The following is a 144,179-nucleotide window of genomic DNA, read 5'->3' as shown; positions in this document are numbered from 1 at the left end:
CAAAGGAATCATCAACTTAATCAAGCATCTTTCCATTTCATCCCCACACCCTATACCATTTATATTTAGATTGCTTCCACAAATGTAGGGAGTTTTCATGATAAATTTCCATAGAAACAAGACCTAAAACATGTACTTTAATATATAAATAAAGACAAACTGAGGAAAACTCTCATGCTTTACCTTCATTACATAATCACAAATATTCTTCTAAATTTTTATAACTTTTAATGTGCAAAAACTATTTCTTCTTAACTTTTCTATTTTATTTGATTTTTTGCAAAATTTATATGACTTATGTAAAGTATGATCCATTCGCAAACTCATTTTCATGCCATATGAATATCATTTGAGCCCCAAAATCCAAAAACAACTCCATTGTCCACAAAAACCCATGTTTTAATATCAATTGTTTGCAACCATTTATTCATCATATGCACTAATGATTCATCATAAAAATTAAATGAGTCACTTACTCAAAAATTTGCATACTACACCTCATATTTCAGGAAAATGGAGCCATTGACACTATTTTCCAACTACCAATACATCCAAATTACCCAATCTACTCACCATTACACTTCTGAACCATCATCCATCATCGATTTGTCAAATCTGCCCCCTCTCTCTCTCTGTCTCTCTGTCTCTCTCTCTCATAAACAACCATATGAAAAAGGAACAAAGAGGAGCAAGAAATAGGAGAGAGAAATATTGAAATTGAATCTTGTTGATTACGACATCATTCTATGCAAGAATCAGAGTGATGGAGAGTGAAAAAATGGTGAATCTCAGGCCCAAGAGAAGGAGGAAGATTATGACAGGTACACAAATGACATTTTTTAATGGAAGGAAGGGGCATCGAAAAAAAACACCCCCCGTGTTGGCTCCTTTAAACATTATTAACCACTAACCACTCAATTATCTAGATCAAATTTGGATGTTCACACTTACTCAAAAGTGATTTTGATCCAGTTGGAGGGGCAAACATCCTTAGAATCACGATCTAACTAGACAGACAACTTTCTAGCGTTGAAATTTGTTGCGTGGCCTTTGTCACCTATTTTTTGACTTTCAGATCCGGTAGTAGAGTTGCTTCATAATGCAAAATTTGTGGGTATTAAATGGGGGGTCAAACGGACTATGATCGACAAATGGACACTTGCATATAATAAAAAATCATGAGCCTTGATCATTATTTGTTGAAGCCATCGAAATACATCTAAGACAACTCTAGCTTCTCGATCTGTAACTGTTTCATTTTGCACCAAAAATGCCTCTTGTACGAGTCTCGGGCTTCTTTTGCACTTATATTTTGGCTTTAAAATTTGCTCTCATTGGCAACCATGGGATAGGGTTACTTAGCATGTTGAACCCATAGACTAATTTGCAAAAAGAGAAACTATAAAGAGCATTAGGCTACTACAAATACACAACAAAACACAAACACATCTCTTATCCTCCCCCTGACAAAATCAAAGTATGAATTCCACAAGGGATAGGCTAAGCATAGTTTGACAGAGATCTAGAGCTAGTTGCTAGCCTACTGCTCCAATACAAAACATCTAAAAAGAACTATCAAAGGTGTCATCCTAAGTGGTGGTCTGACTTGCCTATCTGACCTAGGACAATAGGACTAGGAACTCCTACTAGGCGAGGACTCCTATAGCTTGGTCCTATAAAAAGTCACATATTGTTTGTTTGACCACATTTTTTTCCTTCAGTATTTTATACTTAGATGTGTAAAAAGGAGAGAGATGAGCATATTATTGTGACCCAAGGAGAACAAGGCATTGGCCTCAGGTCTTATCTTGGTACCCAAGAACCTACCAAGCTCTTGCAAGGTGACACTAAATCCATTTTCTTTCTTTCTCTTACTTTTGTTTTTGCTCCAATAATCGTTATTTACTAAGCTTTTCAAGGTAATGATAATTTGCTCTTGGAATTTTTCTCTTTCTTTATTTTCTTATTTTAGGGGTTAGAACTCCTTTTTACACACCTCTGTATCTTATATATATTTTAGATATACTAGTTATTTTTTCTCTTTTATTTGGCATGCTTTCCTAATGGCCTCACAACTAAAAGGGATTCTTAGAAACAGTTGCCTAGTAGGCTAGCAGAATAGGGTCACCAGGACTACTCTCTCAACAATAGCTCTTAGAGTGCTCGACAATGTCTTTATAGGAGACCTTCCCAGACACACCTAACCTAATCGTGAGACTTCATGCCTTGAATGTCGATCCCCAACAAAAGAAAATTTTCCCACATACATATACACATATAATGTAGATAGAAAGAATTCTTAAAGGAAGAACATCACTTGGAGTTGGCCACAAGAAGCTTTTGTGTAGCAAGAGGTTTCCTCTTGGTGCTTCGTCGAATTTGTTCAGTGCAGCAATAAAACAAAAACCATTAATTGCATGTGCACCAAACAAACAAATGGCCCTCTTGGCCTAATGAGATAAACATTTCATTGTAAAATAAATGGCCCTCTAGCCTGACAAAATCAAACAATTCTCTACATGAACAAAGTGCCCGCTTGGCCTAACGAAATTAACCAATAAAGCATACCATTCAGTATCCTACTACTACTAAAAAAAACCCGTGGCCCCCACATAAACCATATTGCAGCACAAAGCTAGACCAAAGGTGGCCATAAATTAGGCCCTACACAATGCATTAAATTATTAGCTAACCCTCTACATTGCATAAATAGCAAGGGGTATCCTATGAATATACTGTTGAATGATTCGATGCATCCATGACAGAATAGGAAGATGGCCAATCACTACTTAGCCCATAAGCCATACTAACCATCGACGACCAAAACATTACATGTCAACACAATAAGTAGTCCCCATAGTAGCTCTTGACTAACATTAGAAGGCAATTTTAAAAACACCTTAGGGCCACAATTAAGGAAAACATCTTTAACAAAGGCACAATTAGCCAGGGAGTCTACAAAACGATTCCGCTATTGAGAAATCAATTGGCAAGTCACTGCCTCAAAGATCTCAAGGGTGTCTAAGGTTGTATAATAGTACATCCTTAGAATGGGATCTCTCACAATATAGATCCCATTCAATTGATTAACCACTAACTGTGAGTCACCTTTCACCAATAATCAGCGAATAACACCATGTCTAGCTAGATTTAGCCCCAAAAGCAAAGCCTTGTATTCCTCCATATTAGTTATAAAAGCAATACCTAAATACACTCCCATTTTAAAACCACTAGACAACATGGATATTTTATGACAACCCAAAAACTCACATGCTTTTTAGCATATCCTCCTTGTCAAGAATCGCGTGGTGGGGGGACTTGCTTAAGATACTGTACCGAACACACACAGAATGCACAAGGAGAAGCTCACTCAAGAGGCAAGAAGAGAGATGGAGCCAAAACGTTTTCTTGCTGATTTCTTCTTCTTCTTCCACACACTTTACAATATACACAAAGTATAGATAAGATACAATATAAAGGAAAGTGGCCTACTAAGTCAAACAATGCATAACCGACTACACTAGTCGACTGGCACTATAACTATGCCAGCTGAAAATAGGTGTAACAACCTAAATATAACAAGTAATGAGTCAGTGGCCATGTGAGAGTCATAATGACCACCGACGTGCTAAGTGTAGACGTGTGGACCCATCTAACCATGCGGTCCATCATCAATGTCTGCATGTGTTGAGCTTGTCATCTCAACGCTCCCCTCAAGCTCAACTGCATCTCTGCAACTCCAAGTAAGCTTCGAAACTTTTGAAGCTTCTCTGTGCCCAATACCTTCGTGAAGATGTCAGCTATCTGATCCTGTGTGCTGACATACACCAAGTCAATCTCACCTGCTAGTACCTTCTCTCTCACAAAGTGGTAGTGTACCTCAATATGTTTTGTCCTGGCATGGAACACAGGGTTCCTAGCCAACTGTATACTGCTCATGTTGTCACAATAAATGACAACTGGACCTTCCACCTGCACATCTAAATCAGCCAATAACTTTTGCAGCCATACTATCTCACATGCTGCAACCGCAACACCTCTATACTTAGCCTCTGTACTTGACAAAGCAACTGTAGATTACTTTTTGCTGCTCCAAGCAACTACTACACTACCAAGAAAGAACATGTATCCGCTGGTAGATCTTTTATCAGACATACTACCAACCCAATCTGCATCTGTATATCCAAACACCTGTACATCTGTACCTGCCTCATAGAAAAGTCCATAATGTAATGTGGATTTCACATATCTCAATATGCGTCTGACTGCATCCAAATGTGGCTTTCTAGGTACTTGCATAAACTGACTCACAAGACCAACAGCGTAGCTCAAGTCTGGCCTTGTAATGGTCATGTAGATCAAACTCCCCACTATCCTCCTGAACATAGTAGGGTCTTGTATCTCATCCCCAACATCAGCACTCAACTTTACATTTTGCTCCAACGGGACTGAAAGTGGTTTGCATGCTGTCATACCATACTTGGACAACATATCCAAGCCATATTGCCTTTGGGACAGCCATATACCATCATCACATCTAATCACCTCAATGCCAAGGAAGTATCTTAGCTCACCTAAATCCTTTATGTCAAACTTCTTCTTAAAAAATCCTTGACTTCAGCAATCCCACTATCACTATCACTTGTAATAATCAAGTCATCCACATAGATGACTATGATGACCAAACCTGCATCTCCCTTTCTCACATAAAGTGAGTGATCAACATCAAAAACATAAAAGCCAATATTGACAAGATACTCTCTAATCTTGTCAGACCATGCTCTAGGTGCTTGCTTGAGCCCATAGAGCGCCTTCTTCAACCTGCACACATACGTGGGATACTCTAAATCTTCATAACCTGCTGGTTGATCCATATACACTTCTTCCTGCAAATCACCATGCAAGAAGGTATTCTTCACATCCATTTGCTACAACCTCCAACCTTTGGCTGCTGCCAAAGCAATCACACATCTGACAGTTGCCATCCTAGCAACTATACTGAAGGTTTCATCATAATCTATGCCATATGTCTGGGCATGGCCTTTTGCAACCAGCCTAGCTTTGTACCTACTAATAGAACCATCTGCATTGTGCTTAATCTTATAAACCCACTTACATCCAATAGCTTTCTTGCCCTTTGGCAATGATACTAGATCCCAAGTCTTATTGGCCTCTAATGCAGCCATCTCCTCATCCATTGACGCATCCCAATGAGTATGACCAATAGCATCCTTAAAACAAGTGGGCTCAACATCCTCAACTAGTTTCACCATATAAGCATAATGGTGAGCTGCATAACCTTCAAAACCAAATCTTTTAACAAGATATCCGATCTTGCTAGATCTGTGTACCACCAGATCACTCAATGGAGCCTTTACATCACTATGAGCTCTTTGTACACCTGGTGTCCTGATAGAAGGAACGCCAAGCTCATCATCCAAGCTCTCTGAGCCACTGGAGTCTCCATCGAGAACTGCATCAATGACATCTGACACTTTATTCTTTCCTTTGTCTTTACATGTAGTGCTACTGAATGCACCTGAAGATGTAGAGCTACTCCTTAGTCTCCCAGACCAAGGACTACCAGATGATGTCTCTAGTCCACTAAGAGTCTGTGATTCTTGCTTTTCAGCCTGCACATGAGTGTCATGATCATCATAATCATCCAATGCATCACCACTAGATGCATACCAACTGCTCATTTCATCAAAGATGACATCCCTGCTCACTCTGAACTTACATGTGACAGGGTTATAACAATGATACCCTTTCTGCTCTACAGAGTATCCAATAAAAACACACTTTTCAGCCTTTGGATCCAATTTCTTCCGCAACTCATTTGGCACATGAACATATGCAATGCAGCCAAACACTTTCAAGTGTGAGACATCAGGCTTCTTACCTATAAAACATTCTTCGGGGGTCATACCATGAACTGAAGCTATGGGAGTTCTGTTCATAATATAAACAATAGTATGAATAGCCTCAGACCAAAAATGCTTATGCATATTCTTTTCAGCCATCAAGGCAGGTGCAACTTTTGCAATATGCTTGTTTTTCCTTTCTGCAAGCCCATTTTGCTATGGGGTATACCTGCATGTGAACTGTCTCTTTATCCCATGAGACCCCAGAAAATCACTGAACTCATTTGATGTTGAGAGATGGAGCTCCACTCGTGATATGCCAGGGTGACCGTTGTGCATTTATGTCACCGACGTGTCAGTTGCAGATGCGGTTGGTACACCGCCCATGAATCATAGCTAGATGATAGCTATCCTTATCTACTCTAGTTCGTGGCTCAGTTAGTATGCCACCTTAGTTATTTGAGTTTGGTTTGAGACCCATATATAGGGTTCTTCTATTTCTTTGTATGAGAGTTCTTTTTGGCTTACACAACTAAGAAGAAAAAAACTGTTTTCAGCCTCCACCTCTGTGTGTATTCCCCCATTGTGCAAGCAAGAAAGCTACAAGTGAGACTCCTTCCTTCTCTCCCACAATCTTGACATTCGAGAGGTACTCTCCCCCTCCATCTGACCTCAAGCACTTTACTTTTAAGCTTGTTTCTCTTTCAACTGCAGCCTTGAAAGTTCTCAAGTTCTCAAATGCTTCACTCTTTTCCTTCATAAAATATACCCACAGCTTTCTAGAACAATCATCAATGAATGTGACAAAGTATGAACTGCCTCCAAGAGATACATTTTGTGTAGGCCCCCAAATATCTGTATGCACAACATCAAGGATATTTCTGCTTACATCTCTGTCATGTGAAAAGGGTTGTCTTGCCTACTTACCAAACTGACATGCTTCGCATACCTTGTGAAATTCTGCAACTCTAAATGTAGGCAAACCTGTAACCAACCCTTTGGACTGCATTAATTTCAGCCTTTGTACATTTGCATGTCCAATGCGTTTGTGCCAAATTTCAATATCTGCAACAACACCTTTTCCTTTAGCATACATAGAAACATTCATAGTAGGAATTCCAGTATCTAGAGTAAACATACGTCCAACTCTACTTCCCTTTGCAACCAACCTGCACTTGTCATTGAAGTCTTCTACAAAGCAGCTCTTTGCATTAAATCTGACTTGCAGTCCTTGCTCTACTATCTAACCGACTAACACCAAGTTCTTTGTAATAGATGGCACATGTAATACATCTGAAAGACTCTTTGTCTTACCATCATGCAAGGACAAGGAAACTTTTCTAATGTGTGAAATTGGGTGGCATGAATCATCACCTGTTTGCACATAACCTGCATTTTGCAAATCCTACATCTCTCCAAACCATTCTGCATGGCTGGTCATATGATTGGATGCACCTGAATCAACATACCAAACATCATCATGTGTTTCCTTTCCTGTAACAGCATTCAGCATATGCTGCATAACAAACAGACGTTCATTTTTGTCTTCATTCTGTGGTGAAGACGATGCATAGTTTCCTTGCTGCAACTTACCACTGCGAATATCATCTTTCTTAGCATAACATTGGGCTGCAATATGACCTGTTTTGCCAGAGTAGTGACACACAATACCAGAGTTGTTAGAACCTCTGTTCTGCCATCCACCTCTTCCTCTAAAGCTCCCCCTGCCTCTAAAGTTACCACGACCTCCTGAAACTTGCATATCGCCAAATTGCTGATTCAATCTGTTTTGCTTGTTGTCACTATCATGTCTTGTACCACGGCCTCTTGAAAAGAACCTGCCACGTCCCCTTGAAAAGAACCTGCCACGTCCCCTTCCTGAAGTGGAGTAGAAAGCTTGGACCTGTTCACCACTTCTTTCTGATGTCTCACTCTGCATGTTGATCTCTTCAATGATCATAAGGGAGACCAACTCATCGAAATCTGGAAATGGCTTTTTGACATATATAGAAGCTACAAAAGACTTCCAAGCCTTTTCATTGTTAAGCCCACCTAAGATAGACGACACCAAATCATCATCATCGGGCATTGCATCAATTGCTGCCAAGGCATCTGCAATGCTCCTTACCTTCAGTGCATACTCATTGACAGACATCTTCCCTTTCTTCAATGTATTCAACTATTGCTTAAGTTGAATCTTTTGTGCCTTTTTATTTACGGAAAACATACTTTCAAGCATAGTCTAAGCCGCATATGAATTCTCTACATTTCTAATATGTCCCAGCATATTATTGTCAATTACTGCAGATAGCCAATACATGACCTTTTTGTCTTTTGTATTCCATTCCTTTCGTGCCTTTGTCTCTTTTGCAGTTGGAGGATCACTCACCTCTGGCTCCTTTTCTTCACCTGAAACAAACTCCTAGAGGCCTTTTCCAATAAGGAAGTTCATGACACAGAACTTCCATGAAGGGTAGTTGTTCTTGTCGAGCTTCTCAATGATGGGGTTTCCACTATTCTCTGCCATTATCTCAAAACTAATACCAAACAACAAGCAAATCTTCTGCAACCCTCGACCTGTATTGCACAACAATACACTAGACAACCTTTTTCACTGTCTACTCAATAATACATGCAATCTGCAACCAGTTTGCAGATAAACCTTGTGTTTATTCACTATAAACACCTTTGAACTTACAGATCTGAAATCTGTAACCTGTGCACCTGTATACGACAGACACAACTGAAATTGCAGGGTATCTCAAACTGTTGTCCGCAACCTTGCAGCTCTAAAACGGGGCCTGAAACGGCCTCAGATTCCCAAAATAACTGTGGATAAGCCATAAAGTGCTTTTTTGCAAAATACACAATGCTCTTCGTACACACCAAATCTCACTGCAATCTGAGATTTTTGCTCTGCCCTGCTTCTGGTGCCTCCATAGGCACTGTCCAAGAGAAAGAGTGGAAGAATAGGAGAGCTTCTTACCCATGGCTTGCTTGCTCAAACCTTGCTTCTTCTCCTTCACTTCAGCCTTCGAAATCAGCCTCTCTCAGTGGCGCGGCTCTGATACCATGTCAAGAATTGCGTGGTGGGGGGACTTGCTCAAGATGTTGCGCCGAATACACACAGAATGCACAAGGAGAAGCTCACTCAAGAGACAAGAAGAGAGATGGAGGCCAAAACGTTTTCTTGCTGATTTCTTCTTCTTCTTCCACACACTTTACAATATACAAAAAGTATAGATAAGATACAATATAAAGAAAAGTGGCCTACTAAGTCAAACAACGCATAACCGACTACACTAGTCGACTAGCGCAATAACTATGCCAGCTGTAAAAAGGTGTAACAACCTGAATATAATAAGTAATGAGTCAGTGGCCATGTGAGAGTCATAATGACCACAGATATGCTAAGTGTAGACGTGTGGACCCATCTAACCAGGTGGTCCATCATCAATGTCCGTATGTGTTGAGCTTGTCATCTCAACACTCCTTGAGAATCTCTATCAAAATATAATGTGTAAAGCATAGCTTCATTGATATATCCTACCATGGCAACCAACCTTTTCGCACTTATGATAATCAAATTCTAATTGAGAGAGAGTGTGTAAAACATGTACAATCCCTTCTTCCTCACTAAACTCAATAGGGACGCTAGTAAACTTTCCATGACAGTAGTGGCAATAAACTCAAATATCCAATGTAAAAGATCTATCTTGCCACTCAATAATGTAATAACCCTTAATCCACCACATTACTTTGCCGTGGTGGTAAGATGCTCTAAATATTGAAGCTCAAGTTAAGAAATAACTTTTTTCATCCAATAGTCTTGGTATCCTCTACAAGTTTAAGCTAAAACCTGAAGAACTTGCAAAGATAACAAGTCTAACGTTAGCCCCTATATATAATAGGGCTTCAATTCATTCAAATTTACTTTAGTTTTAAACTCTACCCCTTACAAATCTGCTAAAAGGGCTATAGAGCCATTCTTCCCTATACCAATAATTTCATAAGGACCATTCTATTTGGGTTCCAACTTGCTTAGGAAGAGCACACAATGGGCATCATAGTATAAGACCAATTGACCCTTAGTAAATTTATATTTATTAGCCTAAAGGTCATGAAGTATTTTCATCAGCTTCTTCTCTACTTCTTGATGTAACAAGGCTTGTAACCAAATCTCGTTAAGATGTGTAAGGGAAATGAACCTTTCTTTCAACACTTTCTCATCGCCCAAAGAATGGTTTAGAGGGAACCCTATTGTAGGTAGCTCAATCTCCAAAAGTAAAACAAACTCTTTCCCATATACTAATTTAAAAGGGGCATAGCCTATAGCTCTTTTTAATGTCCCATTATAAGCCAAAAAAACCACATACAACTTATTATCCCAATTATGCTTACCCTTAGATACCATCTTGGATAAAATTCACACAAGCTGCTCATTGGTACTTTCTACTTGTCCATTAGCTTGAGGGTTATAAGGCATGGCTTGATTATGTTTAATACTTAGTGCTTCCATCAAAGCCTCAATCACTTTATTTAAAAATGTGTCCCACAATCGGACAAAAGCTCCTTATAGGTGGACCAAAGGCAAATAATCAGCTCCAAAATAAAATTAGTCATTTCCTTGGTATTATCCTTTATCATAGCGTGGGCCTCAAACCACTTCATAAAATAGTTAGTCACCACAATGATATAATGCTTTCATGTAGTTGAGAAGGGATGCATAGGTCTAATAAAATCGATACCTCACTTCTCAAATGATAGTGTAGCCACAATAGGAGTTAGTGATGCTTCCTATTCTCCCTATTATCATGTCTTTGACATGCATCACATCTCTTGACATACACAAATGCATCCTAGAAAATGGATGGCCACCAATATTCAGCTCTTAAAGATTTCTATGCTGTCAACCATCTAGAAAAGTGCCCTCCATAAGCGGAGTAATGATACTCTTCCATAAAGGGAACCTCATTAAGCATAATAGATCAGCAATAAAAATCATCGATCCCTTGCCAATATAGTGTTATTACAGTCAAAGTGAATTTTAAGGCTTGTTGCCTAATTTTTCTATTTTCAGCCTTTGGAAAAGAGGATTCACTCTTTCTTATGTATAGATATTATTGTTATAGTAGTATATAGATGGAATGGAGGCCGTATTAATTTTAAATAGACCCTCGAGGTCACTTTCTTTAGCTTGACTATTTGAAATCCACAAGATATTCAATGATGCCCTGCAATTTCAGTGACTTACTCTTAATTTCATAATCAAACTCCTACAAAGTGATTAGTCACTTTGCTAGGCAATTAAGTAGCTATAACTTATTCAACACTAGCTTCAGGCCCTCATCCTTCATATAAAATACTACATTTTCATACAAAATGTGGTGTGCCTGAATTTTTTCATTGCAAAGACCATCCCAAGGTATAGTTTCTCCATGTAAGTATAATTAATTTCAAACATCTCTTATTTGCGACTCACAAATACAATTTTATGGTACCACTTCTCCTTCCAAATCTAGGCTAAATAATTGTTGATACTATATATCATAGCCACTAAAAATATATAAAATAACTCACCTCCTTTAGGTGCTTTCAGGATTGCTACTTTTGTCAATTCTTACTTCTTATCCTAAAAGGATACTTGACATGGATCACTCCAAATAAAGAGATAGAGGACAATATATTTGTTAATGGCAATGTCCTCTTAGCCGATGCATTAATAAATTGTCGATAATAATCAATTGACAATAGAAAGCTATGCACTTCTTTAGAAGTACATGAAGACTCATAGCAACGATAACCTTTATCTTCTCAGATTGGCCACAATACAAGATGAGATAACTACATGGCCCAACAACACTCCATAGGGCACTTCAAAGATGCATTTCCTTCAGTTAAGAGCAATGTAGAACTATCTCATAGTGACTGCCCCTAGATTATCAAATAAAGACTTTCAACTCCTCTAGGAAAATATCACATAAAAGTTTTATCAATTGTACATTGCCAAGCCCATGGTGCATTGCATAATCCAAAAACCATATCATGATATGAAAAGGCATCAAATACAATGATAAATGTTGTTCTCAACTTATCTTCCTCTATAATAGCCATTTGATTATAACAAACAAAGCAATCCATAAACGAATAGATATCTCTACCTACTAATATGATCTAGAATCTTATCAATAAATGGCAACAAATAGTAATATTTAACTATCTCTTTATTGAGCTCCCTGAAATCTATGCAAAGACGAATTTGATTTTTTTTCCCTTGATAACTACTGGTGAACACCACTCTATGTGTTGTAAAGGAAATATTAGACCAACCTTACACAATTTTTGTAACTCTTGAAATAGTTTGTTCTATAGCTCAAAAGGCATATTACATGTCTCACTTTTTGTCAAACATGGCAGCTATCTTCCTTTAGGGGAATAGTATGTATAGCCAAACGAGGAGAAATACCCCTCAGCTCATCCTAGCTCCATGTAGAAATGTCATGAATTCTTGGATCAAGGACACATAGTCTTTACTTTCTTCTAAACTAAGAATAGATTCTAATTTAATCAGCCGTGACTCATCCAATTTATTGAGATGTAACTCAATCACATATGTATCTCTAATTCTATCTTGAGCTTTTATAAGCTCATTTAGAGTCACCTAGTAGGCATTTTCTACAATCGAACCCTCTCTTGATTCATTGATTGATATAGTCTCATTTCCAGAAGGATCCTCTAATGTATCTAATTTCATTGAAGATAAGGGTACTCTCTCACTTTGAGGAGATTCAAGTTATGCATCCAGTATTACCTGTTTGGCATCTCTGCGAAAAATAAAATGACCAGCAGGATGTATATATCAACTTGACAATTAGATTGCAAGATCCATGGCCTTCCTAATAATACTTGATAGCTTGGTTGCCTTGTAAACATAATAACCCTAAAGTCCAAAATGCATTCCATATTAGCAATAGTCACATGGACTTTTGGTAATGCAACCTTTTGGTTGTTTTAAACTATCATCAGTCATTTGAAGAATTGTGGAGATATCCTTTTGGATTCCTAGTCTCAACCTTTCCATCAAATTTCAACTCATAATATTGATGGAGGATCTTGTATCCACAATGGCATGATCCATTAATATGCCATTGACCTATGCTGCCACCCTTGGACAATGCTTTTCAGCATGCTCAAACTAGTCATCTCCCACATGGGCTATTCCCACGGGCTTAATGATATACCCAGTGCAAAGAATCTTCTTAAACTCTTTACATACTCTTGGAGATAACTTGATTAGTTGTGTAGGAGATTCACATTTGACACACTTGACTCATAATCATGATCATGATCATTCACTTGCCATTGAGTTGGTCTAACCACCTAATTAGTGATTGGCTATTCATTAATTGGCATGATATTAGAGTTTTTCATTTGACTTTCATTATTTAGTGGAACCATTTGGCTAGCTATTAGCATAACAACATTGGGAGGAGGTGGCAATGTAGGCATATTTTGCATTATGCTTCCTCTTCTATTCGAATTGGCCATAGGTGTACTAGTTGCACCTTGAATTCCATTAGTCAAAGCCAAATTATTTCCAAGACCTACACTCTAATTTGTGTTTACACTAGATGTATAGGCTACTTGTAAGCAAGGCTTTATCTCCTCTGCTTGTGTAATAGCAATGTCTATATCAACAAGATAAACACTACTCGACTACACTTGGATATTAAAGTTAATTGAAAAATAGGTGGAATAGGAATATAGGTTTACAATTTTTGAAACATCTCTTTCAATTTCTTGGCATAAGCTCAAGCATTCTCATGAGGCTCTTGATGTGTCACATTTAGAATACATATCCAATAATGCCCACCTCTCTCAAGGAAAAACTCTCTTTGAAAGGCTACAAAGAATAAATTGATTATGGTTATGGTTCTAGCTTCCAAGCCATGATACCACATTGTAGCTCTTCCTTTTAGAGTCATGTTGGAAAACATAATGAGATGTCCTTCATCCTGAATTTGGCAATTAAGCATTAATTTTTGGAACTCACTAATGTGAAGCTCTGTATCTTCCTTTGCTAATCCATTAAAGATGGGTAGAGGAAAACCTAGGGCTGGAAAATGTGACATTTTTATGGGTATTACTATGGATTGCACCATCATGATGATCATGTTTTCTCTAGGGGTTTATATTAGTGGAGTTCTAGTTCCACTCAAAGTAGATTGATTTTTTGGAAAAAGGGAATGCTAAAAACTTCATCCTCCCCTTTATGAACTAATTGGGATATTAATTGGGTCGAAAAGACCTCTCTTTCCGAAAGATATTGGACTACTATGCTTATGAGAATACCTCCTAATGATCTTGGCTCATCTTCTAACCCTTGTAGCTCTCTTTCTTGTTATTGAATCTTGGCTTGATGGTGTCTATCAAGAAATAGCGGATCTATCTCAATGCTCTTTGGCATACACTAATTGACTAGTCTCTAATTAACCAAGATTCCTAAACCACCACTTATTATTAGCTCTCAGCAAACACATAACCTTTCAGGACCTAAAACGGCCCGATACTAGCTCTAGGACTCTACCTAGACCTCCTATACTCACTAAACCACCCTCACAGTCTTGTGACTAGGAGCATCTAAAGGCTATGTACTACACTAAATAAATCATGTGTTTGTATTTATTTGTAGTCCAATATTTTTTTATCCCACCCCAACTCCAACAGAGGGAGTATCCAAACATATAGGTGATTAACATCTCAATTTATACAAAGAGCTCCCCCCCCAAGTAAAATCCTGTAGCTCTTATGTCTCTCCTACACCTTGGGGATTGGCCCTGGGATGCGCCATCTTACACATAGAACACATATGTTGCAGAGTCCTCTCATAATATAAATGCAATGATTTAGGAGACTATATATATTCATCAATCAATTTTCCCAAATATCACACTATCCTATAGCAAAGGGAAATTTTACACTCTCAATGTTGGTCATCACCTAGACATACAATTGTAATGTATTCAAGAATTTATCTTCTAATACCATATTTAAGTTGTATATGTAAAGTGTATGTCATTTTGTGCTCAAACAACTTAATTAAAAACCAGTCAATATGAAGTGCACAATCTTTACATGATTTCTTTCTACTAGCATTGTGCGATATTGCTAAGGAGAAGCACCGAGCTAACCATGCTACTGAACCTCTTAAAACTTATATAAACCATAGCCTATATGCTAAGATATGTAAATAAATTAGTAACTTAATCAAGCATCTTTCTATTTCAACCCCACACTCAGTACCATTTATATTTAGATTGCTTGCACGAATGTGGGGAGTTTTTGTGATAATTTTTCATAGAAACAAGCCTAAAACACACACTTTAATATATGAATAAAGATAAACTGAGGCAAACCCTCATGCTTCACCTTCATTACACAATCTCAAATATTCTTTTAATTTTTTATCACTTTAAGGAAAAAACTATTTTTTCTTAAATTTACCTCTTTGTCTGATTATTTTTCATGGATTTTTTCATTTATTTCTATATATATATATTTGTGTTTCTTGATTTTTATGACTTATTGAAGTATGATCCATCAGCATATTCATTTTCATGCCATATGAACATAATTGGAGCTTCAAAATCTAAGAACAATCTTATTTTTCATAAAATTCCATGTTTTAGATTTTGTAATTGTATTATTTTCAATATACGAGAATAAAAATGAAAGAATTTTTGATATTATAAATATAAAAATATATATTTCAATAATTTGTAACCATTTATTTATTATATATACTAAACGATTCATCATAAAAATTAAATAAGAGTCGTTTACTCAAAAATTCGCATACGTAGGTCTTGTATTTTGAGGAAATGGAGCCACTGACACTTTTTCCCAACCCCAGTTATGCATCTGAATTACTTGATCTACTTGCCATAATGCTTTCAAACCATCATTCATCACCGAATCGTCAAATCAGCTCTCCCTCTCTCTCACTCATAAACAACCATATGAAACAAAGAACAAAGAGGAGAGAGAAACAAGAGAGAGAAATATTGAAATTGGATCTTGTTAATTATTACATCATTTTGTGTTAGAATCAGAGTGATGGAGAGCAAGAAAATGGTGGATCTCTGGCCCAAGAGGAGGAAGATCATGATAGGTGCAAAAATAGTATTTTTAAATGGGAGCAAGGATCACCAAAGAAAAACGTGCCCTCCATCTCGTGAGCAATTTTGTGTTTCTTGGCTTCTTTAAACATTTTTAACCACTAACCACTCAATTATCTAGATTAAATTTAGATATTCACACTTGCTCATAAGTGGTTTTGACTTGATTAGAGGGGCAAATAGCCTCGGAATTGTGATCTGATTGGACGAACAACTATTTGGCATTGAAAACTATCACGCTGCATTCTCTCACTTGCTTTTTGGCTTTTGGATCTCGTAGATGCTTCATAATGCCAAATCTTATGGCCATTAAATGGAGGATCAAAGGTACTCTGATCGATGAACCGCACTTGCATTATATTCTTGGTGTGAAAATGCATCTAGGAAACCATTTCATTTTGCACTAAGAATGTCTCTTTTAGAAGTCTCAGGTTTCTTTTGCACTTGTATTTTGGCTTTAAAATTTTCTCTTACCTAATGAGGGTGGTCCAATAAGACTTAGTTGTAAGTGGTGTGGTGGTCTAGCACTTTTCGAGAAACTGCCCTAATGTCAACCATGCCAATCCTGAAAGCACCTAAAAGGGGTGAGATATTTCATTTATTTTTAGTGGCTACGATGTATAGTATTAAGTGTCTTTTAGCCCAGATTTGGAAGGCCAAGTGGTACCATCTGATTGCATTTACTAGTTGCAAATCAAGGGCATTCAAGATTAATTATATCTACATGGAGATAACTATGCCTTGGGATAGTCTTTGCAACAAAGAAATTCATGCACTACATCCTATATGAAAATGTAGTATTTTATACGAAGGTAGAGGGATTGAGGCTATTGTTGAACAAGTAGCTGATCACTTTATAGAAGTTTGATTATAAAATAGGAGCAAGCAGCTAAAGTTGTAGGGCATCATTGAATATCTTATGGATTTCGGGAAGTCGAAGGAAGTCAGGACTGAAGGTAGTAGCCTTGAGGGTCCGATATGGCCTCCATTCCATCTAGATATGCTACTATATTGCATATATATCCATAGGAGAGGCTGGAGCCACTTTGTTAAAGGTTGAAAAGAGGAAAATTAGACAACAAGCCTTGAAATTTTCCTTGATTGCAGAAACACTATATTGATAAGGGGTTGATGATGTTTGTCATCGATGTGTCATGCCTAATGAGGTTTTGTTTATATTGGAAGAGTGTCATGACTCCCTTGTGGAGGGCACTTTGCTAGATGGTTCACTCCATAGAAATCTTGGAGAGCTAGACATTGGTGGCTATCCATTGTCTAGTATGCATTTGTGTATGTTAGGAGATGTGATACATGTTAGAGATATGACAACATGGAAAATAGGAAGCACCCACTAACTCCTATCATGGCTATACTATCATTTAAGAAGTGAGACATGGATTTCATTGGACATATATATCCTTTGTTAACTACATGAAAGCATTATATCATTGTGATGATAGACTATTTCACAAAGTGGTCTGAAGCCCATGTTAGAATGAATGATAATACCAAGGAAATGGCTAGTTTTATTTTGTAACAGATTGTTTGTTGTTTTGGTCCACCTAAAGAGCTTGTGTCTGACAGCGGGATACATTTTTTGAATAAAGTGATTGAGGCTTTGACGGAAGCTTTGAAGATTAAACATAATAAGACCACACCTTACAACCCCTAAGCTAATGGGCAAGTAGAAAGCACTGATAAAGAGCTTGTGGAAAATTTATCCAAGACTGTATCCAAAGGTAAGTGTAATTATGATAAAAAAGATGTATGTGGCTGTTTGGGATTATAATATGACATTGAAAAGAGCTACATACCACACTCCTTTGAAATTACTATATGGGGAAGAGTGTGTTTTACCTTTGGAGATTGAGCTGACTACATTAAGGTTCACTCTAAACCATGTATTGAGTAAAAAGGAAGCATTGCAAGAAAGGCTTACTTCCCTTGCACACCTTGATGAGATTAGATTACAGGCCTTGTTACATCACGAGATAGGGAAAAAGTGGATGAAAATGCTTCATGATATTTGGACTAAGAAGTATAAATTCAGTAAGGGTCAACTGGTCCTATATTATGATGTCCATCATGAGCTCTTTCCAAAAAAGTCAGAACCCAAATGGGATGGTCCTTATAAGATTGTCCGTATAGGAAATAATGGCTCTATAGCCCTTTTATTTAGTGGTTTTGCAAGGGCTAGAGTTCAAAACTAAAGTAACCTTCAATAAATTGAAGCCCTATTATGTATAGGGGCTGATGTCAAACTTGGTGCATTTGCAAGTCCTTTAAGATCTAGCTTAAACTTGTAGAGGGTACTAAGTCTATTATGGGAAAAGTCATTCCTTATCTTGAGCATCCATATTTAGAGTAGTGTTACCACCAATGCAAAGTGATCTAGTGGAATAAAGGTTATCACATTACTAAGTGACAAGACAACTTTTTCAGATGGGATATTAAGGTCTATTGCCACCACTCTCATAAGGTTCTTACTAGCATCCCTATTGAGTTTAGTGAGGAAGGAGGGATTGTACCTATCTTACACCCCCTCTCTCGATTAGATTTTGATTATCATAAGTATGAATATGTTGATCGTTATAGTAGGTTATATCAATGAAGTTGTGATTTACACATTATATTTTGATGGACCTTCTTGAGGACTTGTTAACTATGTGAGTATAGGGGTTGTCATAAAAGACCCCCCATCATTGAGTGGTTTTAAAAATGGGAGTGTATTTAAGCATTGATTTTACCAATAATATGACAAGACACAATGCCGTACTTATGGGGTTAAACAGATGTGGTAGTGTTTGTTAACTATTGGTGAAAGGTGAGTTGCAGGTAGTGATCAACCAATTGAATAGGGCCTATAGTGTGAGAGGTCGCGTTTTAAGGATGTACCATCATGTAACCTTAGACACCCTTGAGATCTTTGAGACAATGACTTACCTAGTTGATTCCATACCAGCAAAATCACTTTGTAGATTCCTTGGCTATTTATGCATTTGTTGAAGATGTCTTTCTTAACTATGGTCCTGAGGGGGGTTTACGATTGCCTCTTGATGCTAGTCTAGGGCTACTCTGGGGACTATTGTTGCTAACATGTCATGTTTTGACCGCCAATGGTTAGTATTGAATTATAAGCTAGGTAGCACAATTGACCATCTTTCTATTCTGTCTAGACACATCAAATCGTACAATGACATATTCATTGGACACCACTTTTCATTTATGCATGGGGGGTTAGCTACTGATTTGATGCATCAAGTGTAGGGCGTGAATGGCCATCCCCTTGGTTGGTCTAGTTTTGTACTTCAATAGAGTCTATGTGTGGGGACCAAGGGTTTGCTTTCAGTAGTAGGTTGTTGAATGGTGTGCTTTATGGTTATATTTCTTCAGGCCAAGAAAGCCATTCTTGTTGGATTTAATGTTTGATTTTGTTAGGCTAAGAGGGCCATTTTTTTGTTTGGTGAGGGTGCAATTAATGGATTTTATTTTAGTGCTACACTAAACAAATTTGATGGAGTGCCTGGAGGGAGCCTCTTGCTATGCAAAAGCTTCTTGTGGCCAAGTCCAAGTGATATCCTTCCTTTACAAGTCTTTTTCCTTTATGCTATATGTATATATATATGTGGGATATTTTTCTTGGTTGGGAATAGACATTCAAGATACGAAGTCCCAGGGTTAGGTTAGGCGTGTCTAGCAAGATTTGAGCAATTGTCCACCTCTTGTTAAGATGTTGTTGGGTACTTTAAGAGCCATTTTAGAGGGTATTCCTAGTGACCCTATCCTGATAGCCTGCTAGGCAGCTGTTTCTAGGAATCCTTGTTAGTTGTGAGGTAGATAGGGAAGCCTACCAAATAAAAGAGAAAAAAATGAATATATTTAAAATATATAAGATATGAAGGTGTGTAAAATGGGGTTTTAACTCGTGAAATAAAAATTTTCAAAGTAAGAAAAATTCCAAGAGTAGATGTTCATTGTCTAGCAAAGGCCTAGTAGGTTCTTAGGGCTGATACCTTGTCTTCCTAGAGGTGGTATTTAGTGAAAAAAAAAAGATGGTTGGAGTAAAAAGAAAAGTGAGTGGAAGAAAGAGGATTTAGTGTCACCTTGCAAGAGCTTGGTAGGCTCTTGGATACCAAGACTAGACCAAAGATCGATGCTGTGTTTCAATAGACCAGGCTATAAGAGTAGGTTCTTGGTCTAGTTGTCCTAGGCCAAGTAGGTAGGTTAGACCACCACTTAGGATGACTTCTTTGAATGCTCTTTTAGCTGGTTTGTGTTAGAGTAGTTGGTTACCAACTAGCCTTGGATCTTTGTTTTTATTTGAAGTAGCTTGATGCTCTTTATGGTTTATGTGTTTGTGTAGATCACTTCATGGATTTGACGGACTGAGTTACTCTATGTCATGGTCATCAATGAGACCTGAATTTTAGAGACGAATTTAAAGCGTAAAAGTGGTTCACAAGAAGCTAGAATTTTCTTAAATGTATTTCAATGCCAGGAATCCAATGCAAGTGTTCGTTTGTCGATCGGAGTCTATTTGACCCCCCATTTAATGGCCACAAGGTTTAGTGTTATGAAGCAGCTACTACATCGAAAAGATGAAAAGTAAGTGATGAAGACTAAAAATAGATATTGATGCATTAAATATATTGATGCATTTACCACTTGCGAGATAGTGTAAATGCATTGGAATGAACTAGTTTTTTTGGAAGTTAAAGCTTAAGCTTGATTAAAAGAAGCTTAGTACTCATGAAATATCACCAATGGGTGGGGGTGCCCCTCAATTTGATTAAAATTTTGCATTTTTTGATTGTTTGCATTAGCCTTCATGCTCTTGGCCATGGATTCCCAAAATTCTTTGCTCCCCATTGCAAAAAATAGCAAGCAGTTTGACACATTGAATGAAAAGACAGAAGTTCAATCTTTCTCTCTCCTCTTTCTCTCTTACCATATATATAGTTCATATGGGGGCTGAGACGATGAGAGGGAATGGGTGCCGATTCATAATGAGATGTGAGAAGTGGAATAAGGAAGTGCAAAAGAAGTGTCAATGGTTGTAAAAGAGCATCAACAGCTTCTTGTTTTTAAAATATGATGGGATGCGTATACGATTTATATAGTAAGTGGTCTTTTATTGAATCTTATGATGAATCTTTCATTCTTGTTATAAAAATGATTGAAAATGGTTGAATATTCTTGAGCATGTCTAATATTATAGAATAAGCAATAATTTCTAGCAATTCATGTAATGAAAATCAAAACCGTAAAACTTACATTGCGGGATTAGAAAAATGATAGTTTCATGGATTTTTATGGTTCAAATGGTGTTTTAAAGAAGTTATATTGAATATAATGCTAAATCACAATCCACGTAAGCTTCATAAATTTAAGAATCATAAAAATAAGCAATTAATATTAAAATAAATGATAAAAATTTATAAAAATAGATTTTTAATGAGAACATTTAGTTTTTATGTAAAATTACAGTAAATTAGGTATATATGTGTGGATGTATGGTGAAGGTGGGGCATGGAGATTTGCCTCATCCTACCTCCATCTTTATGTGAAAGTGTGTTTGTTTCTTTTCTATGTGAAAAAATTACATGAAACACCCTTTTAAATCAGTGCACAATTGCAAAACCTAAACAATAGCGAGAAAGGGGTTGTGAGAAGTTAAGTATCAATTAAATTTTGATTTCCATGCATATCATGACATATAGGACTCGCTTCATTTAAGTTTTAAGGAACAATAGCATAGATTAGTCCAATATTGTTTCTAAGCAACACAATAATACATTAGAAAGAAAATCACAGAAAAAGATTGTATTCGTACAACACATTGACTGATTTGTGGTTAATTTTCTTGAGCACTATATGACATTATACCTTGCATTTGCATTCTTATACATGGTATCAAGACAAAATAAGTCTCTTGGATGCATTGCAATTGGTTGCTAAAACTATTGACCAATGATGAGAGTGTGAGAATCCTTGAGCTATAGGATAGCACGATTTTCTTTGGGAAGTGCTTAAGTGAGGAAACAAACATATCTCCTAGAATGTGAAGCTTGAAAAAGAGTGGACAATGTTACGCTTGTGTTTCATGTTTCACATAGCATATCTTGGGGCCAATCCTTGGGGTGTGGGAGAGCCATAGGAGCCACAACCATCGGTTGGGAAGTACTCTGTATGTGTGTGCAAGGAGGTGTTGATCACCTATATGTGTCATATGCTCCCTCTATTGGAGTTGGGATGGGCAAAATCATTAGACTAAAAATTGATACAAACATGTGATTGATTTAGATTAGTATGTAGTCTCCAAGCGCTCCTAGCCATGAGGCCGTGAGGGTGGTTTAGTGAGCATAGAAGGCCCGTTGCGGCTAGAGCCCTAAAGCCAATGTTGGCCCGCCATTTTTGGTCCTAACACATATTTTTATCCTTTTTTTTCTTGGAAATAGTGGTTATGTGTGAGATACGCTCTATTTGATCCATAGGAGTGATGGAGCCAACTCAGACGATTTGGTCTTCCTTGACTAGCTTTGATGTAGATATCTTTGAATTCAGTTAGTTGGTCGCAGAAGTTTGCAGACTACAAGTGAGCATTGATTTTGACTAGCTTTGTTTCTTCTAAACTAAGGTAAATTGTGGTAATAGCATCCTCCTTGACTCTTGTGGATTTCTGCATTAGAGCTTCAAATTCTCTTTCTTGTCAAAGCACATCCAAATTTTTAGAATTAGCTATAGTCCTAGCTCGAGCCGCTTTTGCCTCGGAGTCTAAATTTTGGATTTTTTAGCCATTTAAATTTTGTTCTTGGGTTGATTCTGGCTCCTAAGCATGGCTAAGTGGGAAAAATTGATTGCTCTAGAGTAGATCCACTAGACAAAGGGTTCTAAATGGGCACTAATTTCCAAGAATGCAACTTTCTCATCATCATCTAGGCCATCCACCATGTTGACAATCTCTATGAGCAACTACTAGTTGGTGAGTTGCTGATGGAGGTGGAATCTTATTTAAGAGGATTTGAATTTTATTGTGACCTTGAAAAAATATGGTCAACTTGTCAAAATCTTGATTGTGATCTAGTGCTTGCCACAACCAATAGGGCTATCCAAGCAATAGTTGGCAATCTTTATCTACATGCTCCATATTGAGAACCTTTAAGGAAATCAGGTAGGGCACACTAGAAACCTCCATGAGGACTAATCAGATGATGCCAAGTGGCCATAATCTTTGTTGGTTTGCCATTCTGGCCAAGAATGGAGTTGGCTCCTAATTCATTAGTTTATAATCTCTTCAAGTAGCCATCATGATGATGTTGATATCGAAGTCACCATCTAATAGAACACTATTGATTACCTACTTCTAGAGTCAGAGAGAGATGGTCATAATGGCAAGGTTGGACAAGGATGTTGATGGGATAAACTCTTGTTACACCTTCCAAACTTTTTCTTCCAATGCATATGCAATTAGTGCCACTACTTTAGGCTCTAGTAGAATAGGTTGATCTGGATGTCTTCTTTGCCTTTTGTCTAATTGTGTAACCATGCTAACTTTTGGCTCAAGCAACTCTTTACTTTCAACCATGTTGAAAGCTAGCCATGTATTCTGGTCCTAACTTTGTCAATTCTGGGCACTAGATTGCCTCGGGGGGTTCACTATATATATATTCTCTATATAACGTGCATTCATGGCCTATTTATAAATATCCTAATCTGTGAGTTTTTCTTGAATAAAACACAACCTTTTCTATTCAATCTATAAGTAACCCCTTTATATGACACTCTTCTATATGTAAAAAATGTATAAAAATGGTATTTTAAAAACCCCTTATTTTGAACTCAAGTTATATATACATATATTCATGAGTGACCCCCCCAAATAGATTGCTAAGCTTTGTTAAGATGGCAAGATCAATACGTGCAGACATTGATAATAGACCATTTGGCTAGATGGGTTTGCACATCTATACTTAGCACATCAAAAGTCATTATGATCCTTATATGACGACTAATTTATTACTTATTATATTTAGTTTATTGAACCTATCTATAGCTGGCATAGTTATAGTTCCAGTCGATTAGTATAGTCAATTATGCACTATTTGACTTAGTAGGCCACTTTCTTTTATGTTGTATTTTATCTATACTTTCTGTGTGTATATTGTATTGTGTGGGAAAGAAGAAGAAAAAACCAACAAGAAAACGTTTTTTTATCTCCATCTCTCTTCTTTTATTCTTGAGTGAGCTTCCTCTTGTGTGTATGGTGTGTATTTAGTACAACTCAAGCAAGTCCCTCCACCACATGATTCTTGACATGGTATTAGAGCAATGCCACTAAGAGGCTGGTTTTAAAGGCTTAAGTGAAGGAGAAGAAGCAAGGATTCAAGCAAGCAAGCAATAGGTAAGAAGCTCTTCTATTCTTAAGCTCTTTCTCTTGGATACTACCTCTAGAGGCATTAGAAATAGAGTAGAGTGAAAATATTAGATTGCAGTGAGATTTGGAATGCGAGCAAAGCACTATATATTTGGCAACCTTTTTGGCCATCTAAGGTCATTTTGGGCCTTGTTTTAGAGCCGTAAGGTTACGAACAACAATTTTAGGGTATATTGCAATTCGAATTGTGTTGATAAAAGTAGATGCACATGTTACATATTTCAAATATGTAAGTTTTGAGGTGTTTTTCAAGAAGCAAATGTAAGTTTTATCTGCAAACACCTTGTAGATTACATGTACTATTGAGTAGTCAGTAAAAAAGGCTACTTGATATATTGTTGTACAGTTGTTGTGAAAGGTTGTAGAAGACTTGTTGTTTTGTATCATTTTTGTGATAATGGTAGAGAACAATGGAAACCCCATCATTGTGATGCTAGACAAGAACAACTATCCATCATGGAAGTTCTATGTGACAAAATTTCTTATTGGTAGAAAAGGCCTTTATGAGTTCATTTCCGGTGAAGAAAAGGAGCTAGAATTGAATAACCTTGTGACTACAAATGATGAAAGAATGGAATGCAAAGGATTAAAAGATAACGTATTAACTATGTGTAGTCATTGTCAATACTATACTAGGGCATATCAGAAATGCAAAAAATTCACATGTAGCTTGGATAATTTTTGAGAACGTGTTTTTCGTAAATACAAAGGCATAAAAAATTCAACTCAAGCAAGAGTTGAACACTTTGAAGAAAGGAAAAATGTTTTTCAATGAGTATGTTTTGAAGGTGAGGAGCATTGCATACGCTTTGTCAGTGATTGATGCAATGCCTAATGATGGTGATTTGGTCTTATCTACTTTGGATGGCCTTAATAGTGAGAATACTTGTCAATTTTGTATATGTGTAGAAGCTATTTCTATATTTTGATGAGTTAGTCTCTCTCATGATCACCAAAGAGATCAATATGTAGGGTGATTCATTTGAAAGAAGTGGTGAATATGTCATCCAAGTATTTTACTCAAGTTTAAGAAAAGGACATAGCAGATTTTCTTTGAGAGGTCACGATATGGGACATCTAGTGATAACCGACAAAATAGGTCAAACTAGCAATTTGGTGAGATATAGATTTTAGGAGACCATGGAAAATTTAGAGACAGGGGGAGCTCTAGAGGTGGATGGTAGAACAAAGGTTCTAGCAATTGTGACATTGTTTGTTATTATTATGGCAAAACAGGTCATTTTGCAACTCCTCGTTATGCTAAGAAGGATTATATCCACAGTAGTAAATTGTAACAAGGAAACTATGCATAATCTTCAAGACAGAATGAAGACAAAAGTGAGTGTTTGTTTGTTATGTAGCATATGATGAATGCTATTACAAGAAAGGAGACACATGATGATATATGGTATGTCGATTTAAGTGTATCTAATCATATGACCAGTCATACTAAATGGTTTGGTGAGATACAAGATTTACAAAATCAAGATTATGTGTAAACGAGTGACAATTCATGTCACCCAATTTCACACATTGAAAATGTTTCCTTGTCCTTGCATGATGGCTAGACAAAGAGTTTATCAAATGTATTACATGTGCCATCAATCACAAATAATTTAGTGTTTGTTGGCCAAATGGTAGAGTTAGGGTTGCAAATGATTTTTTATAGAAGACTTTAATGATAAGTGTAGGTTTGTTGCAAAAGGAAATAGAGTTGGCCGCTGCATGTTCACCTTAGATATTGGAATTCTTGCTATGAATGATGTCATGCATACTAAAGGCAAAGGAATAGTTGTAGACATTGAAATATAGCACAAACGTATTGGACATGCAAATGTACAGAAGTTGAAATTAATGTAGCCTAAATAATTGGTTATAAGATTGCATGCTTTTAGAGTTACAAAATTTCATAAAGTTTATGAAGCATATCAGTTTGGTAAGCAGGGAAGACAACCTTTTTTGCATGACAGAGATGTGAGCAAAAAACATACTTGATGTTGTGCATATAGATGTTTTGGAGCCTACACAAAATATACCTCTTGGTGGTAGCAAATACTTTGTTACATTTATTGATGATTATCCAACCAAAGCAAAAACATACTTGATCTTGTGTATACCAATAGTGCATTAATGAGCTGACAAATGCAAGAGTAGTGAAGTCTATTTGCAACATCACATGGGTGGAGAGAATGTTATAGGAGGCAGCATGCTATATAAGAAAGGGAGTGAAAGTGATCAAAGGTTACGAGCACATGCATAGTCGCAGAGTTCAAGGGTCAAGGGCTAGCATGATTAATTGTTAGACCCATCATGATTCCCTTTAGCCAGTCTCTCTTGATTGGCATCCTGAGTGCTCGCTACATTCACGATCCCCACCTTAGGCAATGGTACTACCATTTCCTTGCATCTTGCATTTGTCTTGTACTCGTGATGGTTCTATGATCCAATAATAGTTTCTCCCAAAGTCTTGTGTTGCTACCACTTTCTATAGCAAATAGATGTATTGGTCTTATTTTAGTCATATATTTTGGGTTGATATTTTGAGTACATTTGGTATTATGATCTCGTTGTTATGACTATGCCTAGCTCTGCACAGTGGGCACTAGATGTCAAGTGTAACGTTGCTGTTTGCCTATGTTGGTTTTGAGAATGTCTCTCTTCTATTCCATGGAAATAGTGCTTAGACCCAATTACACATAGCAACCATGATCATCGTTCCTCCAAATGCTAAGATGAATGCATATGTGCCCACATGGTCTACCTATCTATAGGCCACACATGACAATCGAGATCTAAAAAGCACTAAATGATACCACTTGAGGCTTTTTCAATCCTAAGTGAGGTTGTATTCAAAGCACAATAATATTCTTTGGAATTTCGATCCTAAGTGAGATTGTATTCAAAGCACAATAATCTTCCTTACACTATCTTACTGAACCCCGCAAGTCATCTCTTGGCTTTGCTAACCTCGATTGATGTCTTCCCACTAGCTCCAAACCCATCTTCCATTCCGATCTCAATGTCTCGCCCACCACCTATCTCCTTTCCAAAGTTCCATAGATCATCGAATGAGGATCCAAATGTCTTTATTTGCTAATTTGATGTGGCATACATAGTCGACTACCTTGGCTAGGTCAATGAGGCCCATAAGATGACAGTATTTGAATCCTCAGTGTAGAAAAAGGTTGCGACTTGGCTAGTGGCAAAATATGGTTTTTATCATGGAATGCAGTACTTACCACTTTTCATATCCATTTTCAACTAGATAAAAAAGGATACTCAGAAATTGGAACAATTCTGCCACCTAAGGAGGGTAATTGATCTATCTAGGAGTGTACCACCAAATTCATTATTCTTAATAGTCACATTGATCCCAATGCTCAACCAAAAGATGAAATTCTGAAAACCCTCTATATTCAAGGTATCAATAAACCTACCTCAAAAAGCATTTACTTTTGATGATTTATTGGGTAATAGCATTGACCCATTCTATAAGAAAACTCTTTGGTTAGAGTACTTTCTATCAAAAGAAAAGTTAAGAAATCTGTAAGTTCACTTCAAAGCATTAAAACAATGATAGTGGTCATTCCTCTTCTCATTCTAACCAAGAGGTTGCATATAAGTATTAATTCGGTAGAGAAAAGCCAAAAGCTAATAACATAGGCCCTCAGGAGCTTAGTGTGCTATGATACCATGTAATGAAAGTGATGGTGAGAGAAAGAGAGAGAGAGATAATGAGTCACACCCTTGTATTGCACATTTTCTTACATACTTGCATTGTTTACATTGCAATGGCTCAGAGTATACACATATATACAATAAAGGTGTGGATATGGTAGATTCTCTCAGTGAAGTATTCTCCACATGTTCTAGATCTATCTTATCTAGTTCTCCTAAATATCTAGATATTGTTTTCCTAGATATTCTATAAGTGCATGTTCATATGAGTGCGTTCTAATATATTGTTTTTCATTATTATGGCAAAACAAGTCATATTGTAGTCCACTACTATGCTAAGAAGGATGATATCCACAATGGTAAATTGTAGCAAGGAAACTATGCATCATCTTTATGATAGAATGAAGATAAAAATGAGCATGTGTTTGTTATACAAGATATGATGAATGCTTTTACATGAAAGGGAAAACATGATGATGTATGGTATATTAATTTAGGTACATCTAAGCATATGACCAGCCACATTGAATAGTTTGGAGAGATGCATGATTTACAATATCTACGTTATATACAAATGTGTGATGATTCATGCTATTCAATTTCACACATTGCAAAACTTCCCTTGTCCTTACATGATGGTCAAATAAAGAGTTTTTTAGATATGTTACATGTACACCCTCTATCACAAATAATTTAGTATCTTTTGGTTAAATGGTAGAGCAAGGACTACAATTTTGATTTAATGCAAAACGCTATTTTATGAAAGGTTTTAATGATAACTGCAAGTTGGTAAAAAAAGAAACTAGAGTTGGTTGTATGTTTAGTTTAGATACTAGAATTCTTACTATCAATGTTGTTATATATGCCAAAGGCAAGGGAGTGGTTGTAGCATTGAAATATAGCACAAACATATTGGATATGCCTTTGGTTACAAGATTACCTACTTTTAGAGTTGTATAATTTCATAAAGTGTGTGAAGCATGTCAGTTTGGTAGTAGCAAGCAAAACAACATTTTACACATGATAGAGATGTGAGCATAAATATACTTGATGTTGTGCATAGAGATGTTTGAAAGTCTATATAAAATGTATCCCTTAATAATAGTAAATATATTTTCACATTTATTGATGATTTTTCAAAAGAAAGCTATGTATGTATTTCATGAAGGAAAAGAGTAATGTGTTTGAGCACTTCAAAATTGTTAAGATTGTTGTTGAAACAAAAACATGCTTGAAAGTTAGGTGCTTTAGGTCAAATGGAAGAGGAGAGTATCTCTCTAATGAGTTCAATGATTTTTTGAGATTTGATGGGATAAATAGATAGTTTACTTGCAAATATATCCCACAACAAAATGGGGTTACAAAAAGGAAAAATACACATATTGTAGAAGTTACATGGGTATTGATGATTGAAAATAATATACTAAAATATTTTTGGTCTAAAGCTATCATCTATATTATAAATAGAATACCCACAGTTGTAGTTCATGGAATGACCCCTAAATAATACTTTACAGGCAAGAAGCCTAATGTGTCATACTTGAAAGTGTTTGGTTGTATTGCATATGTTTATATGCTAGATGAGTTGCAAAAGAAGCTTGATCCAAAGGTTGAAAAATGTATTTTTATTGGATACTCTTTAGAGTAGAAAGGGTATTGCTATTATAACTATGTCACAAGTAAGTTCAGAGTGAGCAAGAATGTTGTTTTTTATAAGATGAGCAATTGATATACATTTAGTGATGATGCATTCCATGATGATAATTGATAGTTATTTTTAGAAAGAAAAATGGGAATCATAGAGCCTTAGTGGACTAAAAACATCATCTTGTACTACATCTATAGTTAGCCCTTACTCTAGAAGACTAAGGAGCTGTCCCATGTCTTGAGGTACATCTATTAGTACTGCAGGTGTAAAGACATAGAGAAGAAGAAAGTGTCGGATGGTAAGATTTTATTTTCTAGTCATTTAGGGCTTAATGGAGATTCTAGTGGTTAAGAGAGTTTGGATTATGAACTTGGTATTCCTTCAGTCACATCACTACTCAAAACACCAAAGGCAAAACTAATATCTAGCCTAGTGTTACACAAGTAGATGAGGCTACCAACCAAGCTCCTGTACCTCCCAATGTTTACTAGTACTAATCTATCCTCAATGGATAACTTCACATTTATCTCCATAAGTGTAGCTATCTCCTTATACTTGGTCATGCCAAATGCTTTTAACATCTCCCATGCATGCTTCTTTTGAGAGCTGAAGATTTTGCTAGGCTCAAACTTCAATCCCCAAACTGTTGAGATGACAAGCTCAACACATGCAGACATTAATGATGAACCGCCTGGTTAGATGGGTCCATACGTCTACACTTAGCACGTCAGTGGTCATTATGACTCTCACATGGCCACCACTGACTCATTACTTATTATATTTAGGTTGTTACACCTATTTACAGCTAGCATAGTTATAGCACCGGTCAACTAGTGTAGTCGGTTATGCATTGTTTGACTTAGTAGGCCACTTTCCTTTATGTTGTATCTTATCTATACTTTGTGTACATTATAAAGTGTGTGGAAGAAGAAGAAGAAACCAGCAAGAAAACGTTTTGGCATCCATCTCTCTTCTTGTCTCTTGAGTGAGCTTCTCCTTGTGCATTCTGTGTGTGTTCGGCGCAACATCTTGAGCAAGTCCCCCCACCACACGATTCTTGACACAAACAATAATATAACAAGCCCAAGTCTTTCATTTCAAACTCATAGCTCAAAGCCTTTTGAGTTTGATGGATCATATCTTTATAGTCACCTATAATAAGAAGGTTGTCTGCATAAAGGACAATCACTAAAGACTTTTCACCATCCCTATAAACATACAAGTTAGCATATGAGGCACATCTTTGGAAATTCAAGCCTAAAAGGAATTTATCTATCTATTGATACCATGCTCTAGGGGCTTGTCTCAGCCCATACAATGCCTTCTTCAACTTACAAACTTTGTTCTTAGAATGGAGGCATTCAAATCCTAGTAACTGAGCTATGTACACCTCCTCTTTGAGGTCATCATTTAAGAATTTTGATTTAATATCCATTTGGTAAGCTTTCCACTTCTTATGAGTGGCCATTGCAAGTATTGTGTGAATAGTGGTCATTCTAGATGTTGGAGCAAATGATTCTTGAAAATCAAATCCTTCAACCTGTGAAAATCCTGGTGCAACTAATCTTGCTTTATACTTTTCTAAGCTACATTCTAAACCCACTTGGTGTCAATAATCTTTCTTTTTTATGGACAATCCACTAGCTTACAAGTATCAATCTTCATTTTGCCATTATGCTCAGCTTGTATAGCTACTCTCCATGTTGGATCGACAAGTGCTTCTTCCAAGTTTGCTGGCTCCTTTACTTCTCCTATAATCTTAGCCATCAAGGCCATATTGACTATGTGAGCAAAAGCCTTTCTTTGTTCCACTATTCTCAAATACCTCCTTGGTCCATCTTCCTTTTCCTCAACTATGATAGTTACTACAATCATAAAGCTACTTCACCTATTGTGGCAATGGATTTTTTGGTGGTGTGATTGTAGGTTGGTGAACTTTTTCTCATCATGTGAAGATGATGCTTCCTCCTCCTTGAGAGTAGGGACAACTCTTGGAATAGGTTCATAGTGGACTACTTCTTCACTGGATGATAAAGTGGAAGAACTTATATTGTTCTCCTCCACTATATGTGGCTACTTCTTTAACACCACATCATGGCTTGCTATGATCTTCTTTGCCTCTTGATCATACAATTTTTAAGCCATTTGCTCATCACTATAACCCAAGAAGATATATTTTATCTTTTTGAATTTAACTTGTTTCTCTTATCATTTGGAACATGTACATAACATTCACATCTAAAAGTTCTAAAATATGAGACAAATGGTTTCTTACCAGAATAGGCTTCATGAGGAGCTTTGCCCTTAAGAGCCTTTGTATAACTCCAATTGAGAATGTAGACTACATCGTTAATAGCTTCTGCCCAAAAATGGTTATGCAATCCCTTACCCTTAAGCATGCACCTTTCTATTTTCACAATGGTATGATTTTGGTGTTCAACAATGCCATTCTATTGAGATATATGAGGCGTGGTCAATTGATGCTTAATCCCTTTGCTCTTGTAAAAGTCACTTCAAAATCTTTTGAGTTGAAATCACCACCACCATTTGTTCTAAACTTCTTCACACTTTTTTCTATTTTATTCTCAACAAGTTTTCGCCATTCTTTAAACTTACCAAAAGATTGAGCCTTATCATGAATGAAGTATACCCACATCTTCCTACTGTAGTTGTCGACGATCACTATAAAATAAGAAGATCCTCCCAAGGCTTGTGTTAGGCATTTTAGCACACAAGTCAACATGCACTAATTCAGGAGGAGCCTTTGCTTTGTTCTTGCTTTCTTGTGGATGCGTCTTTCTTTGTTGCTTGCCCCATCATACAAGCTTCACATGGTTACTTCATTTCAATTACTACAGGTAGGTGAGAAACCATACCTTCCTTATGGATCTTCTTTAACACTGCAAAACCAATGTAACCAAATCTTTCTTGCCAAAGTTTACTTGTGCCTACGCAAGCCATGGCTGTAAGAGCACTTAGCTCATGCAGGTTTTTCCTTATTTCTCTTTTGTAGATAACTTTGCTAGCATTGTTGATATTTTTTGCACATATCTTAGTGAACCTCACCTCATGGCCAAGATCCATTATAGAAACAAATGATAGAATATTTCTCTTAATCTCTGGAAAATACAATATATTTGAAAGATTTTTGAGTTTATCATTTTAGCAACAAAAGAAATAGTACATGTGTCCTTAGGAGGACATTATATATTATTTACAATTGTCACAATGATGGATTCTTTGCAAAGGCTTTATTAAACTATATAGACCTTTCTTATTGGTCATGTGATGAGAGGTGCTACTATCCAATATCCATGAGTCTATGGTAGATATTTCTTTTGCCGAGGAGTACACTTCCTCAATGTAATTGCTATGAATAACTCCAACTCTACTTCGGTTGTATTAGTTGTCTCCTTTCCTTTAGTCTTCATGGTACCATTCTTTCCATTAGCCTTCTTGATAGGAAAACCTACAAAATTGTATGTCTTTTCTTCTTGTAGTAGAAGCATTCTCCTTGAAACTTTTTCTTACCATCCTTCTTTTTCTCGTCACCATTAGTAGAGGAATCACTTTTTCCTTTTGCATTGATAGACAATACAACATCTCCACTACTGTTATCTTCTCGAGCTTTAAGATGTAACTTCTCCTGCATTAGTAGTACACAAAATTCCTCAAATGTCAAAGCTTGGAGTCTCACTTGAGTATTTAGGGTAGTCACCAATCCATCAAACTTTGGTGGACAATCAAAAGACACCTCCTTTGAGCTAGCTCCTCACTATTCTTTCATATCCCAACACTAGCCATGTGGTCATGCAGATTCTTGATCTAAGCGATGAATGCTTCACCTATCTCTCCTTTAGCCAAATTATCTACTGCTATTTGATTCTCCAATTTTTGAATCCTTGTTTGATTTCATGTTTCATAATGACTCCTCTGTACATTCCAAGTCTCTGATGCCTTAGTTGTATGTCGTATGATGAATCAAGGTCAAAACACTATCAAAACAACTTGTAACTAAGGCACACAATACATTTATATTTCTTCATTTTCAAGCTCGCAAAAGATCTACATTTAGAGGAGTCATAATACTCAAATTTGATGGATTGGGGGTGAGTTGTGGTTTTGGGTCACTCCTCCCTAAAACCATCTCTAAAAACTCATAAGAATTAAGGATATTTGTGATTTTAAACTTCCACAAATTGTAGTTTTTGTCATCTAGCTTGCCTTTCCTAAAGGCTAGTGGAAAAATCCTTAGTGTTTGATTGTTACTACAGTAGCAACACCACTTGATGTGCCAACACTGCTACTTGATGCAACATATGACATTTCTCCTCTTTGCTATTGAAGCCCTTGCCTCTCATATATTCTTTACTTCTCAAAGCCCCTTGGGCTATGCTACCATGTAGAAATTACACTGCACAGTATAGAATTTGAGCAAGGAATAGAGAACACATAGTAAATATGAGAAGAACAGAAACTAATTTAAATTGAAACAAACTAATAAAAAGATGGCTCTATCCACTTGTGCACTTCTACTATGAATCTTCAATGGCAATCTAGTTAGATGATAGGAAAATAGCTTAAGGGTAGCTAGAAGAACTCTAACTAGGTGAGAGGTAGATTGATGATAGCTTTGGAGAGGTCTTCCTCTTATATCCTACGAAGGTAGTCTAGTTGGCATGTCTGACCATATTATGAACATTTTCTAGTTATCCAGGGAATATTCTAAAGAATATTTCCTTCATTGTTGGGCCACAAGTGCAGCCCCTCAGATCCCCATTGGGATGGCCATTGATCCCCTTGAGACCCCTCCTTGCAATGGGCTGCTTCCACATCTCCTAGACCCCAAAATAGGGGTCATTGATAACTCCCACATCCCACAACTCCTACTACTAGCATAACTATCTATCTAACCCAAAGGCTAGATCCACGAAGGTCACATTTTTGCCTTCTGGTCACATAAACATCATTTGACATACAAGTTAGGACCCAGCCAATGTTTGTAGATTATGCATGGCTTCTTTTCATAATGGGTGCCTTTCAACTTCACAACACCACAAATCATTGGTGGCACCTTATGAGGCTAGAGATTGAATATATCTAACAATCTCCTCATAATTAATACCATAAGTCTACATGCCTTATAACACTCAATAGATCTAGACCTTGTAAAGCCAGTTGTAGCCAATAGCTTTCCTTCCTTTAGGTAAAGATACCAACTCCTACGTGTCTTTATCCATAAGTATAGCCATTTCTTCATCCATAGTACAATCCCAATACACATTACCCACTGCATCCTCAAAACAAGTGGGTTCCACATCTTGCATAACCTTAGCCATGTATGCGTAGTGATGAGCTACATAGCTATCATTTGTCCATCGCTATGTTAGCTTTCTTACTCTACTTGACTTGTGTGAACCTAGATTACTACAAGATGTCTTAGCATCCTCTTATGCCTTTCATATACTAGGTGTTTTAATAAATGGAATCCCAAACTCCTCATCCAAGCTCTACTCAAAGCCATTTCAATTTTCATCAGCATGAGAGAAAAATCAGACTCATGGTATGGATTACTTAATGCATGAGAAAAAGAGAAGGAAAATCTCAAGGAAGGGGGATTCAAAGAGGCCAAGTTGCATATTTTAATAGGCAATAGAATTTTGGTGATAGCAAGGAGTACTAGCATTGTAGTCAGAAAAGGCCCCATTTTTAAAAACTACTTTAAAACAAAAATTAAAATTAGAAATAGAAAACAAAGAAAGGTAATTATGCATCCAATAGTAGAAATAACGATGACAAAAGTGAACAATTTCTTGCTATGAAACACTTTATTAATACTATGACTACTTATGGTTCACTAATCTATGGTATGTAGACTCAGGTGCCTCTAACTTTATGATTTCTCATGGATAGTGGTTTAGAGAGATGCACAATCTAGAGTCTCTAGGCTATGTGAAGACAGGAGATGATATAGCTCACCCCATTACTCATATTGGAAATGTTTCTTTGAGTATGCGGGATGATAAAACTAAGTACTTAACTTGTGTTGCATGTGCCAAATATTACAAAAAACTTAGTTCTTGTTGGTCAGATGCTAGACATGGATTGCATGTTCTATTCACATTTGATGGTTGCTATGTAGAAGATCTCAAAAATGATTACAAGTTGATTACAAAAAGGAAACATGTTGGAAGATTGTTTACTTTTTATGCAAGTACTTGAAATGGATGTTGCCATGTTTGCACAAGGTTTAGGTGTTGTGGTTGACATTGAAATTTGGCATAAGAGATTTGGTCATGTGAATGTATAGCAATTGAAAGACATGTAGTCAAAACAGATTATGGATGGCTTGCCCAAGTGTAGGGTTGATGGGATGCATAAAGTATGTGAAGCATGTCAATTTGGAAAGCAAGCAAGGCATGCATTTCCATATATGATACATTCACATGACCAATTCTCTTATGCCAAATTTCAATATCAGCCACAACACATAAACCTTGTGCAAACATGGCAACATCCATTTCAATTACTTGCATAAAAAGTAAACAATATTCCAACGTGTTTCCCTTTTGTAATCAACTTGTAATCTTTTTTGAGATCTTCTACATAACAACCATCAAATGTGAACAGAATATGTAATCCCTGTCTAGCTAACCAACAAGAACTAAGTTTTTTGTAATATTTGGCACATGCAACACATAAGCTAAGTACTTAGTTTTATCATCTTGCATACTCAAAGGAACATTTCCAATATGAGTAATGGGGTGAGCTATATTATTCATTGTCTTCACATAGCCTAGAGACTCTAGATTGTGCATATCTCTAAACCACTATCCATGAGAAATCATGAAGATAGAGGCACCTGAGTCTACATATCATAGATCAATGAACCATAAGTAGTCATAGTATTCATAAAGTGCTGCATAACAAACAACTGTTCACTTTTATAATCATTATTTCTACTATTCAATGATGCATAATTTCATTGCTTCGTTTTCCTATTTCTAATTTTAATTTTCATTTTAAAGTAGTTTTTGAAAATGTGGCATTTTTTACTATGATGCTAGCACTCCTTGTTATCACCAAAATTCTATTGCCTATTAAAATATATAACTTGGCCACTTTGACTCCCCCTTCCTTGAGATTTTCCTTCTCTATTTCTCATGCATTAAGTAATCCTCCATACTTTGTGAGTATGATAATTAATAAAGGTGTTGAATGCTGAATTGACTTGGTTTTTTGGTTGATTTTTGTTGTTTTTGAAGGCTGAATGGTTGATTTTTTATGGATTTTGAATGATGTTTGATTATTTTGAAAGTATTTGAAAATGTTTTGGATGAGTTTGATTATGTTTTGGAATCTCATGAATATTTACAGTAGAGATATGAGGCTCTATGATGTTCTGATAGGTTCTGTTGAGATTCTGATTGGTTCTGATAGCTTTTGTTTTTTTTTTCCCCTTCTGTATGAAGCATGACACATGGATTAATTATTGATGAAGATTGAGGTTTTTTGAACACTCATTGGATGGTTTTTGATATTTTGGAATGGTCTTGGTATGAGTTACGTGGTTCTAATGCTTTCTGTTGACATTCTGTAAACCCTCTATAGAGCCTTTTTGTAAAGCCTCTGTTTTTGTTCTGTATGCTTCTGTAAGTGTTTTGTGGAATGTGTGTGTGACTTTGGGAAAGTTTTGTAGCCTTGAAAAGAGGTGAATGTAAGTTCAAAATAGCTCAATAAAGTAGAAGAAGCAGCTATTGAAGACTCAAGAGAAGACTGGAGTCAAGTGATAGTGATGAGCTATGAAGAGTCACTGTAGTGGCTCTAGGGACCTTTCATATCGGACACACCTTTTGGAAGGGGCATACATGACCAAAGAAGGCTTATTATGAGTGATTATTGAGTATTTTAGTAAGGGGAGATGATGTACTATTGATTGGGAGAGAGAGAGAAAAAGAGAGTCAAAGATAGCCAATTTTATATAAAAAATGTATCTACATATGAGATTGTGAGAGAAAACTATGAAGACAATGAAGATGAATATTATGTGATATTTTTCCATTCAAAGTGGTGTTTCTTTTGTGTTATCTTTGTTAATTGATGAATTATATGAAGAATATAAAGAGAATGATCAATTTTGTGGAAGTTAAAGCCATGGGAGGTTGTTTCTATGAAGTTGTGTGAAGGTTTTTTTGCCAGTGGTGTTCTTTTCCTTGTTGTGGTTCTCTAAAGAATGAAACAAAATCTTGTTGATGTTACAAGATAGATTTTATTGCAGTAGAAACCTCTTTTCCTTGGTGTCTCTCTTGGGGCTCCATATTTTTGGTGCACAGTCTTGAGGAAAACTACCATCAACAAGCATTAGAAGAGGTTGAAAATGAAGGAAATGGCAAATGGAGAAGACAAATTATTTCCCAAAAGGATGACAAGATAGTAGCTTCCACAAAGACAACCATAGAATAAATATCATATTCCAAGGATAGATGAGTTACTTGATTGATTTCAGGGAGCAAAAATCTTCTCCAAGATTGATTTGAGGTCACGATACTACCAGATCTGCGTCAAGGAAGAGGATATTCCTAAGATGGCATTTAACATCAGATATGGTCATTTTGAATTCACAGTAATGTCTTTTGGATTGACTAATTCCCTTTCCACCTTTAACATGCTAATGCATGACATTTTTAGACCATATCTCGATGATTTTGTGCTTGTCTTCTTTGATGATACCTTGGTTTATTCCAAGGAAGAGGAGGATCATGAGTTCTAAGGGCGCATCATCCTTGAGACCATGAGGACACATAAGCTCTATGCTAAGAAGAAAAAGTGAGCCTTCCTCAAGAGGTAGATCAAATATTTATTGTGTCAAATGAAGGAATCTCTATAGACCCTACAAAGGTTAAGGATATCCAAGAGTGGCCTCCACCAACCACTGTCAAAGAAGTGAGTAGTTTTCTTGGATTAACTAGTTGGTACATGATCTTCATTAAGGACTATGCCTTAATCATAGCACCCCTCACAAATTTGCTAAAGAAGTAGGTTGACATAGTGTGGATGCCCACTGAACAATTGAGTTTCGATCAACTCAAGCATAGCCTAGTGATAGCACCAATTCTGAAACTCCTTGACTTGAGCAAGGAATTTGAATGTGTCATGGATGCTAGCTCACTTACACTAGGCTATGTACTAATGCAAGAAGGTCATCCTATAGCCTATTCCTCGAGGAAGCTAATAACCCATGAAAGGAATTATTCCACCCATGACCTAGAGCTACTAGCAGTTATTCATGCCCTCAAAAATTGGAGACACTTTTTGCTTGGTAACAAGTTCTCTTTGATCACAGACCATAAGAGCCTTAAATGGATCTTCACCCAAACCGACCTCAATATGGGGCAACGTAGTTGGATTGAAGTTCTGTAGGAATATGTCTTTGAGATCAGGTATCAACCTAGCAAAGAGAATATGGTCGCTCATGCCTTAAGTTGCAAGGCATTCCTTGTTGAGATGTTTGCAATCACACCTACTTCAGTCACTTTGGAAGGAGCAGTGAGAGCTCAAGACAAGAATCCCATAAGCATAGTAGGAGAATGTGCTACCTAGACTTTCTTATAAAGCATTGTACTTGCTTCCTTTTCTATAATGATATGAAAGTACTATTTTCTTTTCAGTAAGGTGTCTATGTCATAGTCCACACACAAGATTGTGTTTATGAGTCTAAGTCTCAATCTTGGAACCTAATTCACTTGTGTGATAGTTAGCCTTGTCTGTGTCCATGTCTTCATGAGTTTGGTCTTCGTCTTCCAACCTCCATAGCTTCGGCATTGCCATGTCCTAGATCATGTTTTAACATAGTATCAGAGCCCATTCAGGAATGGATAAGCTCATCTTAGATCTTCTCTACTCTCTCTTAGTCCCTTTTCAACTCTGGTAAGCTCAGTTCCAGCCCATGACTTCATCTCTCAACTCTACCTTCACTTGAGCTTCCATGGCAGCCATAGCCAGCTACACCCTGTCAGCTTGAAGCTCTTATATCTCACTCCATAGGTCAAATCTCCTAGAGCTTCCTTCTAGAAAAGTGTTCTCCTACTTCTAGATCTTCTTCTGTTCACCTCAATCATTGACATCAGGCAACTATAGGCTCAACATTGTCAAAATTCTTAGTCACTACCATAGCTTACAACTGTAACCTACAGGAAATACCGTGCTTAGAGTTCCTGGATCTCTCAATACAAAGAATATCTCCTCTTGCTTTCTTCTAGAGGTTCATTCCTCAACTCAAGGCACAACTCTCCATCAAGTTAAAGCTTGACATAAGCTGCTCAGTGCTTCAACATTGCTGAAATTGTGTCACACTGTCCAGAATTGCGCCCGTACTGATCAAATGCCTTGATCTCCCTTTACGCATCGTGATTCTAGCCGCCATCATAGGTCATTAATAGCCCATAAAGTAACTTCATTTCTATATAATTTTTTTTTGAAATCATGCACTATAGCTCCTGCAATGACAAAAAAGTCAAGCCACTGTTAAAAACCCTAACTATGACTCCATAGCCATTTTCACCTAAGCTAAAAAATCTCATCATTTTCTCTCTCCTACCACTTGGAGCAACCCATTGCCACTCTGATACATTGTCCTAGCATCAAATCAAGGAGGGGAAGGACTTGGAAAGATTGAAGAAGGATCGACAACCCCGAATTAAGAAGATTCAAGTTTGACATCAACTTAGACATAGTCTTTACATAGTGCGTTTTCACACTGTCATTACTTGTGTAAACTGCTCTTCCACTGATAAAATTTGAGAATTTTGGAGTTGATTTATTGTTGTCCCTAAAAATCCAACATAGAAAAAGACTCTCCAATAGCTTGCTTCAAAGGATTCGGGTTTCACACTTGGCAAACCCACATCAAACTTGCATCAAACTCATCTTGATGAAGAAGGGCCTATGGGCCATTACCATTGGAAAATAAAAGAAGCCTCATGATGCAGACCTTGTAGTCACTTGGAAAAAGAATGATGATAAGACTCATGCCATTATCAAATTGGAGCTAGACGACAGCTATATCCACCATGTGGATAACTATGATACTTCATAGGATACATGGAAGAGACTTGATACTTTGTTTAGTGCACAGTCTAAGTCATTAAAGTATGGTTTCTTGGTTGAAATTTTTAGGCTTGAAATGAAGTCCAGCACATCACTTGCCACACATCTAAATTACATGGAAGGACTTCTAACCCAGCTTGCAAGAAGAATCAACATTATAATGGAAGAAGATGTTTGCATTAGTGTTTTGCTCAAAAGTTTACCTCCTGAATATAATAATGTGTCAACAACTCTAATCAATATGCCAAACCTTGAGCTTGTTGATATCCAGGCATCACTATTAGAGGAGGAAAATAAGCTAAAAACTAAGGAATAACCAAGCACCTCTGTAGAGATGAACAAGCATTATATGTTGGCAACAAGTACAAAGGCAAAAAGGACCGGACACACCAAGAAGTTCTGCCATGGCAGAAAGAGGTCCCAAAAGGCCTATCTAGTTGCTATTAAAGAAGAAGAAGAACATGGAGCAAAAGAAGAAAAAGAAGAAGAAGACCACCAGGAGAAGGACAAACCTCATCAGTCCTTCTGTTTCAATAGACTTTTTAAGCCTTGTATTGCCTAGCCCTAATGCTTCAGATATAAACTTGTAAACTCCTCATGTAGCCTTATACTACAACCTTTGTACTTTTTGTGAGGCCCTTGTTAGAAGCATCTAGATGTCCACCATGTTTGTGGTACCCACACTTAGCCTTTTCTTCGATAGCCTATGGTGTTTTGCCATGCCTCTGGTGTGCCCACGCTTTGAAGGTGTTGCTTTCACTAAAGCTTCTATATGCTTTGTACTTTTGAATGTGATTGAGGAGGGGTGTTGAGATGTTTGCAATCACACCTACTTCAATCACTTTGGAAGGAGCAGTGAGGGCTCAAGACAAGAATCCCATAAGCACAGTAGGAGAATGTGCTACCTAGACTTTTCTACAAAGCATTGTACTTGCTTCCTTTTCTTTAATGATATGAAAGTACTATTTTCTTTTGGAGTAAAGTGTATTTGTCATAATCCACACACAAGATTGTGTTTGTGAGTCCAAGTCTCAATCTTGGAACCTAATTCACTTGTGTGATAGTTAGTCTGGTCTTCGTCTTCCAATCTCCATAGCTTCCGCATTGCCATGTCCTAGATCCATGTGGAACCCTCAAAGGCAGAAGCATTAGCAACTATGGTGTCAATGCCTACCAACCCTATCCTTGAACTAGCTAAGGAGGAAGCTAGCCATGACCTATAATACCTGAAGATGATAAATGAGATTTTGGAAAATGACCAAAACCCCAGACTTAAGGTCAAGTATCAAGAATTCTTTAGCAATGAGGGACTTGTCTATTTTAGGACAAGATTATGCATATTCTCAACAAGAAACTCAAACAAAGAATACTCTGGGAAGCACATGACTCCCCCTTTTTAGGCCATCTCGGATATATCAAGACCCTCAACATGGTCAGGAAGAGCCAACATTGGGAAAGGCTTAAGGGAGATGCAATCAAATATGTCATGGAATGCTTGTCTTGCCAGTGCATTAAGGCAAAGCATGTTAAGATGCCTGGGAAGCTGCAACCTCTTGACATTCCTCAAATGAAGTGGGAATTTATTAGCATGGACTTTGTTGTTGGGTTATCTTCAATTCAAGGAGGATACAATTCAATTATGGTAATAGTAGATATGCTCACCAAGGTTGCATATCTCATTCCAGTCCAAGACGAACTATAAAGCTTCAGATATTGCCAGATTATTCATCAAGGAGATATTCAGACTCCATGGGTTGCCTAGAAGGATCATTAGTGACTGCGACTCCCTCATCACATCTGACTTCTGGAGAGGGATATTCAAGGCCATTGGGACTCAACTCTATTTTAGTACAGCTTATCACCCTCAAATTGATGGCCAAATGGACAAGGCCTACCAAGTCATTGAAGATATCCTTAGATCATATTGTTGTCGCGAGCCTAGGAGGTGGATCCAATATCTACCATTGGTAGAGTTTGCCTATAATGCTTCCTATCAACAAAGCATTCAAATGACACCTTTTCAAGCATTGTATGGGCATGATTGCCATACTCCATTGAACTTTTTAGATCCTACCTTAAGGGTAGAAGCTTCCAAGAAAATACTGGAGGACATGGATGAGCAGGTCAAGACCATTAGACAAGACATTAGAGCTGCCAAGGATAGGCAAAAAGCCTATGCAGATCTAAATAGACAAGAGAGACTCTTCAATGAGGGAGATATGGTTTTTATTCATGTACGACCCAAGAAGAGTTCCTTATCATTGGGAGAATTTAAGAAACTGAGTCCAAGGTATTGCGGACCCTACAAGATCCTCAAGTGACTAGGGCTCAATGCCTACAAAATCCAACTCCCTGAGAACATAAAGGTCCACGATGTAATTCATGTTAGCCTACTAAAAAAATATGTATCTAATCTTAGCAATGTACTCAATGATCAACAAGTTGTAATGCCAAGCCAAGGAGTCCTTGAGCTCTGGAGGTAGATAGAATCCTAGACATTTAGGAAAAGTGATTGAGAAGTAGAACTGTCAAAGAGTACCTCATCTAGTGTAAGGACTATCCAGAAGAAGATGCCACATGGATTGATGAGGGTACTCTCTCCAAACAATATCCCCAATTCCTTTTGAGATGAGGACATCTTGATCCCTTAAGGGGGGAAGGATGTAATATCTTTGCCCATGATCCATAAGACCCCCTCCTAATAAGTAAAACAAAATTTTTAATAATGCTCCCCTTGTCCACGCTACAATAAGATGACGAGCAGGATGACGGAGCTACAGATGTGGCGATGATGTCAAGGACACTGATCACGACGACGGGCACACCACTATTCCTTCTCTCCCCCTCAACCAAAATCTGCATGGCGATAGCCCACCTAGCCGCCTAGATGGAGATAGGGGGAGGCTCCATGCCACACCATTCCCCCCCCCCCCCCCCAAGGCAAGAGAGAAGACATCATTTATTTCCCCCCTTCTTATCAAACTGGAGAGAGAGAGAGAGAGAGAGAGAGAGAGAGAGAGAGGGTGGGAGGGAGGGAGGGACGGAGGGAGGGAGAGAGAGAGGGCACTAAGGGACAAGGAAACAGAGAGGGGGGAGAGGGAAAAGGGGAATCTTCCAAGAAGATTCCAAGTTTCCTCTCCCTCTTTTTGAGAGGGTTCCCATGACCGTTCTCCTGCGAGGAGCCAACTCCTTAGTAGCCCATGTGCGTATCCATGAAGGAAAGGCCAAACTATATGATGCATCCCAAGCGAATTAAGGTCCAATCAAGCGTGAATCCCGCATCAACCGATGGAGCTACGGGTCAAGGAACCTCAACACTTGGTAACCAAGTGCATTCCATAAATCTTACTTTGATAGGAAACTTTTAAAACATAGATGGACTACATTAGGTAAGGAGAACTATTCATGCAAAAATCTATGATAGCTAACAACCAATTAGTTTGTATTATAAAATCATGTTGGAAATTGTGTTTTATCGCACTATGGCATGTAATAAAATGAAAAATTTGCACAAAAGATTACACATTGATGAACACTGAAATCAAGGATTTTATTGATTGTGTTCGTAGAGCATTAGATTTATGCACTAGCATTGGCATGCTTGAGAGGTAAAAGGGATTGAAAAATGGGTTATCGGATATAACCACTAATTCAACACTCCAAAACTCGGAACCGTTACAATGTCAAGCCCTATGAATGCATTCGTAAAGCATAGTCATCATTAGAAATAAATCATACTTTTTTATTGCGTAATTTGCATAACTAGAAAGGTTGGTGTAAAAGCTTGAATCAGGTTCATGATGATCATGAGTTGCTATGAATCGTCTAAGTATCTATGGGCTGTTGCAATACTAAGCCGAGTAGCTCACATTTTGCAAGTGCATCTTAGGTTACTAATATATAAATATGCAAGACCATGCAAGATGATGGCATCCTATAAACCTTTAAAGAGAAGTAGCTCACATTTGCATTAGGCATGATGATTTCATGTTCCTCGCACAAAGAAAAATACAAGTCATAATTTTTTTTTTGCATAAGTGCATTGAAATGAATTTCCAAGAATAGAAGCTCCACATTGCATCATCAACTCACGAAAGACTCGCATCTAGGTTTGCATGGCATCATGGATAGTTTCAGTTGCACTACATAATAGGGATTCATCTTAAAAGATAGACTTAAGATGTGGATGTGAATGGCTAAACTTAATTGTGTGAGGCAATTTGATAAATGAAATCCTATATGATATGTAAGGTTAGGGTTTAATTCGAGCTATTTAGGGTTCAATTGTAAATAATTCAAATTATTGTTATAATCATAGGTTGACTTAGAGTCAAGTAAACACACTCATTGGTCTCTATCCTACAACAACTAGCCGCGATAAGTCCAAAACACCCTTGGAGATATTATCTTTAACCATGATACAACTCTATGTCAATATAAGAAAACTTGAGTGTCATATCCACAAGAAAGAATGACCATTCGCCACTTGTTGTTTAATGCTCACGACTGTTCAATGATTGCAAAGGACCTAGTTTTCTCTTGGTTTGCAAAAGAAATGAACAAAAGTTTCTATTACGAATTCCTAGGGTAAACTTAGAAACCCCGATAAGGTTCCAAGGAGAAAAATGGTTACTGAATAACCAACTAAGATCCTAGGTTGAACTATTTAAGACTTGTGATTCCAAGACAAGAACCCAGGACTAAAGGCCAGCAAATTAGGATAGCTACTATCCAAGAACTATTGGATCTAAATCCAATAGCGTGATTGGTTTCTCCTATCACATAGGAATGAGGTCAGAATGAGGGTATTCTCTATCCATCAGAAGGTCATGGCAACTGTCACCAAGGCAAGAAAGACCCAAGAAGGGTGAATGCTAAGTGTTCAAGGATGGGAACTCCACCTTAGGAGATGTCTCGAGCACTCACCTTCACTATTGTTTATGCTTGTAAATTTAGGAATACCGTTTATGAAAGGATTGTATGATCCCAAACTCCAAAAGAAATTGGAATAATGAATCAGGTTGAATTCATGGAGGGCGCACCAAACCACCCCCAGTTGGCCGTCAACCCTATACAAGGGGGGCTCTAAATAACCGTGACGAGAATGTGGACCGAACCCACCATGAGAGGTCTCTTCGTGGGTTAGTTTGAATGTAGGAGGATGCTTGGATGCCAAGGGGGGACTCTAGCTATGAATTCCTTGCCTCTCCGGGTCCTACTCAAATAATCTATGTGACTCGAGATAGATTCTCATGGCCCTATTACTAGTGCAAGGGTGAAAAATTGGAGGAAATAAGATGCATCCTCACAAATTGCGGAAATCATTCTGTTTGGACAATAATTTTATCTAAGTTAAAATGCTAATATAAAGTTTACTTCCAAGGAACCTATTTGAACTATTTTCGTGTTAGTGCCATAAGTTACGCAAACAAACCCTATTCCCTAAAAGGCTTAATTAAGGAAGCTAATTTTAAATGTCACACATAAATGTGATAGGACCTAATTAAATAACTAAAGAATGCCTATTGAGGGAAGCGAGTGGGTGGAATCCTTGACAGGTCCGTTCTATGGAAGGGTGGTCCCAGGAACTGGGAGGCTTCTCACAAGATTCTAATAGTCATAAGACCCTTGTGTACCATTAGGATAGAACCTGATTCATGCCATTTTAGGGGATTGGAATGGGACTATGCCCTATGGCAGAGGGGTTGAGTAGTGCATCCCTCTCATTTCCCATTCTCTTTGAGCCAAGCGCGGTATGGATATGCTTTGGCTTGGGTATTGCTGCGTAATCCAAGACCTGACACTAGAATGCTGTTAGGAGATCTTGACCATTAAGGACCCAATTTTCAGGTCGATCCTAGTGGGTTTGGTTGTGAACGTTATGAGGCGGACTTGAGAAACCCTAGGCATGATAAACCCCATAACATTCCATGGGAGTGCTAGGCGGCATCACCTAGATTTGTCTCTTGATGGACCACTAAAAACGTGCTTGGACAACCACACGTTACAATATTATTCTCTTTCTCTCTTCTCTTTGCTTGCTTGTGTGTGCTTGAGAGTGTAATGAGGCAAATTATCAGCATGATAATTGAAGCCTATTCCAAGTATAAACCTTGTAAATACTTGAGCCAAGAGAAAAAAGGGCTATAGGGATTAGTATAAAAAGGCAAGAAGTGCTAATGTAGCATCATTCTTTGGCACTATCACAATTTTATCATTCTTGTCTTTCATCTTTTTGTACTTGGTTTGTAGCTCATGGTTACATTGTGCTATGGTAATAGAAGATGTTCCATGGCATGGCCATGCTTGTTTCTTAGTTATGTACACTTCTTGTTATGTGTAGCTTAGAATACTTTGATTTCCTATTCATTTCCATTGTTAGATTAGACTTCTTTTACATTGGTATTAGAGAATTAGTTTAGAAACTTGTCAGGAGTCATTTTCTTGTACTTTATCTAGTTTCACAGACTAGGGAGTGGAAAGCGCAGTTAGATATGAGCTATAGGACTTAGTTTCTTCATAATCGGGGTTATATTTGAAGGTCTATTACAAACAATGACAAAGATGGTGATTCTTGGTATTACCCTATGGAAAATGGTAGGCTCCAACCAATTTAGCCACTCGTGACCAAGTTTTGGACAAAAAATTGGGGTAAGTTGGACAAAATGAGGGTTACATGACTTTGTATGGGTTAAAATTGAGTTAATTTTCAAGAATAGGGGTTTCTTCCCTTTCCTTTCAAGCTGGCCTCAAGAATCCATGGCCAAATCTTCTTCCCATGATCCCTATCATTCAAATGGAATCCATAACCTTGTTCTTGACCTCTTGAGCTTCATGTAGAGTAGTGATTTGATGTACTTGCCTTCTTCTTTCTCTCTTCATCTTGTAAGATGCTACTGTTGCGTGAATTGCGCCGATTGTACATTCTGACCTGTTCGTAAAAGAAAGACCTATGAAGCTCAAGTAATCCATGGATAATGCTCAAACACCATTAGCAAGTGGTTTTGTTCAAGCTTGGACAATGATCTCTTCCATTCTTGGACTTTTCTCTCTCCCATGAAACCCTATACTTGATAGTTTTGGAAAGAAATAAAGAATCTCAGATCTTATGAAGAAAATGAAGGGAGTCTTGGTGGCAAATCACTCCTCGATCTTGCTTATACATGTGACTTCAATCTATTGTCAACATTGAAGCAACATTGAAGAATCTTTGGCACATATCGATCTATGGAAGATTTAGACAGCACGCATCTTCAATGTCATTTAAATCCTTGATTCTTGTCTCAATTTTTGGGGTTTTCAATCTACATTGGATTTGTTCAGTATCATCTTTCAAGCTCTACATCAAATGGAAGAAGAATTTACCTTCATCAACCATAATTAAAGCATTGGAGGAACAATGGAGTTTATAGGAGAAGAGCACAAAACTAGGAGCTTATTTTATATTGAAGCATGCTTAAATTGGGACTTCTTTGGATCATTTGAAGTTGAAGAAAAGTCATCTTTTTGAGAGGAATCTACATCAACCACACTCTTCAACATACAAGCATAAGAGGTACTTTCAATCATCTTTAATCTCTCCCTTTTGAATCCAATTGCTGAGCTAATCCAATTGATGGAAGAGGGATTAAAATGATTAAGAATTCCAATCATTTACTCAAATGCATTTTTTGATTAATCCATAGAGCTATTTTAGTGATTAATCACTATTTGATCACTTTCATTCACCAAAATAATCACTCTCAATGCCTCTGTTTCTAATCCATTTTTGACCTAACCCTGACATTGAACTATTTGCCTCTTGTTTCATTGCCATGAATGAAAATTTTACCCAATGATAAGTGAAATAAGAATTGTAAAACAGTGAGTCATTGCTGCAGGTATTCCTTACCTATCCCCATTTCAATTTTTAGACCAATTCCATCCAACTTCTTGCATATCATGAAATGGCAATCAAATTCCTTTCAATACATGCATTTCATGCTGTCTTCTTAATCTAGCATCGATCTGCCATGTCTATACCCATGAGGAAAAGTGGATGCTAAGTGAGTAGGTAGGACAAAAGAGAGGTGACCCTCCCCTACTGATGAGGACCTTGAAGGGGAGCACAACCCAGCTTGAGAGGGAAATTTGCACACCCCTCAAGTTTCTGATCCCACACATTTAAAGTTTGGGTACATGTGCCACTTCAAAGGCACAAGAATTTAGTCTAAGCATGATGTAATTGGCATTGATTTCATGATGTAATGGCAAATGCATGGCAGCCATTGAATAAGGAAAATGTATGACAACATAATGCAATGTAATTGGCAAAATTGGGACAGAGCTATTCTGAGCAAGATGTATGCTAATTGTGGCATTTGTAATTTGAGTTCGCAATAAAGAGTTGGAACAGGGAATGCAGACAAGGTTCCATTGATTGGATCCTTATCTTGCAGTCTACAGTGGATTATTCAATCCTTTGGTTTCTCGCAGAGGCTATTCTCAGTCTTGCAGTTGTAAGGAGTTCCTTTGCAGGTCTACATAGTTAGTGCATGCATGAAATTAATGGTACAAGTCACTAAATGACCAAGATAGAGCATTCACAGGATGCAGGAAACTCTAGATAGCTATAATAAATTGCTTACAATTTTTTTTTTGTACTCAACCATTTTCAACACTTAGCTTACCTGAAAGGGGACATCCTAAGCTTTATAGAGAGCCAAGAAGTTGGTCATTTGGATCATTAGAGCTCAAGATATTTGAGTTTTTCTTCTGCTGTACACCTAGGAGAGGACGTCACCTATGACTAAAAATAAAAGAAAGGAACCCATTATGGATACCATCAGTGAAGGTTTAAGGGACTATCAGTTGGATAAAGAGCATGAAGCTTCACAAGAGGCTATTTACCATGAGAACCATGATAATGAGGAGCTAGAGATTAGTTCAACACAAGCTTCAGTACACAAACAAGTGAATGGGATTTGCACTACTCATGTCTCTATTGATAATAAAGGACCGACTTCTTGGTGGCTCTCTTGAGTGAGAGGATATTACCTACAGCTATTCCAAATGCTCCAAGTCCTCCCATTGTTCAAGAGTAGCCAAAGACCACAACTCCCAAGGTTGTTGGACACTATGAAGTTGGAGAGCCATCAAGAGCTCAGCCCTCTCATTTTCAGCCTCAATCTCAGCCCCTTAACTAACCCAAGACCTACACTAGCCTTCATGGACAGGATTTGGAAGATAAGATTCATGCTAACTCAAGACTTGATTATGATACACATGAATGCCATCCTTTTTACAAGTATTTTTATGGGCATCCATCTACTATTCATAAATCTACACATGAAGAGAAAGCTGAAGAACAAAGGTCTTATCATGGTCAAGCAAGTGGAGGTAATAATCCTCATGTGCAGCACCCTTACAATGGACATGGTCATGTAAATTCAGCTCCAAATTCTTTTGGACAACAACACCAAGTCAACAACAATCATGTAAATAACCGGCCCTCTAAATAGGGCCCTCATTCAAATCAGTTTTGGCCTCATCAAATAAGTGGACAACAACCACCAATGAATGCCACAATAAATATACACTCTCCAATGTATGGACATCAAGTCTATGGACAGCTGTTGGCAACTCTTTCTTTCCTCCACAAGGACAATTTAATCAGCCAAATGGGTTTGTACATACTCATGGATAGCAACAACCATATGTTCATGGAACATGGAGTAACGATGTTCAAAAACAAAGTTCTTTTTGTCCAAACTTTAATGGTGGACAACAAGACAATAATGGCCAATCTCATCAATATGAGTGGGAATACAATGATAAAATAGCCATTTCTAATTTTAAGGGTGAAAATCCATCCCCTACCGAATTAGAAGAATGGTTTAACAAGCTTGAGATGTAATTCTCTTTGTATCCTAGACCGGAGAATGCCAATATTAAATTTGCAGCCCTACATTGGGAGGGATATGCACACACTTGGTGGCGGTACATGTCAAGGATTGGTAATTAATTTTTGACATGGGATGCATTAAAGAGGGCAATGATCAAAGTTTTCTTGTCTCCTATTGAAAAAGAGAAGTTAGAGAAGAAGTGGTATGCTCTTGAGCAAAGGGGTTTATCGGTTAGAGAATATTCTAATCAATTCCTTAACCTCTCCATGTATGTGATGGAGTATCTGATAATGCCAAGTTGAATAAGTATATATTTGGGCTTGAATATTCTCTATCTTTGGAAGTGGGAGCTATGAAACCACCCTCTTTACAAGCTGCCATACAATTGGATGAAAGGTATGGTAAAAAATACAAGAGTTTTTAGCAAAGAACATGGAAACATTTTTAGCCAAACCAGTCCACTAGAATAGCTGCAAATTATGGGCAAACGAAGACTGATTTTCAGCAAGGAGGGAAGCCAAGAAATACCTACAGCAAGATGCCTACATTTCCTTCTGTTTATGGATCAAAACATGGCAATTTTAGATTTAATGCTAAAAATAGATTAGATGGAAAGAGAACACTGAAATAGGTGGCAAAAACTACACTCCTATGGTGCAAGGAAAGCATGTGTCTAATGACAAGCTGAAGGACTTGTATGCGAAAGGTCTATCCTTCAAATGTGGGGAGAAATGGTCTTCCGACCACAAGACAAAATGCAAAGCCAAGAATGTCAAAGTAAGCATGATCTTTGAAGAGGAATTGGATGTTGAGACAAATGAAAGCAATCTATCTCAGCTTGAGTGCTTATCTTCTCTTGAGGAGACACATGACCGTGATGATGATTGCCATGAAGAATTTTATGACCCTATGGATGGTTTTCCCTTCGACTTGGGTGATTACAACATGGATGATCCTTGGACAAAATTGGATTCATCGAAGCTTTGTTCTATCTTCCACGATGCATGGAATGGTTCCAAAGGGGACAATACATTGCGCCTTAAAGGCTACATTAATGAAAGAATTGCTCATATTCTTATTGACACCAAGAGTATACATGGCTTTTGTTAATACACAGTCTCTTGATGGGCTGAAGTTATACACTCAAGAAATGCCTTCATCACTAAGAATTCAAGTGGCAAATGGAGCTTATGAGAGTAGTAATCAGATTTGTTCTAACATTCCAATCACTTTATTGTCATCTTGTACCACTTCAGTGAGTCTTATTGCCTTGGAGATGGGCCCCATTGATGTTATACTTGGCTACAATTGGCTGAAAAGTATTGGTAGGTTTACCATGGATTTGAAAAGGCTGTAAATGGAATTTCAATGGAATGGATAGCAAGTTACTCTTCAAGGGATTGCGGAAAAGAAGCTAGAGGTGATCATCCCCAAGAAGATTAAGAGAGAGATCAATGCAAAGGCATGTATGTTTACCCTTCTCTTGTCAAAGATTGATGAGGATCAGTCCTCTTCAAATCAACCATCTACTCCTTCAAAAGATATGGATCCTTGTCTTTGCAAATTTTTGGAAGAGTATGATGATTTATTTCAACCACCTTCCTCTCTTCCTCCAAAGCATGAAGTGGATCACCCCATCGACTTTCTTTCAAATACCAAGCCTATCAATAAGCCTCCATATTGCCTTTCCAAGGTGGAAAGAGAAGAAGTTGAGCGCCAAGTAAAGGAGTTACTTGAAATGGGTCATATACAAACAAGTCAATATCCCTTTGCTTCTCCCGTTCTCTTAGTCAAGAAGAAGGATGGTTCATTCCGCATGTGCATAGATTATCGGGATTTGAACAAGGCCTCTATCGAAAATAGGTATACAATACCAAGGATTGATGATCTCTTGGATGAATTGAAGGATGCAAGGTCTTTTCAAAGATCAATTTGCGATCAAGATACCACCAAATATGCATGAAGGAGGGGGATGAATACAAGACTACATTTAGGACCGAGAGGGGATTGTATCATTTCATGGTTATGCCCTTTGGTCATTCAAATGCTCTAGCCACATTCAAGCTTTAATGAACAAAATACTTCAGCCACTTTTGTTTAAGATAGTTTTGTTGTAGCAAAGACAAAGAAGAGCATTTGCAGCATGTTAGAGAAGTTTTTGACATATTGAAGAGTCACAAGTTGTTTGCTAAAGTAACCAAATGTACATTCATGGTCAGAGAAGTAGAATACTTGGGACATATTGTTGGAGAAGATGGCATCAAGGTTGACCCGAAAAAGTTCCAATGTGTGAAAAATTGGCCTATTCCAACAAATACTACTTCATTGAGGGGTTTTCTTGGTTTAGCTTCTTTCTACCAAAGATTTATCAAGAATTATGCTCATGTGGCTGCACCATTAACCAATAGGTTAAAGAAACAAGCTTTCTTTTGGGATGAAATAGTCGACAAAAGCTTCAATGAGCTGAAGCAACTCCTCATTTCATCTTTGTGATCTATGTGGATGCTAGTGGGAGAGGATTGGGGGTTGTTTTAGCCCAAGAACATGGTGTCATTGCATATGAGAGCATAAAATTTGATGAAAAAGAGAGGAAAATGCATGTATATGAGCATGCATGTATATGAGCAAGAGATGCTAGCTATACTACATGCAGTCAAAAAATGACATCATTACCTCTATGGAAGTCACTTTCAAGTGAAAAGTGATCATAGGGTGTTGAAGTACTTCCTCTCTCAGCCCCCAACTTGTGTCGTAAGCAAACAAGGTGGTTGTCAACTCTTCAATCATATGATTTTGAGATAGCATTTATGACTAGAAAAGACAATGGATGTGCTCTCTAGGATGTGGGCATGTAATGTATCTACTGTCTCCACTACATATAAAGATTGGATAAATGACATACAAGAGGAATAAATGATGGAGGAGCATGCTGCCACAATAATGTAGAAATTACAGAAAGGGGTAAATAAAGAATATCGAAACTTCAAATGGCATAATGGACTTTTATGGTACAAGGGGAAGGCCTACTTGATCCATCAAAGCAACTTTAGGCTGAAAGTCCTTCAAGAAATGCATTCTTTACCCTTGACTAGTCATCTTGGTCTCTTTAAGACTTTTGACAAAGTGCACAAAAGTTTTGATGGGAAAGGCCTATGGCGGAATGTGAAGGAGTATGCCTTTTATTGCTTGGAATGTCAACAAAATAAAGATCCTTCAGCCCTTGCCTATCCCACAAAGAAAATGGGCCAACATTTCAATAGACTTCATTATGGGCCCTACTACCACAAGGCATAGTTGGAATATCATTTTTGTTGTGGTGGACAGACTTACCAAATCATCCCATTTTATTCCAACCAAGACACAATTTTCAGCAAAGCAAGTAGCTGACCAATTCATGGAAGGAGTGTTCAAGCTAGATATGGTATGCCCTTGAGGATAGTGTTGGATAGAGACACTAGATTCAAGGGAAATTTTTTGAAGGCTTTGTTTACTTCCATGGGCACTACTCTTGCTCCAAGTACTACTTACCACCCTCAAATTGATGGTCAAACCGAAAGGGTTAACCAATGGGTGGAATTATACTTAAGACATTATTGTCATGACAACACACAATCATCTTGGGATAATTGGCAGTACCTTGCTGAATTTTGCTACAACAATACATATCATATGAGTATTGGGATGGCTCCTTTTGAATCACTCTATGGATATAAGGTTCAAATTCCTTCAGCCATGTTTCATGAAGATGTGAATCCACAAGTGAAGGATGATTAGATAGAATGGAGATGCTTATGAATAAATGTAAAGAAAACATATCAAAGGCACAAGATGTCATGAAGTCCTATGCTGATGATAGAAGGAGGCACATGGAGTTTGATATTGAAGATTGGGTCTTCTTGAAGGTGCCTAAGACTCATTATGCATCCCTTAAGGGGGAAATAACAAGTTGGATCACATATTTTATGGCCCATATTTGGTGTTGGAAAAGATTGGAGAGCTTGCATATAAGCTCCAATTGCCTTCAGCTACTCGTATGCATCCCTTAAGGGTGGAAATAACAAGTTGGCTCATAGATTTTATGGTCCATATTTGGTGTTGGAAAAGATTGGAGAGCTTTCATATAAGCTCCAATTTCCTTCAACTACTCGTATACATAATTTTTTAAATGTATCACAATTGAAGAAGTACATTGGGCATGATGTACACGAAGAGCTTCCACCACTTGTTGATGAAGATGGGCTGATTGTCTATGAACTTGAGAAGATTATTGGGAAGTGTGAAAAGGTTCTTAGGAATCAAACTCTCACTCAATTTTTGATCAAATGGAAGGGGCTACCTATGGAAGAGTCCACTTGGCAACCCTCTTCTTATTTGGATGCTTTTCCATGGCTTTTTGAAAGATGAATGATAATAGTATGTGCATAGACAACTTGATGTTTAAAAATATTATTATTAATTAAATATCCTTAATGATATCAAAAAGTGGTCTTGATGGTATGGGATGATGCCTCAGGTTGTGTACTTCATCTCTACACCTCAAGCATTGAATTTGGACACTCCAGTCAAAAGTTATAACAATTCTAATGATGTAGCCCTATTTGGACAACAAGCAGTCAATTCATTGTTTCAGGTTCATTGTGACGTTTCTTCACACAAAGTGCTTCCACATAACTTGTGGATCTTCATTCACATAATTTCTTCACTAACAACTTGCCTTTTACCTCATTAACTTCAGTTTTAAGGACAAAACATCTCTAGGAGGGGATGATTTGTAATGAAGCAAATTATCAACATGAGAGTTGAAGCCTATTCCAAGTATAAACCTTGTAAATACTTGAGTCAAGAGAAAAGAGGGCTTTAGGGATTAGTATAAAAAGTAAATAAGTGCTAATGTAGCATCATTCTTTGGCACTATCACAATTTTATCCTTCTTGTCTTTCACCTTCTTGTTTTTGGTTTGTAGCTCATGGCTACATTGTGCTATGGTAATAGAAGATGTTCCATGGCATGGCCATGCTTGTTTCTCAGTTATGTACATTTCTTGTTATGTGTAGCTTAGAATAATTTTATTCCCTATTCATTTCCATTGTTAGATTAAACTTCTTTATTAGAGAGAGAGAGTGGGAGGGAGTGAGGAAATGAGTGTGTGAGGGTGAGGGATCTTGGAGGTGAAGCTCTCCATCTTCTCCTCTCTTCTTCTCTTCTATTCTCTTGTCTTGTGGGAGGCCATGGAAGATGGAGCTTGGAGGTGAAGGCTTGAGGATGCTTGAGCTTGCATTATGAATCGTGGAGCTACTGGTGTGCTTGAGGGAGGAGGCAACTCATTCGGGCATTGAGGTAAGCTCATTGCACATGGTAGGATCGAATGTGCATCGGCTAGGTGAGAGATAGCCATAGGTGCTTGCTTGAAATGTTTGAATGGATAAGTGGTCCCTGGGTCTTGGCACTTGAGTGGTGAGCTCCCTCTATAGTTAGTTTACTTTTATATATATGGACCTATGTCCACACAATCTATAGGAGTGGCATCCTATTTTATAACATTCTTTTATGATGTAACTAGAAAGTGTAGCCTTTTTATTTTACCCCATTCAATGATGATAGACCTAGAAAGTGTGGGGTTTTTGAGAAAGATGAGTCTTTGTCATGATTTTAAAAATTTTTTGTACTTGTAAAAAATTATTCTAGCAAGAGACTTAAGTCTCTCACAATAGATAACAATGGATAATATATCTCTCATGAGTTTAGAAATTTTTGTGAAGCACATGGGATAAAAAGAGAGATCATTTGCAAATACTAATCCTACCCAAAATGGTATTACAAAGTATATGAATAGAATAATAAATGAAACAATGAATGAATTTAGACTAAGGCTATGGTGACATATTTACATTTGTTAAAGAGGTTTGCTTAATAATGCTTTGGATGATGGCATTCTTGAAGAGGCATGGTTGAGCAAGTATCCCTCTTATGATCACTTTGAGTACTTGACTATGAAGATTTACGTGCATGTACCAAAGAGAAAGGATAGAAAGTTGGAGAAAAAATTGACTAAATGTATATTTTTGTACTATGGATGAAAAGATGGGGGAAGAGAGAGAAATCTTGAGCTCTTATAAGGCACAAAACACAGAGAATGCACATAAAATAGAATGTTGAAAACCCTAGTCTTCTTCTTCTTCACCATATGACTGTACTAACATTAAGAAAGAGTATATTATCCATTATGTACAAACAATCCATAGTGTGAACATGCTAAGTAGAAATATGACTAGATAGATATTTTGTAACTTGAATAGATAGATTAGCTATGTCCACCATCTATAAAGTGATATAAATGCAGAAACAATCATTTAGGTACATTAGTGTTAGGTCATCCTCCTGCTGAGCTTGACATCTCAATACTCCCCCTCAAGCTCAACTTCATGAACTATACTCCAAGTAAGCTTCAAAAACACTAAAGCTTTTATGCTCATAGAGCCTTGGTGAGAATATCTATAGTCTATATCTTTGTTCTCACATGTATGAGATCAATGCCACTTACCAAATCCCACACTCTAATAAAATAGTAATGAACGTCAATGTATTTCTGTGTGCATGAAACACTAGGTTCCTATGGTCAACTGTATACTGCTCATGTTATCACAATAAATGACAACCCTCATGTGTATTTATATCCCTAAATCATCAAGTGGCTTCCAGATTCAATATACCTTACATCCTACCATAGCAACATTCATGCATTCTACCTTTGTACTCGATAATACAATAGTGGATTGTTTCTTGTTGTTTCAAGTCATTGCCCCATTCCCAAAGGAAAATACATAGCCACTGGTGGACTTTTAGTCAGAAATATTTCTTGCCCAATCTACATTAGTATCATTGAATAACTACACCATCGATCCAACCTCATAAAAGATACCATAATCCAATGTGGCCTTACGATGTTGTAGGGTACATCTCATAAATATTGTCCAAATGAGGTTTACGATGCACTTGCATAAAGTGACTGGCTATGCCAAATATGTAATTACAATCTAGCCCAATAATAATAGTGAAGGTCAAACTTCCACCATCTTCTTGTACATTGCATGATCCTATGTACTATGTACAGCTCGTGCCAATCATTATTGAGGTACACTCTTCAGTACCAAAAATTGTGTGTCTCTATCTCTTCTCTCTCTTAACCTGCATCTCTACATAGAAGCTCCATTGCAGCTAACTCAACAAACTGGTATTAGAGCTTGGTTTAGGCAATCAGGAGCATGGAAATTCTTCAGGCACAAGAGCTTGAAGTTGAAGAAGAGTTCATTGTGAAGAGTTTGCAAGTAGGGCAGCAAGGTTTGAAGCTTCTTCTTGAAGCTTGAAGCTTCCCTCTTCATTTGAGCTTGTTGGCAGCCATCGTTGGCCACTTGGGGACCCTCCCCATCGTCTCCAACACTTGGACCAGCATTCCAATCTCTTCAAGGCTGAAGGCGCCATCAACATGGGTATGCGGATCTAGTTTTCAGTATGCTCAGGACCTACACTAACTACTCCTCTTCATTTGGCATCATGGTTGTGCTTCAAACTTTGCATCTAATGATTAGCATTGAGCATTGAAGTGTAGTATTACACTTGGGGCTAATATGCATTCAAATTTAGGTCTAAAATACACATTATTCAAATCTGTAATAAATAAGGCAACACCTGTTCTCTTGAGATTGATGCTCATATGATAGCTATTTGGATGTATCTTGATGCTAGATGCTTTGGGAATCATGTGGCATTGTCTTGAGGCCATTTTGAGATAAACTTGGCAAGGATTTGGCTCAGTTTGCAGACTTGCTTGTGGTTGGAGTACACATTCCATAGCCTGCAATTCACAGGAAGCTCTCTATCCTTTAATGACATTGGTCCTCGGACATTCATGTTGATGCGTATATGTGCTCAATTGATGTCAAGATAGTGATGAATGATATGCCTATGTATTGAAGTGCATTTGGGAAAAATTTGACTGAGATTTCACTCAGTTTTTGACAGAGATTTGGCTATTGGAATAATAGGGTTGAATGACATTTTGACTACGTATGCATTATGTTTTGCTTCTAGACTTGGTCTCGGGCATTCTATACCATGTATTCATGCTTATGGTTGATGTTACATGCTTGGATTTGATTCTAGAATGCATTTGAGCAGTGATTAGAGCTCATTTTTTGGATCAGCTTTACTTACTTGTCTATTGGTGTACATTCAGGACAGTTCCCCCAGGACAACATACCTCACTATTAGGAAATGTGATATGTTTCTATATGCAATAACATTATGGTGATGTTTTGAGAAGATTTGCATGGTCTTTCGAGCTCAATCTCAATCAGTTTGAGAGGTTATTTCAGTTTTGAATTTTTAGGATAGACTTTTCCTGAATGTTTGGGGGATTGCACCTCTGAATTGCAGGATGGCCACCTGTATTGTCAGGAATTTTTGGACTACACTCCTGAATTACAGGACAACCACTTGTATTGTTAGGAATGTTAGAATTGTACTTTGTTTTTTGTCAAGAAATTGGTATGTTTACTGTCATTGAATGCTTTTGAGGCATTTTGGGCAATGATCTGATGTATGTTCTTGTTGCTATATACTTGGGGATATTCTTTACATACTACTGAGTGAATTTTGGAGCTTCCATTGCTTGGCATTAGCTGTCATTTACTGTCACACAGTTATTTGAATGTGAATCATGGCTAGCAGTAGTGACGATCATCTTATTCATATCAAGAAGCTTGAAGGAGCACACAACTTTGCAGTAGCAGTGCTATATCTTGTTGCAGAAGAAGCAAGCAAAGCTAATTAAAGTAAAGGGAACAAAACCAGTTGATGTAGAGTAGAACGATTGGGATGAGCTTGCCTGCTCGACCATTGAGCTATCAATTTCTGATGCCTTGCTGTTTAACATTGAAGGGTTGGATTCTATTTATAACATTTGGAAGCGACTGGAAGAATTGTATGCCTAGAAGAGTACTGCAAGAAAAGTCTACTGGCTGAAGAAACTCATGGATTTGCATATGAAAGAGGGTACTACAATGTCTACTCACCTTAGTGAGTTTAACTCCATTATTAGCCAGCTTTCCACTTTGAAGTTCAATATTGATGACGAGTTCAAAGCTACGTTCTTGCTTTGCACTCTGCTAGAGAGTTGGGATACCTTCAGGATTGCTATGAGAAATTCTAATGCTATGCTTTTGTATACTGACATAGAGAGTGCTCTACTCATGGAAGAAATGAATCGGAAAAAAAATGTATCCTATAAGTCTTCCAGTGCTTTGCATACTAGAGGTAGATCACAACAGAAAGGAAAATCTGATAGCAAGGGACGTAGTAAGCCACGTGGTAAGGATGTTGAATGCCATCACTGTGTGGCAAGAAGGGTCACTTCAAACGTGACTACTATAAATGGAAGAAAGAGAAAGGGAAGGGCAAGAAGATGGATGATAGCAAGGAAGAGAAGATAGAGAGTTAGCTTGCTAAGAATAGCAGTGTAAAGATCGAAGAGGTGAATGTAGTTAGCCATGAGAGTGACAATGGGAATGATGTACTCTTTGTCTCCTCATGTTTCAGTGCACATGCTTTGATAGGTTGATACTTATGGATGATGACATGCACACTTGGATTTTGGATTTAGGTGCCTCTTTTCATGTCACCCCTCATCATGAGTGGTTTACAGACTATACAAGAGGTCGACATGGTGTTGTCCATCTTGGGGACAATTATAAGTGTAACATTCCACGCATTGGTAGTGTGCAACTGCAATTTCAGCATGGATCTTTCTTCACTCTTTAGAATGTAAGGCATGTACCGTAGCTCAAGAAGAGCTTGATTAGTACTAGATAGCTAGATGATGATGGATTTCATACCACCTTTGGCGATAGAAAATGGAAGATCTGCAAAGGATCTAGGGTTATTGCAAGAGGCTCAAAGAGCAATAGTTTTTATCCTCTCCATGTATCTAGTGTGCGTGAACATGTTGTTGCTGTGACTGAGCAGCCAAGTGTTTTCTTGTGGCATGGTTGATTGGGACACATGAGTCAAACAGGAATGAAAGTACTTTCTTGTTTGGGTTACTTGCCATGTCTTTGTTATGCAAATTTTGAGCACTGTGATCATTGTGTTTATGGTAAGCATGTGCAAACATCTCATAAAAAGTCTAGCTCTTTCGTCGCCTAGCTCTTTCGTCTCTTTCTTGCTTTTGGATTTCTGCTAGACGATGCTTATCAATAAATAACAGATCAATCTCAGTATCCTTTGGCATACACTGCTAGTTGGTCCTTAAACAACCAGGATTCGAGAACCGCCACTTTTAAGCGGCTCCCGGCAGACGCACCACTGATGGACCTAAAAACGGGCCGGCACTGGCTCATGCACTAGCCGGGCCTCGTCACTACGCACAAGACAACCCCTCGGCCTCGCGGCCAGGAGCGTCTATCAAAATCTCTGCCTTCCTAAACATTGCGTTTGTAATACGTTGAAGTCCAACTGATCCTCACCCAATATTACTCCTCAGAGGGAGTCCCTTTCACATAGCCAAAAGGCTCGAATCACATACACATGGGGTTCCTCCTACGGCTGAATGCCGTCAACCCTCTACGACTCTCCTACACCTTGGGGATTGGCCCCTCGATGCGTCGCTCAACATTTAGACATTTCGCACAAACGTCGCTCAAGGTACCCAATAAGCGTATCCAGGAATGTACCATTGTCCTTACTTAATTTCCCCTTTAGGATCCCACGACTAGCCTACAACATGGGTACCTCACTGCCTCTCATCGTAGGTCGTGTTCCAAAAACAATTGCAATGCATGTCCAGGAGCTGATTACCGATACTCTTAACTTCTTTTCATGCTCTATGCATTTGGTGGATGCCTAGTGCTCAAACATTTAGCAAAACAGTATCGTGCACAAGTGCAAAACATTCTTTTAATGGTTTCCAACTACCGTTCGTGCTTCGTTGCATGGGCCTAGCACCGAGGTGATCCTCGTGCTACTAAGCTCTTAATTTTAATTATCATCCGTCCTAAATGCTATGCATAGAAATCAGCAACTTTCCCATCATTTCACACGGCATTTAGACATATTTCAACTTCTCTACCCTTCCCCGTTTAGGTATTGCATCGTTGGATTGATTTATAGGGTATTTCACCATCATTTTATGTGGAAAAAAACAGAAAAAGACACACTAGAACAGGAAGGTGGGGTCGAACTGAGGCAAATCCTCATGCTTCAGTCCCCACAAACATTCACAAACATTGCTCTTATTTATCCTTATTTTTCGGAACCCAAAATGTATTTTTCCCCTATTTTTTAGGGTTTTTCCACCATTTTCTTGTATTTTCCCTTATTTTTATGCATTATTTAATTGCTGAAAATTAAGAACAGGTTATGGGCTGTGGTCCTTAGTTCCTTCTTGCAGAAAAATGAGAGTTTAGTTGATGTTCCTATTTACTTCCCCATTTTTATGCCCAAAAACCCTCATTTTCCCTTGTTTTCCATGTTTTACGTATTTTAGCATATTATTTTGAGCCATAAAATGCATATTTTTCTGATTTTCTGATTATGACCAGCAAGAACTCATGGAAAACAGTAGCATGCACAGTTTTTATCCCACATGAACAACTTTTCATCCATCAAAAGCCATAAATGCTCAAATTTCCTTTGAAAATTTTAAATTACCGCTTATTTGCGTGTTTCGGGTTTTGTGTCCATGGCTGCAAATTTGAAAACCAGCAGCACTTCATGTCCAGCAACATCACAAATCACCCTTCTCAGCGCGTGGAGCAATCCGATCCATGCCGGACAAGCCTCCATCATTCTTTCTTCTTCCTTCTTCTTCCCGCATGAACTCCCCCTTAGAAGAGAGAGAGGGAGGAGAGAGAAAGACTGATTTTCTCTCTCCCTCTACAGGCTGCCATTCCTCGCGTAGACCGGAGCGATACGGAGCACGAAGTGAGTACGATTGCCTGCTGTGGTTGGTTGCAGGGCTTGCTCTACAGCCCACAAATCGATTTGAGGGAGGGGGTGCGATTTTTTCGGCGGCTGTTTTCAGCCGCCGCCCCCCCCCATATTCACGTTTTTTTTTTTAGAGGGGGGGGGGGGGGGGGTTGCCAAAGGTCACCCCCCTCTCTTGCACCTTTTAAAATTTCACTTTTGGGCCCCCTCTTGGGCACCCCGGCCAGTTTCGGGCCATCTTCCACATCCGGACTCCGAACTTCGCTCCGAAAATTCCTGTGAGCTCGTCTCAACATCCCGGACAGGCCTGCAGCTTCACTGACTGGCATGGCCACACGGAAAAATTATGAAAATTCTCGGAGTGTCGTACGGGCGCCCGTCAAGTACTTGACGCTTAAAATCGTCCTAGCTCGAGCTGCCGCCTTCGTGGTTGAGCATTTTTCCCCGCATATCTATATTTTTCTCCTATTTTTAGGCACGTTCCGGGGCCTAAAATCCATCCTTCATTGGCGACCACGGGATAGGACGACTCAGTCCGTCGAACCCACGAACATATCTGCACATAAACAACCAAAGAAGCATCAAACTGATACAAAACAATTATCATCATAAAACTCAGTACAATGCTCCCCCTACCCCTGGCAGAACCAAGGCATAACATCCACAAGGAGTAGGCCTAGCATCATTTAATAGAAGATCCGAAGCGAGTCACTAACCAGCTGCTCCAACACAGCCAAACTAAAAAGAACTGTCAAAGAGGTTGCCCGAAGTGGTAGTCTGAACTACTAACCAACTAAAGACAACACAACTAGGAGCTCCTACAAGGCGAGGACTCCTATAGCCTGATCAAAGTGTACTTTCTTCCAGTACATGTCTTCTTTTGGGGTTTGTATTGGATGAACATACTTGGGCATGTAAAAAGGAGGGAGCTGAGCGTAGTGACCCAAGGAGAACAGGGCATTGGTCTCAGGACTTGTCTCAGCACCCAAGAACCTACCAAGCCCTCGCAAGGCGACACTCAATCCTTTTCTAACGCTCACTTTTATTTTCGCTCCACCCTTCCTTGTTTTGGTATTATTTATCCAGCAAGAAGCCACCCCTAGGAAGACAAGGTATCGGCCCCGGGTCTGACTCGTCCCCAGGAACCTACCAGGCCTTCGCAAGGCAATGAGCAACGGCTTATATATTTTCATTTCATTTCTTTTCTTTGATAGGGGTTAGAACCCCTTTTTACACACCTTCGTATTGATATTCATCTTTTAGGATATTCAGGATTTCTTGGCATCATTATTATTATCTTCTAGCAGGCTTCTCTAACTGCCTCACTACTAATCAAGAACTCCTAGAACGGCTGCCTAGCAGGCTGGCAGAACAGGGCCACTAGGACTTCCTTCTCAAACAGGTCTTTCAATGCCTAACAATGTCTTTACAGGAGGCAATGACTACTCCGACCTCCCTCAAACATACTTAGCCTAAACCTGGGACTTCATGCCTTGGTTGCCGATCCCTAACAAAAATAGATCCCCTCGACAAGTACAGATACACATATAACAGGAAAGGAAGGTACTCGTAAAGGAGAAATATCACCTGGATTGGCCACAAGAAGCTTCCATCGTAGCAAAGGCTCCTCCAGGCTCCATCAAATTCCACAAAACACGAAATCTGTCCAGCACAACACTAAAACAAAAACCCAATTAAACGTACCTGCACTAGACAGGAAAATGGCCCTCTTGGCCTAATGAAATCAGACAGGACTTTGCTACAAAACTGAATCGGCCCTCTTGGCCTAATGAAATAAAACAATACTATGTAGAACATCCACCTGGGAACAACCATGATAGACATCAAAGCATACTATTCCCAGGGGAATAGAGGCGCATAGCCCTAAACTAGGTGCATTAAATTATGACCTATCCCCCCTGCGTATATCGCAAGAGGTGTTCGCATCACATGTCGTCAAATCAGTCTATGGGTCCCCGATAATAAAGGTAGATGAGTCTCGCTTACCCTCTGCATCACCCAAATCAACCATCGTCTGCCAAAGAGGGCATGTTCAGAAAGCATACCCCACAAACGACCAGGTCCTGTCTCACCATCAATAGATATATCGGGACAAGGCCCACAATTAAAGAAGAGGTCCTCTTCATACGCAAGATTAGCCAAAGAATCGGCAAACTGATTCCAATTCCGTGGAATCAGCTGAAAAGACACTCTATCGAATTCGTCTAGCAGGGCTATGGCAGTATGATGGTACATACAAAGGATGGGGTTTCGTACCATGTACGTCCCATTGAGTTGATTTAAAACCAACTGAGAGTCCCCTTTTACCAACAACTGGCGGATACCACCCTTCTTTGCAATATTCAAACCCATGATCAGGGCTTTGTATTCGGCCATATTATTAGTAAAATTCACCCCGAGATAAGCAGCTAACTTCATGACAATGCGTCGTCGGGGGTCTCGGATGACAACTCCTACACTTCCTTTTTTACATGCACCCCTGGACGCCCCATCAAAGTACAAGGTGTACGTCCATAAAGGGTTTACATATCCCGCCATCCCGGACTCTACTCGTAATTATGGTAATCGAAATTCAGCATATTCAACGGGTGGACTGTAGGCTCCATCCCTCCATCATCATTGAATTCAACAGGGATGCTCGTCAAAATTTGTAGGCAGTGATGGCAGAAGACCTTGATTTCCCAAATAAATGTCCCGCCTTCTTGCTCAATCACCTTGTATCCTCTGCTCCACCAAATGAGCTTTCCCTGATGATACCTCTGTTCCAAATATGGGTGTTCTAAATAAGGGATCAGACGACCCATCAACCTCTATCACGATTTCCTTGCAGATGTTTGATCGATCTCGGACCTGCAAGGCAGTCATAGCATTAGTGCAATCAGAAGTAATAAGGTTTAATCTTATTAAGATTAACCTTATTTTTAAATTCTATCCCCTCAAGGTCAGCTAACAACACTGTAGATTTATTCTTTCCTATCCTAACGATCTTATAGGGCCCATCCCATTTGGGCTCTAGCTTGCCTGGGAATAATTCACGTCGTGCGTCATAATACAGAACAAGCTGTCCTTTCTTGAAGGTGTATTTCTTGGCTTTGAGGTCGTGTAGCTGCTTCATTCGGCGCTTCGCCACTTCTTGGTGCAATAAGCTCTGCAACTTAAGCTCATCTAAATGTGCCAGTGTCGTCAAGCGCTCAAAAAGTGCATCTTCACCGCTCAAAGAATGATTGATGGCAAACCGAATAGTCGGCAGCTCAATTTCTAAAGGCAAAACACACTCCTCCCCATATACTAACTTGAACGGGGTATGGCCAGTGGCTCGTTTGAAAGTCGTATTATAAGCCCACACTGCCACGTATAACTTTTTATCCCAATCCCGTTTCTTTTCTGAAACAATTTTGGACAGGATGCCCACAAGCTGCTTGTTGGTGCTTTCGACTTGCCCATTGGCTTGCGGGTTATAGGGGGTTGTCTTGTTATGCTTGATTTGCCATAGCTCTGTCAAACCTTTGATCACCTTATTTAGGAAATGGGTTCCGCGGTCCGACACTAATTCTTTCGGCGGACCAAACCGGCATATTATCTGCTCTAAAAGGAAACTAGCAGTTTCTTTAGCATCATCTTTCCTTGTTGCACGTGCTTCTGACCACTTTGTGAAGTAGTCAGTTGCGACAATGATGTACCGCTTTTGCGTAGTCGATGACGGAGTAATAGGACCCACAAAGTCTATTCCCCACTTCTCAAATGGAAGTATCGCCATAATAGGGGTGAGTGGTCGTTTCCTATTCTCTCAACTATCATGTCGTTGGCAAATATCGCATCGCTTAACATACGCAAACGCATCCTGGAAGATGGCAGGCCACCAATAACCTGCTCTTAAAGCCTTCTGTGCTGTAAGCCGTCCAGTAAAATGGCCACCGCAAGCAGAATCATGGCACTCTTCCAAAATAAATGGCATCTCGTCAAGCATCACACATCGGCGATAGATGTCATCAACCCCTTGCCGATATAATGTACCTGCGATCAAAGCAAACTTTAACACTTGCTGCTTAATTTTCCTTTTCTCAGCCTTAGATAATTCGGATCCCGCCTCTCCCGATGATAAATAATGCGTTATTGCAGCATACCAGGAGGGAATAGATGCCGTATCTATTTTAAATATCATCTCCATGTCACTACCTTCAGCCACAGATTCTTTCGGCTCCCCAAAGTCCACAAGACATTCCACGATGCCTTGCAACCTTGGTGGCTTACTCTTGATTTCATAATCAAATTCCTGCAAAGTGATCAACCACTTCGCTAGACGGTCAGGCGGCTGTAACTTATTCATCAATAGTCGAAGTCCCTCCGCCTTCGTATAAAGCACGACTTTCTCATAGAGAATGTAATGCCTGAATTTCTTGGTCCCAAAGACCATCGCTAGACACAGCTTCTCCATGTAGGTGTAATTGATTTTGGATAGCCCCAGCTTCCGACTAGCAAAAGCAATCGGGTGGTACCACTTCTCTTCCCAAATTTGGGCTAAACAGCAGCTGATGCTATACATGGTGGCTGCTGAGAATATATAGAACACCTCACCTCTTTTAGGTGCTTTTAAAACGGGCGCTCTTGCTAGCTCTTGTTTCACATCCTCGAATGCTACCTTACAAGGGTCACCCCATACAAACGAACAGCTAAAGGACAATAAATTTGTAAGTGGCAACGTTCTTTCTGCTAAGGCGTTAATGAATCTACGGTAGTAACCAACCGAAGACAGAAAGCTATGAACCTCCTTCGGAGTGCGTGGTGGACCCATGGCAACTATAACTTTGACCTTCTCGGGGTCTGTCGCAATTCCTACCGAACTGACCACATGACCCAACAATAGCCCATAAGGTACTCCAAAAGCACACTTTCGTGGGTTTAGGGCGATGCAAAATTGTCTACAGCGCTCAAAGCATTTTCTTAAAATGATCAACTGCCTTGCTCTCACGGTGGCAGCCCCTAAGTCATCAATAAACACCTTCAACTCTTCAGGGGATATGTCACCGAATGTCTTATCTGCTGTTCGTTGCCACGAACCAGGCGCATTGCATAAACCAAAGGCCATCACATGGTAAGCAAAAGTACCAAATACAGTGATAAAGGTTGTTTTCAACTTATCCTCTTCTGCGATTGCCATTTGGTTGTATCCTGCAAAGCAATCCATAAACGAATATATCTCCCTACCCGCTAATTGATCCAAAATCTGGTCAATAAATGGCAACGGGTAGTAGTCCTTAACCGTCTGCTTATTCAGCTCCCTAAAGTCTACACATAATCGGATTTGATTATTCTTCTTCTTTCTAATCACAACTGGCGAACACCATTCCGTGTGTTGCACAGGAAAAATCAAACCCGCTTTTCGAAGCTTCTGTAACTCTTCAAACAGTCCGTCCCTTAATTCGAAAGGCATACGCCTTACTTTCTGTCGTACAGGACGACTGCCCTCTTTCAACGGAATTGTATGAACAGCAAGACTAGGAGGGATGCCTCTCAACTCATCATAACTCCAGGCAAAGATATCACGGAATTCCTGGATCAAGGCCACATAGTCCTCCCTTTCTGCTGAACTGAGCATAGAACCTAATTTGATTGGCCGCGAATCATCAGGCGTACCAAGGTCTAGCTCGATAACATCTGCATCTCTTATACGATCTTGGCCCTCTATCGGCTCGTTCAAAGTGATCTGATAGATGTCTTCCGTGGTGGATCCCTCTTTGGATTCATCACTCGATGATGTCTCACTGGCAGATAAATCTTCTAATGTCTCCAATTCTGTAGAAGATAGAGGAGCTCTCTCACTCTGCGGGGACTCAGGATAAGCATCAACCACCACACACTGGGCACCTTTGCCGAATATCAGTCGACCGGAAGGTATATCTACTTGACAGTCCGCTCGCAAGATCCAAGGTCGTCCGAGTAATACTTGGTAACTTGGCCGGCCTGCAAAATGAATCACCCTAAAGTCCAACAGGCATTCTACATTTGCAACAGTGACATGGACCTTAGTAATGCAGCCTTCCGGCTGTCTCAAACTGTCATCTGCCATTCTGAGAATTGTGGAGGTATCTTTCTGAATCGCAAGACCCAACCTTTCCATCAGTTCAGAACTCATAATGTTAACAGATGATCCCGTGTCGACAATGGCATTATCTACTAATATCCCATCGACATAGGCTGCAACCCTTGGGCAATGCTTCTCAGCATGCTCAAACCAGTCATCACCAACTCGTGCAATACCCAAAGGTTCTACAATATACCCGGTACGTAGGATCTTTCTAAATTCCTTACGTACTCCTGGGGAAAGCTTAATAAGCTGTAAAAGATTCACATCCGGCTTGACTTCGCAAAGAGAGCCCGCCAAATCGAATTCATGATAGTTCGATAGAGCTCGCTTTTCACGCCAAACCATCCGCTCTTTAGGTCGCTGAACCGGCTTTATTGCCTCTTTCTTAACTTTTACCTTCTTCTTTGGTGATTCCTTATCGGCTTTACTTTCCACGGGCTTCAAAGGTCCCCCTTCCATGGCAGGATCCAAAACTTGCGTTCCTTTGTCGCCTTGTTTAGGGTTTCCGTCGACAGGTTTATCCTTGTCGGCTTCTCTACCCTTTTGACCTCTTGTAAGAACAGCTCGCGGATTAGAGGTTTCAGCATCATTAACGCGTACAGCCTCAATCAAACTAACCCCACTACCACTTGGTAGCTCCTCCACTGTAGTCTTTGGTCGTTGAAGTATTTGTTTAGGCCCGTCCTCTCGCTGGGAATCATTCCCTTGGGCACGATGATTAACAGGCCCTGGTTGCCGACTTCCTCGCTGGAGGGAACTGATCTTACTCCAGCAAGTAGCTGCTAAATGGCCAGATTTTCCACAAATGTTGCACTTAACATTTGGGCAATTCCTTGGATAGTGCTGCCCACCACACCATTTGCAACTAAACCTCGAAGGTGCACCCTCCTCTGGGTATCTACTTCCTATCAAATTTTGTTGTTTTTTAAGGAAGTTGACATCAACAGCTATTTGTCGATACTGCTCCGTAATCATGTCGGTATAATGCTTCATCATGTCCTTAACCTCGCTAAGAACATTGGAAGAACTCGACTCATAGCCTTGGTCATTACCATGTCGTTCAATTGGCCTAACAATTCGATTAGGCACAGGCTATTGAGCTACAGGCATGGTGTTAGAATTGACCGCCTGGCCTCCACTACTTGGAGCCATTTGACTGCCCGTAGGCATCGACATGCTAGGGGGATCTGGTAATAAAGGGACATTCTACATCATGTTCCCTCTCCCATTAGGATTAGCCATCGCTATCCCTTGACCACTACTGCCATTGGTCATTGCCACATTGTTTCCCAATACTAAACCCATATTCGAATTGCCGCGAGAAGCATAGGCTGCTTGTAGTCGGGATTCCACCTCTTGTGCTCATGTAATGGCAGTATCTATATCCCCCAAGGGAACACTACTCAACTGCAATAGGATATTAAAGTCCAAACCATGTAGGAAATATTGCAATTGGGCAGCTGCAGGAATAGGGATAGAGGTGTCCAACTTACGGAAAACCTCTTTTATCTTCTTCGCATAAGCACGAATATCTTCGTGTGGTTCTTGGCGGGTCATGTTGAGTACACGCAACCAATATTGCCCACCCCTTTCAGGGGCAAACTCCCTTCGAAAAGCTCCATAAAATGCATCAATGTTCAATATGGTTCCGGCTTCTAAACCATGATACCATATAGCGGCTCTTCCTTTGAGAGTCATATTGAAGAACATCATCAAATGTCCTTCCTCTTGAATGCGACAGTTAAACATCAGCTTTTGAAACTCCCTAATGTGGAGTTCCGCATCTTCCTCAACTAACCCATTAAAAATGGGTAGCGGGTAACCTAGAGCCGGCAAATCCGTCGTTCCTGCTGGAATTGCAATAGGCTACGCCATGACGAGGATTGGATTTGCACTAGGAATAGGGGATGGTGGGGTTACACCTCCCGCACTTGACGTGGGCTGGCTTATTAAAGGAAGGGGAGCACTAGAGCTTCCACCTTCTCCTAACTTACTGCTTGTGGTCCTAAGACCACTAGATCCACTCCCTCGTAAGGGTTCAGCACCGCTACGCTTAGGGGAATATCTCCTAAAAATTTCAGCACGTCGCCTAGCTCTTTCGTCTCTTTCTTGCTTTTGGATTTCTGCTAGACGATGCTTATCAATAAATAACGGATCAATCTCAGTATCCTTTGGCATACACTGCTAGTTGGTCCTTAAACAACCAGGATTCGAGAACCGCCACTTTTAAGCGGCTCCCGGCAGACGCACCACTGATGGACCTAAAAATGGGCCGGCACTGGCTCATGCACTAGCCGGGCCTCGTCACTACGCACAAGACAACCCCTCGGCCTCGCGGCCAGGAGCGTCTATCAAAATCTCTGCCTTCCTAAACATTGCGTTTGTAATACGTTGAAGTCCAACTGATCCTCACCCAATATTGCTCCTCAGAGGGAGTCCCTTTCACATAGCCAAAAGGCTCGAATCACATACACATGGGGTTCCTCCTATGGCTGAATGCCGTCAACCCTCTACGACTCTCCTACACCTTGGGGATTGGCCCCTCGATGCGTCGCTCAACATTTAGACATTTCGCACAAACGTCGCTCAAGGTACCCAATAAGCGTGTCCAGGAATGTACCATTGTCCTTACTTAATTTCCCCTTTAGGATCCCACGACTAGCCTACAACATGGGTACCTCACTGCCTCTCATCGTAGGTCGTGTTCCAAAAACAATTGCAATGCATGTCCAGGAGCTGATTACCGATACTCTTAACTTCTTTTCATGCTCTATGCATTTGGTGGATGCCTAGTGCTCAAACATTTAGCAAAACAGTATCGTGCACAAGTGCAAAACATTCTTTTAATGGTTTCCAACTACCGTTCGTGCTTCGTTGCATGGGCCTAGCACCGAGGTGATCCTCGTGCTACTAAGCTCTTAATTTTAATTATCATCCGTCCTAAATGCTATGCATAGAAATCAGCAACTTTCCCATCATTTCACACGGCATTTAGACATATTTCAACTTCTCTACCCTTCCCCGTTTAGGTATTGCATCGTTGGATAGATTTATCGGGTATTTCACCATCATTTTATGTGGAAAAAAACAGAAAAAGACACACTAGAACAGGAAGGTGGGGTCGAACTGAGGAAAATCCTCATGCTTCAGTCCCCACAAACATTCACAAACATTGCTCTTATTTATCCTTATTTTTCGGAACCCAAAATGTATTTTTTCCCTATTTTTTAGGGTTTTTCCACCATTTTCTTGTATTTTCCCTTATTTTTATGCATTATTTAATTGCTGAAAATTAAGAACAGGTTATGGGCTGTGGCCCTTAGTTCCTTCTTGCAGAAAAATGAGAGTTTAGTTGATGTTCCTATTTACTTTCCCATTTTTATGCCCAAAAACCCTCATTTTCCCTTGTTTTCCATGTTTTACATATTTTAACATATTATTTTGAGCCATAAAATGCATATTTTTCTGATTTTCTGATTATGACCAGCAAGAACTCATGGAAAACAGTAGCATGCACAGTTTTTATCCCACATGAACAACTTTTCATCCATCAAAAGCCATAAATGCTCAAATTTCCTTTGAAAATTTTAAATTACCGCTTATTTGCGTGTTTCGGGTTTTGTGTCCATGGCTGCAAATTTGAAAACCAGTAGCACTTCATGTCCAGCAACATCACAAATCACCCTTCTCAGCCCGTGGAGCAATCCGATCCATGCCGGACAAGCCTCCATCATTCTTTCTTCTTCCTTCTTCTTCCCGCATGAACTCCCCCTTAGAAGAGAGAGAGGGAGGAGAGAGAAAGACTGATTTTCTCTCTCCCTCTACAGGCTGCCATTCCTCGCGTAGACCGGAGCGATACGGAGCACGAAGTGAGTACGATTGCCTGCTGTGGTTGGTTGCAGGGCTTGCTCTACAGCCCACAAATCGATTTGGGGGAGGGGGCGCGATTTTTTCGGCGGCTGTTTTCAGCCGCCGCCCCCCCCATATTCACGTTTTTTTTTTAGAGGGGGGGGTTCCAAAGGTCACCCCCCCTCTCTTGCACCTTTTAAAATTTCACTTTTGGGCCCCCTCTTGGGCACCCCGGCCAGTTTCGGGCCATCTTCCACATCCGGACTCCGAACTTCGCTCCGAAAATTCCTGTGAGCTCGTCTCAACATCCCGGACAGGCCTGCAGCTTCACTGACTGGCATGGCCGCACGGAAAAATTATGAAAATTCTCAGAGTGTCGTACGGGCGCCCGTCAAGTACTTGACGCTTAAAATCGTCCTAGCTCGAGCTGCCGCCTTCGTGGTTGAGCATTTTCCCCCGCATATCCATATTTTTCTCCTATTTTTAGGCACGTTCCGGGGCCTAAAATCCATCCTTCACATGCAGTCTTAGGGCTTTCAAAGAAGTCAAGTTGATCACTGCTTGTACACCAAGAAGGCAGTAGATGACAGCCTGATTATCTTGGTTTTGTATGTTGATGACATGCTGATTGCTAGCAGGCATACTCATGTCTTGGATTCATTGAAGAAAATTCTTCATGGCAGCTTTGACATGAAGGATCTTGGTGATGCCAATCACATTCTTGGGATACGAATACTTAGAGATAGATCAAAGGGGTTACTCTATCTATCTCAGTAGGAGTATGTATCCAAGATTTTGCAGCATTTCAATATGGAGAGGGGGAAAGCAATCAGAGTTCCATTGCCTCCATATGTGAAACTCAGTGTAGAGGACAACCCTACATCTGATGATGAAAAGAATAAAATGGCCAACATTCCATATGCTTCAGCCATTGGCAATTTAATGCATGCTATGGTTGCTACATGTCCTGACATTGCCTTTGCAGTGGGAGTGGTTAGTAGGTACATGGCAAACCCTAGCAAGAAGCATTGGGAAGCAGTGAAAGGTATTATGAGATATCTCAAGGGCACAAAGGATTTGTGCATTTTCTTTGGTAAGCAAAGGGCATCTATCATTGGCTTTATGTATGCAAACTATGGAGTGCAAGAAGTCCACGACATGGTATGTGTTTAACTTCATAGGGGGATCTTCTCTTGGATATCTAAGCTGCAGAAGTGTGTTGCACTGTCTACTACGGAGGTAGAGTATGTGGTTGCCCCCATTGAGGCATGCAAAGAGGCCTTACGTTTGGTTTCTGAGCTTGGGATTACTAAGGTTTTTGTTCTTCAATGTGATAGTTAGAGTGCTATCATGTTAGCACAAAACCCGGTCTTTCATGCAAAGACAAAACACATACAGGTGAAGTATCATTTCATCAGAGAGGTACTTGACAGAAGCTCCATTACAGCTAACTCAATAGCAACTCACCATGCATGAATGCATTCTTTACATCTATTTGATGTAGGACCAAACCTTTTGATGTAGCCACTACAGTGATAGCTCTTACAATTGTCATCTTTGCCATTGGAGCAAATGTCTTTTCATAGTCAATCCCATAAGTCTCTACATAACCTTTAGTGACATGTCTTACTTTATATCTACTGACACTTCCATCTACATTATGTTTGACTTTATAAACCCACTTGTAGCCTTTAGCTTTCTTTCCCTCAAGAAATGGTGCTAAATTCCAAGTTTGATTTATATCCAATGCAACCATTTCTTTATCCATGGCTTTCTCTAATGCACATGACCAATAGCTTTCCCAAAATAAGTAGGCTCAATATATTTTAATGGTGAGCAAAACAACCACAATCTATTTAGGGAATACCTTAGTTTCATTGACCTGTGCACTTGAGAAGCACTCTGCAATACCTTTGCACCAACCTTGGTTTTCCTTACACCAGATGTACAATCACTTGAATACCAAAATCCTCACCCATACTTCGATCTGAGCTATCAAACTCACCATCTATGTGTGAATATCCTGAAAAAACATTTGATATACCAAGTGACTCAATCACTTTTTATTTTCCCTTGAGTTATACATTTTTTACACTTGTAAGAGTGCTATTCACACACAACCTGCCACTTCATGGTATTGATATGTCGAGCTATACATGAGCTTGCATCCATTATGTGCCTTGGTGATGTGGCATAATATTATTCACTAACATTTTTGGAGACTAACATGAGGACACACCAATGATTCTACTATGATATACTTAGTAGCATTCAATTGGCTAGGAATCTAGTGTATTATCACGGACCAAAGACATAGAGGTCCATTACCATTTCATTTGGGAGCGAGTTTTGATAGGTGATATTGACTTGATTTACATAATCATAAAGGATCAAGCTACTGATATTTTCACCAAGTATTTTAGAGCTCAGAAGCTTCAATGCTTCAAAACTATGCTTGGATTTCATGAGCTCATACTGAGCTCAATGGGGAGTGTTGAGATGTCAAGCTCTATATGAGTGCACAACCAATATGTGCCTTGGTGATGTGGCAATATATTAGTCACTGGTATGTTAGATGGCTAACATGAGGATGCACCAATGATTCTACAACTCGACTATATCCACATAGCCCACTTTTTATTATGGCACACTCATTGTGCCACCTCCTTTCCTTAACGGGTTCACACTTAGTGACCATATGTACATACATTGTGGTACTTCATATTAGTCTTTTATCATGTTATAGACTTAGTTATTTGTGTGAAAGAAGAAGGAAGGAGAAGAAGAAGATTTTAGCCCTATCTCTCTGTGTTCTCAAGTCTCTATTTCTTTTTGTGTATGTGCTCTCTAGTTCTTTACCTCTCTATCCTCTTTTCTATTTTCATGGTATCAAAGCTATTGTGTAGAGCTTGGTTGAAGATAGAGGTGAAGGCAAATTGGAGCAATGAAAGTAAGCAAGCAAGCAATGCATTAGACATTAGGGCCAAAAATGCTTCAAAAAAGGCACTTGTAAGAAAGTAATTAAGTTGCTAATTAGTTGAGGTTTAGGAAGAATAAAACCTCTAAATTTGGTTGTCTAGATGTGATTAATGAGAGAATATTTGGTTCATTGAAGAGGTCAGCCATTAATTGCCCTCATCTTTTAATCTACGCCAGGGGTCACCTTTTCGGCCGTTTTTGTCTTGGAACTCGAGAGATTTTGTATTTTCAAGATTTTTGCATGAAAATCGCATTTGTTTGCTCCCGTATTTTCTTTCTACTTACTATTCTCTTTCGCCATTCTTTTTGTTGCACTTGCTTCCTATCATTGTGAGATTCTTGCTCGGTTCATTTGCTAAAATGTCTAGCAATACCTCTTCAAATAATAGAGGCACAAGCACACGCAAATACAAGCTAAATGTTCAGCTAGATTTGATTTACACATCTTGGAGAAGTATACATCATTGAGTATTGATAGATGAGATCGAAGCCAACAGGTTGCGAACACAAGGAATGAAGCATATAGATTTGTGGGTGGACGGAAATATTTATCCCAGGGATCCTTCTACAGGTAAACCACCTCATTTTTTCAATGTCCGTGACTATATAAGATATGTTGGAGAAGGCTACAATGGGATGCTTGGCTACTGTATGAGGTTATACTTTGCATCTTATACATATATACCTCAAATGCACGAAATGAAAAAAGCACTAGAAACTGCACAAACAAATATTTTAGAGTTGACAAGTCAGATTGATGTTTTGAAAAATGTTAACAAGTCATTGCAGGATAAGCTAACATGCTTGAGAGAAACTCCAATAGGATTTAGAGAGAGGAAGAGACCATTAAAAAATAACTTGTGTGAGAGAGCAAAGAAAAGGAGACTAAATCTTACAAATAAATATGTCTCTAACATATTAGGCATCAATATCCGAGAGAATGAGGAAATAATCAAAATTTTGAAGGAAACCATGAATAAGAAAGATATTTTGAGGATTCTTAAGTCACCCGAAAATGCGGATTTGAGAGGTCCAACTCTCAAAGAGTTAGTGAAGGACTTAAAAGGCATGGTGAAAGCAAATGAAATTGCAAAGACGTGTGATACTGCGGGTATAAGTCGAAAAGGTTATCGTGCTATCTCTGGATTATGATTTAAAAATCTTAGATGCAATAGGGTAACTATATTTGGATTGCCTCGAGCCCTTGCAGTTTTGATTGCAAGAATTGCCATGAATTGCAAGATTCCACATGTTTTTGGAGAGTACATTCACATCGAAAGGTCTATGTTCTATGAAAAACAAAAAACAGGCAATTTTTGATTACAATGCGTTTAAAAATATATGGGTTGATCTAAAAAAGGTGCAAATTGCAATGGACATTCTCTCGAGCTCTCACGCCGTGCTTGCCCGATACAGAGCGATCCCAGTGCTGTGCCTATTGCATTCCTCACCTGTCGCGTTGTATTGGTTGCCCTCGCCCACTACGGAATGAGGATGCTTCTACATCTTTCTTGATTTCCTTTTTTTGCATCGTTTCGTGGTCGGTTGTTTGATATAGAGCGAAGGCCAAAAAACCTCTTCCCCAGTTTCCTCATTTCGCATCATTTCGTGGCCGGTTGTTCGATACAGAGCGAAGGTGCAAAACCTCTTTCCTGTTTTCCTTGCTACTCGCACTGTTTTGTGGATGCTTGTTTGATACAGAGCGAGGGCGTCCTTCGGTGGTCTACATAATTGCCATCTCATGTCATATCGGGCTTTCTTCTTGCGAGCGTTGTGCTCATCTTTGATACGGTGCAAACGCTAAGATTCGTCTTGTTTGTTTGTTCCTCCTTGCGCCGTATCGTGCTTGCTGGCCTACTTTCTTGTCAAATTTTCTAGAAAATTCCTACACCAGGTGTTGGCCTGGCATCTTCCATGGAGTTAAAGCATTCTAGTGCAGAGAATGTTTCTTCTCCTGAAGTTGAAGAAGCAAAGGGTGAGACTTCCCCTGTGAAGGATTCATTGTTGAGATATCGAGCTCCACTCGTGATATGCCAGGGTGACCGTTGTGCATTTATGTCACCGACGTGTCAGTTGCAGATGCGGTTGGTACACCGCCCATGAATAATAGCTACATGATAGCTAACCTTATCTACTCTAGTTCGTGGCTCAGTTAGTATGCCACCTTAGTTAGTTGAGTTTGGTTTGAGACCCATATATAGGGTTCTTCTATTTCTTTGTAAGTGAGTTCTTTTGGCTTACATAACTAAGAAGAGGAAAACTATTTTCAGCCTCCACCTCTGTGTGTATTCCCCCATTGTGCAAGCAAGAAAGCTACAAGTGAGACTCCTTCCTGATCTCCCACAATCTTGACATGGTATCAGAGCCTTGTTCGTGGTAAGGAGCTCAAGAAAGCAAGCCAAGCTCGCGGTGTTCTGGTAAGAGGAGCAGTGTTGCTTTCATTTTCTGTTTTGGGAGCAAGTCTCTGCAGGCAGCACAACCAGAAAGTGCAGGAGTGCATTGTCTCAGGTTGAGACGCCCTTCGCGGTGAAGCAAGAGGGAAGTATATGCTGCGGGAGAGGGCTTTAGCCCGTGGCGACCTTGTTTTTTTTATTTGAGGCCATTTCGGGGCCTGTTTTGGAGGCGGAGGTTTTCTGCACGCACTCAGAAAAAAGCCCTGTTTTATGTTGTGCGACCATTGTTCTACAGGTCGGTGAACAGTTACCACAGAAATTGCATCGTATGCTTGTGTGCAGAGACATTGGGAGTTACAGAATCATCCTTGGTTCCTAGTTATGCAAAATCGTCACTAGGAAGTGACTGTGTGGTCAAATACCACTTTCGCCAGTTTTGCAGATTTTCCCTTGTGAGGGTGAAGCTGTGTTTTTTGTAGTGACAGAATTTTTTGCAGTGTTCTGTAATGGCGTCTGATTCTCTTTCATAGATTGTCACTGAAAAGCTTGACAAGAACAACTTCCAAGCATGGAAGTTTAGAATGACGAATTTCCTTATGGGAAAAGGATATTGGGAATTTGTTGCAGGAAATGAAGAAGAACCAGTTCTTCCTGATGTTCCTAATCAACAGCAAATGCAGGCATTTAAAGCATGGCATGAGAGAGCCAGGAAAGTTATGTATTGGCTGTCTATCAGCATTTCAGACTCTATGATTGTGTATATTCAGGATGCAAGTACGCCAAAGGAGGCATGGGATACTTTGTCGAAAATGTATAGCACAAATACGCAAGCCAGGAAAATGTAGCTCAAGCAAGAGTTGCATAATGTGCAAAGAGAAAATATGAGCATCAATGACTACCACATGAAGGTGAAGAAGATTGCAGATGCACTTGCTTCCATCGGGTCACCAGTGGAAGATGATGATTTAGTTTCTGTGACCTTGAATGGTCTAGGAAAGGATTATGCATAGTTTCGGACATCCATTTTAATTCGTGAAAGATTTCCTGATTTTGAGGAGCTGATTGCTCTTCTAATTTCTGAGGAGCAAAGAAATGGTGGTGCATCTTCTTCAGGAGGAACTTCAAAAGAAGCTGTCTTCTACTCAAATGATGGAAGAGGTAGAGGCAGAGGTAGAGGAGGCCGATTTGGAGGCCGTGGTAGAAATCAAAATATGCAGCAAACTCAAGAAAACCAGTCCTATGGAGGAGGACGTGGTAACTCTAGAGGCAGGGGGAGCCAAAGAGGTCGTGGTGGATGGCAAAGAGGCCAAAATGCAAACAGCAATGTTGAATGCTACTACTGTGGTAAAATGGGTCATATGGCTAAAGACTGCTATAAAAAGCAGAATGACATCATGAATGGAAAATTGCAACAAGGGAATTATGCATCTTCTAGTAGACAGGGTGATGACAGAAATAAGCACTTGTTTATGGTGCAGCACATGAACAATTCTGTGACAAGTGCAGAAGAAAGCAATGATGTATGGTATGTTGACTCAGGTGCATCAAACCACATGACAGGTCATGCAGAATGGATGGAGGATGCAAGGAAAATGGAAAAACCAGGATTTGTGGAGACTGGTGATGATACTGCACATCCTATTGTGCAGATTGGAAAAATTCATTTGTCTATGCAGGATGGGAAAACGAAATACCTGTCCGATGTATTTCATGTCCCGAATATCACCAAGAATCTGGTTTCTGTTGGTCAAATGGTTGAGCAGGGCTTGCAGGTCAGATTTAATCCTCATGGATGCTTTGTTGAGGATATGAAAAATAAAGGTCACTTGATAGCAAAAGGAAAGAAGAAGGGCAGAATGTTTACATTGGATGCAGACATGCCTGAATTGAGTGCAACAATGTTTGAACATGGGACCAGTGTAGTTGCAGATATTGATATCTGGCATAAACGCATTGGTCATGTTAATGTACAACAACTTAAATCAATGCAGGCCCAAAATATTGTTGTAGGATTGCCTAAATTCAAGGTTGCAGAAATGCATAAGGTATGTGAAGCCTGTCAATTTGGAAAACAGGCAAGGAAACCATTTCCTAGACATGTTCAAGAGAGTAAGAAGCCATTGGAATTAATCCACTCTGATGTGTGGACTACTAAAGCTGCATCTCTTGGAGGCTATCATTATTTTGTCACTTTTATTGATGACTATAGCAGAAAAGTTTGGGTGTATTTTATGAAAAAGAAAGGTGAAGTTTTTGGGCACTTCAAAACTCTTAAAGCTATGGTTGAAAAAGAAACAGGCATGTATATAAAATGCCTAAGGTCAGATGGAGGGGGAGAGTACCTCTCAAATGAGTTTGCAAGGTTCCTGCAGGAGCATAGCATAAAGCAGCAATATTTATGCAGTCATACCCCACAACAAAATGGAATTGCAGAAAGGAAAAATAGGCATATTGGAGAGGTATCTCGTGCCATGCTCAATGAAAAAGACTTGCCAGATTTTTATTAGGCTGAAGCAGTTGCTACAGCAGTCTACATAATGAACAGGACTCCCACTGCAGCAATACATGGAATGACTCTAGAGGAGAGGTATACTGGTAGGAAACCAGATATTTCTCATTTGAAAATTTTTGGTTGCATTGCCTATGTACATGTGCCAGATGAGTTGAGATCCAAGTTGGATCCAAAAGCTGAGAAGTGCATCTTTATTGGTTACTCTTTGCAGCAAAAAGGGTATAGATGCTATAACCCTTCTACTCATAAGTTTACAGTGAGCAGAGATGTTGTTTTTGATGAGATGAGTAGCTGGTATAAACCAGTAAATGTGATTGATGATGTAGATGCACAAAATGGTAATGCTGCACAGAATTCACAGTAGCAGTCACAAAATATTAGTGGACCTGGAGCGTCCTCTAGCAGTGGTTCACATTCTTCGCCATGGACAGACAGATTGAGATCAGGAGAATCTTCTCAAAGCAATGCAGATAGTGGTATGCAGGTATCACGAAAAGGAAAAGAGAAGGTTGATCAGCCCATGTTTGATGTGAATGTAGGTCACTCTTATGTGGATGGTGAATCCAGTGGCTCAGAATAGAGCATTGATGATGAGTTGGGTATTCCTTCTATTGTTACACTTGGAGTAAGGAAGACCAGGGATGTTTTGAGAGCACGTGGGAGTGAACCTACTTTGCGCAGGTCTACGAGAGCTAGGTATCCTGTGGATAGGCTGAAATATGATGGATTTACAGCCATTCACTATGCATATATGGTCAAAGTGATACAGGAACCAGAACCCACTTCTTTTGAGCAAGCCATGGGAAAAGAAAATGGGAGAAAGCCATGGATGAAGAAATGGATGCCTTGGAAGCAAATGCTACATGGGAATTGGTACCTTTGCCTAAAGGTAAAAATGCAATTGGCTGTAAGTGGGTTTATAAGGTGAGACACAATGCAGATGGTTCTGTGAACAGATACAAGGCAAGATTAGTAGTCAAGGGGTATGCACAAACATATGGCATTGACTATGAAGAAACATTCAGTCCAGTTGCAAGGATGGCAACCGTAAGAGCAGTCATTGCTATGGCTGCATCAAAGGGATGGTCTTTACATCAGATGGATGTAAAGAATGTCTTCTTGCATGGTGATTTACAAGAAGAGGTCTATATGGAGCAGCCACCAGGTTATGTGCATGCTGTTCATCCTGAGTTTGTTTGCAGGTTGAAGAAAGCCTTGTATGGCTTGAAGCAAGCACCTAGAGCATGGTCTGACAAGATAGGACAGTATCTTGTCACTATTGGCTTTCAGATTTCCAAGGTAGATTTCTCACTTTATGTGAGAAAAACAGAGAAAGGTATTATGCTACTTGTCATTTATGTTGATGATTTGATTATGACAGGTGACAGTGATGAAGATATCCTTCATGTGAAAATGCTATTGAAGCAGAAGTTTGAGATGAAGGATTTGGGAGAGTTGCGTTATTTCTTGGGCATTGAGATGATTGGATCACCAAGTGGGATACAACTCTTGCAGAGGCAGTATGGATTGGATATGCTGTCCAAATATGGGATGACAGGCTGTAAGCCTATTTCAGTTCCTTTGGAGCAGAATGTGAAGCTGAGCACAGATGCAGGTGGGCTTCTAGAAGACCCTACTATGTACGGACGCATAGTAGGAAGTTTGATTTATATGACTATTACCAGGCCAGATTTGAGCTATGCTGTTGGATTGGTAAGTCAGTTTATGAAGGCACCAAGGAAGCCACATTTGGATGCGGCTAGACGCATACTCAGGTATGTGAAGTCCACATTGCAGTATGGACTATTTTATGAGACTGGGGTTCAGATACAGTTGCATGGATACATTGATGCTGATTGGGATGGTAGTATTTCTGATAGACGATCTACCAGTGGATATGTGTTCTCTTTTGGGAGTGCTGCAGTCACTTGGAGCAGCAAGAAACAACCTACAGTTGCCTTGTCGAGCACAGAGGCTGAGTACAGGGCGCAGCAATGGCTGTATGTGAGGTAGCTTGGTTGCATAAGCTACTTTATGATATGCATTAGCCTACAGATAGGCCAGTTGTCATTTATTGTGACAACATGAGTAGTATACACTTGGCAAATAACCCAGTCTATCATGCTAGAACAAAGCACATTGAGGTGCATTATCACTATGTGCGAGAGAGGGTTTTACTAGGTCTTATTGATCTAGTTTATGTCAGCACAGAGGATCAGGTAGCTGACATATTCACGAAGGCATTGGGCGCAGAGAAGCTGCGCAAGTTCAGAGACCTGCTTGGTGTGCAAGAATTGGGATTGAGCTCGAGGGGGAGTGTTGAGATATCGAGCTCCACTCGTGATATGCCAGGGTGACTGTTGTGCATTTATGTCACCGACGTGTCAGTTGCAGATGCGGTTGGTACACCGCCCATGAATAATAGCTACATGATAGCTATCCTTATCTACTCTAGTTCGTGGCTCAGTTAGTATGCCACCTTAGTTAGTTGAGTTTGGTTTGAGACCCATATATAGGGTTCTTCTATTTCTTTGTAAGTGAGTTCTTTTGGCTTACACAACTAAGAAGAGGAAAATTGTTTTCAGCCTCCACCTCTGTGTGTATTTCCCCATTGTGCAAGCAAGAAAGCTACAAGTGAGACTTCTTCCTTCTCTCCCACAATCTTGACATTCATCCCCTCCAATTGCACCTGAGCCTACTTCTGCTGGAGCCAATGAGTCTCCCAAGCCACAAAAGAAAAAGAGGAAGCCTCGGTTCTTCTACGTGCAGAGGTGTTTCAGTGGGATTAGAAAAGCCCAAAGAGCCACAGAGCATGTGATTCCAAAGGCTGCTTTCATAAGAGTTGTAAAAGAAATCTCTAACAGATTGTCTAGAGTGGCAATCGTCTCTGGTCTTCATAAGAAGTGGCAACTCTCAGAAATTCTTGCTCTACAAGAGGTTGCAGAAGATTTTCTCATTGATTTCATGAACAATGCTTACATTGCTACTGCGCATGCTCATAGAATTACCCTAATGATTAAAGATTTCAACATGATCAGCAGAATCATGTATAGGTTCGATAAAGTGTTGAGGCCCTTGCCTTCCAATAATAAAAAAGCCATTGAAATCCTTAACATTCCCCCGAAATTGTCCAGGAAAGGGAAAAAGCCAAAGGTTGAGGATGTCACTCACCTTTACTCTATAAGGGGTGCCACTCAGCAGGAGTCTATCTTGAAAGAAAAAAGGCAGGAGGTCTTGGAAATTGAAGACAAAATTTACAAGAGGAAAGCCGCATCACTTGGTCCCATCAACTACGAGAGGATGGGTAAAGTGTATGGGAAAATACTTGTGAATGTTTCTGCGGAACCTGAGGAGGATTACCTTAGTATATCTTCCGAGGACAAGCCCATGTTGGAGAAAAGGGATGTCCAACTATTTGACTCCATTGTTTTTTGTTGCATAAGGTAAGGCTTATAGGTTCAAGTATATTTTATATGTAATTTGTATTGATTTTGATCGATTCAAATAGCTTTTGCTATTGACTGCAAGGCACTCGTCACCTCTCTCACTCTCAATATCCATAGAGCCATATATGTTGTTGATCCACTTCTCTCAGTGGAACTATTTGCAAGATCTAGGTCTAATATTGCACCATTCTTTCGTACTTTTGATAGTGTGACAAATTACCACATCTTTTTCCCTTATGTAGAAATGTATTTTTTTTTTCTGTAGAGGAAAATTTATATTCATTTGCTTTCACCCTTCTGCTCACCTCTATTTTGAATTTGCAGAGGGCATTGGAGTCTTATCTATATCAACTGTCTTACTAGAGAAATTATATTTATAAACTCTCTCAGCGGTGTTCATGGCCAAGCACGAATGTATGTTGAAAGAAAATTACTTGCTTTGATTATATTTACAAAGTATATTTTGAACTAACAAAGCTTCCTTTTGTAGTGCTGGTAGACTTGTTTCTACGTTTTTGGATACTATATATGAGGATCTTGCTGATCCTCAAAAATCTTATAAGTTTCTTCTACAAGAAGTACCATTGCAAAGTGATGTGCATTCTTGTGGATGGAGAGTTATATCAAATATTTGCAGAACAGTGGATTCAAAGTTGTTACAAATAGAAGGAGTGAATGTAAGTTATTAATTTCATTTGATTTTTGTGTGACCCTTATCATGATGTCTTTTCACTAACTTATAACATTTATTCTTACAGTGTAGAGACTATCCTGATTCGTTTGTTTGGTGGATAAGGGAGAGATGCATTGAGTTGATTTTGGACAAGGAAATTGCACCATATGATCCTGACTCCCCTCTTCCTCCAAAAACTTCAATGGCCAAGGGCACAAGCAAGGGAAAGGGAAAAGGCAATGGTAATGGCAATGGCAATGGCAAAGGTAATGGCAATGGCAAGGGAAAGGGTAAAGGCAATGGTAAAGGCAATGGCAATGGTAACGGCAATGTCAAGGGCAAGGGCAAGGGCAAAGGCAATAGCAATGGTAATGGTAAGTCAGCCACAAAGACCACTGCTGCCGAGTCTAAAAGAAAGGGAATGCCAACGCTTTCTCCTCTGAAATTTGATCCATCCCCTCTTAAGCCCCAAGAAAAGAGAGTACCTGTGAATGTGAAATTCTTTCAACAATCAAAGAAGAAAGGCCCTTGGAGAAAAAACATCTTTGAATTGCTAAAATATCACGTACTTCCACCTAGAAACATGATACCCAAGTCTCATGATGCTGTGCAACTTGTGTTATGAAAGCTTGGCATAGACTACAACAATATTCATGCATGTGTCAATCATTGTGTGCTATTTCAAGGAGACTATGAGACTATAGAGACATGTCCAAAGTGTAATGCTCACAGTTATTGACAAGACTTGCAAGGAAAAATGGTCCTTCAAAAGGTTCTCAAACACTTTTCACTTATACCATGTATATGTCAAATTTTGCACGTTAGGCACATGGTGGCCTTGACAACATGGCATGTGCAAAATGGATCCACAAATGGAATCCAATGAATACCATTTGATTTGCAAGCATGAAGTCACATTGACTCCACCTTTCCATGCTTTACATGAGAGCCAAGGAATCTTTGGCTTGGTTTTTCTATAGATGGCATGAATCCATTCAGTGTCTCTCAACTTCTTACAATATATGGCTAGCAGTTTTTATAAACTAAAACATCTTGCCATGTATTTCTAGGAAGAAGGGACACTTAATCCTTAGCTTGCTCATTCTTGGGTGCTGTAAAGTTTAAAAAAAACATGGACGTCTATCTCCACCTATTAGTTGATGAGCATGAGCTCAAGATTTTGTGAGAGAAGAGGATTGATGTGAAAGACATGAGCAATCATGTTGGTAGGAAATTTGTTAATATACGATCCATTCTTATGTGGACCATGCATGACTTTTTGGGATTCCGGGAGTACTTAGGTAAATGAGCTTTCATTCTCACAATTGATATCTAACATAGCTTGTTTATATTTGTGTTAACTAGATAGGGATATTAGGATTGGTCTAGTTACCTCAGGTTATCATGCATGCCCATTATGTGGACCACAGTTAGACTCCCAAAGGTCACAAACCATGAAGAAGATGGTATATCAAGGGGAGGCTACTTCCTTGTCAAAGGACCTGAATTGAGGGTAGGTTTTCTTGGATGACCTCTGGCACAAATGAATGCCCAAAACTGGTATAAGTGAAAAATGATCCACGAGAGTTGCTTCTAAGAAAAATACAACCATTCTTAGTTTTCTATGAGTTGACATATTGGATCCCCTTATACATCAACTATTTGTTGAATCCCATGCATATTTTCAAGAATTTGGGCAGCTTATTGTGGGACCATATCACAAGAAAGAGAGACATTATAGGGGCATGGATGGATTTGAAGAAGATGGGTGAGATAAAGACACTTTGGCCATAATCAAGCTCTGATATTCATATGCAACTATCTTGTGCTCCTTGGGCCTTGTCTACTAAAGAAGAGTGCATGGTAAAGCAAATTATTAGGTCTATTTGCATCTCGACAGGTATGATGCGTTCTCTAAAGTCTTCTTTTTCTAAAGATGACCAATTAACATGACTAAAATACCATGATTGGCTTAGGATATGCTAGGTTTGCTTTGATAGTAAGTGCAATCAGTATTTCACTATTTTTTATCGGTTCAATGTTCATAATGATTTAAGTTTCTAGCATTTCATACTACCAGCTGCATCTATAGAGTGTCTCACTCCATAGATACATTCGATGATTTATAAGTTGTTGACTTTAGTGTAATGGATCTCACAGAAGGAGATTAATCCATCCTCTATTGAATTCACAAGGAAAGGAGTAATAGAGACATTCTGTCTCTTTGAGAAGTACATATCCACGAGCATGCTCACGATACAAACTCACCTCCTAGTACATCTCATGGATGAAGTGGAGATTGCAGGACCGTCCATACCCGATGGATGTTCTCTTAGAGCGCTTCATGAAAACCTTGAAGGGATTTCTGCGATAATGAGCTCGTCTAGAGGGGACCATGGCTGAAGGTTGGCTAGTGTCAGAGGCATTGGTGTATATTTCACAATGGCTGTCGATGGTGGATTCAGATAACAATGTGCTATGGATGCTAAAATATGATGATATAATGACAAGAAATGTGGTGGTCAAAAATGGGATAGAAAAGAGGATGGATGGTGCCATGGAGGAGAAAGTGAATCGTTTTTGTATATTACACTACACATCCATGGAAAAGTGGTTTGATAGATACGAGAAGCCAGAAAGGAACAAGAGTGAGCACGATTAGATTTTTGGCATGGCACACACCATTAACCAGTTTAATATCCCAAGGGCATGGAGGAGATGCCATGGTCCATGCTTGTAAGGTGGTTGCATAATTCCTTAAATGTAGCTTCATTATGTGAAGGGATAGAAGTCTCTAGGGAGGAGTGGAAATTATCGAGGGGATGTAGTCCTAAGGTAACTACATACTTTCTCTGTTGTTGTATCTAGATTTTATATGGGACTATTAAGCTAGCCGTTTTGATGTAGATTACAAAATCTACAGCACAATATGATTATGTGGGTGCCATTTTCACTTATATGTGATATTGAATAGGTATTAATCTTCTATCTAAAACCCCAACAACCTTGTTGGTGGTAGGTTGTGCCGTCAATACCTTGGAGCACTTGAGAGTATGATGAAAGTGTAATGTGCCTGCCCCTCAAATTGTGGGACATGTCTTAGCAGTCCATCGAGAGATCAACCTAGAAGACGCCACCCGGCACTCCCAAGGAATGACAGGGGGTTTGCCAACTAGGGTCTCTCAAGTCTGCCTCGCAACGAAACTTATCCAATCGTTCCCACTAGGATCGACCTGAAGTCCGGGTTCCTAGTAGTCGGGTCTTCCTAACAGCCTTCTAGCGTTGGTCTACAATTGCTCCACTTTGCGGAGATACAACGGGACCAAAGCAGACTCATACCGTACTTGGTTCAAAGAGAAAGGGAAACGAGAGGGATGCATCGCTCAACCTCTCTGCCTGTAAGGCATAGTCCCATTTCGGTCCCCTAAAATGGCATGAATCATGTTTTTAACTTACAAGTTCCAAGGTCCTTGTTTATCTAATGTTCGCATCAAATAAATTCCATTGAGGAAAGCTCTCGTCTTACCAAGACCACCCTGCCGTAGGATGGACCCGATAGTCACATCCACCACGCTTCTCTCGGGTTTTTTTTAAGTTATCTAATTACCTACCACATTATGTTTGACACATAAAAGCAACTTCCTTAATTAACCCGTTAATCACAGGTTCCTTTACATAATTTAGGGTACAGACACAAAGACAAGATAAAACAAGATTAAACACTTCCTTAACTTATCTTCAGATTAATGTTTGTCTCCCGCCCATACAGGAGAATTAAGTGTCCCTTTCTGCCTCCGCATAAATAATCCTTCCGTATCCCAAAAATATAAACCGAAGGCCTCAAGATCCTATCTCGAGTCATGTACAACACTTGTGTAGGTCCGGAGGCATTGGGATTTACGGCCAGAACCCCCCTTGGCACCCAAGCGTCCTCCTACGCCAAGTAATTTCCACGGAGAGACCTCTCGTGGTGGGTTCGGTCCACATTTCCAGTGCAGATTCATAACCCCCTTGGTTAGGGTTTGGCGGTTCGCGAGGGATAGCTAGCGCCATCCTTCCTTAGTTATCCCTTTAGGAAATCATCCATAACTGAAGCAACTAGCCTAATAACATATACTAGGGAAAACATCCATTTTGTTTCCATGGCAATTTATCCTTATAGTTCCCACCATGAAAATATAATCACTTGGATATTCATCCAAAACCACAACCAATCCTTAAGTATCCTTTCGGAAACAATCATGCTAAAACAACCAGCGTAACATCCTTTAACTAGGAAATCATCCTTTCCTAATCCAGCAAGTAACCTCTCTGCTTACTAATTCTTTTCCATCTTAATCAAGGTCAACCCTCATTAGAAACATCAATGGTAAACCATCTCAACAAGTCCCTTAAGCCACCGTTGCATTGGAACTTAGCTTATCCCTACTTAAATCATTTTCAGTCTTGATATATTGCCTCCCTAGGGTTTACTCTCCCCCTTGGGATCTAGGGTTGCTCAAGAGACAACTTTAACGGTTATCTTCTAGATATTTTAAATGATCTATGTGATTTCACCTTGACCTTTATTAATCAAGGCTACCTATTTAGGGTAGAAGATCAACCCATCTTAAGCCCTTTAATGGTGAATACATGCATTTATGTTTTCCATGATACATCGGATTAGGGTCTACTAACTTGCCCATCTCCTCTCTAAGACAACTGTTAACTTTATCCTACCATTTTGAGGCTATCATACAAAACTTGAATTCAAGTACTTCAATGTATGTTAAAATTGATGCAATCTTCCTATGCAACCTTGACACGCTTCTTGTTATATTTTATGCAATTTTCCTTCAATGCATGATCTATTGTTACTTGCTTTTCACTCTCCTTTCCTATTACTCATCAAATGTAACACTGATGACTTTTACCTATTTCATGCATGCAATTCTACCTCTATTTAAGAATTCAAGATGCGTGAGAAGAATCTAAATCTTGGTACAACCTGGATATGAGCTATAGTTGCTGGAGGGTTGATGGTATTCATGTATCCGCTTGCATTGGATATGTTCCTAGCTCCGTTTGCAACTTCAGCACTTATGCTCCTTGTAACTCGTCTCTTGGGTGCCATCCTTGTGCGTTCTTGGTCTTGCAACCCTTGAGGTAAATCGATCGCTCTTGCCTTGGCAGAAGGAAGTGGTACTAAGGTCAGTCAATGTGACTTCAAACATGCATAACTCTTCTTCTTCTTTTATCCTCTCCCCAAATTTTTTTCCTTCTATCTCACCCTCTCCATCTCATAGTCTTCTCTCCCTCTCTCTTTCTCTCTCACTCTTGTTTTACTTCTTCTTCTTCTCTCTCTCCCTCTTCTTCTTCTTCTTCTTCTCCTCTCTCTTCCTCTTCTTCTCCTTCTCTCTCTCCCTCTTCTTATTCTTCTTCTTCTTCTCCTCTCTCTTCCTCTTCTTCTCCTTCTTTCTCTCCCTTTCTCCTCTTCTTCTTCTTCTTCTTCTTCTTCTTCTTCTTCTTCTTCTTCTCATGCCTAGGGGGGGTGTTGCAATCGGAGGGGGAGGGCTTGCTGCCGTAGCAGGGGGCCACAGCCTAGCACAGAGAGGGGCTGTGTAGACTAATGACGAGGGAGGGGCAAGGCTTCCGGAGGGAGGGGGAAGGCCCCTCTTTTTAAAGAGGGGGAGGAGGGTGGTATGGCCGCCACCCCTCCCACCTGGGGGGCTACATGCCCCCCCTTCTCTACCTCTTACTCACTCTCACTCTCTCTCTCCCCGCCATGCACACGGCAGGGGGAGAGAGAGGGAGAGTTAAAAAAAATTCAAATTAAAAAAAAAAATTGAAGGGGGGGTTCTCATGGGGGGAGGCACGGGGGAAGCACCGGGGGGGGGGGGGGGGATATTATATCCTCTCCCCCTTAGAGGAATCGAGATGTCCTCATCTCAAGAAGACCTTGGGAAGACAAGCACTAATGGGGCTTACGACTTGTGGGTTAAGACCCACCATGCATTCACTGTGCTACTCTTAATGTTTCAAGTAGTGCACTCATATTATTCGAATTAACCATAGGTACAAGAGTAGGATCTATTCTCAATTGTGTTACATGTCAACTAAGCTTCTAGGAATTTTAGTCCTCCTAATAAGGTTTAGTGGGATCTAGATCTTCGTCTTCATCTGATTTGTCTCTATATCCATAGACTGCACCTATGTAGCTTCATTTTCTTGGAGGCTCAATGTCTTCTAGACTTAGATTAGGGCAGTCTACTTGGATGTTTCCTAGCTCATTACAATGGAAGCATTGATGGTAGGGACATTTCCTACGGATGTGCCCTATCTCTCCGCACGTATGGCATCTCTTATCCTGATCTCCATAGTCATCTTTGCTACCATTTCCCGATTTAAGTTCTTGGATGATTGGATTCACTCGGAGTAATGCGTCTTGCAAGTCCGTTGGACACATTGCTTCAAGACGGTGGTTCAGAGGAGTGTTCAGGCCATGGCAAAACTTGGATACTTGCTGTGCAATATCCATAGATGGTGCATATTTTAGTAGGATTACAAACTTTGAGTAGTAAGATTCTAGGGTTAATTCCAGTTGCTTGAGCTTGAAGAATTCATTCATCTTCAAGGTCTGGTAGGTTGGAGGAAGGTATCGTCCGCGTACAACATCTTTCAACTGAGTCCACGTAATAGCGGCTACCTTGATCTTTGCACCATTTCTTCCACCATAACCGAGCCTGGCCAACTAACTTCAGTTTTCCAACCATTGCTTGATTCATGGAGGTAGTTTCCAAAGCAGAGAAATAGTCATCCATCGTCTCAATCCATATCTTTGCCTCTACTGCGACATCTAACCCTTCTCCACCATCAAACTCGGGTGCCTCAATTTGCTTGAGAAGAAATTTCTTCGCTTGCATGTCAGCATTCGTGGGTGCAGAAGGTGCCTGACAATCAAGCCATACCACTCAAGTTATTTCTATTTAGGATATGTCTATGAACCGAACATTAATCAATCATATATCATCATGAAGTTTTGCTTTGATATCAACTGTAACGTGCCCGCCCCTCAAATTGCGGGACACGTCTTAGCAGTCCATCGAGAGATCAACCTAGAAGATGCCGCCCGGCACTCCCAAGGAATGAAACGAGGTTTGCCAACTAGGGTCTCTCGAGTCTGCCTCGCAACGGAACTTATCCGGCCGTTCCCACTAGGATCAACCTAAAGTCTGGGTTCCTAGTAGTCAGGTCTTCCTAACAGCCTTCTAGCGTCGGTCTACAACTGCTCCACTTTGCGCAAATACAACTGGACCAAAGTAGACTCATACCACACTTGGTTCAAAGAGAATGGGAAAGGAGAGGGATGCATCACTCAACCTCTCTTCCCATAAGGCATAGTCCCATTCCGGTCCCCTAAAACAGCATGAATCAGGTTTTTAACTTACAAGTTCTAAGGTCCTTGTCTATCTAACGTTCACATCAAATAAATTCCATTGAGAAAAGCTCTTGGCTAACTGAGACCACCCTCCCGTAGGATGGACTCGACGGTCACATCCACCATGCTTCCCTCGGGGGTTGTTTTAGTTATCTAATTATCTACCATATTATGTTTGACACATAAAAGCATCTTCCTTAATTAACCCATTAATCACATGTTCCTTTATGTAATTTAGGGCACAGACATGAAGACAAGATAAAATAAGATCAAACACTTCCTTAAGTTATCTTTAGATTAATGTTTGTCTCCTGCCCATACATGAGAATTAAGTGTCCCTTTCTGCCTCCACAGAAATAATCCTTCCGTATCCTAGAAATAAAAACCCGAAGGTTTATCCTACCAAGATTCTACCTTGTAACTAGTATCAAGGCCTTGAGATCCTATCTCGAGTCACGTAGAACACATGTAGGGTCCGGAGGCATTGGGATCTACGGCTAGAGCCCCCCTAGAACCCAATGTCCTTCTACACCAAGTAATTTCCACGGATAGACCTCTCGCGATGGGTTCAGTCCACATTCCCAGTGCGGATTCATAACCCCCTTGGTTAGGGTTTGGCGGTTTGCGGGGGGTAGCTAGCGCCATCCTTCCTTAATTATCCCTTTAGGAAATCATCCACAACAGAAACAACCAGCCTAATAACATTTACTAGGGAAAACATCCCTTTTGTTCCCATGGCAATTTATCCTTATAGTTCCCACCATGAAAATATAATCACTTGGATATTTATCCAAAACCATAACCAATCTTTAAGTATCCTTTCGGAAACAATCAAGCTGAAACAACTAGCTTAACATCCTTTAACTAGAAAATCATCCTTTCTTAATCCAGCAAGTAACCTCTCTGCTTACTAATTCTTTTCCATCTTAATCAAGGTCAACCCTCATTAGAAACATCAATGGTAAACCATCTCAACAAGTCCCTTAAGTCATCGTTGCATTGGAACTTAGCTTATCCCTACTTAAATCTTTTTCAGTTTTGATATACTGCCTCCCTACGGTTTACTCTCCCCCTTGGGATCTAGGGTCGCTCAAGGAACAACTTTAACGGTTATCTTCTAGATCCTTTTAATGATCTATATGATTTCACCTTGACCTTTATTAATCAAGGCTACCTATTTAGGGTAGAAGATCAATCCATCTTAAGCCCTTTAATGGCAAATACATGCATTTATGTTTTTCATGATACGTCGGATTAGGGTCTAACTTGCCCATCTTCTCTCTAAGACATTTTTTAACTTTATCCTACGATTTCGAGGCTATCATACAAAACTTCAATTCAAGCACTTCAATGTACGTTAAAATTGATGCAATCTTCCTATGCAACCTTGACATGCTTCTTGTTATATTTTATGCAATTTTCCTTCAATGCATCATCTATTGTTACTTGCTTTTAAGTCTTCTTTCCTATTACCCATCTAATGTAACACTAATGACTTTTACCTATTTTATGCATGCAATTCTACCTCTATTTAAGAATTCAAGATGCGTGAGAAGAATCTAAATCTTGGTACAACATGGATATGAGCTATAGTTGTTGGAGGGTTGGTGGTATTCATGTCTCTGCTTGCATTGGATATGTTCCTAGCTTCGTTTGAAACTTCAATACTTGTGCTCCTTGTAACTCGTGTCTTGGGTGCCATCCTTGTGCTTGAGGTAAATTGACTGCTTTTGCCTTGGCAGAAGGAAGTGGTACTAAGGCCAGTCAATGTGAATTCAAACATGCATAACTCTTCTTCTTCTTTTACCCTCTCCCCAATTTGTTTTCCTTCTATCTCACCTTCTCCATCTCATAGTCTTCTCTCCCTCTCTCTTTCTCTCTCACTCTTGTTTTACTTCTTCTCTTCTTCTTCTTCTCTCTCTCCCTCTTCTTCTTCTTCTCCTCCTATCTTTCCCTCTTCTTCTCCTTCTCTCTCTCCCTCTTCTTCTTCTTCTTCTTCTTCTTCTTCTTCTTCTTCTTCTTCTTCTCACGCCCAGGGGGAGGGGGGTGCCTGCTGGAGACTGGGGGGGGCATCCTACAGTCGGAGGGGGAGGGCTTGCTGCCGTAGCAGGGGGGCTGCGGCCTGGCATGGAGGGGGGGTTCTATGAACTGACGAGGAGGAGGAGGGGGAGCTGCTGATCACGACAAGGGAGGGGCTACACTACTGGAGGGAGGGGGAAGGCCCCTCTTTTTAAAGAGGGGGAGGACGGTGGTATGGCCGCCACCCCTCCCACCTGGGGGGCTGCATGTCCCCCCTTCTCTACCTCTTACTCACACACACTCTCTCTCTCCCCGCCATGCACACGGTAGGGGGAGAGAGAGGGAGAGTTAAAAAAATTTAAAAAATTTTTTTTTTTGAAGGGGGGTTCTCATAGGGGGAGGCATGGGGGGGGGGGGGGGGGGGGGGGGGGAATATTATAGAAAGAAATGTCCTCAATATGGATGAGAAGAGTATGCACGTAGAGGAGTTGAAATTATGGGAGTGGAGAACGAGGAGGGCTTGGAGCCGTATGGAGTTGACACACATAGGTAATGTAGAAGAAGAGACATGAGTACAATATTTTTTCAAGAATAAAGTAGAGTCCTCTTTCTATGGACACCTATGCATAAACCTTCTAGTGTATACCGAGCGCTCGGGGGGGTCACTCATAAATATATGTATATATAACGTGAGTTCAAAATAAGGGGTTTTAAAAACACAATTTTTATATATATATTACATACAGAAGGGTGTCATATAAAGGGGTTAGTTACAGATTGAATAGAAAAGGGTTGTGTTTTATTCAAGAAAAATTCACAGATTAGGATATTTATAAATAGGCCATGAATTCATGTTATATAGAGGATATATATATAGTGAACCCCCCGAGACCGAGCGTCCACTTGTTAAATTCATTGATAATTCTCTTTTACTAACTAACACGATTTTAGTGAATTTGGGAATCTTTCAAGTCCCATTATTTATTATTTAGAATATTAGGACTCCAAAAATACACATTTATGTTTTCCAAAGCTATCATCTGACACATAATTAGAAACCTTATGAAAAATGGAATCTATTGAGCTATTGAAGAATAAATTTGGAGTAACGGTGTGAGAATTATAGCAAACAGAAAGTTTTAACCATGAGTCTTAAACTTGTGGAAAATTCTCAAATTTACTAATAGTTTATTTACGTGCGTATATACTTTTTACCTAGCATCCTTTTTTACAAAGTTATGTTATCATGCTTTATCTAAACCTGTATATTGATTGCACTAACATCATTTTCTGACTGTGCATATTACTATTGATGATATCCAGAGAGCAGGATGAGCCAAGGGATGACAGATGAGGAGTTGTAGGAGATCGTCATGCATATGTCTTCGGATCATATGAAATGCTTCAGAAATATGGCACACCAAGAGTTTTCTTAGTCATTGTCTGGGCATTCTTTGCATTCTACCTCAATATGCTCTAATGCTTCGATCTATGGTAGGTGGAGTCGATGCTCTAGGTTGGCCATTAGGAGGGAGGCCCATGGATGCCTCACTCAATTGACGAAGGCACCGGAACAGAAATGAGTCATAGACGTGCATGTTAGATGCGCAAAGTCAGGTGCGTCTATGTGCGCGTGTAAAAGAGCATGCAAATAGACACGAATTTTGCGTCTATATATCCGCGCAGATAAATGTGAACATAGACGCAAATATTAAACTACCTAAAATTGGACTTAATATAATTAAAAAACTAGAGTTAATAGTTATTTTTACATTGCTCTCTAATGAATGGCAGTTCATCTAGTTGACAAGCCTGATATAATTAATTAGTGGCAAGTGACACAAACCTTATTATACAATGAGTAGCAAGCATTGCATGTATCTCGTAATTTCTCTACTTGAAGAAGATAAAAAATACTTCCTTTTTATTATGGAAATTTCAATTTAGCTTTAAACTTGACTATTCATTCTTGAGTATGCACATGTGCATATGATATTTTACATAGAATTAAGAATACACATTGAATCATTAAGCGAATTAAGTATGTTAGAGTGAATGATCCATCTCATCTTCAATGAGATCAGCCCTTGCTAAACTATCTACTTCTAGGTCTATGTTACCAAGAGGTAACAAAACAAATAAGTCTATCCCACTATCAGATGTATTGCTATATTGCTCAATAACTTCATCATCATCAACCACATTATTGTCCTCTTCTGCGTTTCCTTGAACATCCTCACGAGGTTCATCTTGTAGTATATCACACATATAATCCATTATGGTGTCATCATGTACATCATCATTAATTGTTGGATTGTGATCTGCTATCTCTATGTCGGTAATATTACCATATATTGGTTTTGAATGATTAGATATAGGGATGACATACCACCATCGGTTATTGTTTACCATTGGATGATACACAACCTGTATTTGAGAAACAAAAGCAAGAAACTTAAATACTTATTATATTGTGTATATGTATCACATGTATACATATAAAAAAATTAGCTTTTACATATATACCTACTCACATTGTTGAGATAGTACTAATGTGTCATTCTTGTTTTGGTGAATTTTTGTAGAGTCAATGATTACAAAACCACTTGGATGACGTCTGATTGTGCAATTCTCATCATTTGTTACCACTTTTTTAAACCACTTCACATCTCGTACATATATAAAAAATCGTCTGAAGTCAAGCTTCAGAATATCTTAGATCAAGCCACAATAACCTTCCATGGTACCATTGGCATCCTCGAAGTGAGCAAGGACACCACAATCTTGGGTATTTATCTTTTCATCTATACGTTGAGTTCGAAGATGTTTACTCTCACACCAAATAGCATTGAATAATGTGCACTAGTAGTAAAAGATTAAGATCAAACATGTCAATTTATTATATAAGATATAACTAGAAAAAAATTAATTAATAGTATGTCTCACCTTTGATAAGCAACCTCGTGCGTATTCCCACTCTTCTTGAGATATATTAATTCCCTACTCTTTTTCCCTTCTCTCCATTTCCTCATGTAACCAATCTATATCAATATGATGTGGGAGTGCATTTAGATGATTTGGAAATGAGACATTACGTCCATATTTGGTGTGAAATGCTTGTCTTTCACTTTTTCTTCTTGCCCTTGCTTCGTTATATAGTGTCACTCATTTGCTCATTACATCACTATTGAGCACACAAAAACTATTTAACTTACAAAGTTATTCTTTTGTTAGTACTTTACTCCTTCCTTTTCCTTGAGGTATTATAGAGGTCATCCTCAAGTCTTCATCGGCTTTCCATAGTCATGGTTGAGAGGGGTCCACTTCAGCAAGATATTCAGAGATATAAACAAGGGATGACTGCACTAACCAACCCTCAGGCATGCTTCCCTCAGGCCGTGCTTTTTTCCTCACAAAATCTTTCAGGGTTTTCATGAAGCGCTCAGGAAAAAACATCCACCTTGCATGAATTGCCCCACAAAGTGCGATCTCATCAAACAAATGTACGAGTAAATGTAATTGAGTAGTCAAAATGGAGTGAGAAAAAATTTCCTCCACCAAACAAACCACCTCAATAGATAATAATCGAGCATCTTGCAATGTTTTTGGATCAATTTCCTTCGAGCTCACGTATTTGACAATTGTTTATTTTTGTGTAGAAATTCAAAGAGGTTCACTACATGATGTATGCAATATATAATGAAAAATTACAATGTATACACACCTCACAAGCTCTCCCATATTGTAAATGATATCACATACATCTTTGGATACACAATGGGATATGCTAGTAGAAAGTACGAACTGAATGTAAATAATATTCATAAGTCGAATGATTAGTTGAGGAAAAATTCATTATACCCCAAAGTTTACACATAGTTACTCCGCCAATTACTATATTCATGGTTAGAGATACCCTTAGTTGAATCATTTTGTGCCAATTGTGGGACTTCAAACCAGATAGTTGCTCCACACCTCTTTTCTTTTTCTTTATGAAGGCTCCATTGAGACATCTCATACATCCTATGGATGTTCGAAAGCTACATATCTGTTCGTTCACTATTTTTTCCTCATTCTTTGATAGCATCCAAGGTGCATGGGGTAGCTCAATCTTTCCTCTGGGTTCAATGCGTGGCCATGCTCGTCTCATGTGACCAATGTTACGTAAATCCTCCCTTACATTGACTGAATCACGAGCCCCTATCAAGTGATCCCATAATGTAGATACAACATTTTTGAATATGTGCATGGGGTCCAATAGGTGATTGATCTTGAGTTTAGTCCAATGTGAAAGACGAAAAGATATAGAGAACCTAACAAACAAATAATATATTATGTAAACAATTCATCATGCTAAATACTTTAAAGTCAATCGAGAGAAATATACTTCTTACTGACTCATGCTGAGTGGAGGGTGGTTGTCGGCATTAATCCATCTCTCCTTCCAATCTCGAATGGTTAGAGATTGTGGAGTCATTCCATTAGTAGGGAGAACATATTTGGGATGGTCAATAGGAAGAAATCGATGATGATTGTCATAGAGAACCTTCTTTAAACGTGCCGTCCTAGAGGAAACTAGAGAGGGACCGCAAATAGGACATGCACGATATCTTGATGTGGTTAAACCTAAATAAACAAGTGAATTAATAACATGCAATTGATTCAAGTCTTGAATTTCAAATATAGAGTTATATACATGTACCTGAACACTCTCCATATCCTGAAAAGTCATGCATGGTCCACAACAACATGGCCTTCAAAGTGAAATCTCTAGAGGATGTAGATGCACTTGTATCTTGCGCCTCAATACCTTCCCATAACATTTCTAACTCTTCAATCAAAGGCTCTAAGTAAATGTCCATGTTTTTTACCTTGTGCTTTCCAGGAATTAGAAGGGACAACATTACATGTCCCTTTTGAATTGCCATGGATGGAGGAATATTATAGTTCACCAATACCACTGGCCATACACTGTATGATGTGCTTTTGATGCCAAATGGATTGATTCCATCCATACCTACTTCAATAACGCATTCAAACTGACATTACTCCATCCATAAATTATTTGCAAGTTACGTATCTCGAGGGACACACGAAGAACGGAGTACGTACAACCTTTATACAACAGAGTAGATGATGCTACGTATAGTGGTTCATCTGGCTTCGTCAAGTGACCTTCTTCCCGAACCGGTTGCGAAAATAGATTGTGTACCATGTTGTCTAAAAGCTCATCCTCTACAACTTGATGGGGCATTTCATGAGGGCTACTATCATGGTCGTCAGTCTCCACTCTTCTTGAAGACTTTGCCTCCTCGCATCGACATTTTGTAGCCTCTCGATGCCCGAGAGGGAGCATTTGAGGATGTGGCACTGCATCTTGCTCAACCACAAAAGAGAGTTACATGTATGTTGATATATATTTCAAACATAGACTAGCAATCTTAGTGTTAAAAACAATGAATACCAGTGATTTTTCTCGGTCCCATTCTCCATACATGCTGAGGTGTGACATTGCAACTCGACGTGCTCGAAAAATACACCCTCGACAACGATCACACATGCATTTAATTTTTCATTGTAGCCATGCATCTTGATTATGAAGATGTAATGTTTCATCCTCACTTGAGGATGTACTCGTTGACTCATTAGCATGCACCGCACTAGGTGATGACGACGATATGATTAAACCTAATTCATGACAATATCAAATTTGTTATTAATATGTTTACATAAAAACTTCAAGGCATATTAATTATTCTAAGATATTCAATTTTAAATACACAAAACTTATCATAAATACATAAAAACTTATGATTAAAACTTATCTTAAATACAAAAACTTATGATAAAAACACAAGCGCGCTGAATGTGCGTCTATGCCTGCGTCTAAATACACATCTGTTAGCACATTTATGTAAAATTAGACACGCATATACACTCAGAAATAGAAGCAAACGTCAAAATTCAAAAGATACAAGCAATTTCTTTTCAAACAGCTCCTTTCCTGCATTTTTTGTGTGTTATGGAGCTCGAGTTCAGTCGACATGCAGTCTACCTCCACTAGTCTCTTCATGACTCACCTCTTCTTTCACTTCAAAGAGACAAGAAGGGAAAGAAGACAGCTAAAGAGAAGAAAGCCAAGGAGAGGAAGAAAGAGAGAACAAAAGAGAGGAGAACAAGAGGAACAAGAGGCAAAGAGAGGAGACAACAAGCAGCAAGCATCAAGGGAGAACAACTCACCAAGGAGAGGAAGAAGGGGAAGGAACCAATGCCACCACCCATCCACACCAAAGACCCAAGGTGAGTCCTCTCTCTCTCTCTCTCTCTCTCTCTCTCTCTCTCTCTCTCTCTCTCTCTCTCTCTCTCTCTCTCTCTCTCTCTCTTTTTGTATTAGGATCTTTCTTTCTATGAATTTGAAGCTTTTATATAAAAAAAAAATCATGGCAGTTGTCGGTCTGAGAGCGGCCGACTTAGCGCATCTAAGAGCACGTGTAGTTTCCAGAGTAGATGAAGATATAGATACATAAGTATATTTTTTGTTATCGCATTTGTAGGCGCTCTAAGCACGTCTATTCTAAATGATAGACGCGAGTATACACGCACCATACTCAGAAAAAAGCTTTTGTTTTTTCCATGGTGGTACCGTGTCTCTGAGCACGTCTATTCTGCATACTAGACGCGAGAATACATACGCTTTCACTACAACAAAAAGGCCTCTTAGACGCACTTTTAGACACGATTTTTGAATATACAGAAAAACTTACGGGTGCGTCTACCCATCCGTCTATTTGCGCGTTTACAAATTCACGTCTATAATCGCATGTATTAAGGAATTTACACGCAGAAATAGACGCGCAACAGACACACATATACACGCGTGAATACAAGCATATTAAAAAACCAAATTTGTTATTTATTTAATTTATTTTGTGTGTCTACTAGCACATCTACCTGGCAAATTAGACGGGCACATAGACACGCCCATAGACGCGCTTTTACAAGTGCCCATAGAAGCGAACAGAAAACAAAAAATCTCATTTATAAAAAAAGATATTTATTTTTAAATTTTTTTTTGGATTATGTAGCGTGTGTATAAGCGCGCGTACTCTGCATTTTAGATGCGCTTATAAATACGCGTTTTCTACAATTTAGACGTGTGGATAGACACGCAAAATAGAACTGGCCACATGCTCTCTGGTTTTTTTTCCCCCTCCCATACATCAGATTGTGCATTTGGGAAAAAGACAATGGATCTAAAAGCACGAGAATTGAAAAGTCCATGTATTCATTATAGATCAAAAGCATTTACATGGGGAGTTTAAGTGCTTGGGACCTAAAGTGTGGCCGCAAGCAGTAGGCTCAAAGATGGATAATACATATACAAGAAAACAAGTCCATAGAGGAGATATGGTGCTCCTCTACGAATCTGAAGAAGAAACATCTTTGCTAGCACCACCATGGCTACTAGCGTCGCTATCCCCCTCCTCGCTATGCTCCACATCCGAGTTCGCCTACACACACAAAAGATCAAGGTTGCTTACGTAGACATGGTGGAGAAAAAGTTATAATTAGCTATACTTTTAATAGGAAAGTAAGAAAAACATACATTCTCTGGCTGTCAAATCCGCATAGCCCGGTTGTGTTGGTCCTCAGTGATGAGACCCTCCTCATAGAAGTGAATCCATGTGGCTGCGCGGTTATGGCCTTGATGGTAACCTGCCTCTCTAGGAGTAGGTATCCTACCAACGATAGTAGCCTGCAAAACAATTATGATATATACAAACAATTATGAGACACAATGTATTAGAATAAATTATATAAAGAATTGAAAGAAATATAAAATTTAAAAAACTAGAAATCAAAATACACTTACAAACTCTGCCTCCCTCGACTCTCTACCGCCCGATCCCATGGTTTCCATTTGGATGCGTCGCGCCTCTGCGTGCTGGCGACTCTTTACTTTCTCTGCTGCTTTCTTCTTGGCTTTCTTCCACTCTACGTGGTGGCATATAGGTGGTTAGCTATAGGCTCCACGCCCCTCCTCCTGTCTCCGCAGTGAGTCCCTGGCACGTGTCATGAGGTGGGATCTTTTGTTGTGAAGCAAATCCCTCACTTTTGTGCGTCCCCAATCATCCGAGAATTGCTTACCCTCAGGATTTGGGTACCTCCTATGGACTGCCCTCAACACCTCCTGCCACAAGCAACTTTTCTAATTTTTGAAGTAGATGAAAGAATCTTTATACATCGCATGCACGACGCTCCTCATGTATGCCATTACATCCCTTCCTTCATCATCATGGAAGATGCCACCAGAATCTATAACTCTATAGTACTAGCGTACTGCCTCCTCTACGTGATCTATTGGTGAGGGTGATTGCTCGCCACCTCCTAGGCAACCCCCACACAAGCCTCGTCCTCCCCCTCGACTCTCCCTCCTCCCTCTCTATCGACTACCCTCTGCCTCGTTGGATGCACATGCTTCTGCAGATGCACGTGCGTCGGCGGCTGACGCTTGTGCTTCAGCCGATGCATGTACAGGTGCTGCATGTGGAGTACCTGCAATTGGAGTTTGGGAAGTAGTGCCACGCAAACACGTTAGAGGCATTCCATACATGACGTTGAACACCTCGTCTGCTGTGGGAGAGCAGCCAAGGTGTCTAGCCATCTTTCCCATGAAGTCTTCCCTACTAGAAAAACCTCCAAAAAATGCATTGATCCCCTGCTGAACAAGGCCAATGTATCATTCATGCGATCCAGATCCGGGTCATTATTAGATGAACCAGGATGTGACATCTGCAAAAAAAACACAGGAAAAAGATAAATTTATTTGCAAAAATATATTATTTAGGCAATGGAAATTATTTTTTATTAGAGCTGGCTGGTACGTGTATAACCGTGTCTAAAATGCAGGATAGACATGCTCTTAGACACGTCTCTAAAGTCAACCCTCTGTCCAGAGCGCATTTATATCTGCATTTGAGATGCAGTATAGACGTACCGTCAGACGCGATTTCTAGGTCAATCCTTTTGGCATGCGCGTGTATCCTCATGTGTAGACTGCAGAATATACGTGCCTGGAGACGCGACTCTAAAGTCAAAGCCTCTGTGCAGAGCGTGTGTATTCTCGCGTCTCTGGTGCAGAATACACACACTCTAAGATGCGGCCTTAGACGCAATGAGAGAAAATATTTCTTCGCGTCTATCACTGCATCTGCACTGGAGGCTAGACGTGTTGGCAGACACGCTCAGTCGGCTGATTTCCATCCGACGACTGCCATTCGTGATTTACAAAATGCAATCATTTGACCTAGTACACAGACTGAGAGAGAGAGAGAGAGAGAGAGAGAGAGAGAGAGAGAGAAAGAGGACTCACCTTGGGTGTTTGGTGTGGCGGGTGGTGGCGCTTCTTCCTTCTCCTTCTTCCTCTCCTTGGTGAGTTACTCTCCCTTGATGCTTGCTTGCTGCTTGTTGTCTCTTCCCTTTGCTTCTTCTTCCTCTTATTCTCCTCTCTCTTGTTCTCTCTTTCTTCCTCTCCTTGGCTTTCCTTTTTCCCCTTTTGTGTGTTTGAAATGAAAGAAGAGGTGAGTCATGAGAAGGTGAGGCATAAGGAAAGGCGCAGTTTGAAAAAAATTGATTTAAGTATGTTTTGAATTTTGACGTGTGCGTCTATTTTGGCGTGTATATGCGTATCTACGTTTACGTAAACGCGCGTATAGATGCGAACTTAGACGCGCAAATAGACACAAATTTAGACGTGTACGTAAACACATATATAGACGCGCATTTAGGTTTTATCATAATTTTTTATTTTTAAGATAAGTTTTGATAGTGAATTCTTATCATAAGTTTTAATATATTTATGATGAGTTTTGTGTATTTATAATTGAGATCTTAGAATAATTAATACGCCAGCTTGAAGTTTTTATGTAAACATATGAATGAAAAATATTTTGACGTTGTCATGAATTAGGTGTAATCATGTCGTCGTCATCACCTAGTGCGGTGCATGCTAGTGATTCAACGAGCACATCCTCAAGTGAGGATGAAACATTACGTCTTCATAATCGAGATACATGGCTATGACGAAAAATTAAATGCATGTGTGATCGTTGTCGAGGGTGTATTTTTCAAGCACGTCGAGTTGCAATGTCACACCTCAGCATGTATGGAGAATGGGACCGAGAAAAATCACCGGTATTCATTGTTTTTTTAAACACCCTTTTGTGGTTGAGCATGAAACTCCCTTTTGTGGGGTTGAGCAGGATACGGTGCCACATCCTCAGATGCTCCCTCTCGGGCGTCGAGAGGCTGCAAAACATCGATGCGAGGAGGCAGAGTCTTCAAGAAGAGTGGAGACTGACGACCATGATAGTAGCCCTCATGAAATGCTCTATCAAGTCATAGATTATGAGATTTTGGACAACATGGTACACCATCTATTTTCGCAACCTGTTCAGGGAGAAGGTCCCTCTACGAAGCCAGATGATCCACTATACATAGCGTCATCTACTCCATTGTATGAAGGTTATACGTACTCTGTTCTTCGTGTGTCCCTCGAGATACTTAGCTTGCAAACAATTTATGGATGGAGTAATGTCAGTTTGGATGCGTTATTGAAGTAGGTATCAATTCAGTTTGGCTTATGAATCATAATATTAATTGTTTTATTTTGAAATCAGACAGAAATATATATTGGTGGTTTTTTAACTCACTTTTAAAAATATATGTAAGTTATTATCACAAATACTTCCAAAAGGAAACAAATTGCCAACTAAGAGAGAGCAAGCAAGACATTACTTGACATCTCTGGGAGGCCTCGATTATGTCAAGATCCATGCATGTGTCAATGATTGTGTCTTATTTCATGGGATTCATGAATTCGCATGAGAGTGTCCTGTTTGTGGCGAATCAAGATACGAAGTGGAAATGAAGTCAATGGATGTGCCTCGTAAGGGTTTGCGACATTTTCCGATTGTTCCACGTATAAAACTTATGTTCAAGTGTAAAGTCTATTGGAAAGCTCATGTCATGGTATGCTAGTCATCGTTCAAGTGATGGAAAATGGAGGATCCCTGCAGACACACCAGCATGGCAACATATAGATAATTTGTGGCCTGTTTTCAAAGAAGATGTAAGAAATTTGAGATTTGGTTTAGGTATGGATGGAATCAATCCATTTGGCATCAAAAGCATATCATACAGTGTATGGCCAGTGGTATTGGTGAACTATAATATTGCTCCATCCATGGCAATTAAAAAGGGACATGTAATGTTGTCCCTTCTGATTCCTCGAAAGCACAAGGTAAAAAACATGGACATTTACTTAGAGCCTTTGATTGAAGAGTTAGAAATGTTATGGGAAGGTATTTAGGTGCAAGATACAAGCGCATCTGCATCCTCTAGAGATTTAACATTGAAGGCCATGTTGTTGTGGACCATGCATGACTTTCCAAGATATGGAGAGTGTTCAGGTACATGTATATAACTCTATATTTGAAATTCAAGACTTGAATAAATTACATTTTATTAATTCACTTGTTTGTTCAGGTTTAACCACATCAGGATATCATGCATGTCGTATTTGCGGTCCCTCTCTAGTTTCCTCTAGGCCAGCACATTTAAAGAAGTTTATCTATGATAATCATCATTGATTTCTTCCTATTGACCATCCCAAATATGTTCTCCCTACTAATGGTATGACTCCACAATCTCTAACCATTCGAGATTGGAAGGAGAGATAGATTAATTCTGACAACCACCCTCCACTCGGCATGAGTCGGTAAGAAGTGCATTTCTCTCGATTGACTTTAAAGTATTTAGCATGATGAATTGTTTACATAATATATTGTTTGTTTGTTAGGTTCTCTATATTTTTTCGTCTTTCGTACTGGACTGAACTCAAGATCAATCACCTGTTGGACCCCATGCACATATTCAAAAATGTTGTATCTACATTATGGGATCACTTGATAGGGGCTCGTGATTCAGTCATCAATGTAAGGGAGGATTTACATAACATTGGTCGCATGAGACGAGCCTGGCTATGCATTGGACCCAGAGGAAAGATTGAGCTACCCCATGCACCTTGGATGTTGTCAAAGAACGAGGAAAAAATAGTGAAGGAACAAATATGTAGCTTTCGAGCACCCACAGGATGTATGAGATGTCTCAAGGGAGCCTTCATAAAGAAAAAGAAAAGAGGTGTGGAGCAACTATCTGGTTTGAAGTCCCACGATTGGCACAAAATGATTCAAGCAAGGGTATCTCTAACCATGAATATAGTAATTAGTGGATTAACTATGTGTAAACTTTGGGGTATGATGACTTTTTCCTCAACTAATCATTTGATCTATGAATATTGTTTACATTCAGTTCGTACTTCCTACTAGCATATCCCATTGTGTATCCAAAGATGTACGTAATATCATTTACAAGATGGGAGAGCTTGTGAGGTGTGTATACATTGTATTTTTTCATTATATATCTTTGAATTTCTACACAAAAATAAACAATTCTCAAATACATCCTGACAGATACGTGAGCTCGAAGGAAATTGATTCAAACACATTGCAAGATGCTCGAGTAATATCTGTTGAGGTGGTTTGTTTGGTGGAGGAAATTTTTCCTCGATCCATTTTGACTACTCAATTACATTTACTCATACATTTGATTGATGAGATCGCACTTTGTGGGGCAGTTCATGCAAGGTGGATATTTTTTCTTGAGTGCTTCATGAAAACCTTGAAAGATTTTGTGAGGCAAAAAGCACGGCTAGAGGGAAGAATGGCTAAGGGTTGGTTAGTGCAATCATCCCTTGTTTATATCTCTGAATATCTTGCTGAAGTGGACCCCTCTCAACCACGACTATGGAAAGATGATGAAGACTTGAGGATGACCTCTATAATACCTCAAGGAAAAGGAATGAGTAAAGTGCTAACAAGAGAAGAACTTTGTAAGTTAAATAGTTTTTGTGTGCTCAATAGTGATGTAATGAGCAAATGGGTGACACTATATAATGAAACAACGGCAAGAGGAAAAAGTGAAAGATAAGCATTTCGCACTAGATATGGACATAATGTCTCATTTCTAGATCATCTAAATGCACTCCCACGTCATATTGATATAGATTGGTTACATGAGGAAATGGAGAGAATGGAAAAAGAGGAGGAAATTAATATATCTCAAGAAGAGTGGGAATATGCACGAGGTTGCTTATCAAAGGTGAGACATACTATCAATTTATTTGTTTCTATAAGTTATATTTTATATAAATAATTGACATGTTTGATCTTAATCTTTTACTACTAGTGCACATTATTCAATGCTATTTGGTGTGAGGCTAAACATCTTCGAACTCAATAGATGAAAAGAGAAATACCCAAGATTGTGGTGTCCTTGCTCACTTTGAGGATGCCAATGCTACCATGGAAGGTTATTGTGGCTTGATCCAAGATATTCTAAAGCTTGACTTCAGACGATACTTTATATATGTACTGGATGTGAAGTGGTTTAAAGAAGTGGTAACAAATGGTGAGCATTGCACAATCAGACGACATCCAAGTGGTTTTGTAATCATTGACTCTACAAAATTTCATCAAAACAAGAATGACACATTAGTACTATCTCAACAATGCGAGCAAGTATATATGCAAAAGCTAAATTTTTTATATGTATACATGTGATACATATACACAATATAATAAATACTTAAGTTTCTTGCTTTTGTTTTTCAAATACAGGTTGTGTATCATCCAATGGTAAACAATAACCGATGGTGGTATGTCATCCCTATATCTAATCGTTCAAAACCAATATATAGTAATATTACCGACATAGAGATAGCAAATGACAATCCAACAATTCATGATGATGTACATGATGACATCATAATGGATGATATGGGTGATATAGTACAAGATGAACATCGCGAGGATGTTCAAGGAAATGCAGAAGAAGACAATAATGTGATTGTTGATGATATTGATGAAGTTATTGGGCAATATAGCAACACATATGATAGTGGGATAGACTTATTTGTTTCGTTACCTCTTGGTAACATAGACCTAGAAGTAGATAGTTTAGCAAGGGCTGATCTCATTGAAGATGAGATGGATCATTCACTGTAACATACTTAATTTGCTTAATGATTCAATGTGTATTCTTAATTCTATGGTTTTTATCATGCGCACACATGCATACTCAATAATCAGTAGTTAAGTTTAAAGCTAAATTGAATTTTTCATAATAAAAAGGAAGTAATTTTTATCAACTTCAAGTAGAGAAATTACGAGATACATATTGCAATGCTTGCTACTAATTGTATAATAAGGTTTCTGTCGCTTACTGCTAATTACTTATATCAGGCTTGTCAACTGGAGGAACTGCCATTCATTAGAGAGCAATGCAAAAATAATTATTAACTCTGGTTTTTTTATTCAATGATTCAATGTGTATTCTTAATTCTATGGTTTTTATCATGCTCACACGTGCATACTCAAGAATCAATTTCAGGTGGTTAAATAATTATTAAATCTGGTTTTTTAATTATATTAAGTCCAATTTCAGGTGGTTAAATAATTACGCGTCTGAAGGCACGTCTATATTAGCGTCTATTTACGTGGATATATAGACGCAAAATTCACATCTATTTACACACTCTTTTACACGCACATATAGATACAATGATAGATGCGCCCGACTTTGCGCGTCTAACATGCGCGTCTATGCCTCGTTTATGTTGTAGTGTTTGCTCAAAAAATAAAGGCTTTGACTTTGGGGAAGCGTTTGAAAGCGTGTCTATTCTGCATCTCAGACGTAAATATATACATGCCAGGTCTGATAAAAAAGACAAGCTTTTATTTCTAGAATTGTACAAACATGTTACATAATAGTACAATTTACACAATATTGCAGTTTAGCAAATTTATCTTATTCCTGTGTTTTGTTTGCAGATGTCATATCCTAGTTCATCTAGCAATGACCTAGATTTGGAGTGCATGAATGATACTTTTGTGCAGTTCAGCAAAGGGGTCAATGCTTTTTTTGGAGGTTTTCCTAGTAAGGAAGACTTCATGGAAGAGATGACTAGGCACCTTGGCCGCTCTCCCACAGCAGATAAGGTGTTTAACGTCATGTCTGGAATGCCTCTGACGTCTTTGCCTGGCACTGCTTCCCAAACACCAAATGTCCAAACCCCAATTGCAGGTAGTCCACGTGCAGCGCCTGTACATGTATCGGCTGAAGCACAAGCGTCAGCCGACGCATGTGCATTTGCGAAAGCATGTGCATCCAGTGAGGCAGAGGGTAGTCGACAGAGAGGGAGGAGGGAGAGTCGAGGGGGAGGAAAAGGCTTGTGTGGAGGTTGCCTAGGAGGTGGTGAGCGATCACCCTCACTAGAAGATCACGTAGAGGAGCCTATACGCCAGCACTATAGAGTTACAGATACTGGTGGCATATTCCATGATGATGAAGGAAGGGATGTAATGGCGTACATGAGGAGTGTCGTGCATGCAACGTATAAAGATTGTTTCATTTACTTCAAGAATCAAAAAAGCGGCTTGTGGCAGGAGGTGCTGAGGGCAGTCTATAGGAGGTACCCAAATCCTGAGGATCAGAGATTCTCGGATGATTGGGGATGCACAAAGTGAGGGATTTGCTTCACAACAAAAGATCCCACCTCATGACACGTGGCAGGGAGTCACTGTGGAGACAAGAGGAGGGGCGTGGAGCCTATAGCCAACCACCTATGTGCCACCTCATAGAGTGGAAGAAAGCAGCAGAGAAAGTGAAGAGTCACCAGCAACACACAGAAGTGTGACGCATCCAAATGGAAACTATGGGATCATCGCATTACGGATCGGGCGGCAAAGAGTCGTAGGAGGCAGAGTTTGTAAGTATATTTTGATTTCTAGTTTTTTTAAATTTATATTTTTTTCAATTCTTTATATAACTTGTTCTAATACATTGTGTCTCATAATTTTTTTGCATACTACTATCGTTGGTAGGATGTGTACTCCTAGAGAGGTAGGTTACCATCGAGGCCATAATCGCATAGCCACATGGCTTCACTTTTATGAGGAGGGTCTCATCACTGAGGAGCAATATAACCGAGCTATGAGGATTCGACAGCCAGAGGAGGTATGTTTTTCTTACTTTATATTTAAAAGTATGGCTAATTATAACTTTTTCTTTGCAATTGTATGTAAGAAACCTTGATCTTTTGTGTGTGTAGGCGAACCCTGATGTGGAGTATAGAGAGGAGGACAATAGTGACGCCACTAGCGATGGTGGTGCTAGCGAAGATGTTTCTTATTCAGATTCGTAGAGGAGCACCCTGCCTCCTTTATGGCCTTGTTTCCTTGTTTTTCTATTATCCATCTTTGAGCCTACTGCTTGCGGCCACGCTTTAGGTCGCAAGCACTTAAACTCCCCACGTAAATGTATTTTATATATAATGAATACATGGATTTTTGTTTTTAATTCTCGTGCCTTCAGATCCATTGTGTTTTCCCCAAATGCACAATTTGATGTATGGCAGGGGTAAAAAAAACCAGAGAGCCCACATGCTCTCTGGTTTTATTTTCCAATTCTGTGCTTCGTGTCTATTTGCACGTCTAAATTGCAGAAAATGCGCATCTATACTCCTGTCTAGAATGCAGAGTACATGCGTCCATAGACGAGCTATATAATTCAAATTAATAAAAATAAATTAAATATCTTTAAAAAAAGAGGAGATTTTTGGTTTTGGTGATCGCATCTACTAGCGCTGCGTATATGCACTTGTCTATGTGCCCATCTAATCTTCCATGTAGACACACTTGTAGACACACAAAAGAAATTAAATAAATAATAAATTTGATTTTCGTCTGCACGTTTATTTATGTGTGTATATGCGCGTCTAAAGCGCATCTATTGGTGCGTGTGGATTTCCTTATACACGCGACTATAGACGTGAAATGGTACACGCATATTTAGACAGGCTTATAGATGCGCTGTAAGATTTTCTCTCAATTCAAAAATTGTGTCTAAGAGCGCGTCTAAGAGGCCTTTTTGTTGTAGTGAGGGGATAATTGTGGTGGTTTTGGGGAATGCTGTGGAGATATAGATGTTGTGATGTCACGGCAAGTTTCTACTTCTTGCTCTCATACCCATTCTAGAGAGGATGGCTCATATGGGTGCTATGGAGACATCAATGTAGTGTCCCCATCTCATTGATCAAGTAGACACTTATCACCTCCAGGGTTTGTCACAGCTATATGGACGTCTACTTCTATAACTCCAGGTTTCGCTTAGCCATCCGCACATGGAGCCCCTATAGATGCTACTTTGAGAGATACCACATCCTCACCGGTATGCTAGATGGACATGGGTCTCTTTGTTATGCCCAAGATCATAGTTGTAGGTGGAAGAGGGTGCACCTTAGATGTACCCCACTAGGGTATAGATACCTAGTGGATGAGAAAATAGGTGACATGCTTATGAATGATGAGGGGAGGAGGGTGATGGTATGCATGACAGAGTTGTACTAACAAGTATTTAGACACAATGTTCTAGACCACTGGAATTCATAGGATGGATGCTCGGAGGGGTCACTCATGAATATATGTATATATAACGTGAGTTCAAAATAAGGGATTTTTAAAACACAATTTTTATGCATTTTTTACATACAAAAAGGTGTCATATAAAGGGGTTACTTACAGATTGAATAGAAAAGGGTTGTATTTTATTCAAGAAAAAATTACAGATTATGATATTTATAAATAGGCTATGTATGCACATTATATAGAGAATATATATTAGTGAACCCCCCGAGGATGGATGATGGATTGTATATGTGCATACATGTCATATAGACAATCAGATGGACACAACAAGGAAATCAAGAGTCCTGCTTTAAAGCCTAAGTGGTTGGATGCAGAGGGTTGGTAGAGACTCATGGAGGAGGCAATAGATTCTCCAAGATGATAGTGGTAATAGTGGGAGGTAGGAGGGCATGACTAGAGGCAAGAATCATACATCATCCTGGAAGTGGCGGACATAGAACTTATTTGAAGGATTTTGTAAGTTTTCTTTTGGTTGTGTTCACTTTCTTATTTGGAATACTGCTTGTACTAATAAACCTTATTTCTAACAACGCTATTTTATTTTCCTTGGTAGTATTTAATCACCAGCAAGCCATGATCTTACAGGTTTGGAGAATCGATATGCAGAGAGATACGATTTCAATGCACTCATGGATAAACTATATGCATGCAACAACCCAGTAAATCCTACCTCTTTCTTATTTTCAACCATTAGTTTTTTTATGATGCATTATATATTGTGGATTAAGCTCTTGTTGTTTATATTGTAGAGTCCATTCAATGCTCCATTGCATCGGGATGAGCAATCAGACATTGAGGATGTATAGTAGTCGCTTGGATTTGTGAAACACACATCCTTTTCTTTTCTGGCCCTATGATCCATAATCCATGCAATCTCTCTTTATCGAGCTTTCCTTAGATATATTTCTCATCCTTTGTATGGATTCACATTTTATGATATTTATAGATACATTTTCCTATTTGTTTTTGACTCTCCTCTCTATCGTTCCATGTAGTTCTATGAGTTATCATCATCAGTATTGTACTTATTTGAATATTGAATCAATGACTCTTTTTTTTAAGCATCTCATAATGCATGAGTTTTGATGACAATTGTGTACTCAATTTATAATTGCTTTATGAAACATTGTCTAGCACATGGGACTGGAAGGGTGGCAAGGCAACATGCCTTGCCACCTTTTTTGTGTGTGTAACCGTTGCTATTAGTGTCGTAAATTTATTGCACATATCACTAGTATTTGCATCAACACAATATTAGTGAGTTTGGGAATCTCCCAATTCCCATTTTTTAAATACTAAAAAGGTGGTACTCGGATAACATGCCCATAAGTTTCTAAAAACTATATGGTGTGACCTATCATTGGAAAGCGCTTGAAAAATGGAATCTATTGAGCTATAGCGCTCAATTTGGAGTTATAGTTTTCAAGTTATAACAAATCCAAATATTTAACCACGTCTTCCAAACTTATGGAAAATTCCCATATTCTCCAATATGGTGTTCTTTGGTAAATGCATCAAAAGGTATTGTTATTTGCATCGCAAATTAGCAACATATCTATAGAAACGTATATACCAATTATTTTAGCAATGATGGGAGTAAATTTTTTAATGAATATTTTCAATATCGCTTTAGACGTCGATATATGGCTTGTATCTTGTAGTGGGGTTTAGGAATAAGATATTGTAGCATTTTAAACATAGTGAACCAAAAGCTACTTACAATAGAGAAAAAGTATTTGTAAGCAAGGAAAGCAAGCAAGCAAAATGGACTTCCTCCCACTCTTTCGGGGAAATACTCTTATGCATGATGGTGTGCCTTGTTGATTTGCCCCCCATTCCCTTTTCATGCTGGGGAGAGTAATACCCCACAAAAGGTGTGACACAATAGAAAGTTTAGAAATCCTACCTAGCCATAGGTCAAGCTCTTACATTTATTTTAATGAGTGCCATTTTTTGGCTTTATTTAGGCCATCGTTTGAAAAGCCTCTTGGGGTCACACATTGGAGTTTAGAGGAATTAATATGCAAACTATGAAAACCAATAGAGCTACGAGTTAGTTTAGAAAAACAGATTATCATCTTATTGACATTTATTTATTGGAACCAAGGCCTAATTTTGACAGCTATTTTTTTAATTTTTGACATTTTTGCTTATCAAAACAAAGTTAAAAAAATTGTGACTATCAAATGACATGTTATATTTAAGATGATACTTATTTTTTAAATTGATATTATATATAATATACTTAAATTTGTAAATAATTATAAACTTAATACATGTATATGAACGGTAATTTAACAAACTTAGCTGTCACATGAAATATTGAGCATCCCTTTAAAATTAAAAATTCAGTTAAAATTAGACATTGAGTGACGAATCTTAAGCGTCCATAAGTAGCTGGCCAGCGAGGGCGGGAATCAAATGATAGCGCCTGTGAGTTCGGAGGGAGGAGATGGCCGTGGCGCGCAGACAGAGGAGAGGGCTTGGGCGTGACATAGGTGCGAGTTGGAGATATTATACGAGATGAGCGCGGCCGTCTATAAATATGCAGGGGTTATTGACATCGTCGAAGGGGCACCCGTGAGAGAGAGAGAGAGAGAGAGAGAGAGAGAGAGATGGCAGCTGGGCTAGCATGCGGTTCTAGGATGCGTCGTATATTACTGTTCCGAATGAGGGTGGCAGTCCTTGCGACGTTGCTCGTGGCGTCGACTTCACTGCAGCAACTGATCGGTCACCGCAATAAAAACTATGGAAACCCTTATCACATTTATATGGCGGCTGCAGCTTCGACGTTTGCCGTCGATCCTGCAGATGATGATGCTGACGAGGATGCCGCCGCTGCGTTGATTGACGCAGGGCCGCAATGCCACGACGCGCTGCTGGCATTTGCGGCGTGCGTGCCATCTCTTCTCTCTCTCATTCTCTTCGACAGCAACAACATGGTTAAGTCCAATCCTGAGATCTCTGCCTTCTGCTGCTCCTCCCTCAAGTCCATGGATCCCACCTGCCTGTGCGTGGTCTTGTCTCAAGCCCAGCGTTACCTGCAGCAGCGGGGTGCTGCCGGCCAGGTCGGCCAAGAGGCCGCCATCGCTCGATTCAGATCGGCTGCTTTCCGCCTCCCCTCCCTCTGTGGCTTCCACGCACAATTTGTGGATTGATTATCAATATCCTTCTTGAGTATACATTGCCTAAATATGTTCATTCGTCAAAGAGAATTTCAAGTTACCCTAAACTAATACATTGAGATTATGCTTATTATTCTCTTATGCCTATAATACGCTTGGGGTAGGGCTACACGAATACAGATGCTTTAGATGTTCTATGAACTTGGTTATGCAGGCTGCCACTTGATTTCTCTCTTTCTTTTCTTCTTTTTGGTAGAAACCTTGATTATGTTAAATAAAAAAAGTTATCATTAACCTTCTTCGGTTTATATGTTGCCTATACAAGTTCATTCCTTTGAAGAAATTTTCATGTTACTCTAAACTAATACGCTGAGATTACAATTATTAATTTGCTTACGCCGATACACTTTGAGTAGCACTACTACTAAATTACAAATGTTCTATCAAATTGGCACGAAGGGACTTGATTTTTTTCTCTCTTTTCTTCGTTTTGGTAGAATATAACCTAATGATGTATTAAATTAAAAAGTTAATTTTAAAAATCTACATTACTCAATAAGCAATAGTCTTCTTCTAGACAAAAGAAAATGGTTCAGTAGTGCTATGATTTATGTTGCCATTGTTTGCCATCACTAGTCAGTAGTGTCGTCAAAATCTTGAGTGAGATGACCTTAAATTTGTGAGATTATAGTTACTCCAACAAACGGTTCAAGGCAAGTCTCTTGTCAATAATGTTGTACAACTAGCTAAAGAAAAGTAAATGAAAGGATTTTGTAATATCTATGTACTTGTTTTTAAGTGATCATTAAATGATACATATGCCATTTTCTCATCTTGGTATGCAAAAAATGAAAAATCCACACAATTATCTCATTTCCATGCATATTTGATATATTTTGGAGTCAATCTTTTGTGAGATTTCAATTACTCCAACAACAAGTTGAAGGCAAGTCTCTTGTTAAATATAACGTTGTACAACAACCAACTAAAGAAAAGTTAATGAAAATATTATTTTAATGTTTCTACTATGTGTTATTATGTGAACATTAAATTATATCTATTTCATTTTCTCATCTTAGTAAGCCAAAAATACGACAACTATAGAGTCATCTTTTGGATGTAAGCACCATCTTTTAATCCATTTAACTCTTTATGAAGTCCCAATTCATGAATGTATTAATGCATATACCTTTTTATGTTAGATGTTATGCAATGTTTAGTACATAGCTTCTAAAGAATGTAACTTCAGTTGGACATGAGCAAGTTTCATCACATTTATGAGAAGACATACAAGTGCACCTTGTTATTCTTACAAGATAGTTGCAAATGAGATATATTTAGAGGAATGGTGTTAGAATAGGATTTTAGGGGTCTCGAATTGAAAAAGTAAGTAGTGCTTAAGCATTCTAGCAACTTGCAATACATTTAAAAAAATAAAAGTGATCCTACGTATAATGGTATAACATAAAACAAGGACAGAAACATTACAACAATATTGCTTAAGCATTCTAACTAGGTATGTTAAGACGATCCTACAATTCTCATCTTGCATTCACATACTAAGCTAGACAAAATGGGAACTAGGTCATCATTAAAAAGATGAAAAGTGTTTTCCTCTACTATGACAATGAGGTGCAGTGTGGAAAGGGCGTGAGATACATTTATTTGACTACATTGAATGAAATACACTAATTTTAGATTGATTCATGCCTAACTATTAGACAAAACTAGCTTCTCATACACAAATCATGAGCCATTTTTTAAAAATGTAAATTTTTGTATGAGACTATTTCGAGTTAAAGCTCCAAAAAATGGTGGCATGGCATTGCCGATACCTAGAAGGAATTTGACCAAGGTGTTGTTGTGTACATTAATAGCTTTTAACTCAAATTATGCAGGTAGTTACTTGCACTAACTAGGTGGTGCGCAGATCGGTCGCAGATAGCTCACGTGGTGAATCCCGGAAGGTCCCCAAGAACAAAGTACTCTACCTTTTTGCACAAAAAACCATGTAAAAGCATGCACGACAAGAGACAAGAGACAAATTGGGTTCAATCTCCCCCATGCCTTGTGTGAGCGCTTCACAAAGCATGTATTTTATGTATATTTCCAATCTTCATGCTCAATAATAGCCCAATTACAAAAATATGACAAGCTTTTTAGCTTTTGAGTTTGCTTTCTACAAAAATAGAAAAATAAAGCTAATGGACGGTGCCCATAGAGTCTGGCACGCCCAATCTCAATGTCCAAATAGAAATAACATATCCAGGCGCATAAGCGCATACAAAATAATAATAAATAATCGATGTCTCAATAAACATAACAAAATATAGGCGTGGCACCTATCAAAATCTAGTCCAAAGGTCGAAAATCTGCTAGACTCCAATGCTTTCCTCCGCCACTGCTGCTATCTCTACACATCAATTGAAGCATTCACAATCGTTAGTAAAATAATACAATTAAACCGACAAAAGTGAATACCTAGCAGTCTTCAGCTACATAAATAAATCAACTGGTTAGAAATAAATCCTAACCTTAATTTATTACGAGTGCACACTCTAAACTCATAAACGTTTATTAATTTAATATGCATTTTGCGGAATCACCCGCTATGGAATCACCCATGTACACACTAAATTAATGAAACGCCCGAAAAGGACAGGCGTCCCCATCAACTTCTCGCACAAAGAATCCTCTTTGTGTATGAGCCCCGGTCATCTAAGTTTACGGAATCCACCGTAAAACCTCACGGAATCCACCGTGGAATATGCCTCCTGGCATCATACCCCCGGGGTGGGATAGCAATTGACCTCAATTGCTATTAGCTCAATGTGGAGCTAATAGAGTGGGGAAAGCATTTAAGTCTCTAGCATGCATCCATTGTGCTTCCTCTATAGGATGGTTCTTGAATTTTACTAGATATCTAGAATACCTTCGGCCAGTTCTAGTGGTCATGTAGTCAGTGTCTATGATGGCTTCGGGTTCAAGTATTTCAGTCTCTTCTTCTAGTAAAGGTGGGTTTTCATAGACAGGGTGGATAGGTAATTGGCCTCTAAATGGTCTCAATAAACTAATATGAAATGTATTATGAATTTTCCAATGAGACGGTAGTTCTAACTTGAATGCATTATCATTAATCTTATGAATGATTCTAAATGGTCCGTAGAATCTAGGAGCTAATTTGACAACTGGATGTCTATCTACACTTTGCAGTCTACGCTTTTCTATTCCAAGCCAAACATAATCATCAACTTTGAAATTCATGGCTTGTCTTTTCTTGTTGGCTTGTTTGGTATATGATTGTTGGGCTTTAGCAATCATATCCTTTACCTCATCAAAAATAGTGTTATGCATAATAGCAATATCATCAGCACTCTGAATTCTATTAGACAAAGATGCAATAGGTGTAGATAATCTATATCCATAGATAACTTCAAAAGGTGCTTTCTTTGTAGATGTGTGCGGTGTATTGTTATATGCAAACTGTAATAAATGTAAATGAGTATCCCAAGTTTGAGGTTTAGAGATAGTATATGTACGTAAAAGATCTAAAATAGTGCTATTTGTGGCTTCTGTTTGTCCATTTGTTTCTGGATGAAATGCAGATGAGAAATAAATCTTTGTGCCTAGATTTGCAAACAGTGTGATCCAAAAATTATTACAAAATCTAGAATCTCGATTTGAAATAATCACTTTTGGCAATCCATGGTTAGTGAAAACAGTTTTCAAAAATAACTGTGCTGCTTGTGATGCTGTTAAAGTTTTCTTACATGCAATGAAATATTCTTGCTTACTAAATCTATCTACAATTGTCCAAATCATGTCATGGTTAGATTTAGTATTTGGTAAACCAGTAATGAAATCCATAGATATATGTTCCCAAGGTTTAGATGGAATAGACAAAGGTATTAATAATCCATACTGTTTACCATGATGTCTCTTTATTCTTTGACAAATCAAACATTCAGAAACAAAATTAGATACATCTGCATCCATATGCGGCCAATAAAAATCTTCAGTTAACATGCGTAATGTAGAAATGATACCTCTATGACCTTGATATGGGGGACAATGAATTTCATTCAAAACAAAAGATCGGAATGGAATAGTAACACACAGTCTCTTTTCAAAGAACATGAATCCATCATTATATGACAATGAATTAACAGGAATGAAATTATTTTGAACTAATTTTTGCCAATCAGAATGAAAAGTAATATCCTGGTGATATGTGTCTTTCATAGCAATCAAAGAATCAAAAGAGATGATAGAAATATTATGAATTGCAGGTCTTCTACTCAATGCATCAGCAACTACATTTTCTTTTCCAGGTTGGTATTGAATGATAGGATGGAAACTTTGAATGAATGAAGCCCATTTGATATGACGGTCAGAAATTTGGGGTTGGCTAAGTAGATGTCTAATGCTTTGCTGGTCAGTCTTTATCATGAATTCTGAACCCATTAAATAATGCTTCCATTGTTTTAATGCTTGTACAACTGCTAAAAGTTCTTTGTCATAAGTGGAATATTTAAGCTCAGAGGGTTTCAGCTTGGAACTAGAATATGCTATTGGATGGTTGTCTTGCATTAGTACGGCTCCTATTCCCTATCCGCTAGCATCAGTCACAACTAGAAAGAATGGTCTATTAAAGTCAGGCAATTGTAGAACAGGGGCATTGGTTAATGCACGTTTGAGTAAGTCAAAGGATTTCTGCTGATTTTCAGTCCATTGATAAACAATGCCTTTCTTAAGAAGTTTTGTTAATGGTAAAGCAAGTAATGAGAAATTACGTACAAACTTCCTATAGAAACTAGCAAGACCAAGGAATGAGCGTAGTTCATGTACATTTTTAGGAACGGGCCAATGCAATATTGCGTCAATTTTCTTATGATCAACTTTAATTCCTTCTTTTGATACAATATGACCTAGATATTCTATTTCTGCCTTAAAGAATTCACTCTTTTCAGGATTTGCAAACAATTGATTTTCTTTCAGTAATTGAAAAACTAATGATAAATGCTCATAATGCTCTTTTTCACTTTGACTGAACACTAAAATATCATCAAAGAAAACAATCACACAATACTGATATTTTAGAAAAATACGGGTCATCATTCTACTGAAAGTAGCAGGTGCATTAGTTTATCCGAATGGCATGACTAAGAATTCGTAATGGCCAAACTGTGTTCTGAATGCAATCTTAAATATGTCAGATCTATCTAGCCTCACCTGATGATATCCAGACTTAAGGTCAATTTTACTAAATATAGAAGATCCTTGCAGTTTGTCCATAAGGTCATCAACTCTGGGTATAGGATACCTATTCTTTACAGTGATCTTATTTAATGCTCGGTAGTCAATACACATACGATAGGTATTATTCTTTTTCTTGACTAAGAGCACAGGTGCACCGAATGGAGAACTGCTAGGTCGAATTAAGCCTCTATTTAGTAATTCTTCAACTTGACTCTGGATTTCTTTTTGCTCTATTTGATTGTGCCTATATGGTGCTTTGCAAGGTGCTTGTGTGCCAGGTATTAGGTCAATCTTACGGTCTTCTGGACATGATGGAGGTAAACCTGGTGGTAGGTCTTCTGCAAAACAGTCCTTAAAATATGTGAGAAATTCCTTATGCCTAGGGTGCATATGATTTTCCTTTGCGTGCAATTCATTCACCCAAATGAGATATGATTTAGTATTCTTGTGTAGTGCACGTTTTGCTTGAGTATGCGAAAGCAGTGGAAAAATATGAGATGCATGCATACCAAATAATGTAATAGATTTTCCTTGAAAATTAATATTCATTGTGTGTGTGGAATAATCTATATTGGGATTATGTTGGTGTCTCCATGGCATTCCTAGAATAATGTCACTTGACTGTAATGGAACAACTAAGAAATTTCTTCTTTCAATGTATAGACCAATTTGAATTTCTAAATCTTGAACTTCTTGTGTGCCATTGTACCTAGTGCCTAAAAATGTAGCTTTTATGCGATAATGCGTAGGTACAGTATGCAATTTTAATTCCTTTACCAATTTTGCTGAAATAAAGTCATGGGTACTACCGTCATCATGCAATATAGTTCTTTCTTTTCCATGCACCATACATTTCATAGTCAACAATGAATGTGAAGTAGGCATACCTGGTAAAGTGTCGGAAGTAGTAGTAATATCATCCTCTTCTTCAATGAAATCTGGCATATCCTCATGCTCTTCTTCGTCCGTGGCTCCAAGGTAGTTGATATGTGCTGATGGCTTCTTTGAATGACAATTTGCTGCGAGATGCCCTGGCTGGTGATACTTGTAGCATACTATTGGCTTAGCTTTGGTCACATTATTTGCAATGGCTGGGAGTCTGGGTATATTTGGATTTGCTTGTGGAATAGGTTTAGAATTTGAATTGACAGTGGATGGTAATGCAGGTGGTTTAGGCCAATTCTTGCGGAAAGATGGTGATGAGAAATGACCTGGATTAAACCTTCTGAAATTGGAATTGAATTGTTTAGATCCATAATTACCGTTTTCTTGGAATGGCTGTGGTCGTCGATCTCTTCCGCGTAACTTATCTTCAGTGTCGTGAGCTAAGGAGATGGTGTCTTCAAGGGTAGCAGGCTTGAACATGTTCACTTCAGCGTAGTAATGTCCAAGAAGTCCAGACATATACTTCCGCTTATGTGTCGTCTCTGGTACGTCTTCAAGCATGCGTAACTGTAGAAGTGCATTCCAAAAACGCTTTGTATACTGTGGAATAGGCTCACGATCTCGCTGTTGAAGTAAATCCCATTGCTTGATAGCCTTCTCATGAAATTGCGGTGGAAGGAAATTTTGCATGAACTTCTTCTTGAAATCTTCCCAAGTAGCAGGACATTCTATGCTCTTGCGGACTACAGTCCACCAAAGTGATGCTCTGTCTATCAGATGATTAGTAACACACTTGATTTTATCTTTTTCGGGATAAGTTTCCTCATGGAAATAGTCATCAAACTGGCTAATGAATGATAAAACAGTCTTTCCTTCTCTTATGCCATTGAAAGTGCGAAACTTGAAACTTTGTTTACTTATCTTGGATTCCTTGCGAATGGTTTGTGCTTCAAGGGTGGCGTAAATGGTACGTCGAATCAAATCTTCAGCTTGAGGTTCTTCTTTATCGGTGGACGCTCTTTGTAGCTTTGTCAATTGCACTTGCAAGGCTTGCCTAGCTCTTCGCTCTTCTTCCAATTGTAGCATGATTAGATCCAGCTTTTGTTCCATGGTAGGCTCGGGTAGGTCGTCTTCAGCCATAGGATCATCCATATGTGGGGTAGTCATCCTGTAAAACTCAACAAACCTTTCTCACTCAAAATCAGGTTAGTGGGATGAGCGTAGCTCAAATTTGGGGTTACAAGGCTATGTATTTTTTGGGTATTTTCTTCTTCAATTTTCAGAAATTCTGCAATATTTCTGTATCCGTTTGCTGAAAGTACTTCAACGAACTTATAGATAGGTAGAACAGCTTGCTGCAAACAACTTTCCAGTTCAGAGTTTTTGCATACGAACAAGTCTTCTATGAGTTTTAAGCACTAGTCAGTTTTGATTTAGTCTGACTTGCAGAGTTGCAGACTTAGCAGACTTGCAGAGTTGTTGACTTGCTGGACTTAGGCCGACTTGCAGAACTTGCAGAACTTGATTACCGTCGACTTGCGGAACTTGACTTCAGAAGTGCGAGACCCGGAGTTTGCGAACTTGTCGGACCTGTGTAACTTGTAGGGAGTTGTGTGATTTAGCTTAAGGAATTAAGCTTAAGCTTAATGGTGGACTAAACAAGCCGCCGTTTTTTTTCGTGAGGGGGGGGGGCCGTTTTTTGGCTGCGCGTGAAATTCGGAGGGTCTTCTAATGTTTCGAGATGATTTGGAGAAGCTTAAGCTTCTTTTAAGCTTTTAAAGCTTTGTAATTAAGCTTTTAGTGAAGAGGATTAAGAGCTTTCTCACTGGTTTTCAACGACTTGTTGATGGAGATGATTGCGTGGTCCTCCGCCTGCAGAGCTTGGTCCTTCGCGATCTGACTGTGGAAACAGGGGTTCTTGATCGCCAGAAGTCTGCCTGTATCGACGGTTCGCGATGAGATTGACTGTAGAGCCCGTTTGTTCTTGGAGCTCCGCCTTCGTCCGAGATTGGTAGCGATTGGAAGCTCTTGATCTCTGCTCCGCTCTGATACCACTGGTGCGCAGATCGGTCGCAGATAGCTCACGTGGTGAATCCCGGAAGGTCCCCAAGAACAAAGTACTCTACCTTTTTGCACAAAAAACCATGTAAAAGCATGCACGACAAGAGACAAGAGACAAATTGGGTTCAATATCCCCCATGCCTTGTGTGAGCACTTCACAAAGCATGTATTTTATGTATATTTCCAATCTTCATGCTCAATAATAGCCCAATTACAAAAATATGACAAGCTTTTTAGCTTTTGAGTTTGCTTTCTACAAAAATAGGAAAATAAAGCTAATGGATGGTGCCCATAGAGTCTGGCACGCCCAATCTCAATGTCCAAATAGAAATAACATATCCAGGCGCATAAGCGTATACAAAATAATAATAAATAATCGATGTCTCAATAGACATAACAAAATATAGGCGTGGCGCCTATCAAAATCTAGTCCAAAGGTCGAAAATCTGCTAGACTCCAATGCTTTCCTCCGCCACTGCTGCTATCTCTACACATCAACTGAAGCATTCACAATCATTAGTAAAATAATACAATTAAACCGACAAAAGTGAATACCTAGCAGTCTTCAGCTACATAAATAAATCAACTGGTTAGAAATAAATCCTAACCTTAATTTATTACGAGTGCACACTCTAAACTCATAAACGTTTTTAGATTGGACACGAAATCTAACACATCTCTTGCAACACATCTGAATTACATGGAAAGTCTCTTAAACCAACTTGCAGGGATCAATATTAAAATGGATGAAGACATATGCATTGGTGTTTTGTTAAAAAGCTTACTTACCTCTAGACTATGATAATGTCTCCACTACCTTAATCAACATGCCAAATCCTAAACTTGTTGACATTAAGGCCTCTATGTTAGAAGAAGAAAAGAAGATAAAAAATTAAGAAGAGCCAAGTACTTCTAAGGATGAACAAGTGTTCTATGTCAGTAACAAGTACAAAGGCAAAAAGGACCAAACATATTGAAAAGTTCTATTATACCAGGAAAAGATCTCAAAAGGCCTACCTTGCAGCTATGAAGAAAAAGATGATGAAGAACAAGAAGAAGACCATCAAGAAAAGGACAAGCCTTACCATTCCTTCTATTCCCACTACTATGATAAACTCTTTTAAGTCTTGTATGAACTTGCCTTAGTGCTCCTTTCATAAGCTTTGTAAAACTCCTCATGTAATGTATGGCACTACATCCTCTGTACACTTGTGAAGCCTTTGTTACAGCCTCTAGATGTCCACCATGTTTTTGGTGCCCATACTTAGCCTTGTTTGTGACAACCTCTCTAGATGATTACCATGTTTGTGATGTGCCTACACTTTGCAGGTGATTGTTCACTAAAGCCTCTACACACATTGTGCCTTCTTGATTGTGATTGAGGAGAGGTGTTGAGAGTTTGGCAATCACACCCATTTGTATCTCTTTGTATGGAGCTATGGGCAAGAGAAATAGGAAGAGATGCTTGAATTCCATAAGCACAATGGAGAAAAGGACACCATTATGAGCCTATAAAGTATTGTACTTTCTTATCATTTGAATGGAATGCTATTTTCCTTTGTCCTTTCAGTCAAGTATTAGTGTCATTGTCCATATACAAAAGATTGTGTTTATGATCCAAGTACTTAATCTTGGAACCTAATTCACTTGTGTGGTAGTCATTTTTCTTGTCTATGTCTTCATGAGTTTAGTCTTTGTGTTTCAACCTCCATAGCCATGCTCTAGATCCATGTTTCTCAACAGTATTGGGGTGAGGTAAACCCATAACCGTAGACAAATTGTGATATATATCATAATGGGTGAACCAAAAAGTGTAATTATCTTTGTGATATTTCATTCAATTCATGTGTACTTCTTAGAGTTTGGTCTAGATGTAACTATACAATAGATATAAGTGTAAGCTAAACTAAATAAGCTAGATGTTGTAGAAAATATAGATGTATCCATAGACCTAGTAGAGATAGTCAAGAAGGAAACTCGAGAAGAAAGAGACAAGAGGGTAGATTACAGAAGAGAGGGAAATAGGAGAGAGGAAGACTAGAAGAAGAGAGTTAAGAAAGATAGAAGGAAGAGAGAGAAGATGAGAGTAACCATGCAAAAGAGAGAAGATGAGAGTAACCACGCAAAATTTGTGCAAGAAGATGAAGATGAAAGAGAGAAGGAAGAGAGAGAAGATGAGAGTAACCACACACAAGCTGTGCAAGAAGATGAAGATGAAAGAGACATTTGATTATTGGTGAATGATAAAAAAACTAAATCTCTTTACATCTTTTGCTCCAAGTTAGTGTAATTGGTATTTTTTCCAAAAATACTAATGTTTTTCTAGCTCTTCCAAAAAGAAGCTTATTTCATGTGCTTTCAACACATATAGGTTTTAGTTTGCTATCGTTAGTCCAGGGTAAAAACTATTCTAAAGAAAATTGATATCTATGGTCTATTTGTAGTAAAAAAGGGGAAATTTTTAGCTAATCTTCAATCAAAATAGCATCTCAAAGATTAGGGAACTCCTCTTAAATAGATTCTAGCCTCCAAGAAGCTACTTTAAGAGGCAGACCTTGCTATTTGATCAAATACTCGAAGATTGATTAGCGCATAAGCTTCTTCTCATGCTCTCTCGTGACTTCCTCAAGAATGTATTGAATAATACCCTCTTCATCCACAAATGGTAGCTTTTCCACATAATCCACCTGGGATCCAATAAAAGTCTTGAACTAACTCACATAAATGACATTGTGAATCTTTGTGTAGGAAGGGGGCTCTTGGCAATAAGCCAAATCATCTATGTGCTTCACAATCTTATGTGGCCCCTAATACCTATGTGCTCACTTAGATGGAGCCGATTTTTTCCCCCTTGAGAGTTGAAAGCTACTTGCCAATAATTGCTCATAAACTTGGTATTCTTGTCATGAAATATGACTTACGGTAGCCCATGCAATTTATACACATGCTCTATAAACTTGTTGTGTACTTGATATATTGTAAAATGTGTTTTTTTGGGAATAAAATGAGCTACTTTGGTGAATCTATCCATCACCAAAGAAATGCTATTCCACGGGCCCTTTTTGCTTGTAGGTAAGTCAATGATGATAATGCATCCATTCAGGGATAGGTAAACCATAATGGCTAAAATAAACCATCTAGCTTAATAGGCCTTTCAAATGAAAATTTTTAGAGATTTTGTCATAAGTTTTGAAGATACCTAAGGAATTATTTGTAGTTGAAGAATGCATCTCCTCAAAAGGCTGGAAGAGAGCATATCAATCATCGCACTAGATTTTTGTCAAGTTTGCACCCATTTTTTGCCACCACCACAATAGGACCTTTTGATTCCTAGAATTGGACCGTCCGATTGTCCCAAGGTTGTCCAATTTTGGAAATCAGACGCAATTGGATCGTCCGATGTCGGAAAAGTCTAGAATTAGATACCCCAAAAATTGGACAGCTTAACCATCTAATTCGAACAAATTGGATCTGAATAGTCTAGAATCGAACAACCAAAAATCGAATGTCCAATTCTGAGAATCGGATCAAAAAATTGCAAATCAAACAGGAAAATTAAACATTAGTTTTGGCAAACTTTGACATTCCTAGACCCTATATAGGGGCCAAGCCCTAGCTGCAAGACACCCTAATAGATCCCTAGATGAGTGAATAGGGAAATAGAGTTGATTGACTTGAGAGCTGAGACCTGACAATCTAGGAGCAACTGCAATCACTGACCATACCAGAATAGAGGCTCGAACTAACAACTTGAACTTGCTATCTTTTAGAGCACACATCAATCATGCAATACTACTACAAGTGGCCACCACTTATACAAGAGAGCTAGCACTAGCTAAAAATAATTAAAGGGAGGGACCTAGGGTGGACCACTATTACAAGTGGCTATCACTTATACAAGAGAGCTAGCACGGTGAAACTAATTAAAGGGAGTGTGATTTTTGTTGATTGTAATTGAACTCACACACTTCATCACATAACCACTTGAAGTGCACAAGGAAAGATAATGTGGCACAAGTCCACTCCACCACTCGTGTGTCCTATTTATGTAGCATTGCAAGCTAGTTTGTATAACAAGGAATACACTCACATGGTCGTAAGGAACAAATCCACTAATAGGAGCAAACCTGAAGAAGCCAAGTACAACTTGAGAACCAAAACTTGAAGATTACAACTAGAATCAACATAGTTCGAGACATAGCTTTACTTGATATGATCAATCTGACTGATACATTCATCGCTTGGAAAACTGTTGACGTGTTGAGAACGAGTATCAACCTTGCAGATAACGAGCTTGACCTAGGAGATTTCCTAGTTGACATTCAGCAAATGGTAAACCAATACGACCTGCAAACCAAAATGGTGCAACATGGTAGACTAGTTGAGGACATCATAGCCCATCTTGAGGAAGAGAGAAGGTTGGCAAGGAACACACTACAAAGCATAGCCACCTACAACCAAGAGTAGTGAGCTCAAAAGCTGAGACAAGACATAGAAATGCACAAGGTCCAATGCGTCTTAGCTCTCGCCAATAGAACTAGGGCAAGACCAAATGCTGAGAGGGAGAGAGCATTAGAGGCTAATCTTACATTGAGTAAGCTTCTCATGAAGCGAATCTTAGACAATACAACTACAGAGAAAAGCGGAGTAGCCCTAACAACTGCTTTGCTAGTAGGACTAGGAATCACACCAAACTCTAAGAGCCATACCAAAATACATGCGGTTGCTAAGCAACTCAATAAGTATCAGCCATACAATGACCCATATAGCTTTCTGGAGCAGTTTGAGCAAGTATGCAAGGTGAACAGCCTCACGGACCTTACTCAACAAGCACAAGATTTCATACTTTGCCTAGGAGACAAAGAGCAGATGTGGTTTACTAGCCTAGACAATGTTGAATGAAATGATTTTAACAACCTCAAGAGTCTCTTCATTAAGAGGTTCTTTGAAGCAGGATACTCAGACAACCTCATCGCCAGATTGATGAATGTTAGCCAAAAGGACGAGGATATTAGAGACTATATCACCCACGTACAGAGTCTCTTTAAGAAAATCCTAACAGTAGAATAACCCAACAAACAAGCAATCTCCATGGTATTTATAAAGGAATCTAAAGCAATGAGCTCTACAAGTCCTTGGTGGGCAACTCCAACTTGCAAAAGGACATGCTAGCTAGGGTCTTTGAAGAAGCCATATGCATGGATGACTTGCTCAAGGAGAGAAGTGTAAACGCCCCGAACAACGTAGTATGCTTAACAATTATGATATTCGCTTGTTTTCGAGATTTAACATAAAAGAGAATGAACACTTAAAGCTGAAAATGAAAATTACTCACAAAATTACAGCCATGAAAATGTAAAAGTAATGGAGACAAGATTGAGGGTTGAAGATGGGCAACCCCCCCTGAAGGAATATATTTCTACTCAACCCAAGTCCCTTAGGGAAGAGCTCAGTTACAATCAACCTGAGAGTGAGAAGAAGTAATTCTCACTCTCACAAGATCATGCAAAGATGTACAAACACACATGCATTATCTATTATGCAATGATAAGAACTGATTTCTTTACAGTATGAGAGAAGAAAAAGGGGAATTCAGCCTTTCTCCATCGTTGATCAGCAGTACATGGATAGGGCTTGCTTCTTGTAGCTAAAATGGAAGAAAGAGCGCAAGAAGGAGGTGTTGTAATGGATTTACAAGCTTGCTGTCTTGTAAAACAGTAGTGATAGAAGAGGGAATATGGAGGAATTTGATAATGGAGAAGTGGGGGATGATGATGGGGATGGATGGGGCCAGTTTCTGGCTATCTGTGGGTGCTGTACATGAGTTTACAGCAAAGAAAAATGATGTTGAATGAAGAAAAACGAGCTCTTATTTATAGGAGAGGGGAGAGCTAGTACAAAAGGGGAAAGTGGAGTAGCACAAGACAAGTGTCCAGCCACATGCCATGAGATGTGACAAGTGGTGGGACACTTGGAAACTTGTGTGACAAGTGTCTTGACACTTGTCTCTTCTCTGTGGCCTTCCTTTTTGGGTTGAATACTGTCAAGAATAGAAACAACCAAATTTAGTAAGCACAGTCAGAGTACAGAACTTACTATTTTTAGAATGACATCCCTATTTTTTAGGACTAGCATTTTTAGGCTAATTCGAGGCTCCTAAATTTTAGGAGGTTTAGGGATCTCCTAAAATTTAGGGACCCCCCCAATATGGGTGTCATATGAAAGCTTTTTCCGTGTACATCTCAAAAATGGTATCCGAATCTTCATTTGACTTTCCTATGCAAAGAAATGTGCATTTCAAGCTTTCAACCCACACATACACATTATACAAGCATTTCATGATCATGCCATCTTGTTGATTGTAACTGTTTGTTCTGGTGGATCTAGCCCACACTTCAAGGCATCAATCCTTTCTGTGTGTGAGTCTAACCCTGATATGCGTGAGTTCTAGTCACAGGCGCCCAATCGGGTCATATAGGTGGAAGTGTGAACTATCTTTTCTCTAACCCACCGCGTGGGTCCACCATAACCTGTGACCACTCATCAGTGGCCAGCTCCAATGCACTTTTCTTTATATCTAATTAGTGTAAAGAAAATAAATTTAATAAATCATTATATAGACAAATTAATGAAAAAGGATACAAATTCTGTTTCTAAAGAGTTGTGACAGCCCTCTGGCTTTTATTCAGCTGTCCTCAATTGAAAAGCTTCTTGATATTGCTGTAGAATATTTGGGTAATCCTTCATGAATTTTTCATCTACCCATTGTGCATCTGTTGTGGGTAGATTCTTGAATTTTAGTAAGAATTTTCGTGTCACAAGGCCACTTCTCGTAGTTCAATCCTTGAGAAACAAAATCTTTTCAGGTTCCAAGAGTTGCTCTGTCTCTTCAACTTCTGGGGGATCTTCAGTAATGGGTTCCTTTGGTTCTAGTCCTATGTAAGGTTTAGGCAAAGCATTGTGTATTTTCCAATGAGCAAGAAGCTCAAGTCGATAAGAAACTTCATTTATTTTCTCAATCACTTTGAAGGGTCTAAAGTATTTACTGGAGAGCTTTGGAAAAGATGAATTTTGACCAGAACCTTATTTGAGCCTGCTTTTATCAAACTTTAGCAAGACATATTGACCTTTTTCAAAAGCCAAAGGTCTTCTTCGTTTATCTGCTTGCTTCTTTTGTCGCTCGTGGGCAACTTTGATAGTGGCTCGAACTTGATCCATTGCGGTTTTTAAATCTGAAGCGAACTCATCAGCAGCAAAAATCTTATCTTTAGTGCGAATAATTGGAGGAGGAATCACTTTACCCTGTACTATTTCATTTGGAGCTTTCCCTGTGGATGAGTGCACTGTATTGTTGTAAGCAAACTCCAATAATGGAAGATATTTCTCCCATTGTGACTTATGTTCACTAACATAAGCTTTCAACATATCCAAAAGAGTGAGATTCATCACCTCTGTTTGGCCGTCAGTTTGAGGATGAAAAGCTGAGGAGAACTTTAAAGTGGTTCCCAAATTCTCAAATAAAGCACGCCAAAAGTTACTTGTGAATTTGGAGTCTCTATTTGAAATGATCTCAGAAGGCATACCATGTAATCTGAAGATATGTTGAATGAAAAGTCTTGCAGCTTGGGCGGATTTCAATGTTTTATGACATGGAATAAAATGTGATTGTTTGCTGAATCTATCAATTATGACCCAAATCATATCATGACCTTGAGGTGTTCTTGGAATACCTGAGATGAAATCCATTGTGATAGATTCCCATAGATCTTTGGGCACTGAAAGAGGTTGCAACAATCCTGGAATCTTCTGTCTATCATATTTGGATTTTTGGCATACTAGACAAGCCTCAATGAAGTTATGTGTATCTTTTCGTAATGTTGGCCAATAAAAGTAGCGCTCAATTGCACTTAGAGTGGCTGCCCTCCCTCTATGCCCTGCATAAGGGGGTTCATGACTTTCTTTAAGCACCTTTTGTCGAACAGGAAGAGTGACACAAAGGCGATTGTTCATGAGAAGGTAACCGTCTTTGATGGAATAATCTGGATGAGAACCTCCTTGCTGTAAATTTGACCAAATTGCTGCAAAATCAGTATCTTCATCATAAGTATTCTTCATCGTTTGAAAATCTTCATGATGAGCCACTGTAATAGTTGCAATGCGAGGCACTCTAGAAAGTGCATCAGCAACTACATTTTGTTTCCCTGGAGTGTACATAATTTGAAAATGAAACATAGACAAGAAATTTTCCCATCTTGCATGTTTCTCCTGCAAATGCTTTTGAGTCTTGAAATACTTCAAGCTTTGATGATCAGTTTTAATAAGGAATTCATTGCCTAAAAGATAATGTTTCCATATCTTTAAAGCATGAACCACTGCTAAGAGCTCCTTTTCATAAATGTCATACCTTTTCTCCACATCATTTAGACGGCGGCTTTCAAAGGCTACGGAATGGCCTTCTTGATTTAGCATTGCACCAATACAATCACCGCAAGCATCTACTTCCACCACAAATGGTTTTACCAGATCTGGAATGATAAGAACAGGTCTAGAAGTAAGAGCTGTTTTCAGCCTTGTGAAGGCTGCCTTCTCTTTTTCCTTCCATTGGAAAGAGATCTTCTTCTTTGTAAGGTCATGAAGTGGAGAAGCCATATGTGCAAAATGCTTGATGAAGCGGCGGTAATAAGAACATAAGCCAAGAAACGATCGCACCTCATGTACATCACGAAGAGGAGGCCATTCTTGGATTATCCTGATCTTTTCAGGATCCATCTGAATCCCTTCAGAAGAGATGACATGACCAAGGTAATTTATTTTATGCATGAAAAATTCACTCTTTTTACCATTTACCAAGAGTTGATTTTGTTGTAGTAATTGTAGAACAATTTCCAAGTGTTGATGATGATCCTCTTCATTCTTGCTAAAGACAAGAATATCATCAAAGAAAGTACCGACATATTGTCGATGCTCTCTAAAGATGCGCTCCATCATTCGATTAAAGGTGGCTAGTGCATTGGTTAATCCGAAAGGAACCACCAAGAATTCATAAAGACCGTATGAAGTGCGGAAAGCAGTTTTGTGTACATCTTGTGGTATTACCCTAATTTGATGATAACCACTCTTTAGATCAATGCGGCTGAAAACCTTTGAGCCTCCTAGACGATCCAAAATGTCGTCAATTCTGGGAATAGGAAACCGATTCTTCACAGTGATTTTGTTGAGGGCTCGATAATCAATGCACATCCTGAATGTGCCATCTTTCTTTTGAACAAGAAGAACCGGTGAACAAAATGGTGAGCTACTTGGCCTAATTAGCCCACGGTTGAGTAGGTCTTCGACTTGCTTTCTGATTTCTTCTTGTTGAGGACGGCTCACACGGTATGGTGCTATATTAGGAGGAGAACTGCCCGGAATAATATCAATATGATGGTCTTCTGGCCTTTCTGGGGGAAGCTAATAAGGAAGATCTTCCGAAAAACAATCTTTATACTTTTCCAAGAGCTGAAGTCGCTCTTGGTTTTCAGCATTTATATTATCTTTTACATTAGTGACATGAAGTAGACAACATTGAACACAATCCTTAATTGCTCTAGAGACTTGCATATGGCTTACCATAGGTATGGTGTCTCCAAAAACTCCAGCTTGGATCTTGTACTTCTTGCCTTTGTTGGTGAGTTCTACCTTCTTTTTCTGAGAGAAGATGGTTGAATCTACTCTATGATTCCAGGGCATGCCAAGAATCACGTCGCAACCATCAAGGTCTCCGATACAGAAGGTATCTTCGTCACTGTAGCCTTGAATTTGAAACTTGAGCTTGCCAATGTAGGGTATCACAGTCTTCACTGTGTCACCTTCATCAGCATTTAAAGTTTGGCGAACTTCTGCTGGAGTGTCAATCTCTTCATTCTTTAATCCAAGCTCTTTAGCTAATTGCAAGGAAATGATATTTTCATTCGCCCCAAGATCTATCAAGAATAGTGCTTGCTTACCTTGCAACTGTCCCCAAGCTTTTAATAATTTGCGCGTCTCTGGAGTGTGAGTTGTGTTTGCAACTACATCACTGATAGCATTGATTTTCACTGGCGACTTAGGCTTGTTGTCAGAAACCTTGCTTTGTCCCTTGTTTGGACATTGCTTCGCTATGTGGCCTATTTGTCCACATTTAAAGCACTTGCCTTCTTTCATGAAGCATTGCTTTTCTTCTTCGGAAAATTGCTTTGCTTGTGGGTATAGATTGGAGCGAAATTGAGGAGCATTAGGAGGTGCATAGGGCTTCATCTTCTTTTGATTTGATGGCTGCTTTTGCCACTGTTTTTGTCCTTCATTTGGGGCTGAATACTCCTCATCATCAACTACTCTCTTCTTATCATTCTTTTGGAATGATTTGTTGCCATTGTGCTCCATTTTCCATGTCTCAGCATGGTCAATGAGTTCCCTGAGACTAGAACAATGATAATGATTAAGAGCAGTACGAAGTTTAAAATGCAAACCTCCTTGAAACTTCCTAAGCTTTTCCGAACTGCTGATCTTCTTGAAATGTTGGACCTTCAAAAGTAGCTCCCAAAATCTCTTGGTATAGTCACCAAGTGACTCATTTTTCCTTTGCCAAAGCCGATCCATTCCATTTTTACATCTCTTTTGAAATGAACAGGAAGAAATTGGCTTTGTATCAGGCGAACAAAGGATCGCCATGATTTTGGGGCAGCATGATCATATTCCAACCCCATCCACCAAGTATGGGCTAAGTCGGTTAAATGTAAAGCTACAAACTTAATCTTTTCTTTGTCTTTATACTTGTCACGACCATACAAAATTTGAAATTGACGAATAAACTTCAGAAGAAGATCAGGATTTCAGGAACCATCATACATAGTGAACTTGATCTTCTTTTCAAGTTGAGATAGTGACTTAGTCTTCTTCTTCTTCTTATGCCTTCGTCCATGCTCGGATCTTGAGGTTGAAGATGATGAAGTGCTTGATGGGGATGAAGATGGAGACAAGGGTGAAGAATGTCGACGCCTTTGACGATGATGAGGTCTTCCACGAGAAGGGTGGGACTCTTCATTACTAGAAGAGGATCCATTAGAATAGGCACCAGATGACTTTGAAGAAGAGGATGAGCTTCGACGCGATCTCTTTCTTTGTCTTGAAGTAGAATGGGACTGCCTCTTAGAAGTAGTTGGACTTCTTGATCGGCTCCTTTCATTGGTATGGATTTGTCTCCTTGAAGTAGATGGACTTCTTTCCTTGAATTCGTTGGGATTCTCAACTTTTTCTAGTTTGAGAAGTTGCTCACAAATTTGCTGATTCTCCTCTCTAAGACTTTGAATGGCTTGAAGGATAGCACTCGATTGATCCATGGAGACTAAAGAAAAAAAATATGCTCAAGCACTCAATGCAAGGGTTGAAACAAACAAACTTATAGTTGTAAGCACTACCAGTGTTGGGGGTGAGGACCGAGCCAAAGCTCTAATACCACTGTAAACGCCCCGAACAACGTAGTATGCTTAACAATTATGATATTCGCTTATTTTCGAGATTTAACATAAAAGAGAATGAACACTTAAAGCTGAAAATGAAAATTACTCACAAAATTACAGCCATGAAAATGTAAAAGTAATGGAGACAAGATTGAGGGTTGAAGATGGGCAACCCCCCCTGAAGGAATATATTTCTACTCAACCCAAGTCCCTTAGGGAAGAGCTCAGTTACAATCAACCTGAGAGTGAGAAGAAGTAATTCTCACTCTCACAAGATCATGCAAAGATGTACAAACACACATGCATTATCTATTATGCAATGATAAGAACTGATTTCTTTACAGTATGAGAGAAGAAAAAGGGGAATTCAGCCTTTCTCCATCATTGATCAGTAGTACATGGATAGGGCTTGCTTCTTGTAGCTAAAATGGAAGAAAGAGCTCAAGAAGGAGGTGCTGTAATGAATTTACAAGCTTGCTATCTTGTAAAACAGTAGTGATAGAAGAGGGAATATGGAGGAATTTGATAATGGAGAAGTGGGGGATGATGATGGGGATGGATGGGGCCAGTTTCTGGCTATCTGTGGGTGCTGTACATGAGTTTACAGCAAAGAAAAATGATGTTGAATGAAGAAAAACGAGCTCTTATTTATAGGAGAGGGGAGAGCTAGTACAAAAGGGGAAAGTGGAGTAGCACAAGACAAGTGTCCAGCCACATGTCATGAGATGTGACAAGTGGTGAGACACTTGGAAACTTGTGTGACAAGTGTCTTGACACTTGTCTCTTCTCTATGGCCTTCCTTTTTGGGTTGAATACTGTCAAGAATAGAAACAACCAAATTTAGTAAGCACAGTCAGAGTACAGAACTTACTATTTTTAGAATGACATCCCTATTTTTTAGGACTAGCATTTTTAGGCTAATTCGAGGCTCCTAAATTTTAGGGACCTCCTAAAATTTAGGGATCTCCTAAAATTTAGGGACCCCCCCAATATGGGTGTCATATGAAAGCTTTTTCCGTGTACATCGCAAAAATGGTATCCGAATCTTCATGTGACTTTCCTATGCAATGAAATGTGAATTTCAAGCTTTCAGCCCACACATACACATTATACAAGCATTTCATGATCATGCCATCTTGTTGATTGTAACTGTTTGTTCTGGTGGATCTAGCCCACACTTCAAGGCATCAACCCTTTCTGTGTGCCAGTCTAACCCTGATATGTGTGAGTTCTAGTCACAGGCGCCCAATCGGGTCATATATGTGGAAGTGTGAACTATCTTTTCTCTAACCCACCGCGTGGGTCCACCATAACCTGTGACCACTCATCAGTGGCCAGCTCCAATGCACTTTTCTTTATATCTAATTAGTGCAAAGGAAATAAATTTAATAAATCATTATATAGACAAATTAATGAAAAAGGATACAAATTCTGTTTCTATAGAGTTGTGACAAGAAGCTCCAGAACCAAGACTTAAGATGGCACTACCACTAGATCCTCGAAGAGAGCTACAACCATTAGCAAGAGATCCAGCACACACAAGACAAGGGAAAGGGCATCAACCAGTGCCACCAAGAATTAGTGGATATGAAGCTAGAGTTGGATAATGTTCAAGAGATGGCATGATCTCACATGCAATTTGTATATTGCAGAGGAAATCATCTCCTAGTTGAGTGCAACGATCCTAGGTCAATACCATTTTCTAATTGCACTAGATTTGGGTACAATGCAATGCATTGCAGATTGAAATATGATTTTTGTACTCACAACCGTACAATCAGCTATACTACCTACGGGATAGGCCACCAAACTTTGGAAGGGGAGCTCCATTAGCTCTCCCAGCACCCAATGACTCAAATCCAGTAGTCCTTAAGATGGACATCAATCCTACAAAGATACCTAGACCACTTGGACCCATAGTGATCCATCCACCAAGAGCAACACTCCGATACATTATGCAGAGGAGCCAAACGAGGATGAAGCATACGTGACCCCTACATCTTGTACAATCAAGAGGGTAACCCCATCTTGTTTTATTTCAAACCAGTGCCAATAATGGCATTAGGCAAGGGAAGAGGTTGAGGTCTACGAGGATAGCATCAAGAACCCATCGCATGCTAGACTTGAGATCACCCAAGGCATGTCTCATCTCACTATCCCCAAAGGGAGCAAGCCAATCGAGATCTCTTTACTTTATTGACTTTCGGAAAAGACTTCTTGATTTTTAGCATCCATAATGACAAAACACAGTCCTCCCTTTTTCAACACTCTTTTGTATAACTGCCATAAAAAAACAAGGTAGTATCTTTATCTCTTATCTTCTCATGAATTTGTGGATGCGGAATTAGTTTCCATCTTATAGCAGTTGCACTTTCAATAGGTTCTTTATAAGTCAAAATATTTGCTAAGCTAACTCTTACACTATCCTCCTTCAAACATGTAAATTCAAATTTCTGTAGAGCCAACATCAACTTAGTAACTCTTGGAGCATTTTTCAAGATGAATACCCTAATTATTTTAATAATCATCAACATATGATGGAAAAATGATTAGCAATGGTTGAAATGTGTTTATTGATGTCTGCAATTTCAGAAACTTAGTCATTTTCCATCACGCATAATAAAACCACAAAATCCAAAGTGCGAGATTTAATGAAAAATGGTGTTGTTCTTGGGTTTTGGAAAACAAATGATGTTTACATAGCATGAAAATGAGTATGTTGATGGACCACATTTCACATAAGTCATAAAAATCAAGTAAATAAAAAAATCAATAATTTATGTTGAAATAAAGGAAAAATTACATGAAAAATCGTCAAATAAAGGGAGAAAAGTAAGAAAAAACAAGTTTTGTATGTTAAAAATTACAAAACATTAGGAGAATGTTTGTAATTGTGTAATGAAGATAAATAATGATGGTTTGTCTCAATTTACCTCCATTTATATGTTAAAGTGCATGCTTAGAGCTTATTCCTATGAAAAATTGTCACAAAATCTCCCTACATTTGTGAAAGTAAGCAAAAAGTAAATGGTAAGGCATGCGGGACTGAAATGAAAAGATATTTGATTAAATTGTTGATTTCTTTGTATATCTTAGCATATAGGTCATGGTTGATATAAGTTTTAAGGGGTTCAGTAGTAGCACGGTTAGGCCAGTGCTATTCCTTAGCAACACAACACGACGCTAGTAGAAAAAAATCATGAAAAGATTGTAATTTGTACACTTCACGTTGGTTGGTTTTTAGTTAAGTTTTTTGAGCATAGAGTGTCATAAAATTTTGGCATGCAATCTAAATATGGTATTAGAATATAAATTCCTCGATGCATGGCAATTGTATGTCTATGTGACAACCAATGTTGAGAATGTAAGATCCCCTTTGCTATAGGGTAATACGATATCTTGAAAATTTGATTAAGTGAGGAATATATATAGTTTCTTGGATCCTTGCAGTTATATTATAAGAGAACTCTCTTATGCTTGTGTTTTATGTTGGAGACGGCACATCATGGGGCCCATCCTCGGGATGTAGGAGAGACATAGAAGCCATATCACTTTGTTGGGGGGATCTCTTTGTGTATGTGAATCAAGGTGTTGATCATCTGTATGTTTGGATACTTCATTTGTTGGAGTTGGGATGGGAAAACTAATTAGACTACAAATCAATACAATGCATGATTTAGCTATATCAATGTATAGCCTCTAGAGAGTCCTAGCTGCAAGGCCGTGTGAAGGTGGTTTGGTTGGGCAAAAGAGGCTTAATTAGAGCCCTAGAGCTAGTGTGGGGCTCATTTTAGATCCCAATAGGTCATGCGGTCAATATTTGATGCGTGTTTTGAATGTGACACGTTAAGAACATCATGAGAATGCTTGAGCGTATACTAAGAAACTAAAAAAGGTGTTTCAAAAATTGTAAACCTTTATTCCTATTCCATGTGTTGCCCAACTGCAATACTTTTTAGCTGGATTAGACTTCAATATCCAAGTGCAATTGAGCAGTGTTTCTTTTGTTGATATAAACACTAATATTACACAAGCAGAGGAGGTAGAGTCATAGTTACAAGCCGCCTACATGTGTAGGGCTAACCTAAATTCGAGTTTAGGTCTTGGAAATAATTTGGCATTGATCAATGGAAGTCAAGGTGCGACTAGTACACCTATGACCAATCCGAATGAAAGAGAAAGCATAATGTAGAATGTGTCCATATTGTCGGCTCCTTCTAATGTTGCTATGCCAATGGCTAGCCAAATGGTTCCACTAAATAATGGAAGCCGAATGATAAAACCTAATGTTATGCAAATTAGTAAGCGATGACCAATTCCTAATCAAGTGGTTAGGTGAGCTGAATGACAAGAGAGTGATTACAGTTATGTGTCTAGTGCATTAAATGTTCTTAGCAAAGTCAAGGACGTGATGAAGCATTATACTAATATGGCAATGGAATAGTATAGAGAAATAGTCATAGATATTAATTTCTTAAGGAAGCATCAAAACTTGATAGGAAGTCGATGTCCTAAAGAGAGTGGTCCATCAAGATTTAGCTGTAAGTGGTGTGATGGTGTGCACTTTCTAAGAAAGTTTCCTAATGTCAAATGCAACATATGTGAGAAGTCAGGCCATCTAGCTAGTACTTGCTAGAGTAAGATTAGCTCTCTTCAGGAAGGGAGTAAGTAGCCAAGTCCAATTAATCATCAAGCACAAGAGAATAACCTTTAGTAGGATGAGGGACCAAAGTAAATGTTACAGAGAGAAAAAGCTATTGTAGAAGAGTTGGTTAATGGTAGTATTGTTAGCCTTATTGAATTTGTGCATGTCAACATCACCGAGGTTTTCAATTTACGAGTCATTACAAGAGGATAGAAGGTTAAAGAAGGCTATAGGAATAATGTAAAATATGTTGAGACAAGCCCTAAATAGGATGATAAGGGGACACAAGTCCTTAACCTTGATGTGGAAGCTAATCCTTTAAAAATAGCAAAGATGAATCTGATAAGGACCTACCAAAGAAGAAGATAAAAGCCAAGAAAGAGGCATCTAAGCATGTGCAGTAATCAAGAGAAAGAATGGTTTGGCAAGAGAACATAACCATTACTAATTATCATGAATTTGAATTAGCCAATTCTCTTTGTGAGGAAAGGCATGATGTGAATCTCCTACAACTGATAAAGTTATCTCCAAGAGTGCGCAAAATGGATTATCATAGTTTACGATAACCAAAAGGCTGCATTACCAAAGTCCACATGATTGTTGCTAATGTGGAATGTATGTTGGACTTTATGGTTATTAGGTTTGCAGGGGGGCCAAGCTATCAAGTATTATTAGGAAGGCCATGGATCTTGCAATCTAATTGTCAAGTTGATATACTTGCTATAATCATTTGATTTTTGGCAAAGGTGCTAGACAAATAATAGTGGATGCATATCTTGAATCTGCTCAAAGTAAGAGAGTATCCTTATCTTCAACAGAATTAGATGCATTAGAGGATTCTTCTGGTAGTGAGACTTCATCGAGAAATGAATCAAGAGAGAGATCCACTATAGAATATATCTACCAAGTGACTCTGAATGAGCCGATAGAAGCTCAAGATAGAATCACAGACATGGATATGATTGAGATAGTGAAGGGGAGCTATGAAGCTCTACCCCGAGACCTACGGACCGCTTATTGATCAAGCGTTTCAAGCCAAGCAACCATGGATACCTCTCACATAGCCGACGTGCAATGCCTACCTTTTACGGGTGTAGTGAGCTTACCTTGATACTTGATCGAGTTCCCTCCTCTCTCTTGCACTCTAGTAGCTCCACGATCCTTGCGGGAAGCTCAAGCAACCTCAAGCCCTCTCCGTCAGGTTCCATCCTCCATAGCCGTGCGAGAAAAGAGAAGAGAAGAGAAGAAGAGAAGATGAAGAGAGAAGATGGGTAGTTTCTTCTCCACGATCCCTCACTCTCACACACTCACTCCCTTACTCCCTCACACTCCCTCAATCCCTCCCTCAAGCACAAGCAAGAAGGCAAGAAACAAGAGAAGAAGAAGAAGAAGCTTTGGCCACACACAAGAATGAGTTTCTCATTCACTTTTGAACTTTATATACATGCCCTACTTTTTGGGTAGTCATCCCCACTTTTTACATGGCCGGCCATTAGCCTAGGCCCTCTTTTCCTATTTCCCACCATTCTAACTTATCCCATTCCCAACTAATGCATACAATTTGCACAGGAGTGAGCCCGGCACTCTTTACAAGGATTCAGGAGCCCCTTCACATTTAATGGCGTGCTTTTACTCTTTTCTTTTCTCGAGGCGACACTGAGGCCTTCTGGAGAGGTGGTCATTGAAATTTTCAAGGTCTGACCTCCATTCGGGGCGCCTTTTCCTTCCTTTGTCATGTGCACTTTTGGTTATCTCCTTCTTCCATTTTTTTCGTTCCTCTGCTCCATTTTCTGATCCTCTGTGCTGTGGTAAACATTATCCCCTCCTAGCTGAGTGCCAGTCCCATGGCAGTGGGGTGGGGAGCAGTGGGGTAGTTGGGGTTGTTGCTAAGTGGAATTGGTGGGTAGATGACCACAAACAAAAGGTGATGTTGTGAATGAGAGGTAATGGAGTTTGATTAATGATGACCGGGAGAGATTCCGACGTGCTTTGAGCTTCATGAAGATGCTCAGCATTTGTCACACAGTTGTAGCTCCCCTTCTCCACGACAGCTGTCAAACCCGAGGATCTGTAATCATTTGAGAATATGAGGTTCCAAGATCTATGCCAATGGTGGGTCCATCACTAAGTTTTCCTTTTTCTTGATTTGGTTTAGTCATGGTAGCCATCAGCAGGTAGATGGTCGGCCACATTAAGCATGTTGGTCCATTTAACCGTCGGAGTATACAAAATCTCCTGAAGCTGCTGTAGTGGTGTCATGTCCTACTTATGGAAAAATTCCTGGTCATTAGCGGATGTCGTGGATGGTCTTCCTTAGCTAGGTCGCCAGTCACTGAGTCACGATCATAGCCTGCAAGAGAAAGTTGTGCACTCCCTAAGGGGTGTGTCTGTCTCACGGTGTGGTGTAAGTGCATGTGCAGTGGAACTGGGAGATGGGTCTAACCTTGGGTTAGGCCCTTGGTAATGTCCCACACTTAAGGACCCAGTTCGTGTGTTGTTGGAGGTGCAGTGCAGAACTTAGGGTGACAGGCCTGGAAATCCTACCCTTGATGTGCCCTAAGCGTGAAGTGGGGGAGGGGCTATGGGTGAACCCTAGGTGTAGTGACCAAAGTGAGCCCCCGTGCTTTTTTTTTTTTTGTGGAGAATTGCATACAAAGAAGGCATTCTGGCTAATGCCTATCACCTTCAGCTGGAGTACGAGATGGTCGCAAGCATTGGGATAGGAATGTGCAACTTTGTAGATATTCTTTAATAGCGGCCCGAGCCTTCAGAGGTGTGGATGACAAGAAGGGATGATTGCACCTCGTGAAGCGGGTATCATTCATATTCTCTAAGATTTCTAGGCAAAAGGAGGGAAGCAGGGTTGCCCACATCATTAATCTAGTAACCTACTATCTATCCCTAGGTTGATGTCAAAAAAGAGTGGAAGGAGGTGGGCTTCCTCGGCTGTAAGTCTTTGCATTAATAGGAATTTGATAAGCCTAAGATAATTACAGGTGGTTAAGAAGGCTGGATCTGGGCAAGAAGAAAAATCCGCGAGGAAGCGGTTGAGAGATGGGAGGAGATCCTTTATTCTAAAGACTAAGCATTCCTCGGGGCTCCGGGCATTTACATTATATATTCTAGGAAAGTCAAAATCCCCATGAATGTTTTGGTCATAATCAACTCCATGCCTACGGGGTTAGGGCATGTAGATGGGGTCATTGCGTTCTTCAGGAAGTGAGCTGTAGAAGGCGGTCCAGGCATCAAAATTGGCATCCCAAATCCTCCTCCACCACTTCCACTATGCCTCCTAGCCTTGGACGGTTTTGGAAACCCTGTTTACCTTGTCCTACCAGTAATCTGTAGGCTCTTCCCTCCACCTAGTTATTATGAGGCTCCTTTTCTCTATCCACTTGTTTGCAAGATCATTAGCTAGGTCCTTGATCTTGGCTAGAATGCCTAGAGGCAATGCACGGTCTAGAGAGTGTGGATAAGAAAATGAAAGCTCAAATGGTCTCGTCTAGAACTCCCGGTCATGCCATATGACCAATTCCTGAGGCCAATCGATAGGGTTGGGATCCCCTTGTAGTGGCACCAGCTCTTCAGGGAATTGTCTAGGCAGTGACTGTGCTCTGCGTTGGGCTTCCTCTGCCAGTTCCTGCCTTCTTCTTCTGGCTGCCACAATGCACTCGGGCATATGGGCATCTTCGGGCTCTTCAAGCAGGAGGTCTGGTAGAGGTGGACTGGGCATTCTTTGTTGTTCTTCTTCAACATCTTGCTCCAAGTCCTGACCCTCTTCAACATTCTGCTTGGCCACTGCTGGGGCCACTTGTGGTGGTGGTGTTGGCTACTCCTATTCTTCAAACCCAAGTTCCTTAAGCTCAACAATGGAGAGGCTGGCACGGCGCAGGTAGTGAAATTGTTGCTCTTTTGTGATTCCTATGCCTGTTGGAAGCTCCCGTTCTTGAAGGCCATACCTTAGCACTCAGGTAGTCAGTTCTAGCTTCCTTCTTACCTTCTCCACTGAATCATTACCCTCCGCTTGGGTGACATGTAGTACTGTGATGAGACAGGCTTGCCTTTGTGCATTGGCACATACATCGGCTGCTTCTGCCCTGGATTCGGCAAGCACTCTCTCCCACTCAGCCACCACCAAGGGTTCTGTTAATTGCCTAACCCTTTCAAAATTGTTCTTTTCCCACTCGTTGGCTCTCTCATCCATCTTCTTTCTTCCCTCTTCTAGCTCACTTGCCAAGGTGGTTACCACCTGTTGCTATTCATTTGCTAAGACCCAGAGTTGGTTCCACTCCCTAGATTTTTGAGCCAGCTATTCTTTATCAATTTCTTTTGCTTGATTTGCAATGCTGAATCTCTATTCTTCCTCAGCAATTAGTTCTAACTTTTCTTGTGTTAGCTGCTCATGGCTTTGAATCTCTCCAATGTGCAATCTTCTTTGTGTGAAGGCCATGGCCATGAGGGCCTCTGTGTCTCCCTTGGCAATATCCAATGCACCTTGCAGTCGTTGTGCCTCATATTGTAGCCTTTGTGCTTCTACTGCGGGGATTGCTGGCCTTTCCTGTGTTAGGAACTCTATCTCTCTCTCCAGTTTGTCTTGTTCCTCAAGTTCATACCATAGCTGAAAAGCTATGGTACCCTCTTGCGGCTCACTTGGCTCACCTTCTTGAGCTGCTAACTACTCGTACCTTTCTAGTTTGGCAGTTCTCTATTCCAGGTCAACATACTACTGTACTAGCAACTTTAAGCTCCAATGCTCTGCCACCAAGTTTTGCTCTTCGTCTTCCAGCCTTTGTCTTAAGCGGCTCTCATTGTCCTGGGCTTCCTTCATTTTTGATTCCAATTGATCTTGTAGCACTTTCACCTCCCTTTTTTGGTTGGCTCCTTGCTTTGAAACTTCTAGCCTCAAGGCTGCTGAAGTTTCCTTTTCCTTCTCTAGCTCCACCAGGGCCACCTTCT

The sequence above is a fragment of the Lygodium microphyllum genome, chromosome 29 (assembly GCF_053477565.2).
Source record: "Lygodium microphyllum isolate KBCC chromosome 29, Lygodium_microphyllum_v1.1.10, whole genome shotgun sequence".
Taxonomy (NCBI): domain Eukaryota; kingdom Viridiplantae; phylum Streptophyta; class Polypodiopsida; order Schizaeales; family Lygodiaceae; genus Lygodium; species Lygodium microphyllum.
Note: the sequence above shows the minus strand (reverse complement) of the source record.